The sequence below is a fragment of the Mangifera indica genome, chromosome 15 (genome assembly GCF_011075055.1).
Source record: "Mangifera indica cultivar Alphonso chromosome 15, CATAS_Mindica_2.1, whole genome shotgun sequence".
Classification (NCBI taxonomy): domain Eukaryota; kingdom Viridiplantae; phylum Streptophyta; class Magnoliopsida; order Sapindales; family Anacardiaceae; genus Mangifera; species Mangifera indica.
Window position 1 is genome coordinate 12,450,638 of NC_058151.1, and position 141,797 is coordinate 12,592,434.

At 31.6% G+C, this 141,797-nt stretch overlaps 15 protein-coding genes, 1 long non-coding RNA gene, 1 other non-coding gene and 3 pseudogenes across 27 annotated transcripts; 5 read left to right on the top strand and 15 right to left on the bottom strand.

Moving 5' to 3' along the window:
- Window positions 1-429: 429 nt before the first annotated feature.
- On the bottom strand, window positions 430-3,410 carry LOC123197310 (annotated as a pseudogene).
- A 13,682-nt stretch (window positions 3,411-17,092) lies between these two features.
- LOC123197445 lies at window positions 17,093-23,723 on the bottom strand. 2 transcript variants are annotated; one of them, XR_006497878.1, is made up of 4 exons: window positions 23,540-23,723; window positions 22,649-22,775; window positions 19,164-19,305; window positions 17,093-17,403 (listed from the first exon to the last, which is right to left on the bottom strand). It is a non-coding gene; the product is annotated as an uncharacterized LOC123197445 (long non-coding RNA). The 2 variants fall into 2 exon arrangements; XR_006497877.1 differs by lacking the exon at window positions 19,164-19,305 and having other exon boundaries at window positions 23,540-23,716.
- A 2,924-nt stretch (window positions 23,724-26,647) lies between these two features.
- Window positions 26,648-28,285, bottom strand: LOC123197684 (pollen-specific leucine-rich repeat extensin-like protein 1). Its single transcript, XM_044612022.1, has 2 exons — window positions 27,873-28,285; window positions 26,648-27,777 (listed from the first exon to the last, which is right to left on the bottom strand). Exons 1-2 carry the CDS (start codon window positions 28,045-28,047, stop codon window positions 26,909-26,911), a joined length of 1,044 nt encoding a protein of 347 aa, XP_044467957.1. The 5' UTR covers window positions 28,048-28,285; the 3' UTR covers window positions 26,648-26,908.
- Window positions 28,286-29,496: 1,211 nt separating this feature from the next.
- On the bottom strand, window positions 29,497-35,845 carry LOC123197773 (AUGMIN subunit 5-like). Its single transcript, XM_044612152.1, has 11 exons — window positions 35,707-35,845; window positions 34,748-35,626; window positions 33,952-34,494; window positions 33,251-33,392; window positions 32,764-32,937; window positions 31,770-31,979; window positions 31,407-31,592; window positions 31,123-31,282; window positions 30,521-30,716; window positions 30,149-30,281; window positions 29,497-29,963 (listed from the first exon to the last, which is right to left on the bottom strand). The coding sequence occupies exons 2-11, from the start codon at window positions 35,263-35,265 to the stop codon at window positions 29,835-29,837; spliced, it is 2,391 nt and encodes a 796-aa protein (XP_044468087.1). The 5' UTR covers window positions 35,266-35,626; window positions 35,707-35,845; the 3' UTR covers window positions 29,497-29,834.
- Window positions 35,846-36,059: 214 nt separating this feature from the next.
- LOC123197774 (E3 ubiquitin-protein ligase At3g02290-like) lies at window positions 36,060-40,959 on the top strand. 2 transcript variants are annotated; one of them, XM_044612154.1, is made up of 5 exons: window positions 36,060-36,346; window positions 36,980-37,339; window positions 38,148-38,574; window positions 39,411-39,520; window positions 40,623-40,959. In XM_044612154.1, the coding sequence occupies exons 2-5, from the start codon at window positions 37,220-37,222 to the stop codon at window positions 40,647-40,649; spliced, it is 684 nt and encodes a 227-aa protein (XP_044468089.1). In that variant the 5' UTR covers window positions 36,060-36,346; window positions 36,980-37,219; the 3' UTR covers window positions 40,650-40,959. The 2 variants fall into 2 exon arrangements, with proteins under 2 accessions (XP_044468089.1, XP_044468088.1); XM_044612153.1 differs by having other exon boundaries at window positions 36,060-36,229.
- Window positions 40,960-42,681: 1,722 nt separating this feature from the next.
- Window positions 42,682-46,158, bottom strand: LOC123198408 (uncharacterized protein YwbO-like). 2 transcript variants are annotated; one of them, XM_044613113.1, is made up of 8 exons: window positions 46,022-46,158; window positions 45,050-45,217; window positions 44,843-44,962; window positions 44,698-44,741; window positions 44,458-44,583; window positions 43,472-43,556; window positions 43,153-43,209; window positions 42,682-43,068 (listed from the first exon to the last, which is right to left on the bottom strand). In XM_044613113.1, the coding sequence occupies exons 2-8, from the start codon at window positions 45,191-45,193 to the stop codon at window positions 42,991-42,993; spliced, it is 654 nt and encodes a 217-aa protein (XP_044469048.1). In that variant the 5' UTR covers window positions 45,194-45,217; window positions 46,022-46,158; the 3' UTR covers window positions 42,682-42,990. The 2 variants fall into 2 exon arrangements, with proteins under 2 accessions (XP_044469048.1, XP_044469047.1); XM_044613112.1 differs by having other exon boundaries at window positions 45,050-45,213; window positions 46,022-46,129.
- A 1,649-nt stretch (window positions 46,159-47,807) lies between these two features.
- On the top strand, window positions 47,808-53,318 carry LOC123198148 (ultraviolet-B receptor UVR8). Of its 4 annotated transcripts, none has more exons than XM_044612780.1 (9): window positions 47,808-48,078; window positions 48,156-48,430; window positions 49,157-49,330; window positions 50,312-50,359; window positions 50,738-50,810; window positions 51,055-51,226; window positions 51,566-51,997; window positions 52,085-52,276; window positions 52,955-53,318. In XM_044612780.1, the coding sequence occupies exons 2-9, from the start codon at window positions 48,242-48,244 to the stop codon at window positions 53,028-53,030; spliced, it is 1,356 nt and encodes a 451-aa protein (XP_044468715.1). In that variant the 5' UTR covers window positions 47,808-48,078; window positions 48,156-48,241; the 3' UTR covers window positions 53,031-53,318. The 4 variants fall into 4 exon arrangements, with proteins under 4 accessions (XP_044468715.1, XP_044468716.1, XP_044468713.1 ...); XM_044612781.1 differs by having other exon boundaries at window positions 47,808-48,075; window positions 48,155-48,430; XM_044612778.1 differs by having other exon boundaries at window positions 47,809-48,078; window positions 49,137-49,330.
- A 112-nt stretch (window positions 53,319-53,430) lies between these two features.
- LOC123198149 (agamous-like MADS-box protein FUL-L) lies at window positions 53,431-62,807 on the bottom strand. The gene is made up of 8 exons (XM_044612782.1): window positions 62,425-62,807; window positions 58,401-58,479; window positions 55,511-55,575; window positions 54,922-55,021; window positions 54,782-54,823; window positions 54,423-54,464; window positions 54,188-54,315; window positions 53,431-53,825 (listed from the first exon to the last, which is right to left on the bottom strand). Exons 1-8 carry the CDS (start codon window positions 62,607-62,609, stop codon window positions 53,717-53,719), a joined length of 750 nt encoding a protein of 249 aa, XP_044468717.1. The 5' UTR covers window positions 62,610-62,807; the 3' UTR covers window positions 53,431-53,716.
- A 10,871-nt stretch (window positions 62,808-73,678) lies between these two features.
- Window positions 73,679-78,753, bottom strand: LOC123197955 (agamous-like MADS-box protein MADS2). The gene is made up of 8 exons (XM_044612493.1): window positions 78,268-78,753; window positions 76,224-76,302; window positions 75,848-75,909; window positions 75,430-75,529; window positions 74,681-74,722; window positions 74,562-74,603; window positions 74,254-74,387; window positions 73,679-74,033 (listed from the first exon to the last, which is right to left on the bottom strand). Exons 1-8 carry the CDS (start codon window positions 78,450-78,452, stop codon window positions 73,949-73,951), a joined length of 729 nt encoding a protein of 242 aa, XP_044468428.1. The 5' UTR covers window positions 78,453-78,753; the 3' UTR covers window positions 73,679-73,948.
- A 7,006-nt stretch (window positions 78,754-85,759) lies between these two features.
- On the bottom strand, window positions 85,760-87,897 carry LOC123197614. The gene is made up of 2 exons (XM_044611939.1): window positions 87,725-87,897; window positions 85,760-86,134 (listed from the first exon to the last, which is right to left on the bottom strand). The coding sequence occupies exons 1-2, from the start codon at window positions 87,835-87,837 to the stop codon at window positions 85,903-85,905; spliced, it is 345 nt and encodes a 114-aa protein (XP_044467874.1). The 5' UTR covers window positions 87,838-87,897; the 3' UTR covers window positions 85,760-85,902.
- A 55-nt stretch (window positions 87,898-87,952) lies between these two features.
- On the top strand, window positions 87,953-88,026 carry TRNAI-AAU. Its single transcript has one exon. It is a non-coding gene; the product is annotated as a tRNA-Ile (tRNA).
- A 1,006-nt stretch (window positions 88,027-89,032) lies between these two features.
- Window positions 89,033-90,140, bottom strand: LOC123197131 (MYB-like transcription factor EOBII). Its single transcript, XM_044611280.1, has 3 exons — window positions 90,002-90,140; window positions 89,784-89,913; window positions 89,033-89,581 (listed from the first exon to the last, which is right to left on the bottom strand). The coding sequence occupies exons 1-3, from the start codon at window positions 90,138-90,140 to the stop codon at window positions 89,083-89,085; spliced, it is 768 nt and encodes a 255-aa protein (XP_044467215.1). The 3' UTR covers window positions 89,033-89,082.
- Window positions 90,141-93,816: 3,676 nt separating this feature from the next.
- Window positions 93,817-95,419, bottom strand: LOC123198422 (annotated as a pseudogene).
- A 2,796-nt stretch (window positions 95,420-98,215) lies between these two features.
- On the bottom strand, window positions 98,216-101,106 carry LOC123197508 (annotated as a pseudogene).
- An 877-nt stretch (window positions 101,107-101,983) lies between these two features.
- Window positions 101,984-103,234, top strand: LOC123197375 (scarecrow-like protein 3). The gene has a single exon (XM_044611641.1). The coding sequence runs from the start codon at window positions 101,984-101,986 to the stop codon at window positions 103,232-103,234; it is 1,251 nt and encodes a 416-aa protein (XP_044467576.1).
- A 1,841-nt stretch (window positions 103,235-105,075) lies between these two features.
- On the top strand, window positions 105,076-111,014 carry LOC123198201 (probable tRNA (guanine(26)-N(2))-dimethyltransferase 2). Of its 4 annotated transcripts, none has more exons than XM_044612859.1 (12): window positions 105,076-105,498; window positions 106,306-106,605; window positions 106,725-106,812; window positions 107,654-107,793; window positions 108,043-108,182; window positions 108,260-108,365; window positions 108,545-108,633; window positions 108,746-108,854; window positions 109,205-109,417; window positions 109,811-110,005; window positions 110,199-110,276; window positions 110,544-111,014. In XM_044612859.1, the coding sequence occupies exons 1-12, from the start codon at window positions 105,253-105,255 to the stop codon at window positions 110,793-110,795; spliced, it is 1,956 nt and encodes a 651-aa protein (XP_044468794.1). In that variant the 5' UTR covers window positions 105,076-105,252; the 3' UTR covers window positions 110,796-111,014. The 4 variants fall into 4 exon arrangements, with proteins under 4 accessions (XP_044468794.1, XP_044468796.1, XP_044468795.1 ...); XM_044612861.1 differs by having other exon boundaries at window positions 105,079-105,498; window positions 108,260-108,332; XM_044612860.1 differs by having other exon boundaries at window positions 105,079-105,498; window positions 107,654-107,775.
- Window positions 111,015-111,298: 284 nt separating this feature from the next.
- Window positions 111,299-113,685, bottom strand: LOC123198266 (UDP-arabinopyranose mutase 1). Its single transcript, XM_044612942.1, has 4 exons — window positions 113,070-113,685; window positions 112,216-112,466; window positions 111,962-112,130; window positions 111,299-111,833 (listed from the first exon to the last, which is right to left on the bottom strand). Exons 1-4 carry the CDS (start codon window positions 113,424-113,426, stop codon window positions 111,507-111,509), a joined length of 1,104 nt encoding a protein of 367 aa, XP_044468877.1. The 5' UTR covers window positions 113,427-113,685; the 3' UTR covers window positions 111,299-111,506.
- Window positions 113,686-116,711: 3,026 nt separating this feature from the next.
- Window positions 116,712-119,314, bottom strand: LOC123198264 (cytochrome P450 85A-like). Its single transcript, XM_044612941.1, has 9 exons — window positions 118,979-119,314; window positions 118,467-118,788; window positions 118,227-118,376; window positions 117,886-118,131; window positions 117,721-117,807; window positions 117,558-117,636; window positions 117,158-117,264; window positions 116,945-117,069; window positions 116,712-116,878 (listed from the first exon to the last, which is right to left on the bottom strand). The coding sequence occupies exons 1-9, from the start codon at window positions 119,167-119,169 to the stop codon at window positions 116,791-116,793; spliced, it is 1,395 nt and encodes a 464-aa protein (XP_044468876.1). The 5' UTR covers window positions 119,170-119,314; the 3' UTR covers window positions 116,712-116,790.
- A 12,782-nt stretch (window positions 119,315-132,096) lies between these two features.
- On the bottom strand, window positions 132,097-137,098 carry LOC123198181 (PI-PLC X domain-containing protein At5g67130-like). 2 transcript variants are annotated; one of them, XM_044612832.1, is made up of 8 exons: window positions 136,895-137,098; window positions 136,682-136,804; window positions 134,220-134,357; window positions 134,021-134,119; window positions 133,638-133,941; window positions 133,318-133,541; window positions 132,540-132,626; window positions 132,097-132,447 (listed from the first exon to the last, which is right to left on the bottom strand). In XM_044612832.1, exons 1-8 carry the CDS (start codon window positions 136,976-136,978, stop codon window positions 132,415-132,417), a joined length of 1,092 nt encoding a protein of 363 aa, XP_044468767.1. In that variant the 5' UTR covers window positions 136,979-137,098; the 3' UTR covers window positions 132,097-132,414. The 2 variants fall into 2 exon arrangements, with proteins under 2 accessions (XP_044468767.1, XP_044468766.1); XM_044612831.1 differs by having other exon boundaries at window positions 132,097-132,450.
- A 1,534-nt stretch (window positions 137,099-138,632) lies between these two features.
- On the bottom strand, window positions 138,633-139,284 carry LOC123198254. The gene is made up of 3 exons (XM_044612931.1): window positions 139,179-139,284; window positions 138,998-139,086; window positions 138,633-138,924 (listed from the first exon to the last, which is right to left on the bottom strand). The coding sequence occupies exons 1-3, from the start codon at window positions 139,200-139,202 to the stop codon at window positions 138,777-138,779; spliced, it is 261 nt and encodes an 86-aa protein (XP_044468866.1). The 5' UTR covers window positions 139,203-139,284; the 3' UTR covers window positions 138,633-138,776.
- Between the last annotated feature and the right edge of the window lie 2,513 nt (window positions 139,285-141,797).

The window sequence follows — 141,797 nt, forward strand, 5'->3', positions numbered from 1 at the left end:
AAAATTGTGACCAAAGACTACTGATGGACCAAATATCAAGAAAAAATATATATATAGGAAAGCCAAACCTCGGGGTGCAATTGTCATTTTCCTTAGCAGGCTTGGACAAGAATGATATTATATGTTGACAGCTAGAACTGATCAGCTGGCCCCAAACGCACTGAAGACAAAGATCAAGTAGAGAATTTTATGTTGATACAAATATTTATGTTTCCCCATGTGAATAGACGCTGTCTATAGGAAGAAGAATGAGTAAGTAGCAAAAATTAAGCTTAAATTGCTTAGACAGAGATCACATGTCAAACTTCTTTTTTCTTTTTCTTTCTGAAAGTATAAAAAGACAAAAAGTTTTCCCTTTACAGAGCGGATGATCACTTGTGGATTTTTGGCCTTTTCACTCTACATGAATCTGCTGGTTTAATGTATAAATTATTGTAAAGGCTTCATCCTAAGTCTTCTTATAACTTAATTTCCAGAAAAGAATAAGGCCACTGTGTTTGATAAATTATGTATAGAATGAGGCAACCATCTCATTGGCATGACCAAATTCATGTGTTCCTTAATGGTTCATCTAATAACTGCAAACATTCATGCGGATTCGAATAGAAATAGTCTTCTTCCTTCGGTTTATCTGGCATGACAAGGCGTCGCTTTGGGTTGCCCATCAGATCAGCATGAACTTCCTTTACAATTGAGGAGAATTCATCCCAGCTCAATGACCACTGTTGTATCTGTCAATTAAATCCACCAGAAGCCTTCTGTCTAGTAAAATTGTCTTTTTGAACCCAAGAACCTGAAAAAGTATTAAAAGAAACAAAGCCTTATGTTAAAGTTGTAACATTTTAAATGCTAACTGACTATGACAAATGAGGAAGAAGTACAGGCGAATCTGAATTTCGCCCTCTTTGTTACCTGCGATGGCCTTCGACAACTTTCGCCATGTTTCCATCATATGTAGGAACAAATATATCACTCTCTAGGGATACAAGGTAATCTAGAGCTGCCATTTGTGAGGAATGGTTTTGGAAGAACTTCAAATCTGAGGGTTCAAGCAAAGTCTCTTTTCTAACCTGTTCCATCAAACCAGAAAAATTAACATATATCAGAAATCTTATTTACATGAAAACTTTATAAGAAAGTTGATTTTGCATTTTTCAACTGACCAAATTAGGAAAAGCCTCTGCCAAAGTTGCCATCCTTCTTCCTCCACCATATATTTCCCCAGCAGCAATATAAATTTGAACATTAGGATCAATGCCTATTGCTCTTAACACTAGACCTGTTTCTTCTGGTGTCAAAGGGCACAAGCCTTCTTTCCTTTTCAAGTCAGAGTTTATGACTTTTTCCTTCCACCATGGATAAGCATACCTAAACCCAGATGTTATTTTCACACCATTATTAAAAAGCTAAGTGGGTTCAATTGTATATTTCAAAGTATGCATAAATGATTATTACCTCATTCTAGTTAGTTCTTCAACCTCCTCACTAGTGCAGCCATGAGTGCAACCAGAAAAAGCTAACATGTCCATTTCATATCTGAGATGAAGCACCAGAAATGGCCCCTTTTCCCTCAAAATCCTCACAACCCTTCTTCCCAATTCCTCTATCTGAGAAGTGAATCTCAGAGCATTGAAATTTACTCGGCACCGCAACTGCTGAATCTCAATTGGTAGTCCATTGTTAGCAAGCCTTGCATCAGTTTTGTTTAAATGTACAACCTTGTACTTCTGCAGCAAGGGAAGAATCTGTTTGCAATGTCACAGTACTAAAATTAACACAAATTTTTGAAAAAGAAGGCTAAATCCAGCTTTATATTTATGGAAAAGGAACCTGATTATGGTAGTAAGAAATATCAGACCAACTAACAGGTGGCAATGAGTAAAACATTCCCAGTTCAATTCTTGTTTTAAGCCTTGGTGGTAATTCTTTCAGAATTCGAACTTCATCTCTCAAGGAATTAATGAAATGATCAACATCAAAAATGTCTTGGAACTCACTGTTGAGGGAGAATCAATTAGAGAAATTGAGATTCTTGTATTGAATATGTCAAATTGAGAAAGTAGAAAGCGATGAACAAACCTTGGATCATTCCAAAATGAAGTTTTATCAAGCTCTGGGACAATAAGAGTGACATCTAAGTATCTGGCAATAGCCACCATGTCACAAATCTGCAGTGCAGACATTAAACAATTGGTTTCAGTAGCATAAAACAAGAGAGAAAAGGACAGAAATTCAATCAAATTCAATATCAACTCACAGCTGCTCGCATTTGATTGAGTCCTCCATTGCAAGAAACCATCAAATAGCCATTATTCTTATAAACCCTGTAAAAGAACAGTTCATAGATTTTTAGAATAGCCCAGTTTTAGGATTCTCAACTTTTCATTAAAAGAGAAAGACCCCATATTCATTAATAAAGGTAAAGTAAAAAAAAGGAGAATTTTAAGAGAAAGATTGAATTTGATGAAGAGATTGTAAAGAACAGAAGACAATCTTGAACTTACTCTTTGGTGGAAGAACAACTTTGGAGGGAAGAGAAGACAATTCCACAGACAAAGGCAATTCAGAATGAGAGAAACAAGAAGGCCAACCCTTCAACAATCTTGGCCCCCACATCTCCCCCAGTGTCATCAACTGAACAACACAAGTCCAAAGCAAAACCGTGGTGATCGCTCTAATCATCCACAGCTTAATCCGAGACTTGGAAGCCATTTCACTTGCAGAACTCTTTATCTTCTCACCCTTATTATTTTCACCAGAAAGTACTTAAACCCCATTATCTTCCAGTGCTTCTTCCTGTACTCACACTTCTTATTACTCTTCTCCACTTTACACATCCCCTCCTGTCCACTTCCTTAATCTGCTACCTTAATAACAAGCCTTGAATTTAGTGAATCCTCTTCTTGATCTTTAAATCTCAAGTACATACATGTACTTCAGATTACGATGATGCAAGATTCAGAGAGTCTTGATTATTGCAATAACACAAAAAGGAAATAAATAGTATCTCCACACAAAAGACAAGGAGATTCCACAAGAGAAGTTAATTAAGACAATAACTAAGCACTCCTTGAAACTCTAAATGTCCCTCGATTTTCACATAAACTGCATTAAATAATCATAAATCCGGCTTCATACTCTCCACTTCACCTACATTAACACCCCTCAAACTAAAATCTAAAAACCAAACCATGAACCAGTCTCTTTTCACCTTTTCAACAGCCATCTTCAGGCATTATGTTTAAGGTGGGCTGGTTCTTGATTCTCCAGGGATACTTTCCAACCAGATCCAGTTGTAAAACCGAGTGGAAGAAGGACAAGAAGATAAGAGATATGAAGAAGAAGAATAGACTTAAACGTTATTACAAACAACTGAATGTGAAGGAAACGAAGTTAAGAAGAGAAAGCCACCAATTAAGGCGCAAGTACAGCCATTTTACTATATAGAGTTTTGTTACGTAAAAAAGGTTAAAAACTGTGACTAAAACGGTGACGTTTGCAGTTAATTTCTCTCATTTTTACTTAATTGAGTTTTTGACCTTCCACAAATGGATATATGAGTCATTTGAGTAGGTGAGGATATTGAAAGCTTTGTTTTTTAATTTTTAATTGTTATGAATGGTAATTATTTTAATTACCCACAGTTACAAAACATTAATTACTATTTTAACCCGTAATTAGTTATTTCAATAAAATTATATATACATATTTTTAGTATATAATTCATATACACAAATAATATATCATTATATAATTAAATAATTTTAAATTAAAATAAATTTACACCCAATTACATAATAATGTATTATCTGTATACCTAAATTATGTATAAAATATATATATTTATAAAATCACTCTAATTATTTATGTGATTAAAGTAAAAAACCTCTAGGCATTGTTGATATAGAACATACATTAAAATAAGAAATAAAACTCTATGTACATATTTTTGGTATATAATTTAAGTATATAATTAAATATTTTTAAATTAAAAATAAAATAATATTTAATTATATAATAATATACTATCTATATATATAAATTATATATTAAAAATAAATATACATAATTTTCCGGTTAAATGAGTGGTGTTTTGTGTCTAGGAACTCTTATATTCTTGTTTTCTCAAGATCAAACAAAATAATTTGCCAGCCCATTTGTGGGTCTAACCCAATATATATATATATATATATATATATATATATATATATATATATATAAGAAATACATTGGTATGTTTTAACTAGTAATGACAAATATTGCTTTAAATTAATAAGTAACTAGCCAAAAAAGGGTCTTAGAAGAGATCACAAATTGGCTAATAATTTTAAGGGATTAATGTCTAATTAAATTTCCTCTGGGTCAAAAGAAATAGATGAGTTAATTATTAATTACTAATACAAGTAAATAACATTTTCCCACCCAATGTTTGAGACAATGATTTGGTACCCTTCAAGTGCTTGAATTTTAAATTTCACTCAAAATATAATTTTGTTAACAAAATAGAGTTGGTTACAATGTAACAAAAAACTATTATTGATAATGAAACCTAACAAACAAACAAACAAGGATTGATTGAGTTGAAAAGATATGGATTCAAAATTAATACATGTAAATGAGTAATGAATATGCCAACTCGAATTCGATTTTGTGGGTGTTGATGGACTAATGGATACCCACCTAGTAGCTATCTTCCTTTGAGTAGAATTTTTCTTTTTTAACTGAAGAAACCTTACTTGAGTCAAATCGTCTTTATGAGCTTCTTGGAGCTTCGCCTCCAACATCACTTATTCTACCTTGTTTCTCTTCGATGCAAAATTTCTTTCTTCTTTAATCGATTCATAAGATAGATGTCTTCTATGAAATATAAAAAAGAATTTTTAAGAAATTTCCTGTAAATCAAAGTCGTTGAACAGTCAAGTAGGAAGGTCAAATAGCAAAGACAAATCATCAAAACTCAATCCACTAACATCCGATCTAGAAAATCAATCCAATGCACCTCCCAACACCTCCGCTTCAAACAGAAAGATGGTCTACCAAATCAAAGTAACATGCCTACACTACCAATTTCAGTTGTTGGCTTCTCATCTTTGTTGCGACTATTAACAATCCAACGTTTGCTACTTTTTATTTGATTTGAAGTGTTGTGTCGAAATGTGGGGGTGGTAGGTTTTAAGAGGTGACATGCCCACATCGCAAAACGTTGAATTGTTAATAGTCACAACAAAGATGAGAAGCCACTGACTAAAACTGGCAGTGTGGGCATGTCACTTTGATCTGATAGACCATCTTTTTGTTTGGAATGAGGTGTCAGGTGGTTGAGAGGTGTATTGGACAAGCCAATTTTAGTCGGCGGTTTCTCATCTTTGGTTTGAATAATATTTTATTACTAAAAATAGAAAATTATCACAAAAATAGATTACCTAAAATATTGCTGGGTATAAATTTTATTATGTTTGATAAAAATTAGTAAAAATTGATAAATATAAAATAATTATTCTATTTAGTTGGGGGTAATAAAATAATATTAATATATTATTTTACTTAAATGTTTTATATATAATTATTTTAAAATATTTTTTATGTTACTTATTACATTAATTAAAATAAAAATATTCTTGACCTAAAGATAGAATTACCAAAATCTTTTATTACTTACAAAGTAATCTAAATAATAAATTATATATTATCAAAATAATTTTTATTTACTTTCAACCAAACCCCCCTATACGGTTTTTTTAATTTTTATTAATTTAGAATTATGTAATAATTTTGAAAAGTTAAATAATTAAGGATAATGTGGGAATTTCACATCTTAACACAGTTTTAATTATCTTTCTCATGAACAGAGTTTGAGTTAGGGTGGAAAAGTATTTTAGACCGAAATTGGGTGAAAAAATTGTAATTTACTCTATGTTAAATAATCTTAATGCATAGACCTTAGAAAATATTGTAAAAATAATACTAAAATTTTAAAAATTACAATTACCCATAGCTACACCGGAACCACCCTAAAAAAAAAAAATCATAAACGGATTGAGAAACTTATAATTTATATCCAATTTTTTTCAAGTATCTATGAATAATCTGTTCGTTTGTCAAGTCTATCAACAATCTTACTAGAATTAACTTTCTCCATTAAGATACGATTTCAATGAGATTTTCTAATTTAACCATTTAAAATGGTAAAAACTTGTATTTTCCTTTTCTAAACATCAAGTGGGAAATGTTAGATCACTATTACTAACATTAATGTTAGTAGATCCAATGTCATGTAGATTTTGATTTATAGAAGGGTCAAGTCATGTAGTTATACAAAATAAATATGTAGATTATGTAGTTCCACATTTTGATTTGACAATTCACATAATGTATGATCTTACTTCTTTATCATCTAATAACTTTTATTATTGTATGAGAAAACATAAATAAAATAAGGTCTAAAGATTTATTCGCACCAAATATATTTATTCCATTTTCAAATTTGTATTCGCCAAATTTTGAAAATATAAATATTCATCCGTTATTTAATTTCTATTAAAATTTATTGTTAGTTATAAGAGTAAAAATGTTATTTAATAAATATATTAAAAATTAACATTTTTTCTTATTTTTCCCTTTAGTTAACAAAACACTAATAATTTCTTTTTACTTAAAGTTTGAAAAGTTATCTTTTTCCCTTAATTTTTTTTTCTTTTTCTCCATTCTGACTGATAGTTGGCCCGTCCCACCCATCTTCTTATTCCGCTTGAGAGATGCCATCTAGGGCTAAAGAAGCAAATGAAGACGAATTGTTTTGATCTAACGAAGAGACAAAAATGATTCGTTTTCGTTTCTTCAAGCGGACAAAGAGGATTTGTCTTCGTTTGCTTCTTTGACTGACAGGGAGAAGCTTAGGAGACAATGGATCTAGACAAACGTGACAAATCTTTGACGAACTGCTTCAATTTATCATGTTTGTGTTCGTGGTAATGTCTTCGTTCAAGAGGCAAAAGGGAGTGTTCATAGATAGAAGGTCAGTCGAAGAACGATTGCCAAAGAAGGATAAAAAAGAATGAAACCCTGGAGCAAAAGGTAAATTTTTCAAACTTTTGAATAGAAAAAATTGTTAATTTTTTTAAATTAAAGAGATAAATAAAATAAAATAATATTTTTTTTTAATATTATTAATTAAATAACATTTTTCTCTTTGTCGCTAATAACAAATTTTAACAAAAGTTTGATAACGAGTAAGTATTTGAGTTTTTCAAACTTAACATGTGAGATTTTGGGATTAGATCACACCTTGGGCGTGAATAGGTCTTTTGGCCATAAAAATAATTACATATTTTATAATATGAGTCATAAAATTTAGAATGAATATAAAATTGTATTATTTATAATAATATTATAATTAATAACATCAATAATTGGGTAGTTAAGATTAATTATGAACCCTGCTCCTTGTATTAAAAAAAATAAAAAAAATGCATTATGGCCCAATAAATGATATATTGGAGATTAATATTATTTTCAATGTCACATAATGTTAATTTAATTATGATATTATCTCAATTATTAAATACCTCTTATTTATATTTAATAATTTTAAATAATTTTATATCAAATTTAGTCATTTAAGTGTTATGGTTACAATGTCTTTTTTTTATAAATAAATATTAAGAGAGCTACTAATATTGACAAGGTAGCTGAAATTGGTATAAAGATTAGTGCCAAAAATTAAAGAATATTTTAGGTAGTATATGATGTGTCCATGAAATTAAGTATACACTAAAAATGAAATTATTTCCACTAACATGAGGATAAGGATTAGAATTAAAATTAGCAAATAATTATCTAATGCTAATTATTGTTTAGGCTTGACTAATAAGTTACTAATGACATTTGATTGTGATGGATTAATCTTAGTGGGTTTCATGGAGAGAAGGTTGTTGTACATTTCATCACAAATTGAAAGTTTCTTGCACAACAATAATTGTATATTTTTGTCTATTCAGAAAATAGTTTGTGTTGGTGAGATTTTCGGAAACCATTGATGTATATAATTTAGAGTCTTATATAATATAAGAATAGCGATAGTGATAATAAGGATTGAACAATTAATATTGATGTCCACTATACTGAAAAATAAATGAATGTGGTGAAGGTTGGATATGAGTGGTTTTTAATGTGGTTTGATTCGTTGTTTAGGAGCTTATGTTTATAGTTATAGTTTAATGACTCTGGGAAAATGCATCGACGAAATATGAGAGAAATTACAAAAGATATGTTTTGAGAAGTACTCGATTTCGGCTTAAGAATGTTGTTTATTTTTACGAGAGATTCCTCATATAACTTAGGATGATGAGAGTTGTTGATTTCTTTCTTAAATAATTTTTTATACTTATAGGATGAAAGAAACAAGTTACACTCCCAAGAGATAGTTAGAGTGGCAAAAGAAGATATTTTATATATAAAAAGACACGAGTTTGAGTCTCATTTTATGATATATTAAGATCAAACTCTTAATTTTATATAATATAATGGTTATGAGATCAGTCAATGGATCTGAAATTTGATATGCTTGACACGGTTAATTTTAATTCAATGATTGTAGAATCGGTCATTAGTACAAATTTTATAATAAAATAAATGAAATTTCAATAAGATTTTTTTTATTTTTCTATTACCCACCTTATCCCACTTGTATTTTCCACCATAATTTTCAAATTATGCTTGCACGTTTCTATAATCAATAAAGAGGAACCGGATACTTGTAAAATACAAAATAAAATTCCCTATCTCAAACGACGTATGATTTTAAAGTTTAAACGGTAATCCCATATCAAATCATTAAATAATATGATCATTAATGTCACATAAAATTGAGATTCCTTCCTAATACAAGTTATAGGGAAAAACAAAAATCTTAAATAATGGTATTTCCTTAAACAATATACAAAATTTTAGATTTTAAAAGTTAATAAAATTAGTAAAATATTAAAATTTTTTAAAATAAAAATTTGGGTTTGAGCCCTTGTTACATTTATAAAATCTTAATTTATCTGGTATAGTAGTTATAAGTTTAGTCATTATATCTCAGATTTATCTATCTAACAAATATGAATATACAGTTGTATATTATTGAAAAAAATATATAATTTTGTATAAAAATTGATATATTATTATATAATTAGATAATTTAAAATTAAAAATAAAATGATATTAATTATATAATAATATATTATTATTTATATATAGTTTTGTATGGAAAATCTTAATCAACTATTCATGTAGGGTGGACAATGGAGTTTAGCAAGTTTATTTCTAATAAAAAAACAAGGGAGATGTGACAATAATAGGGACCGGCTTACACTTCAATTTTGGCACGACTTGAGGGAGTACAGCCCACAAAAAAGTGCGTCGTGTCAGAGGCTTTAACGTTATGCCAAAAATTAAAAACAATTAAATAAATTAAATAAAAGATTTAAAATTAAAAATATATAATAATAAATCAGCCCGTAAAAATTTACAGACTAACACAATCCGTAAGACTTGTAAATTGATAGCGCATGGCATGACATAATGAGTTACATTAGATTCAACCTACAATATTAACTAGGGTTAGATTTAAACTAAACTTGTTTGAATTTGATTTGAATAAATTTAAAACGAGTCAATTTTAAATGAGTTCAAACTATTTGTCAAACTCGTAAATTATAAATTTTGATATAAAATAATTTTGTTTTGATCAATATGTATTAAAACGATATCATTTTAATAATGAGTTAGTTAAAATTCGAACTCAAACTAAACTTTCTGACATAAAATCTATATATTTCGAAGTTTTAATAAAACGAATAATATTATATTTATATTTATATATATATTAATAATAAGTATAAATGTAAATATTATATTAATAATAATTACAAATATAAACATTTCCGTGTTATTAAGTAATTATTAAATATAATTTTAATTTTTTAAAAATAATTAATTAATTATATATATTGGTATTTGTAGTATGAATTATTGTAATATAATATTATTTTATTGTGATAAAAGTGTTTATTAATAGGCTAAGCAGAGCCTGTTGTGATGGGAAAACGATATTTAATAATTGAGACAAAACGCCCGTGATTTTATTATTATTATTATTTCCATATTCGTCTAAATCAGGCAAAAGTTTCAGCAACCTGTGAAAAGCCTGTCGGTTGCTCAAATTAAACAATGAATCTGAATATAAAGAATCTAACTCACATTTTTTTTTTTTTAATTTTTATACTTGATTATCATCAAGATAAGGCCAAAGGACTATTTTCCACCCAAAGTATGTTGAATTCTAAATGTTTCCTCCGTTAATTTTGAAATACAATTTACCCATCTATAGACTGTTAAACTTAACTGAGTTTGTTGATCATATCATTTTCCCCCTTAAACCCTAAAAACTAACACTTTCCTCTTAACCCAAGTTTTTAAAAATTGTATTTTCCCTTTAGGATTTCCAAACTTCATATCCAAATTTTTTGATGACCACGACGATCTCTAAGCACTTACTCTCCCTCTCTGATAACCCCTCTTTCCGACCGTGCTTCGTCTGACGCTCATAGACGTCGTTGTCGACGAAGACGGCGCGTCTTCGTCGAGATAAAGACAATTCGTCTTTGTCTTTGACGAAGACAAATCGTCTTTGTTCAAAGACAAAGACGACGTCTTCGTCAACGATTCTTCGTTGACGAACGAAAACTCTTCATCAAAGAAGAGTCTTCGTCTCTGAACAAAGACAATTTGTCTTTGTCAGAGACGAAGATGATTAGTCTCGACGAAGACGACGCGACGCCTAGGATCGTTGAAAGACGCACGATCGAAAAGAGGGACGCTTGGGAGGAAGAGACATCTCCTGGAGATCGTCGGTCATTGTTGAAAAATTCAATAGAAATTTGGAAACCTTAGGGGGGGAATGCAGTTTTTAAAAACTTGGGTTGGGGGAAAGTGTTAGTTTTTAGGATTTGGGTGATTAAATTTAAGTTTATTTTTAATATTACAGATAAAATAACGATTTTGCCCTTGAATCCGTCAACTTGACATTTTTTTTAACAACTCATGGGTAGGTAAATGGGTTTTCCAAAGTTAACGGGTAGGAATTTGCAGGGAATGCATATCTTGGGTGGGAAAATAGTCGTTTGGCCTCAAGATAACTTATCCAGAAGGATACTGTATATAAAACATGAATAATATTATATGCATAATTTTATAGATAAATAACGATATATTATTATATGATTAAATAATAATAATATCTAAATATATGATGATATATTGTTATTAATGTATAAAATTATACATAAAAATTATTTACATAATTTTATTGATAAAATATTATTATATTTGATAAAAATTGATAAATATAAATAATTATTTTGGTAATGTAATAAAAGATTACTAAGATGTTATTTTATTTAAATGTTTTTGAGTATAATTATTATTAAATAATCATTGTTTGTAAAATATGAATTATTCACGTTTAATTCAAGTGCCTGTTTAATTTACATTTTAAACATATCAATCCAAATTTTTGGACTTAAAACATAACAAACATGTATTTTATACGTTTCTCATATTAGACATGTATTTTTACCTTTTTTTTATGTTTTATGTTTTTTATGAATTTTTTAAAGTACAAAAACGTCTTTTGTATTTTTAATTAATTACCATAATATCGTAATTATATAAAATGAAAAACCATTTTTTTGTCATTTAAATCACTAATCTCTCTCAATAATTTTTTATGATAATTGAATTTTGATTATATATTATACCATCTAAAACTTGTATATACATGTTTCATACATGAATTTTATGAGTATTTTTTTAATAAACGTGTTTTTCAGTATTTATTGTATTATACCCATATAATTTTGTTCCTATTCCTATATTTACTAAGTAAATAATCTTCATATTACTTGATATATTAATTAAAAATGAGAGTATTTTTGTCTTAAAAATTAATAAAATAACAATAAAATTATAACAAAATCAGAATAATCTTTATATTCTTTTAATATCTGAGATAAAAATTTATAATCAGATTATCTTTTATATGATTTATTACATCACCATTAGTAATAAAAAATTATCAAAATATTTTATTACTTATCAATTAAATAAAATAAAATAAATAATAACAAATAGATTATTAAAATAATTTTGTAAGCTTTGAACCAACCCGCCGTCAATCTTTTTCTCTTAGATTTTGAAATATCCATTATTATCCCCATTCTTTTTAGTTTAGGTGGGCAATTTTAGTCCACTCACTTTACATACATAACATTATAAAGACTGAAAACCTAACCTAAAATTAGGGCTCTATTTGATTCAATCGAGTATAAATAAGACTTAATTTAAAATTAATTTGAATTTAAAAGAATTAATTTAAGACTAACTAAGTCTTAAACTCGATTAGAAAATAATTAAATTTTAAATTTTATTTGGACTGATTCAAACTCGATTGATTGAATCTAAGCTTAAAGAACTTGAGTGGAATCCAACCTTGCTAACATTATGAAGTAAATTGGTGAAACATTGGGTGTTTTTAGAATTAAAGGGCGAGTTAATAATTTCCAATAAATTAAGGGGCAAAATTTATTGAGCCTTTGTACTAAAAGTGAATAAACAGCTTTTCGGGGTGCCAAAACAGAATTGGGAAGTGGGGTGAGAAGTGAGAGCTGCTTTCCCTTTTTGGACAAAGAAAAATATTATATATATTTATTTTGGGTATATAATTATATATATTTATATATATTATTATTATATAATTAAATATTATTTTATTTTTAATTTAAAATTATTTAATTATATAATATATATAAAATATATTTATTTATTTATATCCTTAAAATAAAAACAGTTAATTTTATTGTTCAAGCAAGGTCCTTAAAAGGTTAAATTGCTGCAGAATCGTGGTAATAATCCTAATAATATCCAATCATGGAAACATTCCTTTTACTATACGCCAAATTCTTTCATGGGTTTTGTGCGTAATGGCATCCTAAGTTTTTAATAAACTTATTTTGAATATATAAATAAATAAATATAAAATATATATTATTATATAATTAAATAATTTTAAATTAAAAATAAAATAATAATTAATTAAATGATGATATGTTTAAATATATATTTATTTATATATTTAAAATAGATATATATATTATATTATATTATTCTTTTATTTTTTAATAAAAAAGGTTTAAGTCAGAAGATTCAAATCTTATGCTAAAGAGTTAAAGAGGTTTAGATGCATATGGTTTATAGCATAGTTTTAAAAATCGGTCTGACCAACTAGTCAAACCATCGACCTTAGAGAAAAATGAAAACACTTTGTTAAAAAATCGTTTTTAGAGTTAAATATAATTAGATTGAGTAAAAATTAGAGTTTGACCTTAAATGTTGACAAATGTGTCATTGTTTAATTAATAACGAATATGTTATCAAATTAAATTTATTTTTATATTAAAATAATTTAAATTAATTATTTAAAATTATCAGTTCAACCATCGATCAAATGATTTGACTATTGGTGAGGGTAACTCACCATTGTATCAATATTCGATCCGAATATGAAAAATATGGTATGAGTGTCTTGAATTTCATTCAAATGGTGCAAATTAAGGTGGATGGGTTAATAAGTTGAAGGCGCAGGGCTCTGTTGCAGGATAGAAAGGGAAACTTCAGGACAGCCATAGCTGTCGTCTTTAATTCTGAATCAAATTCTCTCAGCTACCGAGGTGAATTAACTTCATCCAAAAAACAATTCAAGCTCGGACTCACTTCAGGAATTAATGAAAGCACTGTCACCTCTCATTTTCTGCCATTCGTACCCTAAGTCTTGACAATATTAATTAATAAAAAGGTACAAACTTGTGTTAAGTTCCCGGTGGACTACGGCGAATGCATGTGCAGTTCTAGCTTAACTAATTTTTGTTGAGCGAGTATGAGTGGATTTGATCTAAGTTGTGTGAATTCATATTAATGTTTGATTTAAATAAGTTATATTTGAGTAAGGTTAGATAGTGTTAGATTTAAATCAAATTAAATTAAACTTAAAAGTTGATTCAACTCAATTTAATTCAGTTAGTTTGAATTCGTTTATTTTGATTATGAATCAAGTTTGAGTTAAGAAGATTAAATTGTGAACTAGATAGATAATTCGATGAAGAAAACTGTTGGTGGTCTTAGACGGTCACGTCGTCTCTGTTTGAGACCTCCGACGGTTGCTTTCGTTAGAGGAAATAACCTATGTCAATGGTTGGGAAGTGATCGATATGAAGAGTTAAGCCAGGAGGGAGAGCTAATGCCATCGGAGACGACCATCTCCGGTGGCTCTGACCATGATTTGCAAACCCTAAGAAAGAAATTTTGATTTTCAAACTTCGGGGGGGGGGGGGGGGGGGGGGGGGGGGGGGAATTATGAGATTTTCAAGCTGAGGGGGTTCAAAGTAATCTAATTTTAATTTTTTTTGTTAAAAGACGGCTTTATCCTTAATCTTAATTGATATTTTTAACAGGTGGGTAAGATTTTGAGTTTTTTAAACCTCACTTGTGTGTCTTTACGATAACACTTAAACTTGTATGGGACATAGTCATTTGGCCTTTTTCTGAATGTGAAACTCCTATTTTTAATGCCTCTTGATCCTGGGAAACTCGATGTCTCTTAAAGTTGTTTCTATAATTGTAACTGAAATTATTCTATAGTAAAAAAAATTTAAGTTCTTCCTATTAAGATTTAACATAAGCCTTTATTGTTGAATTATATTCATGGACTATTATGGAATTCGTGGTTAACTAAATATATTTGTTGACACATTGTTGCCATCGTTCATGTTCTTGGCAATCCAGATGAAGATGTTGAACCTTGTATTTTACTGTAACTGGAATCTGTAACAAGTCTTATTCTTGAGAAGAAGCTCTTAAAGAAGGTTGACTTCTTGGAATGGAAAATAGAAGGTGGGCACAGAGAAGCCCAGGTCATGTGACCACATCACCAGCCCAGATGGTTACAAGAAGTAATGATTTCCACTGCTTCTAGTTGTTGCTTTAACTGGCCGCCATTTTCTTGTGCTCCTCACCCACCATCCACCGCCTTTAGAAGGACCGCTCCAAGAAGTAATCCACTTAGATAAGGGAAATTAATTAAAATAAGCAGTGAGTTTCTCGCGTAAATCTTTTTTAATAAAAATTTTTAGTTTTTATCTTTTTAAGCAAATCATATTTTTCATTCCAAAAATACCTCACATCTTATATCTCAACGTTTACAGTGGATTTCATAGTAACTTTTGTGAATTAATTTTTTATATTTTAGAAGATACGTATTAAACTTAATTTTTTTGTAATGAATATAATTAATTTTTTATATAATAATTGATTCTTACATATAATTACAAAATGATAGATATACGAGTATTTTCTTAAAACGATACGTTTTTCTAGTCAGATGCAAAAATGTGTGAAATGGTGCGTGAAAGGGTGCGGGTGCGTAGAAGGTTGCGGCAACATTGAAGGGGTGTGTAAAACGATGCAGGTGTGTGGAAGGTGTGACACGTTTAAAAGGGTGCAGGTGTGTAGAAGGGTGCGATAATTTAGAAAGGGTGTGTAAAGGGGTGCGGGTGCGTGGAATATAAAAAATATTTATTATATTATATTATATATATATATAATAATAAATTATTATATAAAAAATTAATCTGTTTTTCATCTGTAGATATTATTAATTATAGAAAAATTAAGTTTAATACGTATTGTCTGAAATATAAGATATTAGTGTTGTGAAAACTACTATAAATATGATTTGCTTAAAAGGTAAAAACTAAGAATTCGTGCCAAAAAAGGTTTACGTGACAAACTGACTACTTATTTTAATTAGTTTCTCCTTAGATCATGACTTCATGGGACGCTGAAACAAATAAAGAACTAGTCTCATTAAGACGGCTATGCAACTGACAACTATATGTTTACAAGTTTTTGTTGCATAAATGTCTTCAAAATACATGCTCTTTCTTTATTTCTATTAGAACTATAGTTTTCTTACTATTCCTTCTTTTCGACAAGATAGTTTCTCGTATTTTTTTCAAAGTACTAGGAATAAGATGTTTTAAGTAGTTATAATCTATCTATACAACCAAATACCTTTACATGGCTTGAGAATAAAGTAATCCACTTAGATTATGACTTCATGGGATACTAAAATAGATAAAGAACTAGTCTCATTTAGACGGCTATGCAACTGACAACTATATGTTTACAAGTTTTTGTTGCATAAATATCTTCAAAATACATGCTCTTTCTTTATTTCTATTAGAACTATAGTTTTCTTACTATTCCTTCATTTCGACAAGATAGTTTCTCGTATTTTTTTCAAAGTACTAGGAATAAGATGTTTTAAGTAGTTATAGTCTATCTATACAGCCAAATACCTTTACATGGTTTGAGAAAAATAAATATCACACGCATATACGATATTATATGCACATAAATTATTCTCAAACTAGAAAAAGATAATTGATAGTATAGATAAACAGTAACTGCTTAAACCATTATATACCAAATGCCTTGAGAAAAATATAAGAAACCATCTTGTCTATGATAAAGAACAGTACGAAAGCTATAGCAGTAAGCACAAATTCCACTGGTTATAGAAACCAAAAAAGAGTTTGTTTATAAAGATTTACATGCATTAGAAACTGTCATTATAAACATATAGCTTTCAACTGCATATTGGTCTTAATAAAACTAGCTCTTTATCATGTTTCCATATAAAGGAGATCCTCATTTCACAATGGTACTGAAATTAGCTTCACTCCTATTTCAATTCTCAGTTCAAATTCTATCAACTTACCATGCCTCAAGACCTGAAATCAACAATTGTATATTCAACCCCCAGAGTCTGCTATCTAGTTGTAATAGCGCCATGATAGTCGAATCGTATATTGTGTATCGAGTATCATATCGTATGATACAATTTTTACAAAATAAAATAATTAAAAAACATAACTAATATGTCATCATTTTGAAAAATATCACAAACACCTTTAAAAATTTAAAATTTCTCATATGCACTCCAACTATATCATCATTTTCTCTTTACTGATACGGTCACTAAAAAATATATATTGTATCGTACAATACGTTCACTGTATTGTATTACAATATATTTCATGATACATATCGTTTTCTATCTGCATCATATCATACCGTAGGATACTGATAACTATGAATAATACATCATCTGGTAGAGACAAGAATGTACATGCCAAGAATACAATATGTAAGAAGTAGGGAAATTAACCTTATTGGTTTAGGCCAAATGTTGGCCATTGGAATAAAATTTATTCAACCAATACTGCCTCACAAGGGATAGTTGCCCTGCAAACAAGAGCGAAATCATTTGTATAAAAGCATCCATTTACCCAAAGCAGGGAAAGAGAGAAAGGTACATGCTGTGTACATAATATGCAATTGTGCATAATGGTGACAATTTTAAATGAACATAAGCTGAAGCCCAAAAAGAAACATAAAGTTCAAGTTTGACCATTACCACGATGACACATTGATATCAAAGTGTTTTCCTGTGCATAATGGCTCATTCACATATAGAAATCAAATAAGCAAAATACCTATATGTATCTATATTTCAGACGATACATATAGGTAATTAAGTTTAATCATATAACAGATTGATAAAATATAAAAACAAATAGATAATTGTACTAAGATATTAACCTTTTGAAGAAAAATAATCAATTTGTAGACATACTTTTCAAATGTAACGGTGAAGACGAAACCTCAATTAGCTTTACAGAATATATTTATAGAAGTCTATTTCATGATATTAATAGTTTCAGAGACATTTGACATCACTTAATTCCACCATGTTATTTTCTGAAAATATTATTATATATTAAGTCAAGTAGCTTTACACAAAGAAGAAAAAGATAAATTATAATATGGTATGTGTTTTAAACATTTTTCATATCTAGTTAACATTTTTATGAGCAAATAGTACGAAAGCTATCTAATAGCCTTGAGAAAGATACAAGAAACCGTTATGTCTAAGATAAAGTATAGCTATAATTACAAATTCCATTATTTATAGAAACAAAAATGAGCTTGTTTTATAAAGACTTACATGCATTAGAAACCGTCTCTATAAACATATAGCTTCCAATTGCATGTCAATCTTAATAAGACTAGCTCTTTATAAGTTTCCATAAACAGGAGATCCTTTTTTTACTGTAGGACTGAAAATAGACATATTTCAATTCTCAATATGTCTACAAAACAAAAAAAAAAAAGGATCATATAATTTAACGATTTAGGTTCAAATTTTATCAACTTACTATACATCAAGATTTAAAATTAGCAATTGCAATTTCTACCCACAGAGTCTACTATCTCTTTATAAGACTAGCTCTTTATAAGTTTCCATAAACAGGAGATCCTTTTTTTACTGTAGGACTGAAAATAGACATATTTCAATTCTCAATATGTCTACCAAAAAAAAAAAAAGGATCATATAATTTAAGGATTTAGGTTCAAATTCTATCAACTTACTATACATCAAGATCTGAAATTAGCAATTGCAATTTCTACCCACAGAGTCTATCTAGTCCTAATCACACATCATTTGGCAGAAACAAGAACTAACTTGTCAAACATATAATATGTAAGAAATAGAGAAACTAACTTGTCATTTGACAATTCTATTATTTTCACAAAAATATTAATTAGATATGAAAAACATTTCAACACATACCGTAGTATAATTTGTTTTTTTCTTCTCTAAGTGATGTTGTTTGACTCAATATATAGTAGCTTTTTTAGAAAATGACATAATAGAATTAAGTGATGTCAAATGTTTTTGAAACTACTAATAAAACGAAATAGACTTGTATACATTACTATAAAACTCATTGAGATTTTGCCTTCACGGCTGACTTTGAAAAATAAGCCCACAAATTGATTATTTTATTCTTTTGAAGGTTAATATTTTAGTGCAATCATCTATTTGTTTTTATGTTTTATTGAATTGTTATATCATTAAACTTGAAGTATGACGATGATGGTTGATCTTGACTCTAATTTCTCTAATTCTAGAAGCATCAATTGCACATAAAGATTTCTACCACTCCTTTTGATCCAATCCACTAGAAGAGAAATTTGAGAATTTTAAGGATTTTGAAGAACTGTGCAAGAGATGTAGAGTTTGATCTTGAACTCTTCACCATCTAATCGCCTCGAGAAGGATCACACAAAAAAGCAATCTACCTGGAAGAAATTTTTAGGACTTCATGAGATATAGAATAGATAAAGAGCTAATCTGATCAAGATATAGAATAGAAGAAATTTTTAGGACTTCATGAGATATAAAATAGATAAAGAGCTAATCTGATCAAGATCGGTATGCAACTGAAAACTACATGTTTATTGAATGGTTTATGATGCATATAAAGTCTTGGCAGTACAAGCTCTTTTTGTTGTTTCTTTTAGATCTATAGTTTTCTTACTAATTGTTTTCTTGGACAAAATGATTTCTTGTATCTTTCTCTCAAGACGCAAAAAAAAGAGCTTGCATTACAAAGACTTACATGAATCATAAACCGTCTTATAAATATATATCTCTTAATAAAACCGTCTTATAAATCGTTTTATTTGTACGGTCAAGGACAACTCAGTTATATATCAGTCTTAATAAAATTAACTCTTTATAAGTTTCTATATCCCATAAAGTCCTGAAAATTCTTTCTAGGTGAATTCCTTCTTGAAGTTGTCTTTCCTGGGAAAGCTAAACGACAAAAAGTTCGGGATCAAACTCTAGCCAGATCTTATCCACAATTCTTCAAAACCCTTAAAATTCTCAAATTTCCTCTTCAAGTGGGTTGGATCAAGAGGAGGCGTAGAAATCTTTATGTGCAATTGATATTTATGGAATTGGAGACAAGATCAACCATCATCGTCATACTCCTAGTTTAATCATATAACAGTTTGATAAATATAAAAACAAATAGATAATTGTACTTAAATATTAGTCTTTTGAAGCAAAATAACCAATTTGTGGGCATACTTTTCAAATGTAACAGTGAAGGCGAAACCTCAATTAGCTTTATAGAAATGTAATTATAGAAGTCTATTTTGTGATACTAATAGTTTCAGAGACATTTGAGATCACTTAATTCCACCATATCATTTTTTGAAAATGTTTACTATATATTGAGTCAAATAGCTTCACATATACTATAGTATGTGTTTCTAGTATAGTATAGTCCATAAATAGAGAAACTAACTTCGTCATTTGGCAGATCTATTGTTTTCACAAAAATACTAACTAAATATGAAAAACATTTAAACACATACTATAGTATAATTTGTTTTTTCTTCTCTAAGTGATGTTGTTTGACTCAATATATAATAACCTTTTTAGAAAATGACATAATAAAATTAAATGATGTCAAATATCTTTGAAACTATTAGTAGAACGAAATAAACTTGTGCATTAACATTACTGTAAAGTTCATTGAGATTTTGCATTTATAGTTAACTTTGAAAAAGTATGCTTACAAATTGATTATTTTATTCTTTTGAAAGTTAATATTTTAGTGCAATTATTTATTTGTTTTTATGTTTTATTGATTTATTATATGATTAAACTTAGAGTATGACGATAATGGTTGAGTTTGTCTCTAATTCTAGAAGTATCAATTACACATAAAAATTTTTATGATCCCTTTTGATTCAACCCATTTGAAGAGAAAATTTAAGAATTTTAAGAATTTTGAAGAACTGTAAATGAAATATAGAGTTTGATTTTGGGCTCTTCATTGTTTAATTGCCTCAAGAAGGCAACTCTAAGAAGCTATCCACCTAAAAGAAATTTGTCGGATATCATGGGATATAGAAACTGTTGATTAGGCATAACCAATTTCGAATCCAGTGTAGTCCAAACAGAAACGATCCATTTATTCTATAAATTTAGCTTTGTTTCCAAAATTACACAAATTGTACATTATATGCAAATACAATACACACAAGTTAATACCCAAATAGTTTTAACTTAGGCAAAGGTTTAGTAGTCGTGGCCTTGCAGTAAAACATAACAATAATAATAACCTTGGTTTTATTATGTTTCACAACGGGACATGAGAAATAAACCTCAGCCTAAAGCTAGAGGTTTGGGCGAATAAATAGCCCAAATCATTAAGGCTCCAGAGGCTGATATAATATATGCTCTCTTTCCAACCATTTTTGATATACTATGCCAAAAGGCAAAAAAGACAATTGCAAGTTAAGTTGAGGTAACTAAGATGCCCTTCTAACAAAAATTTGTTTTTAGGCAAACCACCTATTGTACAATGACTAAATGTGATCTATAAGCTAATTTTGTCAAAGCAATTTCATATGGGTAAAACCTTTTACAGGAACACCAAATTTCAACACAATAAATTTCGTATAAAAGTTTAGCCACATGTACGAAAAACTTGGAATCATAACAAACAATTATAAAAGCAGGAGACAAGTCTAGAAAAATACAGAGTCAATTACTATATCTGAAAGGTCATAATAAATTTGTGCTCATTTCCAAAAATATCCATGCAAACTACTACATGCCTATACAAAAAATGAAGATTCATATTTCCCAATATTATAGTATTTCATCATTATCATTGTATTAGAACTTTTCTTATTTTAGTTTCAAATTTTAATTTTTGAAAAAATGCTCTACATTTTTGTTTGATGAGCTTTGTATTATTACTTTCTTCTTTAGTAAACATGTTGTCCACAATATGCCATGATAACTGTCAAACATTCAACTCATAAGACGAAACAAATTAGCAATTTAAATGAAAAAACAAAATTTTTTTAATTTAAGAATTTCAGTTAGATTGTATATCAAAGATTTTATTAGGTTAAACTTATCAATAAATATGTATTAATTTAGAAAAGCATTATTACACTCTCCTTTTATGGCAGTATATGGCAAACCAAGTTTTTCCACCTAATGTAAACAACAAGTTGTTAGTTTTTAATTGGATGGAAGAAAGCAATTGCATGTAAAGATAAATGACAAGAAATTCTCAAATAAGGAATCATAAACACGCACATAATTACATAAATTAATAGACAAATAGCTTAACAAAATTCAAATTTTTATAGTTAAGTCAATGGCATGCATCACAACATGATCATAACTATTAAATTTTGATGTAAGGAAACACAGAGAGAAACTATGTCCAAGAAAAAGCCAAAAATGAGGGAGACCTTGTCCAAACTCTGGTGTTGCTATTTTATTTTATTTTATTTTTTTGAAGATAACCCAAAAGCAAACAAACAAGTTTCATTTAAGGCAAGATACTTATATGCCCTTTCAACATGTAGTTATACTTCAAAAATTTCCATTGCACGATGACATAAATGTTATCCATTAGCAAATTTGGTAAAAGCAATTCAATAGCAGTAAACTATTATCTGGAGCACCACGAATCCACAAAATCTAAATTTCAAACAAAAGTTTAGCTACGACACCTATTAGAAACTTGAATCCTATATAACTCTTACACACTTCAAAATCAAAATACACTCATGCCTGTTTTTAGCCATGCACGTTACTACGTACCTGTTCATTCATCTCAAACTTTCCTGAATTTATTTTCCCTATCGCCTTTTCTGATAAGATCATTCCATGTCATTATCCGTGAATGATGCTAACATGTCAAGTTCTAACAGCGGATATCTCTTAAACCCTGATGTTTTAAATTCAAAGAGGAAAAATAAGATATATAGAATGAACAAATACAATTTCTGCAACTTAAAAATTTTTATACCAAGCCAACAAAATAAATATCCTTTTTTTCCAAATTTTTATGAAAGAAAATTCTCTATTAACTTATCTGCCTTAATATAATCCATTTGCATATGCACAAGTAAGCATCAATGATGCAAATATAACAAAACAAATGAATGCTAAAGCATACTCCCGCCACAAGTCCGGCAGCAGTTAGTCCAACAAACTCGTAGCATAATATGTGGCCTGCGAATGGTATATTCCCTGCCTAGCCCCACTTAATGTTTTATTTCCTAGATCCTTACCAAAAAAAACCCAAGGTGTAAACTTTGCAAAATGATCGTTTGTTTCCCCACAGTTTCTTGCTAACAGGAACACATCTCCACGTTTTATTGTTTCTACCTTTTCCCATTTCAAGAACAATCTTAATTAATATTAAAAATGAAACTAACACCCACAAATTTCCAAAAGATCACAGAACAAGGAATCTATAAAAAACACCAAATAAGCTAAAACTTATCACACAAGCAGATATTGATTCTGGTAATCTAAAATGACAAACCACAAAAGAAAAACAACAATCGGATGCTCGGATCACGGAACAGATCAAATCGTGAGAATGAAAACAACCCTAGGAAAAAAAGACGAATATGTTGAAATTATATTAGAAACACAAGTAGACCAGAAATCTATATAAACTAAACTTGTTAAGAGAAATCCAACCTTCAGAATAGTGTATTTTCTGTCATTCCCCGTCGTCTTTAGATCTGAGAATCTGAGTTTACCGATTGCAATTTGCATTTTGAGGTATATAAAGCCACAAGTATTACTGAAACCCAATAGAAAAGAAGCCACCAGTTTCATTTACATTGCGGCTCTCCCGATATTTTATTTTAATTATTATTATTGTTGTTTATTTTTCAAAGAACTACAACGGCCATTTTTCAAACTTCTAACGGCACTATTGATAATACCCTTTTCTTTAAAAATCTATTTTAGATTAAAAAAAATTATACAACAAATTATATTTTTTTTTATGGGGATGATTTTATATAATTACAGTCGACATTTGATCAATGCTAGGCTCCAATAATGACCAATTCAACATCAGATTGAATTCGAAAAACAATCTTGAGACTAATAAGTTAAGGTACGATTACTTTGATAAAATATTCTTACACTCACAAGTAAGGTTAGATTCGAACTGACAAACAAATCCAAAACAACTCAGCTCAAAAGAACTCAGGTTTGAGTCTGAAATTCAATATTTTTGAACTCAAATTTTAGAGTTTTCAGTTTGTTAAGCTCATAAACTTAAAAATTTTGCTATAAAATAATATCGTTTTAACCAATATGCATTAAAATGATATCATTTTAATAATGAACTAAGCTAAAAGCTCAATTCAAACTCGAGCTCAACTATTTTGAAGTAAGTGGAGCTCAAGCTCCTTGGAAACAAGTTCGACGAACCTAAGCAATAGCTCGATTGATTGCAAATCAAGCCGACCTTGAGTTCAGTTCAACTCAAATCAAACTCTACTCACAAGTAATTACAAAAAAAGTTTCCTCATTTCCATAATTCAAAAGGGTTTCTAGGGTATAAGGTAATTGATCGACAAAAGATATTTTTCTTGTGTTCTTAGACAATCAATAATTTATTAGCATTGCATTTATCATTTCTTTTAAGATATGAATTTTTCGCTCGTTAACTCTATTTGATTTATGTGAATAAGGTGCTATGATTTTGTGTATAATTTTGAGTTGTGCACATAAATCATGAAATGGTATTCATATTCACCAACTCGATTGCTTTGTAGCGCCTTAATCTTGACTTTGAATTTTATTCCTACGATGAACAAATTTATCATGACTTTGTCATTGCTTCTTAACAAATAAATATAACAATAATACGAGTTAATAACGACAAAAATAACAAAATACTTACTATCCCCCCTCATTTGTATAAACTCTAAGTCATAAATATCATTGTATACTAAATCAAAAGGATTTATGTTTTTTCACTATTATTAAATGATGACCCGAAAAGTAGGTATATGATTTAAGTTGATTAATTTATACAATTTATTTAATTTAATTTATTATTATTTTTAGGTTTTACAATACGAACATTGATTTTAAACAATCAATCACTCACATAACACTTTACAATATACGATCTATTTTTTGGCAAAACTAGTTTATTTAACTCAAAAACCATGCGAAACCCATGAAGTTAACCATCAAAATAAATTTTTACATATGACAATTGATTAATGATTGTACATAAATCATTAATAGGTTCTATCACGGAAATGTTATCTCTCGTGTTTTTATTAAATAATTTTTTCATAAGATGTTTGTGGTTAATATTTGTTACAAATGTTTCATCTTAAGCTATTGCTACCTTCTCCAATCTCAGGCTCTAATACTAGTTATCATGAGATTAAATTAGAGGTTAGCAAATTCTAAATCCCTATAAATGTGAAAATAAAGCGAACAAAAGACTAAAAATAAGTATACAGTAACACAAGATTTATGGTAATTCACTTTTCGTAGAGAGTAATATCCATTTTCCACTATGAAATTTCACCACAAAGAAGAAGAAAAATTAAAGAGTCTCTTGCAAGCCTCACACATTGGCTCTCTCTAGTGACTCTCACTCTCTAATTCCAACATTTTCTTCTATTGTATTTCATTCTCTTACTCTATGATTTAACATTTGTTTATAGGTAATATATGAGATATTATTTCTAAGAGGCTCATAACTCATATCCTAATGGAACTCGTATTTTAATTTTTGACACAAATTCTATTCTTTTTCTTAATCACACATCTTAAAGATAAAACAAAATTTTACATAGAAATATATTAAGAAAACTCAAGGTTTAATGGAGAAGTAGAGTTGTCAATTGGGTAGACAAGCTCGAGGCCCAATTGTTTCACCCAAATATATTGGTTTGGATCGAGCAAAATTTGTTCTTCAGATAGATCCAAGCGAAAAAATCATCCACTAAATTATCAAGCTCTAGCTTGAACAAAGATTATTTAAGCCTGAGACAAGACTCGAAAAGTATAGTTTTATTAATTTATATTAGTGTTATATTCATGTAGTGTTTGTTAATTTATTTGATATGTGAAAAAGAATATATTTGAAATGAGTATAAATGTTATGTTTAACTAAAATTTTGTTTTTTTAATTTTCTAAGTTGAACTTTTTTTTTTATGTTTTCTTTTTAAGATGGTTAGTTTATTTGTTGGGGTATTTATTACAAAAGTTATTTAAGTAGGTTAGAATTAATTTAGGTCAAGATTGAACAAGTACAAGGCTCAATTAATAGAAATTAATAGAAATGTACAAGGAAAACTCATAAATGGAAAAGTAAATTGGCTTGAAATTGGCTCTATAATCCAACCATCTTTTACATGTGGGAATGGCCAAGAGGTGACATGTCATTGATAAAAGACAAAGCATAATGTTATATGAACCCACATTTAGGTATCAATCGAGTATCTAAATAATATATTATCATACGATTAAATATTATTTTATTTTTAATTTAAAATTATTTAATTACATAATAACATATCATTAATGTAACTAATTGATACTCAAAATTGGGTGTTGATAGTCTGACTGAAATATAAAACACTAATTTGAAGTACGAGTAATGTTATGTGTATAAACAAGACATGTTATCATGTGATTGAAAAATTAAAAATTAAAAATAAAATAATATATTATTACATAATAATACATCGTTATTTATGCACAAAATTGTGCATATAGTTTTATTATTTGAAGCATATATATAAACTGTAGCCATCAGCAGCTTTATGAAAGGTAACCATGCATATTTAGATTACATCAACAATAAAAATTCACAAAGGCCTGTTTCTTGGCTAGAAACAAAGCTTTATTCTAAGTACAATAATTTGTTTTGTCCTTATTTTTTATTGACTAAAGGCACATTACATAGCTCCAAAAACCATTATGCCCCTTACACTGACTAGCTCATTACTCCCATACTTATATCATCATTCACCGGAAAAGGGGAAATTATACATGGATGGATTAATAGATATAGAAATCGGTCAAGGTGAAGAAAAAGCTGGAGGAAATCTTCGGATGCGAGGCGGCGGCGAAGGCAGGAATGGAAACTGAGGAAATGGAAATGAAAGTGGCGATGGTGGAGTTAGTCCTGGAAATGGTGGAAATGGATTAAATAGAGAAGGAGGGCCTAGATGGTTTGGAGGTGAAAGTGTAGGTAGCTGAAATGGATTCGTTGGAAGAACTGGAGGTAGCACAAATGGGTTTGGTGGCAATGGAAGGAAAAAATCAGGGTGATCTACTTCCTTTTGTTGCGATTCTGATAGTTGAGTTTGAGTTATCTTGGTAAGTTCTTCAGGGTTTTTTTCTGTAGTTTTTTTCCCTGGTAACGGTGGAAGGTATGGAAGTACTGGAAGAGGTGGAAGAGGAGGAAGTCCTGGCAATGGTGGTAGTCTTGGCAGAAAAGGAAGTGGAGGAAGAATGTTTGGGTCTAATTGAGGAAGACCAGGAGTACTTGGGTCTTGAATTGGAGGTGGAAATGCTAAATCTTCATTTATTGGAGGCAATGAATCTTTCTTGGTGTTGATTTTTTCTGCATTTTCCAGGCTTGGTTTCTGGTTGCATAGATTTGGTTGTTTTAGAGGTTTGAAGGAGAAAAATCCTGCTGAGAATATGTGAGTTCCCTGGGTTCTTGCCTTCAGCCTGAGTGAAGATGAAGTTGCTGACGAGGCCATAGCACAATAAGGCTCACTGCTACTGATCAATTTCACTGAGCATCTCTTGATCCTCCTGACATGTTTGCCAACTGAAAATGGCAGATGAACCTTGAATTCTCCATGCTTATCTGTCTTCACTTCCTGTCGAAAACTCGGTTTCGACGTCTCATCTTTGCATTCCACAGCAACAGACGCACCTGCGCAAAAAACCCCATTAAATTTTCATCCAGAAGAACAAAACAAAAACCCCAGTTACCATGAAAAATTTAGAACAAAATTTGTAGAGTTGAACCTGAAATGAAGTGACTAGGCTTAGAGAAATCCTCCTGGAAACAGGTGTCACAGTACACAGTACCAACAACAACAGCAGACTGAAGCGTCTCGTTATCTCTAGCCTCTAGGCTCCAAATGGTGAAACTGAGAAAGAATATTATGTAAAACCAGGACACGATTTTCAGGCCCCTCATGTTCTCTCAAAACTCACCTCTAGTCACTTGAATGGGAGGGCCTTTTTCATACACTAGAACAAAAAATGCTGCAGAATTTGTATTTTGATCAAGGAACATCTGAAAAATGAAGTTATTTCAAGTTGTATTTATAGAGGAGAAGGCAGATTAACGGTCTTAAAGTTATTCATGCAAAAACCAGTCAACTGTAAATTAAGTAGGAGCCGTGAATACACAGGTTTACTCCTAAACAGCTCAAAAGGAAGAAAAGGAAGCTGGGAATTGCTGGTTTGGTTACATTTATTGAGTTTGTACCATTGTTGCTGTAAATTAGCAATGAAAATGGTTGGTTCCCTGTTGGTTCACGAGAACATGTAGAGGTGCCACACAAATGTCATGTGCCCAAACTCCACCACCTACTAAAGGAATATCACTTTTGAATATCTAATTAAATATTAAAATAATATATAATAATATAAGTAAAAGTTATTTATTTTAAATTTATAATTACTCAATCATATGATGACATATTATCTAAATATCCAATTAAATACTCAAAACTAGATATACACATCTCAATAAATTTCACAATGTGTTTGTTTCCTCAGTTTTGTCACAACTTACTATTAAGTAAAACCTCATAAACTATAACATCAAAGTTTATAACTCACAGACAAGATGTAGTGAAGATTCCCAAATGTAGATGTCTTGGTTTCAACTAAATTTCTTGTTGATCATGTGCATTGGAAGATAAAATTTGGGAATTTAAAAATATTTCCAGAAATACCCATTTGTTGAAACCCTTTGTTCTTTTCTTCTTTTCTCATCTCCTTGTTTCCTTATTTATTGTAAAACAACATATTTGAATCTTTTAAGTTTGAAAAACTTATTTTTGTTACTCGTTTGTCAAAGTCAAGTGTTAGTTTTAATAGTTGAATAGTCTATAAACAATATTGTGAGAGTGCAAATATTATTTTTAAAACTTATTAGAGGCAGATGAATATTTTTCTACAATCTTGATTTAGAAATTATCATATTTATCTCATATATTTTGAAAATATATTATAGTTCTAATAGTTTGTAATATGACATTTACACCTAATTTGTTATATTCTATTCAATTCTTTAGGGTTGTAATATCATTTCTAAAACTATTAAAGTGCATATTATTATTATTTTGAAATTTTAAAGACACCCCAAAATTCCAGAGACCTGAGAAAATAATATTCTTGAAATGTGAAAACCTGAAGAAATTATGATCCAAAAGGGCAGTTGAAAAAATAGGCTTCGTTCCTTGGAAAGCTCCTTGTTAATGAAGAGATGGATAATATATTATGGAGGTGAAGCTTGGAAAGGCTCAGGAATTTGGAGGTGAGTCAAAGTGGGGTGGCTCCTTGGGACAGTTTGGCTCATAAACATATTTCAGGCTTGGCAATGTTGGTGACTTGAAGAACAATTTAACCCCTGAAATGAAAGACCGAATTGACGAAATTACAAGCATAAAAACTTGAAGAATCTGATCTGGTTTTCAGAAGTTCATGAACCCAGAAGGCGATACAAACAAATGAAATTTACTGTACATATAAACAAAACAGAATCTAAGCACAAACAGAAATAGCTTTACAAAATCTTTAATTCAACTCTCAAAAGCGGGGTATCAAATGATGCATCCATGGCGGATGCCTGCTTCCTCAATTGTGTACTGCTTCATTGTCAGTATTTTTCATATGCACAAGAAAGTGGTAAAAGTGTATAGGAAAAAGAATTCCAGAAATATTTTGCACTGTTTAATGGACAAAGATACTGCTCTATAAAAGCTCCTTATCATAAAATGCAAGAAGTTGCTTCACATGATTATGCCAAGCAGCAACATTTTGCCCATCAACTGTAACCCAGTCAACAACTGTAGATGCCGGTTGCTCCCACCACTCATCAAGCTGCATTATATAATCATAAATAAATGACTTCTCTAGAAACTAGAATAACGAACAAAAAAAAGAAAGTAAATTTAAGTTAGAATGAGAATTTTAGCATTGCTGCTTGTTTTTTTCTCAAATGGTTTGAGAATCACATATTCTGTAATCATATTTTTTAATTCAGATGTGGTTGTCTTGTCACTCACCAATCCCCTGACGTATTTACAATCATCCAAGCTTTTTTGAGCGTTCAAAACAGCAGTCTTAAGTTCAGGCAACCATTTCTCTATGACAATTTTCCCTTGCTCATCAGCCAAGTTCAAACAGTAATTAGTTGTCCTGCAATGTGTAATAAACATGAATAATGCAAATTTTGAACTCAAGAAAGAAGACCAAAACAGATAACAGAAGCAATTAGAATGTGAACATAGTGCCAACACCTAAATGAAAATGCGCATTGGACGAAGTCTGCATGGCACTAAGTTATTGACAATATCATAAACAATAAATTCTCAGTCCTTGCATAAACACATGACCTAAAAACCAGGATAAAATTGATAGGCAATCTCCAGAATTACCTTTCATATTCTTGTTGAGTTCGGTCAGCGTGATTTAACAAGGAATGACCACTTTCAACAAGATCCTGCCTTATATGAACCAAGTTGACTGCCTTTGCCAAATCCTCCAACACACAAGCCTCAGAACCACGAAGTTTCAAACAAAATTCTAGAGACACTAACACTGATGCTAAGCCCGCATCTGAACCCTCCAAACCTGTGATTACAAAGTTAACCAAATGACAGAAAACATAAGAAAAGAAACAAAAAAGTGCACATACACACCATAAGAACGTTTCTACTCCAGAAAATTTCTAAGCAAACAATGAAACAAGCTCTAAACCGGTTATCTAAAGTAATACACTGAAAAATATCATTGTTGGTTGAACTAGACTTAATTTGCGTTGCAAAATCAAATTTCAATTTGTCGTCCATTTACCCTGAACCCTAAATCACCTGATATAAACCTATTCAAATGACAATTTCTTCCATCCATTGACTCTTAAGGTTTGATTTGTTTGACATATGAATGTTTCAATAAGCAGCTATCACATGCACCAAACACCCAGCCATGACTCTGAGGACATGCTGCTACTCAGCAATGTAGCTTAACAAAAACTCACCAGCAGGATATTGAAGGGAGGCAGAGACACGACATATGGATGGAATTGCTGATGGGTCCTGAGAACCTGCTCTTGCAGTCAATAAAGCAGCCTTCTTTTCTGCAGCAGCAACAGCTTCAGGTCCTGTAGATCCATTCGCACCAATAGCTTCGAGAAGTGCCTGATATAAAATTAAAAAGAAATTCTGAGTGCAACCAAGAGATGCATATATAATCTCCAGAAATTTAATATTAGAAACTACAATATGTAATCAGCTGATATTATACGGCAATTGTCTTGCAAACCTGTGGAGTTGATGGAAGCATGTACAGACTATTATCTGGACTTCGACAGAAGGCAGAGACTTCTTTGTCAATAAAATCTTTGGCACTATTTGAAATGTCAATAACAACTGTGCATGCAGGAATGATAGTGCTTGATGCATACTCCCTTGCAGCTACTGGCTGCTGATTCCAGAATGCAGCAGCATCCTGTAAGGCATATGGAATCATGATAAGAATCATTATAATAGTGTCATACTATCATACGAGTCACTGAGTTATATCTGTTAAGTGAAAACAGATCAATCACCAATTGTTCCGTCATAAGTGCCACAAAATAATTGTATACGAGTTTTATGAGATATTATCCTATTGATAGATGCTCACCATATTAGCCCTGAGTAGAGCGGTATATATGGTTTCAAGTTCAGATCTGCGAGAATCAAACTCTTCAATCTTCTTCCATTTTTTTCTCAAGGAATCCTCAGCTTCTTTCCTCTCTGCACATAATTTATTTAAGCGCTGAATTTCAGACATCAAAGTATTCAGGCCTGCCCTCAATCTTGCAGCTTCTCTCTCCTTTGCCCAAACATCCAACTGAAAATAGAAAAAGAATACAAATTCACTATTAACTCAATATATTTCACCTCATCTGCCAAAATAAACATTATTTCCTGATTGACATAAAACATATTTAAACATATAGCACAGCTGTCCAAATCCCATATGGTCACAATATATAATGTAGTAGCTTAAGTATCAACACAACTGCCTGTATGACAGTACCTGCCAATATTTGGCCAACACTTTGCAACAGAGAAAAAAATGATGCAACAAAAAGGAGCAACTAGCTTGACAGAAATTTCGACAAAACTTTCTGAATATGCTTTGTCAAAGATTCATAATGTTAGAATGAACTAATTAACAACAAAATCATGTGTTATAGGTCAAATTAGTAAAAAAGCGGCAATTTGCACACACAATATTTTGCTTAACTGGTTAGAAAGTCTAATACTTGTGCCAGTAGATCCATAAATTATACCCTTAATGAAAAATATTTGGCTTAATGAGATACAAAAAAGTTGAGGATGAACATTCAGTCCTGCAAATAACTGATCATTAATGTTAACAGAAGCCAAAGTACAAGTGTCATAGTGTCAGATAAATTGGATTCATCACTTTTGAGACTAAAAGTTCACATGGCACTCCAAGGAGAGAAAACTTTGGCTGTCATTAATACAAAACCTGCAGAACAGAATCATAACCATGATTGAACAGTCAAAAAATAAAAAGGAAGGATGAAAATCTAAACAAAAATCCCACATCAGCAATATCTTAACCAGGTTATTTATGGCTAACAACCACAACATCAAAGAATTACCTCAAATTGCCTAAGACTGCCTACATTCTGTGATGTGCCTCCAGCAAGGGCCTGTGATGAAATTACATCCCCACTTCCATGTAAACGTTTTATAAGCTTTTGACACAAGTCCCTAGCTTCCGCAGCTTTGTTGAGTGCATCTTCTGTGGCCAAAAATTGCTGAACATGCGCTTTCTGAAAAAAAATCATTTATACTAGATATCAATTTATCAACCCCATAAAAGATTAAAGGTGACAAATATTCACTAAGCATAAGGTCAAAAGAAGGTAAACTCAAAATACCCACTCAAACAGGTATTAATTCCAGTTAAGCAGAACCCCCTGAACCACACTGGCAGTTATAAGGGACTGAGACTGTAAGGGGTGAACATGAACTTCAATAATACTGGAAAAATGATAAGAAGAGGAAGGTACAACTCCAAGGTCCACACTTAATCAACTAAAAGCGCAGATGCCATACAAAAGTAATTTTAGAAGAGAGTAAGACCTGTCTCTCAAGAAGCTGGTTTTGAGTTCCTCTAGAAGATGCATCCACTCCTACCTTCCCACTACCATAAAGTTGATAGTTCAGTGGTGAACTCGCATCTGGAGAAGAAACATCCATCACTGTGTTGTTTTCATACTTGTACCTAAGAAAGAAGTTAAGAACTCTCAATTTAACAAAAGAACTATGAAACATAACCAAAATATACTTGTAAAAATAAATGAAAGCGAAATGACATCTTTCTTTCTAGAGCAGTTTGAACTGATGGAATAAACACCAAAAGAAAAATATGTATCCCAGACAAGTTGAAGAAAAAGAGTGATACTTGAAAGAAGTATAGATAAGCAGTTACATCAAGTATCGCCATTGACCTTACTAATAACTGGACCAGTAATATTTCACCTTTACATTCACAGAAAATTATCTCTACCACTATAGCAGATGGGGTGTTTTTTCAATTTCTGAATTATACAACACCACTTACGTCAACAAAGAATATATTCTAGTCTACGAAAAGATTGTAAAACAATGCACAGTAAAGAACATGATAAGGTCAAGTTAAGAAGATAATGCAAGCTCCAATAAAAAGACATGGTATGAATGTGATGTAAGGCAATTGAAATAAAAATTAAAAAAAAAAGGTTGATAAAATAGTAATAAAAGTAAGCAATAAAGTGAGAAAGAGAAGGAGAATGAGACGATACCTTAAAGTTTCTGCATCAGCGCTAACATCAATCTTCTCAGTTTCTCGAGAAATCATAGTCTTTAGCCGTAAAGCATATGCTGTGATTGCCTGAAGCAATTGGGGAGGACTCTTCAGGCAATTCAAAATAACGGTTCTAACCTCATCAGGTATTTCACCCTCAAACTCCAAGCCCAGCTTTGCAGCTTCTACTTGCGGATTTGAATGAATACCAGTTCCTTCATATCCTGGAAATGACAAGCCTATTTTTTCAATCATATGTGCTGCAAGAGATTCACATGCCTTCCGGATATTTCTTTCCCAAGTTGTTTCAATAAGAATGACATCATCTGCAGATTTTGAGCCCTTAACAGTTGAATAAACAGGTTCCTTCTCACTGTTTCCGATGAAGCTGTTAACCACTTCAACAGACGAGTCAACATTTGTCCTTTGAGCATCCCTCGCTTGATTAACATATTGACGAAGGCGTTTATGATACTCTGCAAATATTTTTGCGGCTTCATCACACTGTTGATCATAAGCTTCCAGCATTACCTGCTTGTGTCTGCACTACCAGAAGGCATAAATCAGCTGGGCTACAAAACCTATCCAATATTAAGAATCTAACAGAACTAGAACAGCAATTAATTACCTATATCAACCAGCTCATTTCACCAAGGACTTAGAGATATCAAAATGTCATACTACAAAAATTTTGTATTCTCTTTAACATATCATATAGAAGAAATATCAATTCATTTCAAAACCAAATCAAAATAAAACACCAATCGAAACAACAGTCAAATTCACATACAAACCTGTAATTTGCACGTTCATCAAGCATCCGTTTGCGCTCAGCCTCCTCCCTTGAAATCTCCAACATTCTAGCCCTCAATTCCTTCCTTTGTCTCCTTACAATGTTCCTCAGCCTCTCAACATCCTTGGCCGCCAACTCTCTTTCATTCAAAGCTGCCTCTCTACTCTCGTTTGCGCTCCCACTCTCTCTCTCCACAACAACCTTCTCCTTCCTCCTTCCTCCTCTACTTTTCCCCTCTTCTTTCCCCAAATTCACCGAATTGCCACTCTCACCATCACTACCACTTCCATGTACCGTAATGTTCTTCCTAATATTCTCCACCGTTTTCTCCGATTTCACTCTCTTCGTCAAAAAACTCCAAATCGGTATCATATTCCCTCGAAAAACCTTGCGAATGGCATCCACAGACGGGGCGTTTGATTTGCTCGTCGAGCTGTTATGTCCAAGAGGCCTATAACCCATTTCCTTCTGAAGCCACTCTACAATGGCCTCCGGTTGAACCGTCGACGAGCTCTGCATTCTGGAGAGAAAGGAACAAACAAGTGCGATCCTAATTCTAAAATGTAAGCATGGGTAGACAGAAAGAAGATGATGAAATTGAGAGCGAGACAAAGCAGATCCGACAAAATGGGCCGGTGAGCCGAAGGAAGAAGAAGAACAACAACACGACGTCGTAACAATGAATTGAAAAAACACAGGTCCCACTTTCTTGCTGTTACAGCAAGAATTATTTAATAAATTCACCCATCAGTATAGAAATATAAATTACAAACCACTGTAGGAAAAACCCACAACACCAAACCATAAATACTTTCCTCTTCTTGCTCAGTCTCGTCGGATGAATGGCCGCCGACTCACCCACTACGCACCAACCACTTCGCTGCCATGCCAACATTCCCATCATTACAAATCAAAAGACAATTTAAACCATAACATGACAAAATAAAGACTTAATATCACCAATCAAAGCATCATTTTTTCTTCCTTCCAATTTTGCATTTACTTCACCTGTACTTAATCACGTAGATCATGTAGAAGAATTATAAGACTAGCATTTTTTTCTTTATAATCAAATTATGTTCATCATAAACACTATTATCATTTATTATTTTGTTTTCTAAATTCCGAATTGTGAAATTGCCTAAATAGAGTCATACACAAGTCCAAATTTTCATACTCAATTCCTGGGCATAAAAATAGAATTTTTATATTTTTAACTGTATTGTAACGTAATATGCAATATAAAAAGTCACACTTTGTATTTAATATTAATAATAATTAATATTAATAATAAAAATCAAGTTGGGTTGATTCCTGTTCCATCACCCACCACTATAGAGAAAAGAAAGAAAAAAGGAAGACTCAAAATCAAAGAACAAAACAAAAAAGGGGGACTTCAATTCTGCGCATTCGTAGCTTTTCTCGCCGACGACTTTTAAACCGCAAAATATAATTACAGAAATTTTCCATATATCTATCAATCGTAGGTTCTCCGTCTCTATCTCTGTCTCTGTCTTTGTCTTTGCCCCAGTTTTTATTTCACCACCAATTACCCATTTCGTTTATCTTTCCTCGTATTTCTTTACTCTCTCTCAAATGGGTATGTTTTATTTAGCTGCTTTGTGTGAATTTTTGGGGTTTTTACCTCTTTTTTTTTTTTTGTCAGAAAGGGAAAAAATCGATGGATTGGGTTTTTACAGATGATGTTTTAGGGATTATTGAAGTTGGATTTTTGTGTTCTTGTTTAGCAATTCTGTTATTGGAGAATGAATGCAACTGAAAAATCCACGTTTAATGGATGGATCAATTACTTGTTGGCTATTGAATTTTTTGTTCCTCACCTGCAAAGGAAAGACTCCTTTTTCTCCAATTTTGAAGAACTTTTTGAAAGGAGAAAATTTGTCATTTTCAAGTTGAAAGATGGGAATTTTGTTCAAAACAATGCTTATTTTGTTATAAATTTCTTTTAATCGCAATTAATTTATCTTTTCCGTCACTTGTTTTTCGGAAAATTCAAAATGCATGTGGCATAGAAAAATCAATTTTGTTATTTGATGAATGGAAAATTTGAATGCTGATGTAGAAACATAAGTTTTGATAACTTCATTGATGATTAATTTGTGCTCTTTGCTGGATGGACATGTTAAGTTTATGAATTTGCTCCAGGCTTGTGTTTGTTGGATGATTCTCTTTCTCTAATTTTAGTTTAATATAATGTTCTTATGTTTTACAGGTGAATAAATATAGCCAGGAAATCTGTATCCAGATAACTAATCTAATTCGGCATTTGTTAGTAAAACAGGGAGGGGTACTGGTTCGCGGAGGCAGTGAGACTTCTGCGAACTTAGCATCCTCTCTCGTTGTATCCTTATTATTGTATGCCTATTGAGCGTATGCTTAGTGTGAATGAGCTCTGGGTGAAATCAAATAATTGCTGTAGTGGGTTGAAAGGAAGAGATTGAAGTTTACTGTAATGGGTTCTGTTTGTTGCTGTTTGAGTGTTGAGGATTTGGAGGACTATCTGAATCCAAACAGTTCTGTGAATAGGAATTGCATATGTCTTAGCTGCTTTGTCCAGAATTTTGTACATGTGGTATGTCTTTTGCTTCTTGTTACTAAACCTTGCTTTCTGCTTTAGATTTAATTTTGTTACCGTATTTTTCTTGACCTCACAGACTTGGCCTATTATGTAAACTGTCAGTACTTAGTATTTTCTGTGTGTGAACATCTTTGTGGCTGTCAGTGAATACTTTTCCAATAATTGTTCTTGATCTATCACATTCTAGTTCACAAAGAAGATGACATAATGTTAGTTCTCTGTATGAGAGCCGTGGCTTGTTTGAATCTACTATTATGCTTTCGTTCATGGAAATCTATATAGAATGTATGAGGGAGATAATGATGAAGATAATGTATGTGAGACCATGGGAAACAAAAGGTGTTCTGAAATTGCCTTTTTACCTTGTTCTTTTATGATGTTGCTGTTGATTGAATTGGTATGATAAAAATGAGTTTGTTTCTGCAGTATTGAATAGGAGCTTGTGTCCTTACCTTAGCAAATTGGTCTTTGCGCCCACGAAGATTAGGTTGGGATGGGGATACTTGTGCATCTAGAATTTAGGTTAGCAATGTTTCAAGAAACTTACTCTGGGTTTTGGAATGAATGGAGGCCTATCTTTTACTTGTTAGTGATCAGATTGGTGAGCAATTCACAATGGACTATTTGCATCAAGAAAGTTGTATTTATTGGGGGAAAAAGTTTGTTTTGGTGATAAGAAGGTTTGCTTTAGTAGATTTTACATATTTTGAATATTGATCAGGAAAGTATATCTTGTGTTCCTTGTGATGACTTTTCTATAATTTTTTTTCCTTTCTTCTAATTATTTTCGTATTGTTTTTAGTATACCTCATTATTCCGACAAGGAGAGGGGCATTCTGTACCTTCAACCATACAGGGGGCAGCATCAATAACTTCTACTGCTTCACTTGACAACTCTCTCTCTGAAATGTACCGTTCTCCTCCAAGGCCCATGCCTTATGATGCTGATCCCAGATATTTCCGCTTGCAGCGTGATGGTCTGGTGTCAAGACGTGAGAAGGGTTCAAGCCAATTCCATGAGGAGTCAGAACCTTTAAGAAGTGATAATGATGCAGATTCAGAGTCATTAAGCATTGGAGACAAGTGGAATGATACCACTTGTGAAGATGGATCAAAAGAACTCCATTCTAAATCATCACTTAAGCTTTCATCAACAAAAGAGACACCTGGAATTGGCTATTTTTATTATCCATCAGAAGAGGAGGATGTCTGTCCAACATGCCTCGAAGGTAAATTTTTTTAAAGCAATTCTATACTTGTTTTCTCCCCTTGGAACCTATTTTTCCTTATTCATGGGTTGTTTCTTGACATGTTGCAAGGCTAGATTGGACTCTGTATTCTTGTTTGTGATTTCTTGATTTTGAGTTGTTTCAAAATTTCATCTAGTTCTATTGTAGGATCTGTCATTGGTTGAACATGTTATTTTATAATTCTTCTTACACTCTTACCTGGGTGCTTGATGCACTGTGTATGCTTAATACACAAAATATGGACACTTTTAGGTACTTAAGAATATTTTGATTGCTTGTTATGGACAATATAATATTATGCTAGAAAAATTTTCACCGAGGAAGCTAATGCTGTGCCTAGCAGTGTTAGTTTAATTTAACAACCAAAAAACATAGACGTGGTGGGGGCTATTGTATTTTATGAATCCCATAATTTTCAAGCCACATTGATCTGGAAGATGGTATTGCTTTCTTAATAGATCAGTGAATGTTTCAAACTTACACTGTGCATTAATGTAATTTGATTGAAGATTCTTTCTATATTTTTTTCTGTCCTGGTTCTATCCTTTTAGTTAAATCTGTATGATCCCCAGAAGAAGCAAACTTTTTCTGAGACTAACATGGATTAAAACAATAACCATCATTTGTTCAGTGAGTTGTAAGCCAATCTGGGAGTTAAGCGTTGAATTTGTGGTGTGGTGATGCTTGTTTTATTATTATTTTTTCAATGGGACTCTTGTTTTTGTTATAAGAATTATGATATAGTAAAATGTATTTCTAATGAATTAGAGGTTTTAGTTTGTTGATGTTAACTTATTCATACCAATTATATGCAGAATATACACCAGAGAACCCCAAGATAGTGACAAAATGTTCTCACCATTTTCACCTTGGTTGTATTTATGAGTGGATGGAGAGAAGTAAATACTGCCCAGTCTGTGGCAAGGTAACCTGTTTTACTTTCGTGTCATGTCTGGGTTTGGTTGTTAAATTCATTGTAGGGATTTTTTTGTTTCGATATTTTGAGATTTGGATGCATGATCTGCATATTGCCCAAAAAGTTTAGTGACATTCTTCTCTCTATTACCAAAGGTTTTTGTTTCCTGATAGGAGAAAAGACTGGATTAGGTCGCTTATTATATCAGATTACATAACTGTGAATTGCATGCTTTTGTCTTGCTTGAAATGCTTTATTATTTGTGAAAATAGCAGCATCCCTTTCCACGCTTTATGTGAAAATGCTGCCTCAAAGTGGGAACTTATAACATAAATTAAATCAACTGGCATTCGTTTTCCTTTATGCAAGTGAAACATTGACAAAAGATAATTGGCTATTTTCTTATTGCTAATTATTTTCTCATGAAGTAAAGTTGATTGTTCTTCTAATTTCTTTGTCAAGTGTGGTATTTTACAGTGAAATGATATTATTAAAGGAATTTTAGGCTAAGTATCTGTAATACACTGCCAAATAATTGTTTGAGCCATGCTGATGTTGAAGCTGACAGTTGTGATTTTGTTCATTCATAGGTTTTATGGTACCGTTAGAAGAAAATTGGAAATAGTACTGCGTATGAGATGCATGTAGATATGCTTTTTCTTTTGTGACACGATGAAAACAAGTTCTATCATCTTAATTTGATTCATTCTTGCTCATGCCCAAGTAGTGCAAAGGTGGTGCCTTTGGATTTGCATGAAAAATCTAATTTAATTTAGTATAAAGCCCTAGGGTGCCTTAAGAAGTTAAAAATAGCTCAAGGATTCATTTGCATGTTCTCGCTTTTGGTTTTTATGAACTCAAGTTAGGGTGGTTGGCCCGAACAATAGGCTTGCTCAATGCCTTTGTCTTTAAACCCCCAGGCCCAATCAAGTGCTTTGTCAGTGGTGAATACTGAATACTGTAATGAACATTGCATGCATGTTTGAAGAGTGAGTGAAAGTTGTATTTCAAAAGCTCTTTTGATTAGAAGGAAAGTGGGAGTGTCTATACATATTTTGTATCTTTTTCTTTGATCGTTTTGACTTAACATTCTTTTGGATTGCTTCTATAGGTGATGGCATTCGATGAAACGACTTGATCCTCTCTTAAGGTTATGTCGTGGATGGAACTAGCAACGACTGGAGAAATAATGAAAACCAAAATAGATGTGTAAAGCCCTTTGTGAATACCTCATTTAACGTGTTTGTCATCTACTGTAAATACCGTAAATATTAAAAGAAACTTGTTCTTTATATCAAGTTGTCACAAAATTATTCTCTTCAAAATGTTTTGTTGAAGTTTTATTTTCATGGTTGCTGGAAATTGGCTATTGATGCCCTTTTATAAAAATAACATTACACATGCAATGGAAGATAGGTGTGATTGAATGAAGATAACAAATTACTTGAGCTGTAGTGTATTTTCTTTTTATCTGTCACTTTACTTCTGTTCTTCAGTTATTGGTTGTGGCACATTCATAGATGATGCAATTCATTTGGTTTTGAGCCTCCATTCCGCAAATCTCTTGGTGTTAAACAACCAAACACAAAGAATTTGTTTATCAGATATTAAATGAGGCGACTTAGTATTGGTTTATGGCACACTATATGTAAGTTTTATCATGAATCATGCAATAATAAAGAACGCATGTGCATGATCTTGAGCCGCAAAGTGCCATTTTCTAATTACACTTTTTTCCTTTATCAGTACCTAAACAGAGGCACTATTTGAACTGTGATTGTAACACCAATAAATCTCACATGGCCAAATGACTATTTTCTACCAAGGTTTAATACAAAGACAAATGCATATATGTGAAGTTTCAAAAACTTAAACATTCAATGATAAATCAATTGCTGTTAAATTTTCTGTTAGAATTAGGATAAAATCGTTATTTTATCTATAATATTAAAAAATATATAGTTTTATTTTATTTTCTCCTCAGCTGTTAAAAACTCGTATTTCACCTTTCAACCTCAACTTTGAAAAATAATTTTTTCCTCCTCAAATTCTTAGGGTTTTGTTACGAACTTCGACAATGGTGATGGTAGCAGCCAATCAATTACAGTGTCAACTGACCTTCTATGCATCTCTCTTTATTGCTGCTAACAACACCAGACGAAGGTTGATGAAGCCCAAAGACAGAGGCTTCATCGAATCAGCTTTGAATGATGAAAATCTATTGTGTTCGTGGCTAGAGAATTGGTCTTCGTCGATGGTCGTTCAGATATGAAACTAAATTGATAGAAAACACGATGGATTCTCGTTGTTTAGAGTCAATTCGATAAAGCCTTTTCATCTACAGGTCTTTGTCAATAGTGGCAGTAGTAGAGGGAGAAGCATAGAAGACCAGTCAACACCAAAACTGATTGGCCGCCATTGTAGTTGCCATTGCAGTTTGTAACAAACCTTAGGGATTTGAGAAGGGGGAAGTTACCCTTTAAAGTTGAAGCTAGGGGGTGAAATGTGAGTTTTCAAAACTTAGGAAGGGAGGAATGAAATTAAATTATATATTTTTGAATATTATTAGCAAAATGACAATTTTACTTTTAGCTTTAACAAAAAAATTTAGCAGCAATTAGTCCATTGGTAAGGGTACATTTGTTTTTGTATTAAAAGTTGGGTGAAAAATAGTCTTTTGACCATCTTACATAGTTAAAATACAAGAGAGATATTGATATATATATATGAACATTCTATATCGCCTCAATGAATTCTATCAGGGAAGGTCTTAAAGGGAGGGAGAGGGGTTGATTGTAACACCACTAGGTGAATCTTATATTAAAAAAACATGAGAGATATATTGAACATGCATAAATATCTCATATCGTTTGAGGAAGGCTAGTCAAATAATTTGTGAGTCTATCAAAGTAGAGGAAAGTAAATATGACAACACTAGACAAATCTTATATCAGTAAAATATGATAATGAGTATATATAAGTACCCTACATCTTTTGAAAAAAACTAGTTAAATAGTTTATAACATTTTCGAAGTGGCTAGTATTCATTCATTGGGTGTGAGCAGCCCTTACAAGCAGCTGAGCCACATTCTTATGTTATCAGGCACTAAGACAGATTTAGCTATCTTATGTCAAAGTTCCATCATTTTTTAACCAAAGGAGTCCTGATATGTTTCGCAACATATGATAATGTTTCATCCTTTATATTCCAAGCAAAGAAAGCGCATGTCTCCAATAGTTTAATATTTTACAACCATATTTCTTGATGGTCGTAGCCATCTTTGAGAGCAATGAAATCTGTAGCAGTGTACAATATTTTGCAAGCAATTAGATTCTAGGCATCACACTTCCAACTCTGGTTACATAATTTCAACTTTCTTGGTAAGATATTATGATTGTGGATGTCAACAAGCTAACAGGTAACCCAGCAGAATCTTTATTCAAGGTTAAACTTAGAAAGCATCCTTATGTAAGGATTTTCAATTAGCTGCAGCTTGAAAAGCTCTCAGAAAAACCTCAGGGGGCTGGCCACCACTCAGCTGATACTTCCCATTAATCTGCCAAATGAAATTGTCTTTAAAGCATGAAACCAGAACTGTGTACTTGATCTCAAAACTGGAAATTCATAAATGTGAACTAACCACATAATGTGGAACTCCCGTAATCTGTGACGAGTATTTCTCGAGGTCCTCCTTGACCTTCGTTGGATCATAACAAGGAGACAATCAATTCAGTTTATTAGGATCCAATAAGGACTTTTACACCTGAAATTTCCCTTAAAAACTCGGAATAGAAATGGCAGTTTTGGGGTACTTAAATTCTCTTCTCTTATTTGCTCAAATCTTTTTGAAAAGACACTGACATGTCAAATTATTATTACAAAAAAGTCAGTTTTAAGTTTCTTCGATGTTTTCTTAACAACTGACAAGCATAACTTGATTGAATCAATATAGAAAATACCTCCTTCAATCCATTATTGGGATCTTCAAGAAACTCTGCAGCACCTTCTACACCCACTTTCTTAGCAGATTCAACAAGAAATTCCCTGCATCCGGTTACAACTGTTAGTAGCTTGTCTTCATGGAATGTGATAATACAGAAAGACATTCACCACCCACTCAGTTCCAACACAAATATATTACAGAAAAAGCCCGTCCCATCAAAGAGTGATAACAAGCTTGGTTAGTTTTCTCTCACCCTCCCTGTTGTTAGCCTAACAGTTGATAGTGTTGGTTTTACCTGTATTCAAAAGAGAGTAGAACACCCCTGACCCTATTGTCCTGGTTAGCTATAAGAATAACAATGGGCAAAATGGATAATTTTATGAAAATTTTATCTTAAGCCTTGGTGAGACAGAAACTAAGATCTCTTAATCCAAGTGCCACTGCAAGGCCACTGGGCTAAGAACGCATTGGCTTGATAGAAGACCTGATACAGCGTCATTTTCAGCTTGATTGCCAAACTGTCCAAGAAGAACGCAAGGCAGAATGGTCATCATACACATTGTGTTTTGCCTTCCAGGAAGAATCAATTGTTGTGCAAAACATTCTCATCATTGGATGTTTAATATTTCAATTGATTGATATAAAGACATAAAACATGTAATTATTATAATGACATGCTATAACATGGTACCAATTATCAAGTAATTCTTTATTTTATAACAGGCAGGTGCTGTATGAATGAAGCTAAAGTTACAACTGATTCTCGGTTCATTTGAGGTCCTTCGAGGATTGAAATTCATTTGATGTTCACTGCTTAAGTGTTGGAAATGTCTAGGGAATGAACTGAATGGAAAAAAAGTTCTGGGCTAGGCAAAACACTGGAACTAGAAGAAACTAACTATGCAGATATAAAAAAAAACAAACGAGAAATTGCAACCAAATTATATGATATGAATTCCATGGAGATATGGAAAACAATAGTTCAAACAAGTCCACAAATACCTGTCACCAATGTATTTACCCTGTGTGAAGTAGCCAAGGAACAGTTCCTCCAAAAGTTTATGTTGCTTATCAAGATCCTGCTGTCCAGCAAAATATATAAGCCTGTGGCTATCGAGGGTACTTCCCCTGTGCATATTAAAGACAGCGTTATTGATATTTCGACCAGAAAGCTCATTCAAAGATTTCTATCTTTCATAAAGCAGCTCACAGAGAAAGGCAGAATCCTCTTTTCAAACTTACGTGAGTCCAGACATGTTGTATTCCAACCCAAGATCCCTAAAAATCTGCAATTTTTGGAGCAGTTATAATACACAGATCATCCAAGTGAAAGGCAATTCAAAGATAAACAAGTCAGCAAATACAAATGGCTCTAAGAAAAATAAACCTCAGTCATTCGAGCTATGATCCCTTGAGCTCGAGCTCCAAACTTATTCTCATAATAGCTTTTCTTATCAACACCTTCCGTAGAGGCATTAGGATTGAGAAAAAAGGGGTGCCATTTAATCTGCAAATTTAGTTCCAGAATAATCAGAGCAAAACACTAAAGGCTGATTGTTTTTGTCTGTGTGAGAGAGGGAAATAAAGATGGAACCTCAAAATCATATTGGTCCTTAGATGTAGCTATAGCCTTGTCCAGATTCCTTTTTCCTACAAAGCACCATGGGCATACAGAGTCTGAACTTATATCGATTTTGATAATCTTCTTCTCATTGCTGCTATTAACTGACTGAGCCATAATTCTTCTGTATCTGCGGTCTTTCTAGCATATAGATGTGAATATCAGGTGCTCAAAAGAGTTAGAATAGTCTTTCTTCAGTTGTATATCTAAACCATCAATGTGACAACAGCTAAAAAAATTTATCAGCCAGAACAGCGAAAAAAATTGGAGAAATATCCTCTTCAATTGTCTATCCAACAGGAGCATTTTGTGACACAATCCAAGAACAATTCAGAAAGTTAGAGATTAATGAAGACCAATGCACCAAAACACAAAACATTCTCTCTAATGATTTGAACTGTTCCAAAACATGAAGACCTGTATAATTCAATCCCTGTCAAGCCCAGTTGTCAAATTCTACCCATTTAGTTCTAGGAAAGATTATATCTGTTGTCAAAGAGTAGGCAGACCAAAGCCTTTGCAAGATTCTTATCAAACAATCCTTCCCCTTTCTTTATATTGAAAATCAGTGTAACCAACAAAATTAAGAAGACTAACTACGATATTTATCAGCCACATACAATTTGAAGCGATGAAGATAATGAAAAAAAACTAATACCACATCAATTAAGAGTTGTCCCATCAACTAAAGTCACCAAATTCCCCACTTCAACAAAGGTTTACTTTTTTACACTATGTTGATTGTTTCAGTCCAACCCTCATAACAATTATTAAAGCAATCTCAAAAGGGTATCCTTCTTTTGTCAAATAAATTGATGTTGTAGAAACAAAGAACCACAAAATACTTCAAAAATGATTAACAGTGAAGAGCAGAAACTAATGAAAGATAAGAAGAAAACAATAGAGAGTGAAGTGAAGGCTTTTTATGCAAAGAAAAAATATTACCTGGAAGTACAAGTAGAGACCTTGCGCTTAGAGAGAGAGCTTTAGGACTAGAACTCATTGCTAAGATATTTGTATAGAAAAAGGTTGGTGAAAATGGAATGCTTGTTCATGGTTTGACTTTTTCTACTTTTGCCAACAACCGCCTCATTACTGTTGGCAACTACCACCTCATTTTATCAGGAAGGTAAGAAAAAAAATGCCCGAATTATTTCCACCAAATCTTTACCGAAATTACTATGTCACCCTTTAAGTTTGAAAAACTTATTTTTCATTTATTCATCAATTTTGTCTATTAATATTAATATTTATATTGGAAGAACATAAATGTCATTTTCTATTAAAAGAAAATAATTCTTAAAATCATATATTTGTCAAGCGGAAAAATGGTTGAAGGAGTTTAAATGTAAAAAAGAAGAAAATGTGAAAAATGGAATAGTAAGATTAAGCACTGTAATATAATATAATTTTATGTATTATATGTTGAAATATTATAGAATTTTGATTATTTAAATAATTTTTATTTGAATATTTCATTATCCATATAATATTCATTGGAATTGCTAAAGGGTAATCTAATCTAATGGACTTGATCGATGGATGAAAAAACTAAAATTTTTTAAACTTAAAAGATGGAAATTATTTCAGCAAAGTTTGGGTGGGAAACAGTCATTTGGCCAGGAATAAAATAACAAGAAAGTGAATGGGGTGGGCAGCAATTAAAATTTTATTTTTTAAGTATTTACCTATAAATTTTTTTTTTTCTTTTGATAATAAAGTATCTACGCAATTTCGACAAATTAGTAAATCTTGAGATATAATAATTAGACCTATAATTATTATATTGAATATATCAAAATTTTACTTTATATGATCTCATTATTCGATCTCAGATTAATCAATCCAAAATTATTTCAATATAGGTAAATAAATTATTCAAACTTTCTCTTTCACAAAGAGACTATTTTCCTTAACCACTCAAGTTAACTCTTGAGTTTAATAAACATATTTATTAATCTCTCATCGAACACAATATGTGTTACAGAATATAATATAATTAAAAAATATATATAATTTATGATATATAAAAAATTATTTAATATAATAAATATATCATATAATACAATAAATATATTATTAATAAAAGTTGATATATATTTTAGAAAAATTATCATAACATATGTGTGTTTAATTTTCTTTTAAATTTTAAAAATATTTATAATAAATGTGTGATAATTACATTTTTTTATTAATTTATTATTATTTTTAACAAGTTTGTGCAATGATAAGAGTGTGTAATATATGATGTAAGAAATAGATTTTTAATAAATAATACAATATATAATTCATCATCAAAACTGCAAGAGGGGTTGGCAGAAAAATTAAAGATTATTTTTATAATTTACCTTTTATTATAATTTTATTATCATTTTTATGTTATATAATAAAATATTATAATTTAATGTTGATTTTATTATAATATACTTTTAATTATTATTTAAAAAGTATTTTATTTTTAATTAATATAAGAAATAGTATAAAAAATATTTTAAAATAATATATTTAAATAAAATAATATATTAATATTTTTTTATTATATTTAAATTTAAGTAAATATAACAATTATTTATATTTATTTATTTTTAATAAAATTTATCAAATATAACAATAATAATAATAATGTATAATTAATAATTTTTTAAATAATTATTTTAATTTTAATAATAAAATTTATTCAATTCGAAGATATCTTGTTAAGGTAAAATTGGTATGAGGGGTAATTTAGTCTAGAAAATTATAGCGGATGGACAAGGAGAAACTGAAATGTAGTGGTTGCCGTTGCAGGCAGTCTGGACAACTTTACGTGCTTCAAAACCGGCCCAAAACTCCCACCTTCGCGGAACTACGCTCAATCATCACCACCTACTATTACTCTACATAATAAATACTTTCTCAGGCTATTTTTTCTTGCTCTGCAATCTAAAAGGCAACCCATAAAAAATATCTCACCTTTCCCTTCTTTCTTTCGTTGCTGTACATTTCACTTCTAACTTCAGGTACGCTAACAATCTACCTTGTAAATCATGATTTAATTGATTTGTGCTGATATGGTATTGTTTTTCTTGATGTCATTAGGTATATATTGATTATCGATGGATATTAACGAAATTATTGGCGAAACCGCCCCTCCTGTGAATAATTTACCAACGAAGAGTGCTATATATGTGTGGGGATATAACCAGAGTGGACAAACGGGCAGAAGGGGGAGAGAGCGCCAACTGCGGATCCCAAAACAGCTCGCTCCTGAGCTCTTTGGGTGCCCTGCTGGGGCTAACTCTCGGTGGTTGGACATTGCATGTGGTCGTGAGCACACTGCGGCTGTGGCCTCGGATGGGTCGCTATTCACCTGGGGTTTGTCCCTTAATGAATTTCTTTTAAGTGTTTATAATTTTTAGTTAATCAATTGTTAAGAATTTGCATCTCTTTTGTAGTTGATTTGTTTTGCACATTGGAATTTTTGGTTGATAGTTTTAATTTGATCGAGGATGGGGAGTGGTTTTAATGTTTGTCATTGAGTCGGCATGTGAAGATAATACTCAGATAGGGTGTTTGTCACTTCTGTTTATGAAGTCTTTAAGTTTCATATTTGAATTGTTTGGTTCATTGTTGTGATTGCTCTGTTTTTGCCCTTTGAATCATGTTGGTAATAGGTGTATTCTATTCCTGATGAAAATTGTTTAACTTGTGATGGTAATATGTTATTACCATAGCTATGGCCCCGATGGATTGTTCATAACTCCGGGGTCTCTTTATTTGTTTGATTATTTTGTTCTGATTTTGTGGTTTTTGCTATTTGTATCTGATTATTTATGGCTGTAATTTTATCAATGATAATTTCTCTAGACGTTATCAACAACATAACATTCTTGCTTCTAAGATATATGTATATGATTGTAAGGATCATAAATTTTTTTGTTTATAAATGCATGACTTGTGATAATAGCAGTATCATCTTTTTGATGTTTATCCTGACAATCAATCAAGTGATCAGGAATTCTTTTCTTTAGTGCTGTTTCTCCCCCATGAACAAACATCATATACGTATACGTTTCACTAGGTGCTAATGAATTTGGTCAGTTGGGAGATGGAACTGAGGAGAGCAAGAAACACCCACAGAAAGTAAAGCAGTTGCAGACAGAGTTTGTGAAATCAGTTTCTTGCGGAGCACATTGTACTGCTGCTATTGCAGAGCCTCGTGATAATGATGGAACCATCTCAAAAAGTAGACTTTGGGTTTGGGGACAAAATCAGGTATTGCGTTTTTGTAGTTTAAAATTATTACCTGCTGGGTAAGCACCAACTTCAATGACTAAGGAAATCTAGCCTTGATGCCATGAATCTTTATCTTCTTTCTTTTTTTTTTCTTCTATATCTCGGATAAGCCAATTTATTTATCGCCATACTCTGGTGTCAATTTGTCCAACGATTAGATCACCTAGTTTTTTTTATCTATCCTTCCGCCAGCCCCTAGCTCACCCTATTCCATTCACTAAAAATAAATCAAATGGATCCCCATCGAAGGATGGTATAAGGAGAATCTGACCTTAGTATTCTTTCTCCACTATAAGAAATCTAGCCAACTAAGCTTCCTGTAGAGGACCAACCATTATACAATCTAATGATTATTCTGGACAATATTTCTGCCACTAATTCACCTTTTCTGCGATTGAGATCCACACCAACATGACTGGTTCATCTATGAAGTCCTTAGGATAGCTTAAAATCTGTTAGATTTCTGAAAAACCATTCTTTCATTAAACCGAAACCATTCTTTCAGTAAAATCTATACAAATTACACTTATGTTGTAATTTGTATAGACTTGTTATTCTTATTCCACAAGCTTACACTACTAATTAGGAGTCTAAGTTAACAAATACTTTGACTGAGATAAAGATTACCTTTTAATGATTGTCATGGCATCTAAACCAAATTTACAAATCATTGGCTGCTGCCAAGCCCAGTTGAAAATGACCGAAGGAGCTCAAATTACCAAACCTCAAGATATAGAAAAAAACAGAACATAACCAACTGCTGGAGAACTTGACATATGTAATTGTATGACTGATTTTACTAGGAACAGGAGCTCCAGTTAAACCATACAGTCAATATAGACGATGTTTCTTTATCTATTTACTCATGATTTTTTTTTTTTTTTTGGGTCTTGTTTCTTGTCCATGACATCACATTGTTATTGATAGTTTCTATTATAATTGCTCATTTTCTTGCAACAGGGATCAAACCTTCCGCGTTTATTTTGGGGGGCCTTTACGCCAAACACGGTAAAGATTGACATTCTCCTTTGTTATTTTAATAAATGCATTATACGGATATGTTAATCTTGAATGCTAGAATTGAAACAAGAAACTCAAGATAAAACATGTTATGGCCATCAAAATAGACTGTATTACTTTAGTGGGGTAAAGTAATTTTGGTGATTCAGACTTTTGTTGTTTCTCATGAGGGCAAGGGAAAGGACAAGAATAAGGAAAATGGTTAAAAAAGATCTCCATTTTTGCTTTTGGTTTGACACTACATTTATTTTATCATTGCTAATTGCAGTCCCCTAATATGATCTTGCTGTTTCTTCTATTATTTAAATGCACATTTAAAATAGTTACTTTAATCTAGCATTAAGATTGTACATTCTTTTGTGATAGATTATCTGTCAAGTGTCCTGTGGAGCAGTTCATGTGGTGGCTTTATCAGAAGACGGCCTACTACAAGCTTGGGGTGAGTTTCCTTTTGAATTTGTGACCTGTCCATGGTGTTTCAAATTTTCTGAAGTAAATCTGTAAATTATATTGTCATTGTGCTACAACCAGTTCTCAAAATATATTTCTGATGACATCCATGACTTTGCAAGGGTACTAGATAGATCATACAATTTAGGAAACTGAACTTAAGTAACATAAGGATACTTATTAATTTCCTTCCATCTACTAATCAGTACCCTATTGTTGTTCTGATAAACCAGGCTACAACGAATATGGTCAGCTTGGCAGGGGTTTCACTTGTGAAGGACTACAGAGGCCTCGTGTAATAAATGCTTATGCAAAGTTCCTTGATGAAGCTCCTGAGCTTGTGAAGATTACCCAAGTGTCATGCGGGGAGTACCACACAGCAGCTGTATCTGAAAATGGCGAGGTGTAAGTTATCTGGAGGATTTCTTACATGGAGATAAGTTCTACATTAGGCATGAGAATTGTGGTAGTCCGCATGGCACTAGTAAATCTTTTTGAAGGTTTGGAAAAATCTTCATATGGCTATCTCATGTCTAGTCAGGAGACGGGATGCAACAGATACAGAATGCATTTTGATGTGCAAGTTTCTGTCCCTTTAACTTGGAAATCACAATTTCATTGCATAAATTAGAATTTGTGATGATCAGACCTTAAACACAGAATCTTGTTAACAAATCTTTTTTGTTTGATATCAGTTTCTACGAAAGTTTTATCACTAATGATAATCTATTCTTGACCTGGCAGCTATACTTGGGGCCTAGGAAATATGGGTCAACTTGGACACTGTTCCCTTCAGTCTCCAGATAAAGAGTTATTGCCAAGGCGAGTGGTTGCCCTTGATGGGATCTTTATACAGGAGGTTGCATGTGGTGGTTTGCACACTTGTGCTCTAACTTCGAAGGGAGCTCTTTATGCTTGGGGTGGTGGTCAAGCTGGGCAGTTAGGACTTGGTCCCCAAACTGGATCTTTTTCGTTCATTCCTAGTGAGTCTGAATCATACATCCGTAATATGCCTGTTTTAGTTGTACCAAATGGTGTGCAACTTGTTGCTTGTGGACATTGTCACACACTTATATCTACGAGGGATGGAAGAATTCATGGATGGGGTTACAATAGCTATGGGCAGGCAGCTAACCAAAAATCTACATATGCTTGGTTTCCATCACCAGTTGATTGGTATCTTGTAGACATGCTGTTAATGAGTTATTGTTTAACCTCTGCAAAACTTTTTAGCCTGTCATATTGATGGAAGTAATATTACAGGTGTGTTGGGGAAGTAAGGAAACTAGCAGCTGGTGGTGGCCATTCTGCTGTGTTGACTGATGCCTGTTCCTTGAAAGAATTGTGCGAGTTTAGGCTTGCAGATAGTATAACACTATCAAATGCTACTGAGATTGAGGATGTTGCCTCTCGAACAGGATCGGATGCTTTAGCACGTCTTTGTGAAAGATTGAGGTAATGATCTCATCATATCTGGATATGAATCTTATGAGTTACTGCATTTGTTTCATTTTGACCATTTTTACTCATGTTCAGTAGCATGGTGTCTACTGTTAAGGAAGGGAATATTTAAACTCAATGGAGCATAATGTGGAAGCTTAGGCTTATTGAAGTAAATCTAAAGCTTTCAACAGTTTAAAATTGTTTCCGTTATCAATGAAAAAATATTCTAAGGTTTCATTTTTTTAATTTTGGTAACCGGGGACCTCACCCAAATTAGTTGGACAGGTAGCCTAGGGCACGGTAACCAAACTCATAACCATTGTATTAAGTAAATAAGCATAAATATAACAGAGGTTCAAATCTAGACCTTTTCTCTAAAAGTTTTAATATTCTACTAACCTTTGGAGCCTATTTTAAGAGTCCATTGATTTTAAGAGTCCTGAGTTCTATAGTAAAAATCTTGACCTGTCGAATTGTTTATGCATATGTGTATCTATAGTTTTAACTCTTTTTTGTTTGTTTGGGTGAGGGCATTTCTGCATTACTTCCTCTGGAGTTTAAGGGCTCGACTGCCCCCTCGGCACCAACCCACCCACCCACCCACACGCACATCACCCCTTATGAAACAAAAAAAGATCATGATATCTGTTTCTGTGATGTGATGTCAACAAACTTTTGTGTACTTAACAGGGAGCAGTTGCTTGGTGGTGCTGATTGCGATTGGGACGATGATGTCTGGAGTGAGAATTGCCAGACGAACAACTGAACTTGATTTGAAGATCACTGTGCTACTGCTTATTTCCTGTTCCCATCTTGTTGCAGCTGGATTAGGAGTATAAATTAAGAACCACACTATTCAGACAATGAAGGAAAATTTTTCATTGGTAAATACCATTTTACCAGAATGTAGCTACATGTGAACACTTAAATTAGGAATCTGGTTGTCATTTTATAAACATGAACTGCAGTATTGTGATGACAAACATGTACCAACAACAATTCATATAAACTTGGACTAACTTTAGTTTATGAACATTAAGATATGTTAAGTTAATCATCTCTTGCACAATTTAGCAAATAGGACTTTCTAGTTGCCTGAGTGAATGAAGAACCCCTCACCCTTCTGTTATTTAGCTACGGTAAAGATGTTTAATGATCTGGGAAGATTCAATAATACTTAATTTACTGATATTGCTGCATTTCCTAGTTTGTTGGAATTGTGCCACAGTAACAGATACACTGTTCATGGTTGCCTGCTCTACTTAATGTGCACATTCACAGGCTTATTGATAAGCAATATGCAGTCTTACATTCTGCAAATAGCCGAGTCTCAAAATACATTAACATATGAAGTTGCTTCAGAGAGTTTATCATTAGAGATTATACAAGGATGTTACACTCAGTTCATTACTTAAACTGAGCTGATATTTTGCAGATGCTTGTTTTAATTATCTATTCGTTCAAATGTCGAAGCATCCATGGTGGTATAAGAGCATTATTATTAGGTCGCAGGTAATCCACCACCTCATTCATCGCAGCTTGTGCTGCCTGGAAACTGCCCCTACATTGATCGTCATCATTTTTGAGTAAGATCAATTGATAGACTATGACAATAAGTAAAGAACCTGTTCAATCCTATTGCAAAGCTGGGAGCCCATTTAGGTCACACTTATAAAATTTAGCTTTGTCATACAAGTACTCTTCCGCATCTGGTTGAGTTTTGTGCCTAGTATAGTGTTTAAAATTAGCCATGTTTGCGGGAAAAAATAGAAGACAAACTTTCATGTGGTTAACCAGGCTTTCTAAATATCTACCATCTAAGAATGTTAACTACATGGCTTTGCAAGCATATATTTTCCTTTCTGTACTATAAATTTGTGAAGTGCGAGTGCGTGTAAGGGAGAGATGAGAAATTAAGTATACCCAATAGTTAAAGGATGTGTCATGAGAGGAGGTGGTGGTGGAAGTATGAAGGAAGATGAGTTGTGGACTGGCTGGTTTTGCTGTTCCATTTGTACACATTCTGTGAGTTCCTTTTCATTTTGCCTGAGCTGTTATCATGTCTCAGTAGTAATTTGACAATGTTAGATGATTTAAAAGATACAGCGTGGCTTAATTGATAAGATACAGCTACCATTTATAATAAAATAGCTATTACCTTCTTGGTAAGCATGTTGTTTTGGTCCTGAAGATCTCTTTCCTGTCACAAGCCTCTCTGTTAGTCACATACACCATACTGGAAGTGCAGTATATACAATAATGAATTAGCACAAACATTCTGTTTGCTTTATAATATATCTCGGCCGCGAAAATATCCAAAGAGGGGACAGACAAGTCTAAATTTTCATGGGCAACTTCTGGTTTTCACCTTGCAAGTTTAGTTAGCTAGACACGTCTTTTTAGGGGTCAACCAGCATTTGGACATTTGAAAATGAGGATGCTTCAATGGAATCACCCATTTGACAGTCAATAATAACACCTCTTAATTGTAACACAAGGCATGTAAATAGATCTCACCTTCTTCTGCAAAACCGAGATGGATTCTTGAACTAAGTGATTCTGCATACATCAACTAAATTATAAGTGGGATGCCATGATATTGCAATGGAATGTGCTGAAACTTAAAACTTGAAGAGCATTCTGTATCATGTTTCTACCTTTCTGGATCGTATGCGCTTCAGGCCAGTGTCGATCTGCTGCTCCAGGTTTTGCAGGTCTCTGAGACTCATTGCCTCCAAGCCATCTCCCATGAAGCGACTACATGATCAAACAAGAAAATGTCACATCATTCTGTTGGCGCCATCTATACAGTGCATTCTTGCAAGAAGCAGACCAAATAAACTTTCCAGGTTCAGGTCAAAGAAGTTTTCCTGGCAACTGTTTTTCAATGGAAAAATAAAACCCCCCAAAACTGATTTTGAAGGGCTAGTGTAAATCTGAAATATTCTTTAGAAGACATTCTGTGCACTTTATGTAGATAAGGTTTGGAAAACACATAAATTGTTCTTCCTCTAAGAATTTCACTGAATGAAGAATCTTAAACAATTTCTTCCCTACAATAATTTCTAACAAGCTAAAGGCCATCAAATTTGATCTCTTTCTGAGCAACTGATCCTGATCACTTAGATTCAGCATTCCATATGCACCAAAAGTCATTAACTACATCTGTTCTATATACTCCTAGTAACTTACAAAAATGTAAACAAGTGCTTTTCTTCTGATTGATAGAAAGTTTAGTTTTATTACCTTATGTTTCTTTGTAAGACTTCAATCCTGTTCATGAGCCTGGGGTGTTCCAGGCACAAGTTTCCCTGAATGACACAAATGCATCGTTCAAAGAGGTTAACTTTAAAACAGTATGCTGTTTTTTATATCATCAGCTTATCCTCATATGAAAACAATGCATGCATCTTATAAGTCCTTAAAGATACAAACTGCCAAAGAACATTTGAACATCCGATAAGAAAGAGACGAGAAACATTTGTAATTAAAAAGCCTTCTCACAGACAAGAAGAAGAAAATGCAACAGTCAAGTTGAGATATCAAGAGAGAGACCTAAGTGTGCCTTGTGACAAACAAAATTGCTCGTAGGACTGCAATCTAGAAAAGTATATAAAAAGGGAGAGTGGAGAAATATTAAGAATATATCAGAACACATAAGAGAAAAAAAGGAGAGAACAAAGTAGTGAGGGTTTCAATGATAGAAAGGAAAAATTAGTTGCCAAACCAAGAAAGGTTTTCTCCATGTTATCTTATGGAGATGTTATTGTTGACTCTAGTTTGTTAGAGTGAAACTTTTGATTACCTCTAGGAGAGATCGTCTTTAACCTTGAGCTCTGATATAATTTTATTGGACTTCTACAAAGTGTTATTAGGTTTCTCCTACCTAAAAACTAGTTTAACGGGTGCGGTTTTCCTCACACTTATATACTCACACTCAAATTGATTTCCAATTAATGTGGGATTCCAAATATTAATGTCTTGGATCAAATTTACCAACATGTTTTGGAGTAAAAAAACAAATTGAATGTGTTTCAATACGAAGACAAAAGGTAGGTGTTTCACATTGGCAACTTGCAAAAGGCTTTCAACCTTTCAATAGCTTTGTTGCATGAGAGTTATCAACTTGCATGCAATAAATTAAGCTAGTTTTATCCATATTATGACTGCTCTTCCAAACCCATTTGTTTAATTCCTCTCTTTTTTATGGTAAAATAGCTTCAATTTTTTTTCCATATCAATTTAACTTCTCTCCCTAAAATGATGGAAGGAATTATTTGCATGTCGTTTTTTAACTTTTTTCAACCATATATTTGAAAATTGAAATGAGATAGTTTTGAGATAAAAGTTTCTTTAGAAAATTATTTTTCTTCTCTCTTAGTAACTCTCCATTCATATTGACATGTTCTTATTGACATGCAAACCATTCATGGAGGGCATACTCCATTGTTGTGTACTTAACCATCTTTGAACACTTTTTGCATTTGGGTGCAACAATACTTCTTCTTGGTATAAGTTAGTTGATTGTTTGAATGTCTGAGTTATTATTGCTTATGATACCTTCGGACCATAAGTATTAACTAGCCACTTCAAAAGATATTTTTGCTTCTAATTGGGGTTTGATTCTTTTATTTTGCACAACTCAACACAAATATTTTTGATCAGTTAAGTTCATATATAAACTTTGGGTGGCATGGTTGGTTTGTTAAAGGAAGAAGTAAATGTATCGCTTGAATTGCTTGAGGATTGCATGAGATGTATTATACACAATGTCTTTTGGTTATAGATAAATGAGTTGTGCAAAACAAAAGAATTAAACCCTAATTAGAAGCAAAAATATCTTATGAAGTGGTTAGAAGATACTCATGATCCCAAAATATCACAAGTATTAATATCTAAAATATTCAAACGATTAACAAACTTATTCCAAGAAGAAGTATTGCTGAACCCAAATGCGAAAAAAGGTAAAATATGGTAAATTATCCAACAATATAGTATGCCCTCTATGAATGGTTTGTATGTCATTAAGAACATGTCAATATAAGTGGTGAGTTGCTAAATGATGGGAAATATTTTTCCAAGGCAACTTTCTCTTGAAGCTACCTAATTTGAATTTTTAAATAGAAGGTTAGAAAAGTTAAAACAACAGCACACAAAGATCATTTTAGGGAGAGTGATTTTATTGATATGGAAAAATTGAAGTCATTTTACCATTAATAAGATAGGATAAACTAGTTTATTTTATTGTATGCAAGTCGATATCTCTCAGGAAACAGATGGAGGGTCAAATGTAAGATAAAGAAAGATTTGTAATTGTTATTTGTTGCAATGATAATGGCTCTAACAAACTTTCACTTTGGATTATTGGTGTTTTTCTTAATCCAAGATGTCTTAAGAATGTTAATCGTGATAGTCTCAACTCTAAGTATCGGACGAATTCAAATTCAAATGTATGGAAGACATCTTTATTTTTTGTGAAATGACTTAAGTGATTTCATAGACTTGGATAGAAATGTCATATTGATCATGGATTAATGTACTGCACATAACAAAAATTTCATCTAGTCTTATTATTGATATTTGATATTATTATCATTGATCTTTAAGTTTTCATAGGTTTTTTTTTTTGTTAAGCAATGCTAATTGCCTCTAGTTTTGAGTATTCGATTGAGTATTTAGATGTGTCATTACATAATTGAGTGTTAATTTATTATTAATTCAAAATTACTCAATCACACGATAATATATCATCTAAGTAACTAATTGGATACTTGACAATGAATACACATTATTTTATTGCTTTTTCAATTGGTCATGATATTGTATAGAGTTTGTGATCACTTAAACAATCAATCCACTGACTTTTGTAAGCAATTTTTTTCATTCTTTTCAAATTATTAAAGTTATTTCAATAGATGATATTTATTTGTTTCTTCTAAAATAACAAAGAGTTAAAGATTACTGATATGATCATCAATGTCACATGAATATAAGCCATGAAAAAACAAGTTGCAAGAAAGATAAAGAGTGCATCTTGCTAGAAATCATTTGACAATAGAGAATGGAAACCATATATGTATCTTACACAACAGTTCACAGTTATTAAGAAATCTACTAGATTGGCTGCTTGAAGTACCTGAGCTTCAGAGTTAGTAGGGAGAAGCTGTTGCTGAGCACATGTATGTGTCTCATATCGTTCCAGGATTCTCTCCATGCTGTCACACAGAATAAGTGCAAATTTATCAAGAAAATAAGGCCTTCTGAGCTTTGTGCATGAATTTAGTTTTCTCAAAGATTAATAAGATCTGCTAGATTATTCACAAAACCACTGTGCACCTGACTAAGAAAATAATATAGAACAGGTTGAGCTACTCTTACAGGGAAGTTGAAAGCTGCCAAACTAAAAAGTTGGTGAACATAAATTGGAAAGCATATATTTTTATACAGTTTACTAAAGAGGAGCATGATAGTCAAATTGTGTATCATATTATGTATTAAAAACTTAATTTTTCGTATTGTATATCGTATATCATATCGTATCGTATGATACACTTTTTAAACAAATAATAAAATATTATAATTAACATGTCATCATTTTAAAAAATATCACAAATACTCTTAAAAATTTAAAAATTTTCATATACAACACTATTTTATCATCATTTTATCTAAAAATGTGTATTGATCCTTAGCGGTAATATGTATCATATCATATGATACATATAATTTTTTATTTGTATAACATCATATTGTAGAATACTGATATCTATAAAGATAAGCAATTCATGAGCCTTAGTATTTACATATCCACAGCAAAAATTTCTGTATTCTTTAATAGGATATTTCTCTTATGCCTACAATAGTCTGTGGTCAAGGTAATTGTTCCTTGAAATAGCTTAAAAAGTTCCGGATTTGTGTTATACTATTTCATACAGAAACAGGAAGAAAACTAAAGAAGCTAGTGCACATCATGAAGAAGTTACTGTTGAGCTATATTGCTCAATCAAAAGACTACTTTGGGTTTAGGGTTTAGGGTTTAGGGTAAGAGGCATCTTAATATTATTATGACCATTAGTCTATGATAAGAAAAGACGGGGAAAGAACTAGAAGCCCCACTGTAACTTCTTAGAAAGAGATCTGATTTCTTGAGATACAGCTAAAAGGAAAATGAGACCCTTCACTGAAGTTTCTAAGCCTGCAACTTTGTAAGTCTAGAACCATAAAAGTGTGTACTTTCAAAACAAGAAGTATGGATGAAAATGTTGTGCAAGTAGAAATAAGTATTAGAAAAAAAAAAAAAAAAAAACTAAATGGATAGTACTCAAGACTAATAGTCATCAGAGTTAATTTTGGCTGCAAGACAAACTCAACCATAATTTCTTTAACACAAAACTAAGAGCAGAATGGTGAGAAACAACAACTTGAGTTACTTATTATGACAGTATTGCTTCTCATACCCTCTACAAAGAACAAAGCTCTTATCACCATTCGGAATGTTACTAACAAGAAACAAAGAAAGAATTGCAACCTGCTAAATTTTCGTTTCTCCTATGCTAAGCTTTCTGTGTTTGGGTTGAATAATTCAGAACTTAAATTGCACATATATGCTAGTAAATCTAGGCTTATAAGGGTAATGAGGCTCTTATGGATGGACTTGTGTATAAAGACAAACCAATTTAAATTACTACATATGAAAGCATCTGCAGTTTTCATAGTTTATTTTTTGCCACAAAAATTACTAATGGAATGTCTTTTTTTTTTTTTTTTTTTGTTTCTCTAAAATTTTTTATTATTTTTGCTCAAACTGATATTTATAATTTTATATGTTATAAAATGCCATCAAGAAAAGAAATTTTTTTTTTTTCTTTATTTGACTAGAAATCAGCTGACAGCTGATATTAAATTTAAAATATTTTTTTAATTACAAAAAGGATTTTTCTATGAACATATATATTTTTTTTAAATTCAGAACTTTGAGTAATTTACTCAGAACTAATGAACATATTCCTATTTGAAGCTTCTTTCAGTTTAGATTTAACAATTTATAAATTATTTATAATTATAATGTTATTTTCCTAAACAAATTATTGATTTTAAATGGGGGTGAAAAGAAAAGAATTTAAACAAATACATTTTGTTTTAATATAAGATTATATATATTGAAAAAAGTCAAAGGAAAATGAAGAAATTTATTAATAAAAAACAAAAAAAAAAAACTTCTAAACAGAGGATGTAATGAGTCTTGATACTCTTTTAAAAAAATCTAAAAACCATAACACAAAAAAAAATTCAAAAAAAAAAAATGAAGAGGCAGTACCAATCAAAAAGGAAAAAGATCCAAATATAGAAGAAAATACCTAAATATCAACCCAATTTGATTTTTACATGATTCTACTAACCTACAGGAACATATATTTTATGTTATATAAATCAAATGAACCCCCAATTATAAACTGAAATAGTCTAATATCAGTACATCCCAATTAAAGATACCCAAAAAAAAAAAAAAAACTCTTTTAAATCTAAGAACGAACTTAGATTTTCAATATTTTGGTTTTTGGTTAAGAAAAATTCCCTATGATCTTATAGAAGAATATATGTATACTAATGGCAAGTTTAATTTCCATCAAATAAGACTATGTGCAATAAGTATGAGTATTAATTTATACACTAATGATGGTGTGTCATCATGTGATTAAATATTATTTTATCTTTAAATCAAAATCACTCAATTACATAGTAGAGCATCATCATTACATGAATTAATACTTATTGTAAGTAAGTGGCAAACCCAAAGATAAAACTTAGAAGAGTCAATGTTAAATAAAAATAAAATACATAAGAGTCAATAAAAAAAAGAAATCTAAAGAAAGTTCAATGTAAAATTTCAGGGGTTTCGTGTATATATATATATATATATATATATATATATATATATTTCAATCCTAACAAAGGATAACCAAACATTACTGATTCTTTTGAGTCAAACATTATTGTAAGTATTTATAATTATATATAAACTAATAATATTTCAAACCTAACAGGGGACAACTGAGTACCTTTGATTTCTTTAGATTTGACACTATTGTAAGTACTCATGATTATTTGATATAACGATTATGACATTATTTTCAAAATCACAAGCTTAACATAAAGGGAGAAAGCTTTTATATGAATGAAAATCTTGTACCGCTTGATACTTGTAGCATTTGATATCCCCATCAATTTTAACCCTATTATCCCCATCTCTTGTGTGCCTCTTTTTATTTGAAAAATATGACACTTGGTCAAAGTGGAAAATCTTCATGGAAATCCTCAATAACAAACACTGATGGGTTTCTCACTTTCCCTATATGCAGCTCTTCCAACAAGTATGACACTTAATTAAAGAAGCATCACCCCATGTTCCTAGGTTACAACGAGATGCAGAAAACTTAGATACCCCATAAGGAAAGAAAGATCTATAACAGGCAAAAACGCCTAGCTCCTTAGCACAAAGCTCTAGGACACTTTGATAAACATGAGACCTTAGACACTAATCTGCTAATTAACAGAGTCAATCAAGATTAATTTTCACCGAAAAAGAAAATTAAACCACTGCAATTCTGCTGTGATTCTTTAATGACATATGAAAAGGTATGCCCTACGGCTTTTTATTTCTGTAGAACTTTCAAGAGAAATCACTGTTATCATCAGAATATACAGTGATTTGTGAATTACTGTTACTGGTAGATCAGCAAACTATGTATAATTTTCAACTCTACAAAAGAGCAAACTTTCACTGAAATAGAACGAAAGACATCAAAATGGGAGAACAATAATAAATACATCCCTGTGAATAAATGCAGAAACAAGTTAATGTAGTAACGGTGACACTAACATTTGACATTGAAAGTTTTATATATATATATATGATATACTTGTTGTTCATGTTTACTTTTGTTTGTTTCTGTTCTGAAAATCAAGGGACATATATGCAGATACTACAATTCTTATTCTATATGTAATGCAGGCCGTGAACAGTAAATCATTTACTGAAATGATAAAACAAATGAAAAGGAAAGCAAAGAACTAAAGCAGAAATATTTTCAAATAATATGATAAAGCAAAAAACATGCAAGAAAAAGGAAAAACAGCTAGAGAGTGAGAGATATATAAACCTGGAATCAGTTGGGAACTCAAAGAGTTTCCCTTTTGCGGAGAAGACAATCAAAGCAACATCAGCATCACACAGCACAGAGATCTCACGAGCTTTCTTGAGCAAACCAGCTCTTCGCTTTGAGAATGTCACCTGTCTACTAATTTTGTTCTCGATCCGCCTCAACTGAACCCTACCTCTCCCCATTTTGGTGCTCTCTTCTCCTGAATTTTCTCACTAAAAAGAATTTTAAAAAATACAAAGAAGAGAAACCCCGAAAACCCTAAATTTGCTCCATGCCTTGATGTTTCACAGAGCAAAACAACTAAAAGAGGAAGAAGAGAATGAAACTAAAGCAAAGAAATTTGTATAAAAATGGAAATTATTAGTGGGTTTCCATTTTTGATGTAGGAAGCAAAGGGCTTTTGTGTTTATGTATAAATGAGGAAAACGAAATATTTATAGAAATAGGAAAGAGGAGTTATAATAATATAGGAACAGTAAGTGGGGGAGTGTGGAAAGTGGTATTCTGAAACTAGGTGGTATTGAGAAAATGTGCTGTCGAGTTGTGGTTGGACAACTGAGCTGAATAGTCGTTAATGTCTCGGTTTGTGTCACAGATTTACTGGTGACTGAAAGTCCGTACATAATCCTGTCAGCATTAAGGAACCCTGTAAGGACCTTCTCTCCCGTCTAGTCATGGTGATTGGCTTGCTGTTGCTGACGGCGCTTTTAGACAATACTTACCTTTGAACCCTTAACCCTCCATTTGTTTTATAGGAGGAACCTTGAGTGAGTCCCATAGTCTCTTCCGTGATGAACCAAGAACATTACACTGGTAAAATTCAAATTCAGATATTTTAAATAGTAGTTGAAATGATAAAAAGGAAGAATTTTAAGCATAAAAATAAGGTTTAAATTTCTTTTCATAATAAATTAAGACTAAATTTTTTATTTTTCTGACACAACAATAAAAATTTCACTTGATCAATATAATTATTTTTTTTCAATACAAAAAAGGATCCAATAACATTATTAGTGGGTTTCGAACTTATTTTCTTGTTTGAATATCTTTACCTTTACCACTAAAACTGCCTTCGGAGGGCTCCATTTCATTGCACTTACTATTGATGCATGATTAGACCATTAAACTAAAACTTCACCTTAATTCTACACATTAATCTTCATTAAATTAATTTACTTCTTCATCAAATCATATCTTTCTTTTTTTCTCTTTATAGAAAGACTGCAGTAAGCTGCAGGTGTGGAAAATGGAACAAACACTAAAACGATCGAGAAAGGAAAAGAGATGGAAATTTGGAAGTTTTTAGGTACTTCAAAAATCAAAATTTTCCATTTTTTACGTTCTCTTCATGTTTAATTTTCCATTTACAGCACATTCACTACTTTCTGACTTAAAGACTTTACAGGTACACTTTGCAGAAAATGCATGCAGGAGATAGTAAATAATAATTAGATCCTCTTTTATTTAAAAAAAATAAAGAAAAGAAAGATGATTAATTATTTAAAAGATCGTAAGATAAAAATTATTATTATATTTGATAAAAATTGATAAATATAAATAATTATTATGTTTAATTAAATGTAATAAAATAATAGTAACATATTAATTTTAGTTAAATATGTTTGTGTATAATTATTTTAAAATATTTTTTATTTTAATTGTTATATTAATTAAAAATGATGATATTTTTATCCTAAAAAATTAATAACTAATGTTAGATTCTTAGGTGTTTTGATAATGATAAAAATTTAAGTTAAAAGTGCTAACTTGTCCGAAGATTACGTAAAACATTACAAAATAGATAAAATGTGAAAATCACATAATTATCCTAAGGAACAACTTTCTCTTCTAGCGACATGCCCGACTCATGAAGAAAATTAAGTCGGACATGAAGTCGTGCTCAAGCCATTCATGCTTGCTTCTAGAATTTGAGTTAAGTTAAAATTGGTTATGTCCACTCATGCCTTTCTAGAAGCCGCCCGTGTTAGACCATTTTCAAACCATGCACGAGGAGACACCTTGGAACCGAGCAAGGCTTAGTTATTCAAGGAATAGTCAAAATGGAAAAGTTAACAAAATATGTGTCTTGTTGTTCCAGACTGCTCAGTTGTCTGTGCTTGTTCATTTGTGAAGCAAGTCGAGTAAGATCGTCATACAAGCAAGCCGACCATGGTCAAAGTCAAAGGACAAAAGAAAAAGTCAAAATTTTTCTACCAGTCATGCTGAAGAAGAGTTGCTCGTTCTAAATGTAAAATTAAGGCGTTAAGCATGTCATGCTGCATCTTGGCTTGTACATTGTGCTTGCTTATAGAATTTTTCAAAACTTAAAGTCTTGAATAGCTGGTCACCCATTCCTACGTTGTTTCAAGTGTAAAACGTGATTTTCGAAAGACAAACAACTAGTTTTTGGATTCCAACAACGGTATTACGATTTCAACCACTCTAAGCCTATAATTAGAGCAAGTTTGAAGTGGAGAAGAGTTAGAAAACATATGGAGATAATCCTAAGCTAATTCCTTCATTGCTCTCATATTTTCTTTCTCTCACTAAGTCAAACTCAAATCATTCAGAGAAACATTATACTCAAACTTGTGTAATCTGTCTTTGAGAGATTTTAGCACACAAAATTTTTGTATTTCAAACATTTGTGGGTAAAATCTTGGATAAATTATTATATTGGGTGAAATCTCGGACAAACTACCTATAAAAAGATTTTTCAAATAATAGTAAAACTCTAAAACGGTTTGCTTGGAAAAGTAGATGTAGGATGTTTACAAAAGAAAGTTTCAAATCATTATAGCTAGGGCTCTTCTTATCTCTACTCCTTATATTTGAGCATTTATTTATTGTTAGTTGTTGTATTAATTACTTATGCATTAAAAATTTAAAAAAAACCTGTTCATCCCCCTCTATGTTCTTTTTATTCATTCAAAGGAGTTTTTCAAGTAAAAATAAAATTATAACAAAATTAATATTACTTTAGTAATCTTTTGATACTAAAATAGAAGTAATAATTAGATTATCTTTTATATTATTCGTCACAAAAAAATTATTAGAATATTTTATTATCTAACAAATCAAATAAGATAATTTCAGTAATAAAATATAGATTATCGACATAATCTTTTGTTCCTATGAACTAAGCGCCCCATTAAGGTTGTTCAAGGAATTTATTTAGTACTGGATTAAGAAAGAACTAATAAATAATTAGATTTAATGGTTGATTAACCATTAAAATTAACCACATATATACATATATATATTTCTGATTAAGGAATTAATTACTTAATTAATATCTCAATACAAGTGAGGAGGCTGTAGGGGTTTAGGGTTTATTTTATTTTAATCAAAATAAAATATTCTGAACAGCTTGCATACACAATACGATTAGAATACCTTAAATGTTTTTGTGGTCCATCCTCGTACAAACCAAATAAGTATATGATATAATTTTGGTTAGGCCAAAAGACTTGTTGCCCCCAAGGTATAGTAAAACTCTAAAGTCTCATCTTCCAATTTTAAAAAACTCAAACACCCATCCATAAACCAATTTTTGTTAAAAAATTTAATTAAGATCAGAGGTAAAACTGTTATTTATTAAAAAATTTAAAAAATTAAAGTTTTATCACATTTTTCTCACTATGTTTAAAAGTTCATAATTTCCTCCTACCAAAGTTTTCAAATTTTAAAAAATGACAATTTCACCCCCAAATCCCTAGGTTTTCTTTTTTCCCTCTCCAACAACCATCTGAAGATAAGATGGAGAGCTGACGACCATCTCTGACAGACGAATCTTCGTCTTTGTTGACAAAAAGTGATGTCTCTTCGTCGACGTCTAGGAAGAGACAGAGATCATCCTAAACGTTGTCTTTTAGTCGACAAAGATGAAAATTCATCTGTTAAAGATGGTTGTCGACTCTTTGTCTTATCTTAATGGTCACCATTGATAGATAGGGGAGAAACAAAAACCTAGGAATTTGAGGGTAAAATTGTCATTTTTCAAAAGTTGAAAACTTTAGGTGGGGGAATTATGAGTTTTTAAATCTGGAAATAAAATATTATAAAACTTTAATTTTTTAAAATTTTTTAATAAATAATGGTTTTACTCTTAACCATAACTGATATTTTTAATAGAAATTGACTTATGGGTTGATACTTGGGTTTTAAAAGTTGGAGGATAGGAGTTTGAGATTTCACTATATCTTAGGTAGGTACAAGTCTTTTGGCCTTTTGTTTAATGTGATTAGTTGTTTAATACATTATTAAGAACCTTAGAGGCTTTTAAGGATTTCATGAATGAGGTCCATTAATCAAGATTATATTTTAATTAACCCTTTGTACCGTCTCTTGCTAAAATAATTCAGGATTAAGGGGACCATCCTCCACAATTTGGCGCCATTGTACTAATATTCTTATATACAATCACCTCGTGCTAAACCTTTATCTTTTTTGGCAATGGAGAATTGTGATCGGGGACCATTTTATGAACATTTATCGACCTTAAAATTTTAAATTAAAGAAATTAAAGCGAGAGTTATGCTTTTTTTCAAAAGATTTTTAAGTTTTTTCCTTGATCATTGTGTATATATAAACAAATATTTGTATTTTATAAATTATCATGATTCTCGATAACGTTCAAACTCTTGATCCCACCTTACTATATTTGTTGGTAAAAGGTAAAATTTCTTCTTTAGTGTTGCTAATGGAAAGACAACTCTTGTTGAACCCTAATTAAAATTAAGTTTGTAGGGAGACATGAATTGATGCAAAGAAATAATTCGTACAAGACACATAGCTTTGTAAAATATGTCTCAAGGAGACATGCAGTGCAAATATATGCAAACCCTAAATGACAAACGATGCCTTAGGTATCCTTTTATATATAAACTACCTTATTATTATTTATTGATTTAATTTTTTTTTTTGTACCTTTTCCTTTATTGGCTTTTTGGCATTTTGAAACAGTACTATTTATAAATATTAATAATAGAAACTTCAATATCATACAGGGATTGAAGTCCCATATGTTTTCTATAGCATATAAATTAGAGGAATAAAATTATGTACATATATTTTTTAAATATATAAATAGATATATAAATAAGATATTATTATGTGATTGTATAATTTTAAATTAAAAATACATTATATGTGTACCCATTTGTGGATTCAAACATGCGTATGCATAATATTACTCAAATTAGATTAAGGGTGTTCGATTGTCTTGAAGAACACAAAATACAGTTTAAAATTGACAATAAAAAGATTTTGTTTTCTACAGATAAAAGAAGAAAAACATTATTGTAGATAAAGTTAGATTTGATCCAAATTTGAATTGAGCAAGCCAAGTTTGAATCAAAAGATTCAAGTTGATTTAAATATTTAAGTTTGAATCAGTTTGTATCAAAAGTTTAACTATTTTCAAGTCAAATTCAAGTCTCAACCTGTCGATCTCAAACTAAGTTTTATTTGAGTTTGATTTAGATTAAATCTAATCCTAATAATAGATATTTCATTTTTCTCAAATTCAAATATGCGGAGTAACTCCTTTAATTTGAATGGCATATGAGTGCGTGTACTCTCAAACACCTTTTTTCTCAAAGTGCTCCTCTATGGTACCTCACCATTTTTAAAACATGCTTATAGTCAATTGACTTTATAATTTTTGAGTTGGTGAATTAAAAATGACACCTACAAAGGATGCATATATATATATATATATGTGTGTGTGTGTGTGTGTGTGTGTTGATAATAAACAGGATGGCGATGGCGGGATTGATGGCCTATGTTTTTTTTTTTTATAAGTTTCTGCATTCTTCAACGATACCGACGACCGCATGAGCTCTGTCCAACATATAGGCTACAACAGGATCAAGATAGCTGCAACAGTCATAGAGAAGGCTCTATGTTTCACAGTTACCATCTTATAAATTTTAATACTTCTTGTAGGAGATACCAAGCATCGTCCTCACGATTTACTGAATAACTCAACACCGGTTACACCCAAATTCCATTAAAGAAACCCTAATCTATGAAGCCAAAAAGAAAGATTCTTTTTCATCTTCTGAAAGCCAAATAATAGGAGCTTTATCAACAAGTTACACTAGTGTATATCGTCAGAAAAATGCCTAGAAAATTAATTAATAGTCTTAACTGTTTTTTTTTTTTTGGCCTTTTACAAAAAAATACAACGTTTTGGATGACATGATTGTGAAACGGAACTAATGTATTAGATAAATTAAAGTTTCACAAATATAACAGTGATTTGAATTCATATATTCTCTTTGGAACTTTTAAAGTTTTGGTGACCTTGGAGTCTGTTCTTTATATATATATATTCTTAGTGGTCCATCCGTTCTATATTTACTCTATCTCATTAATAAGAATGATTTTACATGTATCTTCTTACTTACAAGGGTGATCATTTAGTATACATTATTCTTATAATAAAGACATTAATTATATTTATCATAAAAAATTGGGTTTATAGAATAAACCCTTCTTAAAGATTAATTGTTTTAATCTTAGTATAACTGAAATTCTGAAAACTACTAAAAATCTCTTGTAATTATATCAAAATTCCTTTGTGTCTAAGGAATTTTTAATAGTTTAAAAGGGTACCTATAACATTTGAGTTCACTGTTAAAATATACATAAAATCTCTCTCACTTATTTACTCATGGCTTTATAATCTAAAGCAAATCTTTTCTCATATTCTCATAGAAAGTGAGATGTTCATGTGTATCCAACATTCTCCTTATATTTTATCGATATAAAATTTGTTTGAAGGTAAACAATTATAGAGTGATTTTTTTATCGTTTTTGAAAAAAAAACAAAAACTTAGCATATGTTTCATATTAAACAATTGAGGTGTATAAAATAAAAACAAGATCTATTAGCTTTGTATTATAGATGTTGACATTAAAAGTTAACAAAACTTGTGAAGTATTAAAACTTCCAAGGAGAAAATCTGAGTTTAAGCGTCTATCATTCTTATGAACTTTGACTTATTTGGTGTAATGATTACAAGTCTAGTTATTGTATCTCAGATTTATCCATTAAATCAATACAGGTGGGGTTCCCGGCTAAAAAAAAAACACTCTGCATTATAGATATTAATTATATATATAAGATAATGGTAACTCTGCATTATCGATATTAATTATACATATAAGATAATGTTAAACTCGGCATTATAATAAAATATAGTGGTAAAGTATGATGAATGGAATTTGGAAGGCTAATTCTAATAATAAGTTACCTTATCTAGATAGAACAATTGACTTTGTAAAATAAGAACACCCTCATATTCAGAATCAACACTCTTTTTATAGTGGAGAAATTGGCTTTCTTCATAATTAACGGTACACCAGATTTGTTCCATGTATATGCTCCACCATTTTGATTTGATTTGATACCATTCTTTTCCTTTAAACAACTTTTAAATATTAATCTATTGCACTGCACTGGATAAGACAGTGTTTCACGGTCCTCTTTTAAGTTTTTTTAAAGAATAAAATTATATGTTTCAATATTATATAATAGTATGTGTATGAACGGTGTAAATATTTACTTTTCTCTTTTTTCATATGTTACCCCCTTTATTTATAGAGTAATATTATGTATGTCCACTTTGAATACATAAATATGTACATATTTATGTTTGTCATCAAATGATTGAATATTATTTTATCTTTAATTTAAAATCTTTCAATCAGATGATGACACATATCAATTACGTACTTATTTATATACTTAAAGTAGATATGTATAATTTTATTGTTATTTGTATAAATTAGTTAATAAAAAATGTTTTTATACATATAATATTATCCTTTCCTAAAAATATCTTGCTTTTTTCATGAACAAGTAATTCATAATTCTCATTAACATCTTAATTTAATCTTTCTTAATCAACTCTAATCAAAATAATTATATTTATTACATCTCACCCAATCTTACCCCATAAAGAAACAAAAGAGATATGACTATAATTATGTATTTTTAAATGCGGTTAAGTTTAATATTATTATTAATTAGAAGATAATTAGTGAGAAAATTAAACTAGAAAACCATATTTTCATTCATATCAACAAAGAGAAACTTTTTGTCACTTAAAATGACAATTTTTTAAAATATGCCAATTAAAAACTATGTTATATTTTCAAACTCTTGCATGCAAACTAATTCGATATAGTTCTTTTACTGTCACATCACTCATTCTTGTCTAGATACTTCGTTAAAATATACAAAATTCCTCCCAACAGTATTTATCCATTTGTAATACTGGTCACTATATTCAGAATTTGATCTATTTGATATGGTAATTTCATTTTAAAGAAATGATCCGGATTGAGTGAGATTCTTTGTTATTAAAAAAAAAATTGTTTACCCATATTTTATTAAAACAAAATTATTTTCTACAACAATAATATCTTGACTGAACATATTCCTGATTTCTCAAGGATCCAATCTATATAATCTTTTTCATTTCATTGACAAGATCTTGAATGATTCCTAACAAATCAACACACTATTTAAGTTTCTCCAAGACTCCAATCACTTATTATGAAGCAAAACTATTTCAAAGATATGCAAATAATTTATTGTTATAATTTGGTGGAGCTCTTCAAAACAGAGAAAATGAGAGCGATAGTGTTCCAATTAGAGGAAGAAAATGAAAGAGATATTGTTGTGATTAAATATTATAATAGTTGGTTTCATGAGTTGCCTCCACCACCACCATTGTATACATAAAGAGTAGCATTATGTACATAATTTTTATATATAATTTTATGCATAAACAACAATATATCATCATGTGATTGGATAGTTGAAAATTAAAAATAAAACAATATCTAATCATGTAGAGACACTTCATCGTTTGTATACAAAAGTTGTGCACATAATTGGGTTCCCATCAATTCTGATTTTGATTCAAATTTGGGTGTTGACTCACCTGTACTTATTATTGAGTAATGTTATGTGAACAACTTTTGTTATAATTTTATGCATAAACAATAACATGTCATCAGGTGATTGAATAGTTAAAAAATTAAAAATAAAATAACATTCAATCATATAATAATACATTATTATTTATACAATTAATTTTATTAAATTATCATTTACTAAGTTGATCTTGTATACAAAATCATCCATTTATCTCATGACAATTCTATTTGTACAAAAAATTTGTACAAGAAAGTTGGTTGGCATTGAGTGAGAAATGGAGATGGGTGGTGGGCATGTGGACCGTGACCCAATCCAAGTCAATTTGTACAAAAAGAAACAAAAACATAAAACTTCTTCTTCTAAAGATGATGGCCCAAATATGGATTGAAAAGAGATTTTTTCAAATTTAATATTTATTGCTTTTTAAAAGCTTATGACTGTATAGTTTGAGTGATGTTGTGTGTATAATTTTTTTTTTAAATAATGATATATTATTATATAATTAAATACTTAAAAATTAAAAATAAATTAATATCCAATCGCAAGAACACATGTCATAGTTTGTGTACATAATTTTATTATTATAGTTTTAGCTATTTCTCAATTTCCTTAATTGCCAATTTTTCAATTTTTAAACTCAAATTGTGTTATTTTTGGTTCATTTGGCTTACACGTAAATTGCTAACAATAAAATTATATATATTTTTTTTATATAATTTAAGTATACATATGATGTGTTTACATGTGATTGGATGATTTTGAATTAAAGATAAAATAACACTCAATTTTATGATTATATATCATTTATATATTTAAATTATATATCAAAAATATATACACATGACATTGCTCAATTGTCGAGCTTCCCAAGCCAATAACAAAAGGAAATTGATTTTTTTGAAAAGTGACGAACTTGTGGTTTAAAATTATAATGGAAAAAAAAAGATAGAGACCAATTTTTTTTTTTTTTAAATTAAAAGGATTAAACTTTGTTTTATTTTTTTATTGTAGGGATTGAACTTCTAATGCTCTTATTAAATGAACTAAAATTTTAATTTTTTAATTAAATAAATTAAACTTTAACTATTTTTCTATCAAAAGTATCATAGTAAATCACCCTACTTCTAAGAGCAATGCTATGTGTAAATATTTTTTAATATATAATTGGACATACAGATGATATTTTATCATGTGATTGAATGTTATTTTATCGTTAATTTTAAAATCATCTAATCACATGATGATATTTTATTTATAATCATCAATAAAAAAATATCATATTAATGTATTAAAAAATACAATTTATATAATTTTATAATAAATTTGCTAAAAAATGCATCTTGTTTTTAGTTGTAAAATAAATACGTCAAGTAAGGATAAATTCAGTCCAAGTCAAGCTCAAATAAAATTTGATTCGAGATTTACTCAAATATTAAAAAGATAGCTTGAGATCGATGAGTGAAAGCTTAACTCAACTTGAAAATAATTCAATTATAGATTTGATCAAAACTACCTTAAACTTGAATTGTTCTATTCAAACTTGAATTTGAGCTCAAATAAGTTAGATCGAATCAAACCTTAACATTAAGACAACCCATCAATTTTGTCACTGATAAAAAAATATATATATTTGCTAATATGTGAGAATACATAAAAGAGTAATACTATATATACATATTTTGAATAAAATAGATGATGTATTTTCATATAATTAAGTATTATTATATTTTTAATTCAAAATTATTTAATCATATTATAACATATTATTTGTATATTTAAATTATATAAAAAAAATATACATATATAATTTTATTATACGTAAAATATCAATTTTGAAATATAAAATTGAGATTCTTCCTTATAGATAAAAAAAGAATATTAAATTGAGTTTTGTGACTTGGCCAGATAAATTAAATTTTTAATTTTTAGTAAGACCACCCATAATCACTAACACAGCGAACTAGGCTGGGCTCTGCTCCAGTGTGTCTTCCAAGGCACATGAAAAAACACAGGCCAATGTCTTCTGATGGGCCTCTTTCCATATCTAAAATATGGTTCCAAAACTAAAACACATATAATATCCAATTTTGAACCTTTAATTAAATATTTAAATAATATATTATTATATAATTTAATATTAATTTATTTATAATTCAAAATCATTTAATTATATAATGATAAATTTTTTTAAATAATTAATTATAGAGTTTTACAAACGTAAAAAAGACTTGAATTTGGGTTGTTACCAACAAAAATTACTGGGAATTATATAAAGCAAGTGATGATTAGAAAATATTAAATAGTAATCAAGTCAGTTCATTAAGAAATAGTCATGCTGTAAAACACAGCAAATAGCAAAATAGAAGTCTTAAATGCCATCAGACATAATAATTTAAAGGGGATATAGTCCAGGGATGAAGGTTCCTTAGTCCTCCCATGCAACAATTTCAATCAGTCACTGCTGTTTTTTATGTTGATAAGGGTGGGTTTAAAACATGCTCTTGAAAACATGTACAAATTGCCAAACATCAAGAAGCATTTTCCCAGTTGAGCATCAAACCCCACTTAGAGCATCCATCCAGGAATAAACCCATTCACATGTTGGGAATGAGATGTTGCAGTAATCTGGTCAGAAACTACAGGAGTGTACCTGCAATAACCATGTAGTATAAAATGAAAATGAGTACAACTATATATATAAACAAATGGTACAAACTTATCTAAATAGATTGAGATGATAGCATCTGATCGAGTGATTTTAAAGTAAAAAAACATGTATACAATCACAAGTTTCCAATTTAGTTTATACATTTATATGCCTAGTTTTATTCAACGAGGGAATGTTTGAGAAGAGTTGAGTACATATTTACCCTATTTGCAAAGTGGGATCACATTCTATGGGCTGGTATAAGCCTTGAGTCTGAGGATGCTGAGGAGCATATGACATGTGCTCACTGCCTTCCCATGTTGGACGAATCTGAGTTTTTGCATTGATTTCCTCCAGCTGCCAAACATTTTTAACCATGGTTGGATGATAAAAACTAATGTGCACCATATGACTATGAGAAAAGTTTTCAATACTATATTGGCAGAGAAAAGAAAGATGCAAAAAGTTTGAGAAAGATAGCCTAAACTTGAAATATGATTTTACTGTGAAGTGTTTTAAGTATAAAGTTACCTTTACAGTCAAAGCTCTGTTGGCTTCAAGTAGCAACTGTTCCTGTAGTTCACAAGCAGCATGTTAGAGATAAGAATACATAAATCGGAGCATTATTAATTTCTTTCAAATGTTTGTACCTTGTTTTGGAGGTCAGCAAGTTGGTCCAGCATGTACTGGGTCTGGAAAAAAGATTGAAATATAAGTTAAAATATCATAATTTTAAAAACAAAAAGGTAATATGTCTTCTTTCCAACCCAAAAGTAGCCCTGTGTAAACCATTCCTATTTGGCTTAGTTATTATAGATCTGAAAATGAACATAAGCTTCTAAAACTCAAACTAAAAGTTGTTTTTGCAATGGCTTAAAGCCCAAAGAGCCCAGTAACCTTTTCAAATCATTCACCTCATGCACAAAAATCTTGCAGCACAGGCCTCTTCTTAAATTGTGTCACCTCAAAGAGGCTTTCTCAAAAGGCTTTGATATCAAATATAATAAGCACCCTTAACTTATTAACTTTGATGGGTTAACTTGGAACCTTTTGTGACAAAGTGCTATGAAATTACACAACATCCCAGAAAGCAAATTCACATAATCAGAAACTTCAGAAGTAGTCATGGCTGTTCAAGTAGCTATGTTGGCACTGAAGGCACAGGAGCCAAGCTTCATTGCCTCAGGATTTTTATACCGTATACTGTGCATGCAGTTAAAGCACACATATTGGCAAGCTCATATTCAAATCAATAGTATGCAAATTCAAGTTTTGCTATGTTTTACACTGTAAACAATATTTCCTTGCGTGCATTTTTATGCCATTCTAAAAATTATGAACATGAATGTTCATGAATAATAGAGCAAAACAAGGTTTGTTTTTATAAGTATCCACATACCTTAGTGGATCGAACATACTTCAAGGATGACTCTAACTGGCGCTCAAGCTGCTCCAACTCCTTTGTTCCAAGGGGACCCAAGTCTTCCCCAAGCAGATTCCTGAAGTGATCCATTAAGGTACACATTTCATGAGTAAGAATACATAAAACCCTAATTTTTTTGTATACGATTATTATTAGGATTGGATTCGATCTTGATCGTGCCCACATTAAGACCTGTTTGAAACTAATTTGAATAAAAGAGAGCTAGTTCGAAACTGATAATTTGAGATTTGAATTCAATTTATTCCATCAGAACTTGAATACAAGCTCCAGTACCTGGGATGGAAATCAACCCTTTTTACTATTATCTTTCCCACATGAATGTTAATTGTAAAGGAAAAGGTATTAGAAGAAAGAAAATGGTGAAGATATATACCTCTGAGTTCGCTGGAGGGCTTCAAATCTCGTTTTGAGTTTCAAGTACTCACGGTAGCTACTCTGTTACAAGGTAAAACAGCCTCCTCAGAAAATAATTCTATAAAAGCAACCAAAATAGTTCAACCATACTGTCAATTTGCTGTAGAAAATCATATGCCATCTATCAACTCATAATCAAGCTTCATCCATCCCTTGAGACAAATAAGAGGTAAAACTGATACATCCAATAATTACTTCAGAAAACTATTCTTTGAAAAATGCATTTCTTGAGGGAAAAATAAGTAAAGAAGCCATAAAATGAGCCTACGCGTGTTCCCTATGAAAGCTTTGACATTACATAATTTGTATAGGACATAAATTATCAGTACATATACCTCGAGCTCCTTGGCAGGTTTATTAACTTCCACTGCACCATAGCTGCATTTCTGGTACCTCTCAAGGGTCTTGAGCATGCTGCCATTGCCAAGGCAAAAAAGGAAGCAAAGATCTCACGGTGAGTTTAAAACTAAAACCTTAAAAAATAAAAGAAATTCTCATCAAGTTAATTTACGTAACTGTCTTATCGTTTAACTTAAGCAACACAACTTTCTTTCTTTCTCTTTTTTTTTTTCAGTCGGCAATACATCTTCATGTTCTCCACATAAATGGTATATAACCATTACTGAAATGCAGACAATCTTGTTTGTTAGAATTAGAGATCACTTTGCTTATAGAGAGAGAAGCACACAATGGTTTCATTCTCGGTGAGTCGATGGGTTGTAGCCTACAGGGTACAGGGGTAACACCTCTGAACCATAGGTGGTTTGAGCTTAACTGATGAAAAGACACTTAAAAATTTGTTTTTTATAAATAAAAATTTTACCTAAGTTTGATCTTGAAATAAGAATCCTCTTGCATTTATATATATTATTCCCATAAAAGATACGATATTTCATTAACAAATATATTCATTATAATAATAAAAAAATTATTGAAATATTCTTAACTCTATTTGATATAGCCTATTGTTTGGTAAATTAGGATAAATAATTCGTGTTCTTCCTCTCTACTTATTCTACCCTAGTTTAATTCTGTAAATTTTTATAAAACTAATAGCTGTTTATGAAGATTTTAACTGATGATTCATGTCCATTCCCGGTACCCATTCCAATGTTTTGGTATCTGGAACTCTAACTTCGAGGTACAACCTTCACTTTTTATCCTTTAGCTTTCAGTCAACACAAACTTGATTTTTGTTTAGATAAAATACAGAGAATCCTGATTGCTTACGTTTCTATGATCATCATTATCAATCAAGAAAATAAATTTTAAAATAGCGTTCAAAATTCTTGCAGTTCTTTCCATATTGTCTTGTACAAATTTGTAAGGAGTAACAAATGTTGAGAACTTGATATGCACGAACAATAAACAGTCATGCATGAAGTTTTTGCATACCTTAGATAATTAAATCCTAACCTTAACAAAGTAAAAAAAAAAAAAAAAAATTATAGTGAATTTGTTTTCAATATCTGACATACCTTAGATAATTAAATAATAGGAGCAATTTTTACCCAAATAACTTAAAATAATTTTAATTTTTCTTCTAGTTAATGTTAAGAAGCCAGTGCTGAATCTGAAGCACTGTAGATGATTGAAAATCCCTTATTGAGAAAATGTTTTCATGCAAAGTTTGGCTAGAGACAGCATCAAGAAATAACCATCAAGCTCATATTTTGTACAGGGAAAGTTCGATGTACATGGATCCATAATAGTTGGCTTTTAAAGAAATAAGAATCTATGTAAAGCCAAAGCTAACTAAATTGTTTGTGTCTTTGTCTGTCACTTCACTAGAAGATGGACAAATGGATTAAAGCTAATTAGTGGGAGAGATGAAATATCAAGACTTGGTTTTTGTAAGTTCTAAAATAGAATGTTTATGGGATGTTTTAGAGGTTGAAGATACTTTATGGAGACGGCTATCTTAAGGCTTATGTTAGTAGAAAATCATGAGAAAATAATGTTATCTGGTTTTGTTCATACAGAAATCACAACAGAAGTCAGAAAAGGGGGGGAAAAAAACTTTACTTGAATCAGATCTTGCTCTGCAGAAGTTATGCATAGCAGATCACAACAAAAAGAACCTTAATTCAACCATGAAAAAAGAAAATCTAAGATGATCTTGATTACCTCACAAAAAAAGAACAGTAAAAAAACTTCTCAAAATAAAGGAAAAAAACCAGAAATATTTACAGAAAGTGCAAATCATTGTATAAGGAAAAACAGTAAAATTCATGAGATAATTAAAGAAGTTCCAAATCTCAGGTTGATCAAACTGTGGAAACAAAAACAAACAAAAAAAAAGTGGCAGAAAGATTACTGAAATTAAGTATAAACAAATAAAATGAACAAAGAGCAAGAAAAAGAAGAAAAGGGTTATACCTAGAGGTGCTGCAGAACTCATAGAGCTTGCCACGGGTGGAGAAAATGATGAGAGCGACCTCAGCATCACAGAGAACTGAAAGTTCATAAGCTTTCTTCAACAACCCATTTCTTCTCTTGGCAAATGTGACTTGCCTGTTTATCTTGTTCTCTATCCTCTTCAACTCAACTCTTCCTCTCCCCATAATAATAACAACAATCCCCTCACCAAAACAAAAAAAAAAAATATTACTTAATAAATATATATTTCAAGTAATGAAAATCTTTTCTCTGGGGAAGAAGTAGATGATCTTTCTTTTTAAGAGTCAAGGTACTGAAACACAACTAAAAATATGAAAACCTTACAAAAGAAAAACAAAAGTTTTGAGAAATGGAAACCCTAGCTAGACTAGAGAGAGACAATGGAGCTTTCTTATGTAATTGGGTTTGTGTTTTTGCTTTGTGATATTTACCTCAGGCTTCAATTCTTCACCATAAATGAACCTGGTGAAGCTTTTAGGGTTGGTGCTCTTTCTAATTTCATATAACTCATTATCTTCTTTTACTTCCCACACTTTCCACCCTTTCTTCCCTACTCTCACTTTCGCCGCGTGTGGTACACTGCCTCTTAACTGAAAATCCTCATTGTTTCAGTTGTTTTATTCATTTTAATGTCTTAAATAATGTGTTTTAGTGGTCAAGGGAAAAACAAATTAAAATGAGAAATTCTTTGGCAATGAATATGAGAATTGTCATGTGTCATTGGACCATTAAAACGAGTCCAAATATATTATATAGGCCTCTACAATAACTTCAGATAAATTTTATTCTAGTAAAGTATATGAGATATGTTAGGTTTGTATATATTTCTCGTATCACTTGAAAAAGTTAAAAAAAGGTTGGTTAAATAATATTTGAGCTCTTTAAGCTATTAAGATGTGTATCATAAATGTTATAGATGGCATTAGATTTATTTTACATGTTTTTTTAAGTGATAGTAAGGCAAATCTCAGCGAGAATACTGAGTCTTGTAGAAGTGAACAATATTTTGATAATGAGTTGAGTTGTTTAAGAGACTATAATTTAATCTTGACTATATGACTTTAATTTGAATCCCGTTTCTATATCGTGTTATATTAATTTTTACTAAAAAATCTAGAAAAAGTACTAAAATTATGAGTGACATATATATTTTTTAACTTTATTATTAATAATGTGTTATATTAAAATCATATATGCATATTTTGTATTTTCCCCGTATATAAGTTCTATGATTATATTTTTATAAACATATTTTTTACTATTTATCATAATATATATATTTACATAATTTATATATCTTTTTTTTTCCTGCTTGTATTTAATAATTATATTCTTATATTTTGAATATAAGGTAATAAATTAATATATAAATTATAAATGTTAAATTATTTTTTAAAATTAATAATATAATTTTTTAAGATAAGCTCCAATTAAGCTCGTATCAATTAATCAAATCTCAAATTCGAACCGAAAACTCACTTAGATTGCTGTGATTGTGGGTGTGAGACATAAAAGAAGAACGATTAAGAAAAGGATATTAGTGGGACAGATGGGCGGTGCGAAAAGGAAACATCTAGGAGCGCGTGGCAATGTCTTGAGAAATATAAGAACGTCGTCATCTACCTTAAAATGAATCTCACACGTGTCACTATCTCACTGGTTTACATTTTTGTCATGCAATTTTCTTTCATATTTTTAGTTTCAAAATTATTTTGGCCGTGATGCCCCTCCAATATTATCTATTTACAATATTAGTTCATTTCTAACTGCAAATCCACTTCTAGGTCTTACTCTTCATGTCACATATATATAAGACTGAATTGATCGTATTATGTAGGTAAAATTTTAAATCTAGTGATTGATCTCATAATTACTATACTAAATAAGTCAAAAATTTAATTTTGATGTGTCATTCATGAAATTCAAACACATATTCTCATACTTGAACACCCCAATTTTTGTCACTCAAATTATCATTTGAGAGTATATATATATAAATAATATTATATATATTCATTTTAAATAAATAAATGGGTATACAATTATGTGTTATCATACAAATTAGTAATACTTTATCTTTAATTTAAAATTACACAATTATACGATAACACATATCAAATATGTATCTATTTGTGTATTTAAAATATGTATATATAATTTTAGTATATATATATATTTGTTACGGTCTCAAACATGAAACTTGAAATTTTAGTCAAGTTTGGACGAAACAACAAGACAAAACAGAAAACACCCAAAACCATTAATGGAGTTTCTAGTTTTTACAAATGATTCAAGAGTTCAGAATTATCGATTTAGGGCAAAAAAATATTAAGTAGGATTTAATTTTTTTTTTTTTTTTGGTTACAGAAAATAATTCTTATTTGTTGGAGAAGCCATGCAAGCTACGAATGACAAGTAGAAAGCAAAATTTGCATGCTTTTGAAAATTGCAATGGCTTCAATATTCTTCATGTGTGGTGTCGAGTTGAGAGCCTTGGAACATTCAACATGCCCTTATCTCAAAGTTTTACGCAGGAGAATGCCCCTTTTTTAATTATTTTTAACGAATAAACCCTCAACCATCCCCGACGGATAGTTGGAGTAACAACTGAAAAGACTTAATGTATAAGAGAGCATAAACTCAAATCTCCTTTAATGATATATCAAAATTAAACTCTTGATTTATTTGATTCAGTAATTGTGGATTCGATAACTGGATTCAGAGTTTATCATGCTCAATATGGTTGGTTTCAATTGGTTTTGACCTAATATAACAGTCTGACTCAAGTAAGGTTATTCATTACCAAAAAAAACGTTATTCCTAAACTGATATTTTTGTAGCAAGAGGAAAATATTATAATTTATTTTTTTAAATTTATTTTATGAGATTAAAATTATGTGGGTGTTTAAAGAGTGGTGGTTGAATAATATTTCCTAATGTGGAGGATATGGACCACAAAGTTATGTCAATTCTTTCAAATACAAATTTGGGCACGATGATAAGACACAAAACTTTATTTTCCTTTAATAGCTTCAATTCATTAAAGAAAGAGAAAATGTTTGCATTGACTAATTTGTGTATGTAACGTGTGTATGTTATCGAAAGAAGTTGAGATAACCAAATTAATAACTCCTATTTCCATTTCAATGGCTACCAACATATTACATCAATAGACCTCCAACGGTAGTTTGAATGATAAAAGAAGAAAATTTCAAGTATAAGACTTTTAGTTCAAAACTCATTAACAATATATTTATTTAATTTAGTGGTTTGAGGGTCAATCATTGAAACTGAAGTTTTATCTGTTTGGTATAATCGGTTTAATCTTGAATAGACAATTTAATTCAAGTATGATTTTCTCGTTTAAAAAAAAAAAACATATAATATAACTAGTAAGGACAAATTATATATGAGAGATTTTTTTTTTCAAATATGCCTATGAATTATGTCGAAATCCATCACAAAATAACTCATATCATTAACATTGTTAGTTTGTATTGCCTTGAATTTCAAAGTTGTTGTAAAGATGGATCATCCAAAAACATTCTTGATTAGATGGTCATAACACTTTGAAAAAATTAGAATAACTCAATGGTGTTAGTGATGAAAAGCATAGTTTTTTTGCTAACGAAGAAATCTTATCTAGAATTCTGGGTCTAGTGATCGATTATATAACAACTGTAATATATTCTCGTTGATGGGTCTTGAATTTATATTTTTTGTGTATAAATTTTCTTTCTTTATCACTTAAATTACATCTAGATTGACGAAAAATATTTTAACTACACTTTCCCAAAATATAATGTGGAAATGGAAAGAGTAAATTGAATAATTAATTTTGAACCCATTTGTGGGATGTTGAAATGTAACGAAAGGTCGAAAATTTTGAGAATTTAGTTACAAAATTAACTTTAAAAGGTTTAAAATGTTTAATACGGAAAAGACACGTGTTTCCACAAGAACTCCGTCTTATGTTCGATGAGTATCTAACTGCGCCCTGAGCCGAGCCTGACTCCAAAACCTCTTAACTGCCCAATGTCTGTGAAGAAACCTCAAAAACAGCACTGTTAGATGACGTGTCGCATTATGACAGGGTAAAAGAACAGTGTCAGCTTGCGGCTCGGCTATTGTAGCAAATCTCAGATGCATAATCTGAACAGTAACCGTCCTTGGTCAACACGTGGCAAGATCTGACAGAGGTATCACGTCTTGGTAAATTTGCGATGTGTGACATCTGTCGGACGCGTGATGAAAAAGTCTGTTTATTACATCAATGCTTTAGCAGACAAAATAGGGTTTTACTTGTATGCCCTTTTGATTACCAAGTAACATTAAGCTATCAATCAAAACGTCAAAAAAAAAAAAAGCATATTCTTTTCTTTTCTGTAAATTAAAAATTATTATTGGTGTAAATTTTATATACAAGATTAAATAGCATATATTCAAAGGATTATTTATCTCCGTATAATTGGATCTATCCAATTTTGAGGATTTAAATGAACAGTTAAATAATTAATAGTATCACGTGTATTTATATTTTATATATAATTTAAATATATAAATTATATATTATTATATAATTAGATAATTTGAATTAAATATAAAATATTATTTAATTATATAATAATATATCAAGCAATATTATGTATACCTATTTTTTATACATAATTTATGTAAGGATATTAATTAAAATCGGTAAAATTTTTTCTGCTTAAATTTTTTTAGGCAAATGTATAGTGATTTTATTTTTATAAGCAAATTTACTTTTAATTTCAAAAATACTCTCTCTAACTTATTATATGATTTTTAACAATTTGTGTGTACATATCACACTGTATGGGTACGTACAGGATGCGTGAGTGTACGTAGGATGCGTAGAATGAATACAGGGTACGTAGGATGAGTATAGAATACGTAGGTGTGCATAGAATATATGGGTACGTAACAAATATAAATATATAAATATATATATATAAAAGACGGTGCGAGTCTCGCACTTTGCTTTATATATATATATATATATTATAATATAATATAATATTTTAAAAATATAATATATATATAACAATATAATATATATTTAAAAATTATTATTATTTTTATATATATTATATATAAATATTATAATATTTATTATATTTTTTAAATATTATATTATAATATTTAATATATATATATATATTTATTTATTTATTTATTTATATATATAAAAAATAGTATTGCACGCCCTCTCGCACTCTGTCTTATATATATATGAGGGTGCGTTTGTACTTTACACGCACTCCGTATGTACTCACGTAATCTACACGTATTCACACACTCTACACGCACTCATGCATCCTATACACACTCACGCACCCCGTACGCACCTACGTACTTTGTACGCACTCTGTACGCACCCTGCAAGCACTCCACATGTACTCGCACACCTACACGCACTCACGTACTCACGCACTTCGCTCGCACGCACCCACACACTTTGTACCCACCCGCACGCACCCTGTACGGGCCTTGACATCTCACACATGGAATGGTTGAAAATGACGTAATAAGCCAGAGGGTATTTTTGGAGTTACAAAAAAATTTGCTTATAAAAGTAAAACTACTGTACGTTTGCCTAAAAACGTTTACGCGAAAAAATTTTTGCTGATTTTAATTAATATTCTCATTCATGTACACAGTGATGTGTCATCATGTAATTATGTGATTTTAAAAGATGTGTCATTATATGATATCCAATCACATGATAACACCTCATTTGTGTACATAAATTATGTACCAAAAATATATGCACATAGTTTTATTGTTTATCATCTGTATACCTAAATTATATATTAAAAGTGTGTACGTATGAAATTACTCTTAAATAATATATTATTGCGTGATTGAATTATTTTAAATTAAAGGTAAAATAATATTTAATCATATAATAATATACCATATGAGTACTCAACTAGGGACTTAAAACTATGATAATATATTATTTGATCCTCAATTAAATATTCAAAATTACGTATACATAGTATTATTTTTTAATCTAAATAAGACTATATTATTGGTGTAAATTTTATATAAAAAGATAAAATTATTTATATTGAAAGGATTCCAATAAAACTATATACATTCAGTTTTGAGTACTCAATTAGGTACTCAGATAATATGTCATTTGATTGATAATGATTTTGCATTAAATAAAACTATATATATAAATAAATTTTATAAATACACTTATCTGTATAAATTGAGATAATAACTTGTAATTTGATGATGAATAACATTATGTGCATAAACAATAAATACAAACTTGTACATAAATGATGACATGTCATCATGCGATTGAACGTTATTTTATCGTTAATTTAATACGATGATATATTATTATTTATACATAAATTTATATACATTGTTTAAGCATATAGATTTATTAGGAGGTAATATGATTGTTTACTTTTTTTCTCTCTTGTTTCAAAATTATCCGATTAAATACTATAATTTCAGTTTGTACAATTTATTTGTATATGTACTATTATTCAAATTAAATTAATAATAAAATAATAACTAATCATAATACATTATCTAAATATTTAATCGAGTATTTAAAACTGTATACATATAGTATTCCTCTCCTTTATCTAAATAACTAGACAATGAGAAAGGTGAGTTTGTGGCGGAGGGAAAGTGGAGATGCAAAGTCCAATGGAACATAACAAAAATAGGTAGGCAGCAGCACGATGCTTTTCTTCTAGCTCTTGCCTTTCCGTTAATGGAAAAAACTGACTGAAGCAAAAGATCCACCAGGATTTCGGGTCAACATCGAGGGCCCTTTACAGAAAGAAGGGCAGGTGGTAAGTGGCAACAGTCATAGGCCAAAAACAACCACTGGTGTCACATTTTGCATACCCATTTCTACTATAACATGATTCTCGACCATGATGGGGTTGGTTAATTTTTAGTCAAACTTTGCCTTGGCTACATACCATGGTCGGTTTGTTTGTGGGCTTAATGCTTTATGCTAAATGCTGGCTGAAGATGAAGATTTAAGTTAATAATGAATCTTCTAATCAGAAAGAAAGTAATAGAAATTTTCCTATATGAACTAACATTAATTATAAGTTTATTTTAACAAAATTAGATAATTTAATAATTTAATAAAAATTTATAGATAAATTTGAGTGATTAATAAAGAAAAGTGTAATATACAAAGTTTATTAGACATTTGACGGGAGAATCAATTACCTTACTATATATATTGACTATATATTTATTTCAAAATCTGATACAGTATAACTTATCCAATTGAAAACTGTCATCTAAAGAAGTTTCTCAAGTTAAAAACCACTCACATCAAGAGATAATTTGGATAGATAATCTCAACAGTTTTATAAATTCAAATTACATGAGGTTTTTGATATTGTTATACCTTGAAAGTATTTAATTTAATATTTTATAATTTGTGCATAAATCCCGTGAATTTAGAATTGAATGATTTCATTTGTTTATGTAAAATAAATCTTACAAAGAGATGACATGATCAAAGTCAAATCAATTCTTAACAATATTATGGTGGCTCCTGATAATAAGAAAGGTGAAATTTTAATTACAGACTCCGAAGAATCATACTTGGGGGTGCATATTTGAGCAATCTGGGCAGCAGAAGCTACCTTTGGCTTGACATTTTAAGCATCCTATTGACTTTACTTTTGGTTCATCTCCACCTAAAATTGGATACAAGTTATCCATGAAGCTGAAATTGAATGGTTCATTTGATTTAACTAGTCCTGTTCCTTTGCACCTTGAGCATGCTATCAGCCTCAAATTGCCGCATTTTTTGCACATTCCCAGAGAACTGCAATTCAAGATCCACAGGAAAGCATACAGTTATTAAAATTGTATACATCAGGATGTATGTACATAAGATGAAACAGACATCTTTCTTTCAGAACAGTTCAGAGTAGGTACTTGGCCATCTAACCCAACTCAATACTGTAGATGCCCTATTGAGGTAAGTCAGCTACTTGGATTCCTTTTCTTTTCTTTTCTTGAAATGATAGATGGTTATAAATGGCGCTGTGACCTTTACATTTGAGTACAGCTATAGATGAAATCTCAGTAAAACAGAGAAATGCTATGAAAATATTCTGTATGTTAAAGAGTTCAGAAACATAATTAGCAGCTTGAATTTTGGCAAAGCAAAATAACTTAGTTGCAATTGTCACAGAATAGGTGGTGGTGAAAACAAGAAGATGAAAAGGTAACACCTTTGACACATGCTGCCAATAGAAAATCACAGAGCTGAGGCATTTAGAACGATGGCAACAATGTTTGTTTGTTTGTAAAGGTTATAACCCTTTTCTAGCAGCATTTCAGTCAATGCTCCAGTGCCAGAAATTTCAATTTTTTAGTTTATTTATATTAATTTTATGAGGTGCTCCTCCTTATATGAGTGAATAAATTTGGATAAGTTAGTGCATCACATTGCATTGCTCTGGGGTCTAACTCGGATGCTAATTGAAAAAGACTCAACTATGCAATTTAAGACTAACTTCTTAGGTGAAGGATTCATCTTCTTATTAAAGGCTAAGACTTTATTATAATCTCGAGTGTAAGGTATCAGACTTGGATCTTAAGTCGAAAAATATAAATTTCTGGTGTGGATTTTAACAGCTAGCTTTTGAGGAGTGTTTACTTAGGGCTATCAAGGAGTTAGTGCACAACCAACTCACACCTATGCTCCATAGGTAAATACCATGCTTTGCAGCCTTAATGCCAACATGGATTCTCTTGCGCTAGCTCCAAGCTAGCCTCGAGTGAACATACTTTAAAAGTTAGTTGTTGAGATTAAAAAGCTCCAAAGCCATATAACCTCACACCAAAGTTTATATTTTCCAAGGTGTGATCTAAGTCTAATATTTTGCACTTACGATCATAAGAGACCTCCTTTAGTTTTTCATTGTTGCCAATGTAGAATTCCCCCTACTCAACCTAAATTATGGTTTAAAAAAAGACAACTGAGAACAAATTAACTTCTATAACAGCACTTACACATACCAATGCAGTAGATTAGACTGAATCATAAAGCTGAGCGAAATACAATCTAAAACATAATTTGTAGAACTATGCGATTTCTGTACACTCTAAAACTCAAAGTAGACTATAAATAAATCTATCAATTCCAAGGATGAAAATTCAGACCTAATATTCTAAGCTTTAAATTCCCTTTTCTCACAACAAAATTGATACATGGCACAAAGCTTTTACAATAATTTACCGGTCAATTCAGATGACAAACAGCATAAACATGTAAAACCCAGAACAGCCAGACACTTAAACTCTCAAGTGCTAGCTAAGGTCTTATCTTCACAAGCAACTAAACATCAATTATTATTGAAAGCAAGAAAGAAAGAGAGATAATGGTAATAGGATGTAATGTAGATACCTTCTCTGTTGAGAAGAAAAGAAAGCATCAAGTTTAGGGGCAGCAACAGTGGAGAACAACAGCAGAGCTCCTACGCCAAACCCTGCTATTTCACTTGCCGTTAAACCCTCCATCTCCCTCTACTTCCAACCAACCAACCTACCTGACCATTTTATCAACTCGCAGCGCCAATAATCTTATCTCAAACTTTTAAGGATTTAAATCATGTTTACGATGCTCTAGACCAATGGCCTATTAGCTCAGTTGGTTAGAGCGTCGTGCTAATAACGCGAAGGTCGCAGGTTCGAGACCTGCATGGGCCAGATTTTTGTTTTCCAGTTTTTCATATTTGGGCCTGGGCTGATGCACTGCCTGGGTTTTGGGCTTGGGCTCAGCAGGCTTTTCCATTTTTCAGCTTTAGGCCCGGGCTGATACACCCCTGGGGTTTTGGGCTTGGGCTCATGTTTGCGTCAGGTATTTGTTGAGGTTGTAGATAGGCCTAATTTCGAATCTAAACACTATGACTAATGCTGATTCGTATATGTAAATGTTATAAAATTGGTTTTTAATTCGATTAATTGTTGATCAGATGAAATTGGTTTTATTTCCCAAATGCTTCAAACTAACGATATTTAGAATGAAAATTTTTATATCATTCATTGTGTTGAGAAAGGAAATCTATCCTTTTTCATAGACTTTCTCATTAAAAATCCAATAAATTCAATAACTCACACGTGAATCGTCATACTCTATATATCTAGATAAAGTATAATGATATTCAGCAAAATTGGTCACGCTATGTCCAATTTGAATTTAAGCCAAACAAAATGAAGTTTGTTTTTGGCTCAAGCTCATTGAATATAGAGAAACATTAGTTCGTATTCAATTCACTTCTCGATTTAAGAGTTCATGATTGACTTGCACCTGATTCAGGTTCGTGTGGACCACTCAGACTTGGTTTGGGTTCTCATGAGATGTTTGGTTTGACTTCCCTGAATAACGTTGTTTCTTTTAATTTTTTTAATGATGTGAGCCGTACTTGGCTTGCATAATTCGGGTTTTAATTCAAATTCATTTTCCATACTACGCCTTAGCTTGTATTGAGTTTGTCTTCATTTACCTCATATTTACATTAGGGCTCCTTCGAATAAAACTTTTTTTGAGATCAAATAAATTCGTTTCGAATCCAACTCTCATATCCATATAAATTAATTAACTTCCCGTACTATATATTTACCTAGATGATATGAAATAAAACACTTTATTAGCAAATTTCTCAACTAATTAATTTTTTATACTAATAAATGATATTATTACATGCATGCATGATATTAAACATATAATAATTAAAAAGCTACAAATGACCACATTCTTGCTTCTTAAAAACTATAGCTTCCTTGGTGGTGGCATAATAAATTATTATTTGCTTCCCCTCCAGGAGTAATAGCCGTCCCCGGCTGATTTTGCATGGCCATCTTGTTGCCATTACATGTTTCTTGATGACCATGCTGCAATGGAACCTCAAAGTTCCACAGTCCATCCCACAGCGCTTCATCTGCTACCACATAGTGATCCGACAGGCCAGATGAAAAATCATCATACGCAGCAACAGCCAGCAAGATTTGATCGTACTCCTCCGTGGGGTGCATGGAAACCGTGCTTTGTTGATTTTCTTCCACTTTGTTATGTTCTTCTTGTTGTAGTTGTTGTGCCGGTGCCTGTGCCTGTGCGGCGGCCTGTTGCTTTTGTTTCAGAAGTTGAGCCCGTTGTCTCTCCAGTTTTTGAGATGATTTTTCTTTCTTCTTGAAATGGGTCCTCCAGTAGTTCTTTATCTCATTGTCTGTTCTCCCAGGCAAGTATCTTGCAATTGTTGACCACCTGTAGGAGTCATATGCTCTAATTAGGATTATGTGTTTGCGAGAATAAGAGCGTTTGAGTGGTGAAGGAGAGATTCCCGATACAAGAACAAAAGTTCAAATCCAATCTCCTGATTTATCTTATACAATAGGGTCGGCTACTAGACTTAGGTTACCTCTTATTAAAAAGGGTTAAGAAGAAGAGAGAGAGAGAGAAGCATTACTTGTTACCCCATAAAGCATGCAATTCAATAATGATCCCTTCTTCCTGAGGTGTCAATTGGCCTCTCTTAAGCCCAGGTCTTAGATAGTTCACCCATCTCAGCCTGCAGCTCTTGCCGCTCCTATTCAATCCTGAAAATATACACAGAGACAACTCATAATATGGATCATATTCTTGAATAAGTAACTTTTTAGAGCATGTCAAGCTTTCATTAATTACCTGAAGACCTGGCCACGGAACTCCATCTTCCTTCTCCATGCAAGTTAACATACTCGGTAAGTAGCTTATCTTCTTCAGGAGTCCAAGGCCCTTTCCTCCAACCTTGTGCTGTTGCTTCCCAACCCATCATTCGCATCATTATAATTCACTGTCACTACCTTTCTAACTTACTATTTGTCTCGGAATTTCCTGACACAAACTCCACATAAACCTTCCTTTTTATATATATGCATGCTCCTCTTCAATATCAGTCACTCACTTCCCCAACTTTACTTTAATGAATTTTTAATTCCAAGCTGATCTCACTATCACTACCTCCATCTTTGAAATCAACTTTGATTCAGCTCCTTTCTTCGAAACTGATTCCCCCTCTAGAATTAGTCCAAGTGTTAGTAATTCATGGTGCTCACCACCTCATTTCATCATCTTATCTTGACCAATTGTACAGCACCATTGTTTGATCTTCTGAATCCTGGTCATTGCACGGCATACCGACAATTGCAACACATTTTAAAGTATACAAATAAATCGTAAAAATTTATTTATCCAAACTAAAATTATAATATCTCATTAAATTATTTTAAAATTATAAAAATATAAACAATTATATTATTTAATTATAATTTATCATTTTAATATATACAAATATATTTATATAATTTATTTATATGCATAATTTCATTCTATATTCCCGACAAGGGATTGGAAACCTGATTCAAAGCACATATAGCAAGAAAGCAATTGTGGGTTGTTGATGTTTACTTGAAAGCGGCTTTATTTCCAATAGTTTTGCACCATTTGTTGGCCTAAGCACTCATTGTCACCTGGTTAAGGAATTGTTTAATAGCTAATGATGCTTAATTAATTAGCATAAAGAAGTTTCTAGCATGCCAGTTAAGGTAATGGGGGTAATTATTTATGAAAAAGTTGATGACTAACTAGGCTACACCTGGCTCTCTAGACTGCATGCAATTAGCATAAATGGAATTTTAGGGCATTGTTTAATTGATTAAACTCAATTGTTTATTCTTTATATTTGCCTATTTTTAGGTATTGATAGCGTAAGATCAATAACATAAAAGTTATGGAAAGATGGTGATGACAGCCTTTTAGAACTTGTTAAAGTGCTAAATTTTAACCTATTTTTATCTTAAAAGATAGTTTAAGTAGCAAATAAAAATTATTTTAAATGTGAAAATAATGGGTAAAGTTTTATTTACGGTATTTTTAGATCAAATTTTTGATTATTTTATTATAATAGTTGTAGAGTTGTTCAATAAATCTAGATTTTCGTTTATTTAGTGTGATCATTTTAATCTAAATAAAATAATTTAATTTAGATAAGGTTTTTTTTAAAAAAAAAAATCTAATAAAAAATGTTGGATATGATTGTGCCAAGAAGATCTACATAGAGAGAGCTTTATGGGTTTCTGTCTTTTGGAGTTTCCATTCAAATTAGACTACGTGGGATACACTTAGGCGTGTGATTAGCATGTTAATTATTGCTAATCCTTTTATTTTCTTAAAAGAATTACTTAATCAATGGCCCGAATAGGAAATCTTCATTGTAAGATTCATACATGTGTCTTGAAATAATTTGAACTAAAAACAAAGAGGATGTTTCACGTTGAATCCACTCTTCCATGGCTACCTCTTTCATAGATATTTTAAGTTGAGTAATATTATGTGTATAATTTTTGTATATAATTTTATTTATAAATATCGATATATTATTATATAATTAAATAATTAAAAATAAATTAAAACCTAATTATACGATAATATATTTTAATTTATGCACAAAATTTCATACAAAATTTTATTATTATAAATTTAGAGCTTCTAGATGATGGGTTTAGTCAAAATCATGGAATAAAATATGCTTTTTGCAAAGTCACCAAGAAAAGTAAATTCCTCTCTATAATTTGTGATTTGCGTAACAACCAAGTTTTGGAAATATTCTAATTGGAATGTTACTTATTTGTGTGATATTACTCTTAATAAAATTTTTATCTCTGCACCATAATAGATTTTAAATTCATCATAAATAATAATTCAATAAACTAAAATTTCTCGAAGCATATATATAATTATCCGCAATCACATAAATCATGAATAATAAATTTTAGACGTTATGATCTTCGACCTTTCTTTTCGCCTCAGTTTAGGTTTATTTCATATCTCCTAATTATTCTAAAAAACTTATTTTACAAAATAATGGATCTGTGTTTGCAAGCGTTTTATTGTATTTGTATTCATCATTGGTCCCAAATGTTTCATTGTATTATTATTCATCATGGATCTGTGGATCTTTTATCGTATCATATTCATCATAGGTCTGCATACCTCTTATCATTCATCATATATTCTTAAATATTTTATATTTCAGTCATATTTTTCAATTTATAAATTCACCAATTCCTCAACTTTACTACATACATGCTGCAAAATATATCTTATAAAATTGTTCTTGCTTAAAAATATTTTAGAAAACTACTTTTAAAATATATTATTTGTGTATCAAATTATGTATTCAAAACTGTATACATATAATATTACTCTAATTATAAACTACAACGATTAATTAATGTGCATATAGCTTTCAATTCCATGAGAGATCCAGAAAAAGCTGAGATGTTTCTGGTTGATTATAGTTTATTGGCTTAACTAGAATTATATGTCTAGGGGACCATCTATTCTTCTGCACCAGTCTCCTTTATATACTAATGGGATTTTCCCAGTTTTGTTTCTTTTTTTTTTCAGCTAACTATTGTTTAAAATCTTATTTTCTTTTGTATTAGACCTTCTAAAACAAGTTAAATATAAAATTCCAATACTTGGAAGCCAGGAAAGTCACCTGGTGGAACAAAAGTGTGAAAGAGAAGGCAGAAATGGGAACTCTCTGTATAAACTTAATTACGCGGAGCTGCATTTCTGTCTGGAAAAGGCCTTCGGTTTTCAGAATTACATGGGCCTCAGCTTTTCCTGCTAAAGGACCAGACATTCATTTTTTTGAAAGAGTCCAATGGGAGACCAAGAATTTTCCAGGATAGTTCTTGTCTGCAACAGTTACAAATAAAGAGTGGCAAAGGAACGGAATCACCCTTCGAAACCAGTTAGTAATATATAAAAATCAAGCTTTTGATTTATTTGATTTAGTGATTATAGAGCCAATAATTAAATTTAAAGTTTTATCTGTTTGCTATGATTAGTTTAATTATGAAGGAACAATCCAACTCAAGATCTAACTCAAATGAGTTTCCTTGTTTAATTTAAAAAATAAAAAAACAAATCATGCTACATCAAATTATTATTAGAATGTGTTACTTTTATAGTAAGCCCATATAATATATGTAAGTAACAATTAGGGGTGTAAATGAGTGTAATAGTACTTGACTCAAACTCAATTCAATGACATTAAAGGAAAACTTGAGTATAAGTTTAAGTTCGAGTTTGTCCAATTAAAAAGTTTTGAATTTGAGGTGGGTTTGAATAAGTCAAGTTTGATTTAAACAATTGTATTTGAGTAAACCATATTTGGCACAAATCAAGCCATAAATAGCTCGTGAACGGCACAAATTGTTTATACTCTAGTATCAATGTGGTATGTTTATCCCCGTTATGATTTTTTTTATTAGATTTGACATTTGATATAATTGGTAATACTATTGAGTTAGCCAATTGAACAACTTGGGAATGACTCGGCTCGTTTCTTGAAAATATGACAGAATGAATCACAATTTAGCCATCACTAACGTCATTATTATCACAATATATGTTAACTAAATCAATAATGCTCCAAACCATTCTTCAGTCATGAACTGGTCCAATAGTCCTTTATGGAAGAGGCGGAATGCTTTGCTCATGCCTGAAGAAATTACCAGGATCAACTTGGGTTTTCACTTTCATCAGTCTCTCCAAGTTTCCTTTGAAATACTTCTCGCCCCATACTTTGGCCTCGTTGAAGCTTTTGCCGTTCTTCTTGTTGATGCCCAGATCAAAATCTCTGTAATTAACATACGCACCTCTAGGGTTCTTCGAAACATAAGGACCCATGTAATCGTATAGCCTCCGAATCCACTCAATATGCTTTGTTGCATCCTGGATTTCAGCATCTTGCCAGGCGGACATATAAGAGATTACAAATATGTTACCCTTTCTGTGAGGAAAAGGAGTTTCAGATTCTGAAATCCTGCTCATTATTCCACCATACGGACTCCATAGCAATATTGGGTTATCTTCTTCCAATAACTTTTTGAATAGCCCCTCAAGAACTGTTTCAGGAATGGGGCCTTGAACGTAGTCTGATTTTCCTTTAAAATAGTTTCTGAAAATATTCTGTCGTTGAAGTAGAATTTCAGGAGATGAGTTACTTGGGAAAAAGCCATTAGTAACCACAGACTGAATCCACGTTGTTTCATGGCAATCTTGCCTTGTCAAACCCAGCTCAGGGAATTTTTCCTGCATGATTTGAAGGAGGCTATCAGCAGCACCAAGATATAGAGCACTGTATGAGGTTGACACAGTTCTCTCGCCATTTTTGCCACCACTGACAACTTGTATGAGAACTCTAACATAGAGATCCTCATCAAGCCTATGTGCAACTTGTTGCCATTTATGGAGGATCTTTGTGGCGCCTTGTTCCAGGGTCCTGGAAACTGTAAAAATTGTCACAGTTCGCGGCACAGGAACCAGTTTTATCTTCCATGAAAGGATAATTCCAAAGCTTCCTCCTCCACCTCCTCTTATAGCCCGAAATAGATCTTCTCCCATGGCTGCTCGGTCAAGAACTCTGCCGTTTGCGTCCACAATTTTAGCATCGAGGACATTGTCGGCACCAAGACCATATTTTCTTAGCAAAAAACCATAAGCACCTCCAGTGATGCGCCCTCCAACGCCAAGACTTGTGCAAGCTCCGGCAGGAAAGGCATGAATTTGGCTCTTCTCCGCAATTCTCTAGTAGACTTCACCAGTTGTTGAACCGGCCTCAACCCAGGCGCTGTTATCTTCAATATCAATGCTTATGGATCGGAGCTTGGAAAGGTCTACAACAATGAAAGGCGTTTCAATTTCTGAAACATAAGAGGCCCCTTCATAGTCATGGCCTCCGCTTCGGATTCTGATATGAATTCCAAGCTGTTTGGAGCAAACAACGGCTGCTTGGACATGGGATTCATTCAAAGGCGAGAAGATAAACTCAGGCTTCGCCACTGAAGGCCCTGTAAACCTGAGGTTTTGAGCAGTTGACAGAAGAATTGAAGAATAAGAAGAAGTGTTTGAGACACAAAGAATGGAGGAAGGGACAGAAAGCTGAGAATTGAAAGAAAGGCAATGCATAAAACTTTCTTGAATCGGAATTGAAATTGCTAATGAAATCAAGAGTAGAAGTAATGAAAGAAAGTAATAGCATGAAGACATGATTTTCTCAGTGGTTGCAGGGACTGAGCAATAATTGAGAGTAAATGGTATATAACAAGAAGAGCAGACATCTCTCACAATTTTCGGTTGAACGTCTTCATCAATAACAGTTTCCCACCCAAGGTTTGGCTAAAAACTTCTCACCCCTAGATGACATAAGTGACCTTTACCACCCAAAATCAAACTTTGATTAAAAGAAATAAGGGTATAAGGGCAAAATAATAATTTTATCATATATAAAATTTGAAAAAAAAAATTTATAAATCAAACTAAAATATTTTAAACATAATAGTTTAGCTATTAAATATGTTTGAAAACTTACAAATTAGTCTTTCACGATCTCACCGTTGTCACATCAAGTTTTAAAATATTACAATGATACCCCTCTTTAAGAGTAAATTGTGAACAACATTTTAGGATGCAAATATAATTTTTTAAACTTTCAAGGAGCAAATGAATATTTTTCCTTTCTTGCTTGAAAATTACATGTTTGCCCTATTTTTTTGAAAATAGTATTATGAGCACAATAATCTGTAATATGCTATTTACACTTCTAATTTATTATAATTAATTTAATTATTTAGGAGTATAATTGTCATTTTTAAATCTACTGATGAATATATTATAATTTTAAAAAGCCTAAACTTTTTTTGAATTTCGTAAACGCCCTAAAAATTTTATTAACACTTCTAATATTTTTAAAAATTACAATTTACCTTCAAACATATGATTATATATCTTTATCTAAATTTTATATTTAGAGTTACATGATAAATTTGAAAAATAAAATATCTAACATAAAATGATATTTTAAATTCCCAATACAGTTTTTTTATGAATAATACTATATATATTTACTTTAAGTATATAAAAAAAATATATATTTATATATATGTCATTATATGATTAAATGTGACTTTACTGTTAATTTAAAATTACCAATTAACATGATAATATATATCAAGTATGCACTCAAGATGGGTAAAAATAGTTTTATTGCCTTTTTATTAACTAAGTTTGATTTTAAATGAAAAAATGTTTTTTATGTCATGTGGGAGTGTAAAAAGGCTCTTAAGTCAAACCTTAGGTGGGAAATTGTAATTTACTCAACTTAAGATAATTATAGTAAATAGTCAATAATTCAACAAATTGGATCATCTATTATTAAATGCACTTTAATTTGGAAATGGCACCAACTTGGTGATAACTGTCTCATTCTCACCAACCATATTTTTTTAAATGTGGAGTGCCATGGTATAAAATGGAAACAATAAAAATATGTGATCCTTTTTTAAGTACATGAACAAATATATATTGGCTAAAAGACTATTTTCTACTCAAGTTTTGATGCTTTTTTAAAGTCACACTCATAAATTTTGAAAAACTAAAAATCTCACTTATAAGCCAATTGTTGTTAAAAAATTTTATTAGAGGTATAAGTGAAATCGTTATTTTACTAATAGTATTAAAAAAATATAAAATTCATTATATTTTTCCTATAAGTTTTAAAAATTAACAATTTTACCGTTATCTAAAGTTTTTTATATTTGAAAAGTCATATTTTTTTCTCCCAAACATAGGGTTTTTTTTTTCTCCCCTTCGACCACCATCTTTGATGTCGATGACCTTCCCTCTCCAATCTAAAATGTTAGTCGATGCACGACGAGACACAACTACTTCCCCTCTCCAAATCTCTTCGTCTTCAATGAAGAGAAAGTCTCTTTGTTGAGACGAAGACGCTGATCTCTTTGGAGATGAAAAGATCTGGAGAGAGGAGCCTGTCATGCCTCATCGTGCATCGACCAATGTTTTAGGGTGGAGCGGGGAGGTCGTCGACACCAAAGATGGTAGCTAGAGGGGTGAAGGAAAAAACCTTAGGTTTACCGGGGGGGGGGGGGGGATTGTGACTTTTCAAAGTTAAAAAACTTTAGGTAAGAGTAAAGTTATTAGTTTTTAAAACTTAAAAAGGAAAATATAATAAATTTTATATTTTTTTAATATTATTAGTAAAATAACGATTTTATCTATACCTCTAATAAAAAATTTTAACAGTAGTTTGGTCATAGGTGGGATTTTAAGTTTTTCAAATTCCATGAGTGTGACTTTGGGAACACATCAAAACTTAGGTGGGAATAAGTCTTTTGGTCAGTATACATTTTATGTGCGTCATTATGTGATTGACTGATTTTGAATTAAGATTTTTTTTATGGTTTTAACAAAATCCTTCTAGTCTTTGTATAGTTTTCCAATAATTATTTGAGGGTTTTACCATCCAAACCGGACCATCACATTGGGTAGAAACCAACCAGTCCAAGCAAAAAAAATCTCAGGTCTATTGATTGACCCCATAACCACTGAATTAGATAAATCAAAAGTTTGATCTTGATATATTGTCAGAGAAAACTTATATTCTCTTATATATGAAACTTTCTCTTTTGCCACTTAAGCTACCCCTTGGGAGTTCATATGTGCAATATTATTTACTTATATTTTTAGTGAAAGATTTTCACTAAAAATCCTGAAAGGTCATATGAAAACTTAAATTAAAATGTTGCCACATTGTATGAGGACTAGACTTTTGTTAAAAATCATGCTTACAATTACAAAGTAGAAGCTGTTATTTCATCAATAAAATTATTCTCCGTATCACTATTAAATAAAATAACAACTAATCAGATGATGACATATTGTTTATGTATATACCCATAGTGTTGTTCTTATATCATTAGTCACAACTTTAAACCTTGGACATGATTAATTTGCATTAACGATATTGTACCACTGAATCCAGCCATCTCAGTATTCCAATGGAAGAGGTGGAATGCTCTGCTCATGGCGGAAGAAGTTATGAGGATCAACTTTGGTCTTCACTCTTACCAGTCGCTTGAAGTTACCTTTGAAATACTTCTCACCCCACTGTCTAGCTTCTTTGAAACTCGTTTTACTCTTTCTGTTCATACCCACATCAAAATCCCTGCAATTCACATATGTAGCACTGTGAAACTTTGAAACAAAAGGAGTCATGTAATTGTAAAGCCTCCTAATCCAGTCAATGTGCTTTGCAGCATTCTTCATGTCTCCATCTTGCCAGCCGGCCACATAGCCGATTTCGAATATGTTTCCTTTTCGATGGGGGAAAGGGGTTTCTGATTCTGAAATCTTGCTCATTATTTCACCGTACGGTAGCCATACCATCGATGGAGTATCTTCTTCTAATAATATTGTCCATAGCCCTTCAAGAACTGTTTCAGGAATGGGTTCTTCAACAAAGTCTGATTTGGCTTGGAAATAATTCTTGAATCCATTCTGTCGTTGAAGCAGAGCCTCCGGAGGAGAGTTGCCTGGAAAAAAGGCATAAGTAATTACAGACTGGATCCATGTTCTTTCATTGCAATCTTTTGGAGTCAAACCCAGCCCAGGGAATTTCTCTTGCATAATTTGAAGAAGACTTTCAGCCCGACCAAGATATAAAGCACTGTATGTGGTTGACACAGTTCTCTTGCGATTTTGGCCACCACTGGCCAATTGAATGAGAACTCTAAGAAAGAGATCCTCATCAAGCGAATGTGCAACCTGTAGCCATTTATGAAGGATCTTTGTGGCGCCTTGTTCCAGGGTCCTTGAAATTGTAAAAATAGTCACAGTTGGTGGCACAGGAACCAGTTGTATCTTCCATGAAAGAATAATTCCAAAGGATCCTCCTCCACCTCCTCTTATAGTCCAAAATAGATCTTCCCCCATGGCAGCTCGATCAAGAACTCTGCCTCTGGCGTCAACAATTTTAGCATCAAGGACATTGTCAACACCAAGACCATATTTTCTCATCAAGAAACCATAAGCGCCTCCCGTGATGTGCCCACCAATGCCTAAGCTTGGGCAACCACCGGCAGGGAAAGCATGAATATTGCTCTTCTCGGCAATTCTGTAGTAGAGACTTCACCAAGCGTTGCACCCGCCTGAACCCAAGCACTGTTATCATCAATATCTATGATCGAAGCTTGGAGAGGTCTACTACAATGAAAGGTTTTTCAATTTCAGATACATAAGAGATTCCCTCGAAATCATGGCCTCCGCTTCGGACTCTGATGTGAATTCCAAGCTGTTTGGAGCAAATAATGGCTGCTTGGACATGGGATTCTTGCAGAGGCGTGAAGATGAACTCAGGCTTTGGTACTGAAGGCCCTGTAAACCTGAGGTTTTGAACAGTAGAGAGAAGGATCTGATTATATGAAGAAGTGTTTGAAATGTAAACAAGGGAGGAAGGGAATTGAAGATCAGGATGAACAGAAAGGCAATGCAAAAAGTTTTTGTGAATTGGAATTGAAATGGCCAGTGAAAAAGCTAATAGCATCACCAAAAACTAAGAGATTGTATGAAGCTATCATCTTTTCAGATGTTTCTTCTGTTCAACCATTCAGAGTTTTGGCTGTAGATGTTAAATATAAAATTTTAACAATAAATGAACATTATCTTGATTAATTATTTTCTTTAGAAACTTTAGAAAACTGGCACTGTTCACAAACTGCTGCCTCCTTTGCTGAAAAAGTGGTGGATTTCAAGATGCTTGGGATTTTTAATTCAAGGTAGAACTAAAATAAGTCGAGAACTGTTGCTACCTACCATTGAATTGGCACTATTTGTCTATCACTTGGTCCAGAAAATCTTATATTTTAAGACTAGTTGTTGAAATCGAAGAATCCAAAAACCTATAAGTGGGTTGCACAAACAAATACTGCAGCATTACAATGCCAGCTTCATTGCTCATGTCATACTACTGTAATTTGGAGATACGATAGTGACTAAAATATAAATATTACAAAATTTAAAAAAATCATAATTTAAAAAACTAACTATTAAAATTAGAGAGTTTAAAACCTAGTTATTGAAAGATTATCTTGGGTGCTAATAATAATTCAAGTTTTTGTACTAATATACAGTCAATTGCCCTCTTACCAGTCCCTCGAACTAGCACTGCAAATGGGTTTAGTTGGAGGCTGTGGATCTTAATGATGGCCATATAGAAGCAGATTGTGTCCAATTTGCAATCCTTAATGTTTTTAAAAATAATAATGTTATATATATAATTTTGTGTATAAACAATAATATGTCATCATGTGATTGAGTGTTTTGTTATTTTTAATTTTTAACTGTTCAATCATATGATGACATGTCATTGCACTATTCTTTGAAAAATACGCCGGATTTAAGTCAATTGTTTTGCAATCCTTAATGGGAGGATGGATATAACTAGAGATAATTTTTGTCTAACAGATTGTTCTCCAGGGCAAGTACTGCAATTAGTTAAAAAAAACATAAACTAGAATTTTACAAAACATTATTTCATTAGAACTTGGAAAATCGGAAATTATTTGGGTGGACAACTTGTATGATTTTATCACAAATTCAATGGAAGAGTGGGAATGCTCTGCTCATGCCTGACGAAGTTACCAGGATCAAATTTTTCCTTCAGTCTTACCAATCTCTTGAAGCTATTTTTGAAATATTTTCTTACCCCAAACTCTAGCCTGGATGAAACTTGTGTTACTCGTCTTGTTCATGCCCAAATCAAGGTCTCTGAATTTGTCCCCCTCTCTGTGAGGAAAAGGAGTTTCAGATTCTAAATCCTGTTCATTATTCCACCATACAGGCTTCATAGCATTGTTTGTAGGACTCCGTTCTTCCACCATAAGGGCTTCTAGTTCGGCCCCTTTGAGCTATCTTGGAGACGAATGAACGTTACGGAATAGAAAGGCACAATTTGCTACTAAGCAAGAGAAGTTTGTGAATAATAATCTGGACCCCCTTCATTAGATAACAAAGCGCCTATAAGCTTAGAGCAGCGGAAAAAAAATCTTTGAAATCATGTCACATTCATGGCAATATGCCAGCTAACCAACCTACCGGGGTTGTTCATGGACCAAGTCTGAAATGGGATATATATCAAGCCCATTAAAACTCTTATATGGGTGAACCGGCGCCCCACCACTGCGCGGCGGTGACCATAGCTTTGGCCTGTAGTGCCTGACTTTTTATTTGTTATGTTTAAGTTTCAAACCAACTTCATGCAAAGAGACAAAAAGATATATGCTCAGGGAGGCGGCCTGTTTGTGCCAATCAGTTGCGCACATCCTAAATGGAAATCTCTTTGTTTTCAACGTTGTGATACAAGTCAGTATCGATAATTGACTAACAGGTTGAGACAATACAAATAAAATAACATCACCAGGCTTGGAATTCATATTCATTTTGCTTTGTTCTCTTCTGGGAAGCATCTATATATAGAACTCAGAAAGTTCAATCCATTGTAGATCAGACGACACAGCCCCAGTAAAGAAATGTGTTAGCCAATCTTTGTTTAGGTTCTGGATCATTGACTTCCCCATTTTGAAGGGCCAGGTAAAAGTTCAGAAAGTCAATTTAAATTTTTGTAATCTTTCATTTGGAGCTGTTAAGAAACTTCCAATGGCATACTTCCCAGTTCACTTTTACCTACTCCACCTCTGAAATTGCCTCCTAGCTATTTATGTAATAGAGCCATTTCCCAAAAGCTTAGCTGAAGCAGTGATGGATTCATCATCCAGGCCTGAGGTGACATTGTCTTTAACATTGTCACCCTGCCCAACTCCACAGGAGAGTACAATAAAACCTGAAGAAAGAGGCATACGCCTCATCCAACTCCTCCTAACATGTGCCAAACATGCGTCCTCTGGCAACCTTCACCGTGCAGATGAGTGTCTTCGCCAGATTTCTTCACTCTCCTCGTTGACTGGTGACTCCATGCAACGTCTTGCAGCCCGTTTCGCTTCAGCCCTTGCCATCCGCCTTGTCAAGCGTTGGCCCGGCCTATATAAGGCCTTAAATCATCACCCTGCACAGCCGAAACAAGAACCCGACCGGGCTCGAACCCTCTTCTCAAAGGCCTTCCCTTACCTTGGCTTCTCCTACGCCATCATCGCTCGAACCTTGTACCAACTCATGACTACAGAGCGGTTGATCCATGTCATAGATTTGGGTTCCTGTGACTCAAAATTTTGGGTGCCTCTCATCAGAAGCTGCTCAACTTTCCCAGATGGGCCTCCCCATTTGAAGGTCACTTGTGTCAATAGCAACAAGCAGGCCTTAGACAAATTAGGCCCCAAGCTTGTAAAAGAGGCAGAGGCATTAGACATGCCCTTTCAATTTCACCCCATCAATGTCAACTTAAGAGATTTAACCATTGACATGCTTAAGGTTAGATCAGGAGAAGCATTAGCTTTGATTTCAATACTAAATCTTCACGTGTTATTAGCAGAAGATGACAGAGTTGATGCCCATTTTGGGGCCAAAAAGAATGACAGTGTGAAGGATTCTAAGCAAATGGGTCAATTTCTAGCAATGGTGAAATCAATGTCACCCAAGTTGTTCTTTTTGGTGGAGCAAGAGGCTGACCATAACTTGAACAGATTAGTTGACAGATTTGTAGAGGGATTGCACTATTACAGTGCCATATTTGACTCAATAGATGTGACATATGGGTCAATTGCCTGTGAGGAAAGGCTGATTATAGAGGAGATGTTTGGTAGAGACATTGAAGATATGGTGGCAAATGAAGGGCTGGAGAGGGAAGAGAGGCATGAGAGATATGGGAAATGGATGGTTAGGTTTGGCAGAAGTGGGTTCAAGCCAGTTCATTTATGGTGCATTCCAATGGAAGATGCAGAACAAATGGTGAAGAGCTATGGGAGGGATGGGTATAAGATTGTAAATGAGAGGGCAAGTTTCATGATTTGTTGGTATGATAGACCCCTTTATGCAATTTCAGCATGGACTTGTTAGCAATTATCTTTATTTTTTTGGTTAAATCTTAGTCAAGTTCATTCCAAAGGAAATGAAATCTTGTTTATATGGCTCTACTTATAATTTTAATTTTACTTTGTGAAGGATTTTTTTTTTTAGTATTATTATTATTATTATTATTATTATATATATTTTTAAAATATTTAAAATCTTATAATGAAATATTAAAATTCGTTATTTGCATATTTAATGTTTTTATAATATTTATTGAAAAATCATCTATATATTTTGGCAAAAGAAAAAACTTAACTCATGATTCAAAATTTTTTGTTATATCTTAATATTTTTAATGTTTCAATAACCAAGGAAATTTTGTAAACCCCCTGTGTTTCAATCACTAATAGCACCCAATAGTTTTGATAATAAACCTTAGCCCCCATTATGTCGAATTTTATTAATTTACGTTCATTTAGATTAAAAAAACCATTTTATCTGTATATAAAATTACATCAAAATAGTCCAGTCACCCCTAATCTCCATTATTTCAAAAATTGTGGCTCTTGATCAACATAAGTGGTGGTTGTTAGGGCATCATTCATGATCTTTCAGCTACTACTAGAAATCATAAGAGACTCATGAAAACTTTTGAAGGTCTCGTGATGATTGTGAAACATCGAAGTGTTATGATAGTCACAAAATAACCTAGAAATGTTAAGTTGACTTTGATAAAGGTTATATAATAGTTTATTGTAAGGTTGGATTCGAATCGAAATGACTAAAACTTGATTAATAGCTCAACTTAATCGAACTAGAAATGAACAATCATATGTTTTAAGGTTTTATCAAGCTCAGCTCAAATTTAACTATATTTTTTTTTAATTTAAAGAAATTCAAATAATATTTTGCTAATAAAAGAAAACATTTAAAGAAGGTTAATTGTGTTAAGGGGTAAAAAGATCTATTTATAATAAAGAAGATGAAAGTTTTAAAATTGGATTGAAAATTTGTTCATAATGTGCAAAATCTCACAGGATAAACTTTAAAAACGGATTTCATTATTATAAATAAATTTTCGATCTAATTTGAAATTTTCCAGATAGAGTGAGAGAAACTCTAATAACTCACTTCACCTATTATAAATAAACTTTTTCTTTTCTTTTTTTTTAATACAATTAAACTTTCTTTTAACATTTTCTTTTATTAGAAACATAATTTTTTAAAATTAAAAATAAATAATTAAATTTAAAAATTGATATGATATCAAGTTGAACTTCAGCTCAACTTATCATATTAAATTTAAACTCAAACTCAAATTCAATTCAATTAAAAATTGTCAAAACCCTTGAGTTGAGTCATACTCGAACAAACTCAAACTTAAATTTGTTTCAATTTAAATTTATTTTTAATTTGATATTAGATAAAGTTTGATTTATTGATTTTTTACGTCATGAGAGATTGAATTTGACCTTACTCAACTATTAATAACTAAACTTTGTTCGCAAAGCCACCAAGTAGGATGTGGCCTCTATCTAGTTGATAGAGGCCTAATCTAGACTGAGGAAGTCAGTGGAGACATATCTCAAAGAGCAAGGGAGGAAGGAGAGGGGAGGGAAACATGAACAAATGGAGAAGAAAAAGAAAAGAAGAAAAAATAAAAGCCAGGGTTTTCCTTGGAATACTGAAAAGTCAAAAAAACCCTCAATCGGAAGTTAAAATTACAAATTTACCTCTTTGTCGGTTAACTGTAACTGTAAATCTTAAAGCAATGGGAGATAGCCTATTTCCCGAACTAGAGGGTGCATTTAATAATAATTCAAACACATGGGTTTCCTATAGTTCTGATAAGTTTCACCTAACCGAAGGATCCGACCCGAACTGAGAAACCTCATCTCACGAACCAACCCGTTTTGGCAAAAACCTAGCAGAAAATTCTAGCGTGCTCGGGGTGGTGATTTAGAGTTTAACAAAATTCTCAAACTGTCAGAAATTTCTTAGCAGAGACAGTATAGGGTTTTCATAGCTATGCATATAAATGTAGATATAAGTTATGTAGTTTTATGTGCGTTGTGCTTTCAGGAGCTTTAAAACCAAAGGGTCTGTTGACAACAAGAAGAACCAAACAAAGCCAAGGGTTTTTGTTCTTCTTCTGGCAGTGTTCATCTTTGTTCTGTAGACCGAGTGTGCATGAAAAAGAGGAAATAGCAATGGCAATGGAGGATCTTAATGATTATACTATTATCAAAGAAGGAGAGGCGGAGATTCTTATGCACGCCAAGAATAAAGTGTTTTACAACAAAACCCAGGTCCCAAAATCCTATCTTTTAGTGATTTTTTGTTAAAGTTTTGTTTATTTATTTCATTTTGATGAATATTTTGATTTATGGGTGGACATGTGTTTCTGAAGCTTTTGAATATATTGAAGGTTTAGTGAGAAAGCTATGATTGTTGAATTGGATACTTTTTAAGTCGTTGATTTGAGTTGAGGAGTTGAAGTTGAAGTTGAAGGGTAATGTTTATGTGGTTTTTAGATGTTAAGATGTGGATTTTTTTTTAAGCACCCTGGTATTAAAATTTTGAAATGACGCTTTGTGCCAATGTGAAATTCTTTGATCTTCTTATACTTAAGTTTTTGACAGTCTACTCTACCAAGGTCTGTCTGTAAGGAGCTTTTCACAAAGTGTGAAGGATATTCATTTGCAAATTCGTCTATTTAATTCTTTCAAAGTCACTAGGGAGATCAAAGTATTTACTTAAATGAGAAGAGTGTTAGTTGTGGCTCATGAGATCTGAAGTTGAAATTATATATTTTTTCTAGGGATAGTTTTATTATGGAAATGTTTTTTCCTGCAATGCTTAGAATGTTAACTAAGGATCTTGTGTTTCTTATTTTTGCATAAGCATTTCTAAATTCTGAATGTAGCAGGAATGTTATTAGTTGTCACCAGAAATCTTTTTTATCTTGCTCACTGTGTTTGTTATTGCACTTTGTAAAGACTTATTTACTACAGCTAAACATCTCTTTGCTTATGTCAAACCTTTGTGAAGGTAAATTGCTTTATGTTTGATTGTTGATTTTGATGTAAGACCTTTTTTTTATCGTTTATAACCAGGTCAACAATAGGGACATCTCTATTGCTGTTCTGAGGGCATTTGTATCCAAACGCAAGCAGGAGCATGAAGCAGTGTTGTCTAAGAGAACATCAGCAACAAAGCTGTCAGAAAAGGATGCTTCTGAATCTGCTGCAGAAGAAGTTGCTAATGATTCTGTTGTCAATGATGAAAAGTCAAATGGAGAAACTGAAGGGCCTGAAGAGATATCCCAAGATGAACCATGTAACAATTCAGAAGAACTTGCCGAGACCATGGAGAGAAAAATTCTGAGAAAACTAAAGCCACCAAGAGTTCTTGAGGTGCTTCTATGAACTTCTTTCTATATTCATCGTTATTTTTCTTGAATTTTCCAGATTTTATTTTTACTTTTAACTGAAGCTAACTAACTTCTATTCTTATTTCTTTTCTGAGTTCACAGGCCTTGTCAGCTTCTGGATTAAGATCTTTAAGATATGCTCTTGAAGTAGAAGGACTTGGTCAAGTAGTGGCTGTAGACAATGACAAAGGTTGTTTGTCAATGTACCATATGATGTATCAGATGCTGTTTCTGTTTTTGTCTTGTTCTCTTTTGCTCTATTTCTATTATTTTTTATGTTAAAATAGCTCCTTCATCTAGAAAGCACTTTATCTTGCATAAAGTGGACCAGAGAATTACATGTAGATTCTGGTTCCTGTGCATAGGGCTGGACTTGAATCGAGCTGGCTCGGGCTTGAAAGTCGGCTCGGCTCGGTTTGAATTCGTTTACTTCAAATATAAACCGAGTTCAAGTTAAAAAGTTCGGTTTGTTTTAAGAATGAGCCGAACTTAAGCTATAGAGAGTTCGGCTCAGTTTGGCTCGCAAGTTGGATAGATGGTTTGATTTCTTTCGTACTTGCCTCATGGTTCAATTCGAATTATGTTAAATAATTATTAAATGATGTCGTTTTGTTAATGAGTCATAAATTCAAACTACGAATTTGAGCCACATATATAAGCTATAAATTCGAGTCAAACTAGAACCAAACCATTTCATTCGAACTAAACTCGAACCACCCTTAATATTGGCTTGACAAACTCAAGCTAAACTATTTGTTATTCAAGCTAAACTCGAGCCGAGGGGTGTTCAGACTCAGTTCGATTTATATCCAGCCCTACCTGTGCAAATACACGTTCATGTGCATGCATTTGTTCCCGCTTATACAAATTTATATTGTGCATCTGTTTTTCCCATGACATTAGTAGAGTTTCGTCCCATCTTTGATTAGTGATTTGTCATATTTTTCAACACAGTTGCAAATTATTTGTTGGGTACAGAAAATAATATGTCAACAGATTTATATTATTATTATTATTTTGCCTTTTTGCAGCGTCTGTTGAAGCTTGTAAGAGAAATATAAAGTTCAATGGTTCAGTTGCCTGTTCAAAAGTGGAATCACAACTTGATGATGCTCGTGTATATATGCTTACCCACCCAAAAGAATTTGATGTGGTATGCACAAGCTATTTTGTATGTTGAAAACTATTATACGCTTGTGTGAACCCCTCTGATCTATTTACTTACTGTAAAATTCCACTCCAAAATGGAATTTAAAAAAATATGTGCACCAGTCAAGCATTAAGCAATTGGGTATTTTTCCACTTTTAGACGTATGACCAGAATTCATAACTGCTAAACATTTTTCTCTGCTTTATAATTTGAATAACATTTTTCAGAAGCAGTGATGTTTATACTCATTATCTGTAAATGCTTTTTCAGGTTGATCTTGATCCTTATGGTTCACCTTCAATTTTTCTGGACTCTGCAGTTCAATCTGTTGTTGACGGAGGCATGTTGATGTGTACAGCAACTGATATGGCTGTGCTTTGTGGGGGTAATGGGGAGGTCTGCTACTCCAAGTAAGTTATATTCCCTCTACTTTGCTTGAAATGTGTTGCTAGATTTCTGGACTTATTTATGGACTGCTTGCAATTAGGTATGGGTCATATCCATTGAAAGGGAAATATTGCCATGAAATGGCTTTGAGGATCCTCCTAGCATGTATTGAGGTACTTCTACTAATCTACCAACAGTCCCCTGTGGTAATCTGTGACAGTTACCCATGTTTAAAACCTTTGTTTATTTAATTGACTTTTTCTTCATCTTGGATTTGTCAGAAAAAGTGAAAGTCATGATTTTTTCTGATGTTATGTATAGTTTAGTATAGATTTATAATTTTTACATTCACATAATATTCATTCTCTTTCTTTCTTGAATGCAGAGCCATGCAAATCGGTACAAGCGATACATTGTTCCTGTGTTATCTGTTCAGATGGATTTCTATGTTCGAGTCTTTGTTCGAATTTTCACGTAAGTGGTCCACTTATAGTAATTGAGATGGGGCATGTAATATTGGTATACATACTAGAATAAATAATATTTTTATGTTTTTTTAAGTGAAAACAAAATTTATCTGATGCAGTTCTGCTAGTGCGATGAAGAATACTCCCCTCAAACTCTCATACGTATACCAGTGCACTGGTTGTGATTCCTTTCATCTCCAGCCTATTGGCCGGACGGCCTCCAACAAGGTAAGCCTCCAAATTTATTCTGTCTGGTTATTTGTCATTGAAAAGTTCATAGCTTGAAACCATGCACTTATTTTGGATGACCGAAATCAGATTGGTGTTCTGATTTATCCTTGACACGTTCATCATAATCATGACTTGAAACCAATAAAGAAGCATGGATATATAAAACATTGAAGAATATGTCCTTGCAAGCAAGGGACGAATTCTTTTGATGATAGATGCATGGTTGTTCTATCACCTTCAAACAACATGTGACAATGTTCTGAATCAATGGTTTCAATTTCTAATTTTAATGATATTTGTGTGTTGTTCTGATGTTGCCTTCTGATGTTGCATGGCTTTCCCCTCAGAATAACAGTGTAAGATATCTACCTGGGTTCGGTCCTGCTGTTCCTCAATTGTGCAGTCACTGTGGGAAGAAATTCAATATGGGGGGACCAATATGGTCTGCACCCATTCATGATCAAGATTGGGTAACTTCCATGCGAGTAGATGTGAATTCTATGAAGGATCGATATCCTGCTTATGATCGCATCTCTGCTGTATTGACTACAATTTCAGAGGTGTGCCTTATTTTCCTTATCTTTGTTTTTTCCCACCTGATATCATATTTTCAACAAGTGTGCAGGATCAACAAGCAATAAATCATTGTAATTTTTCTCCTTGGAAGCTTACTTTGTACCATGAATGTTTCTTATTGTAGCATTATATGATAGATGTGTGTCCCATCCAAAGCATTTGACACATTGTATTAAAAAAAATTGGACTGAGGTAAAAGATCAGCCAAATGAAGTTTTAGAGTATAGAGATGCTATTTTTCTCAGAGACATACTATAGAATGTCAGATGAGTATCTGAATTTTGTAGTTGTCATATGTTCTTGATCATGGCTTTGTGAGTCCTGATTTCCTGTAAAGATATTCAGATGGTTGCTCATATCGTTCAAACTTTTTGCAGGAGTTGCCTGATGTTCCTCTCTTTCTGAGTCTGCACAACCTCTGTGCAACACTAAAATGCACTTCTCCTTCTGCGGTAATCTTCCGCTCTGCTGTGATCAATGCAGGCTATCATATCTCTGGAACCCATGTGAATCCACTGGGGCTCAAGTCAGATGCTCCCATGGATGTCATTTGGGACATAATGCGTTGCTGGGTAAGGATTCCCTTTCAAACCTCACCCTTTTCTTAGCCTTTTACTGAGTTATATGCCCTTGATGGTTCAAGCAATTCACAACTGATTGAGGCTCCAATGTATTGTTTTTGTGCATGTGCAGCTTCTAGTTTATGCTAGGTAATTTAAGTGGCAATATATCTTATCTGTCATCTTTCCTTTCCTGTTTATGTAGGTCAAAAATCATCCTGTAAAAGCTCAACCACCTGATCAGCCAGGGAGTGTCATACTTGCCAAGGAACCAGTTCTTCAGGTATATGTTTAAACAGTGGTAGTTTTGGATTCATGCACATGACTTCTATTCTTTTTGTTGCATAGATTAAATTTGCACTCATCACCTACACATATTCATATATACAGCACATATATGCATTCCGCACACACCATTGCATGCATGATTGCAGTCACTATGGGCATAGGGCTAAGATTTTTCTTGCTTTATCGTTTGGGTAGGCAAGTAAGTCTTTAAACCCAGCATGAGGCTGAAAGTTTGATCTCATTGTTTAATTCCTTTGAACAGGCCAATTTCGCTCGAGCTGTTGCATCCTTTAGCAAGGCACAAGCCAAGAAAGTCGTTCGATTCCTTCCAAACCCTGAAAGGCACTGGGGCCCTAAGCTCAGAGCTGGTCGACAAATCACAACCAAGCACATCTCTCTTCTGGGTCCAGAGGTAGTAACTGGACATCTGAACCTTGAAGACAGTGAAAATCCCCATGCCAAGCGCCAGAAAATGGAGGCTCAGAAGAGTGAGGATCCAACCCCGAGTTCCTGAAGTGAAATTGTTTCATGTCAGTGTGTCACTCAACCTGTGCTTCTGAATTTGAGCAACTCTCTGGTGACTACAGAGGCAAAATTTTGGCAGTTTGAGTTTTGATTGGAATATGTAACTTAAGGATTTCATTGAATTGAAGTTAAATGTAATAAGATGTTATTTTTGAGGTATATAATTTGTCTTCTATTTATTATTAATAACAACTTAGAGATTCTTGCATGTTACAAAAAGTTCCATGTTCTTATGACTAATATTGGCTTTAATCTGGTTTTCTCAGTTCAAAACTTCAAGTTCCACCAGAAAATGAACAAATAGAAAGAATAGAAACAGTGAAATGTCAACCCCAAAATTTTTTCCCACATGACAATCTTAGCTTTTTCTGAAACTAGCAGTGGCACTGGCAAGCCGATGACAAATAAGCCTGTTTTTAGAGTCAATTTGGCTTTTTATCATTTTTCTGTTCAAAATTGATATCCAACACAACTGACAAACAAAGAACCAAATTCAAGGGTAACTCAACCATATATGATTTATTTCTATGAGTTCATAGCATGAAATAAACAAACAAATAGCCAATCTGTATATCGAAATGTAGGTCCAAATTGGTGTCAAAAGTGCGCAAGGGAAAAGAATACAGCATCGACTATAAACTCAAACCACTTCCTAAGTATAAAAAAATTATACTGTCGTTTGCTGGTAATAAAAAATTTTCTACTTTTTGCCATTGGCCTCAGCTTTTGGCTGGTTAAGCTCATCCCAAGCTTCAATCCATGTGACCATGGCATCAGCTAGCTTGTCGAAGTAAGGATCTACCTTATTCAGCTTTTCCTTCACCTGCTTTGACAGTTCAATGTAGCATTTCTGCACAGTGGTGCATTCTTTCGGAAGGGAAACAGCTTGGAAGAATGGGATGATCTCTTCCTGCCAGAAAATGCCCTTGTACTCCTTCTTTAGGTTCACAAAGGGATTACTTGCTTTGCTGTGGAAGATATAAGGCAGACCCGTCTTGACTCCCAATCCCAGATGATCACATATCACCTATGCAATCAAAATATGCAGCTGGTTAATCACTTGTGACTTTGCAAACTTGATGTCTAGGTCAAATGCTGTATAGAATCTGGGGTTATTGTCAATAATAATTGAGAAAAAAGATGAATGCAACAAACCTTGATGCACCAGCCAGCCCACATATCATCATATCGTCCAATTGGTTGCCCATCGCCCATGAGACCAAAGTACATTGCAGGGCCAATAAGATCACGGTCAAAAGCCAAGTTCATACCACACATGGGGAACAAGGTGCCCTTAGGAATGGTCAAAACCATATCCACAAACCTGGTTAATTGTAAGTGTAATAAGCATAATATTGAGACTAGTTTAACTGAATTTTAAGTCTTCTTGCAAATGAGCATTTACATACCTCGCGTTCCGCTCCACAGGCTTCACTAGCTGTGTAGGTGCATCATAGTCAGGAATGTTGAGCCAGAGGCCATGAGAAACAGCAGTTGGCACACCCTCACGGAGACTGAAAGGGTATCCACGGACAAAATCTGCTCCTTGTCTATAGGGATCATACAGAGTGTTGAAGAAAAATGGAGTTGAAGGGGAGAGAAGGTTCTTGATGTGCTGCTCTAGTGCATTTTGTGGCTTGCCAGTTGGATCCTTGGCAACCTAAGTATCAAAAGAGCAACAGAAATGAATTAATGGAAGTTATCCATAGTTCACCAAACACAATCGTTGGATTAAAATATGAGAATCTTATAAGAGGAAGACCTTAAAATATTAGTTAACTGATTCAACAGGGATTAAATATGAATAAAACTAACAAGACAGAACAAAACAAGATTCAAAATCATTTGACATTATGGCAACATCCATAGATACATTGCGATGTCTCATCTCTTGACCATCCAAAGCTGATGACCAAAATGTACAAGCTAGAGACTAATAATATTAAGCAACAAACTGACATAATCACACAAAATAATTCAGGCGAAAAAAAAAAACACATCTGCAAATGTCAAATCCAAAACAAAGGCAGCAAGAAGAAATTTTTAATGCACATGATCAAATGTAAATCCTTAAAACTCGCAAATCTTGTTATTTTGACCCTGCATTTGCTTTACCAATATGGATCTAGCCTAAACTAGAACATTAAAAGAAAAAATCCATAAAAATCAACCTATCAAGAAATTAAATTTCTATCAAAGATCCAAACTTTAGCCACAAGATAAAAACCCCAGAAGCCAAAAGAACATAAATGAAACAACTTACAAAGCAATCATCATCAATAGTGTATATGTACTTCTTCTTGGAGATCATGTATCCAAAGCACCTACAAGCAGAGTCCTTGAAGGAAATGCAAGAGGCCTTAGGCCCCAAAATCTTGTTAATATCATTACGATTATAAAGGTCATAATCAAAACCATCAGGGACCTTGATGGTCTTCGAAGGGTCACCATCTTGAACAATGATAAGATGGTAAGGCTGAAAAAAAGGCCTCCACATCTCCAAGAAATCAAGGTTCCTGATGGTGGGTATCACAATATCCAACTCATCTTTCAACAGAGGAGCTCCCTTAGGCACGGCTGCTGTTTCAGCCGCGGTGGCACACTCCAATGGGGCCATCATTTTTATTAGCAATTGAATTGAAAGACAAAATAAAGACAAAAGAAGAAATAAACGAAGGTGGAGTTGCAAAGGGAGAGTATTGATATTGTTATATAGAGTAGAGAGGGTCAAGAGGTGGGCACGTGAGAAGCGAGATGAGTGGCACAAAGGAAGGGGAAAAGAGGAGACGTGTCTGGCTTTCGTGGTGGTGCAGTAAAGGCAGACTTCTTCAAGCAAACGATGCCGGGCTTTAGGGGGAGAAGACTGAAGAGTGATGACTTTTCACTTTTTTTGTTCGAAAAGCAATTCTTTTTTGTTAAGTTCGAAAAGCAATTTGCCTTTTATTATTATTAATATTTTTGAAATTATTGAACTAATTACTTTATTAGTTTTCGGTTTAATTAATTTAATTAAATAACTAATTAATTTAATTTATTATCTAATTATTTTATATTTTTAAATAATATCAAATATTTATATTTTTTTAAATAAAATATATAAAATATAATTTTTAATATATTAATATATCGTTACATTGACAAAAAGAAAAACTAATTATAAAATTTATTATTAACTTAATTAAAATATTATAAATTATAATATTTTAAAATTTAAATAAAACAAAAATTGTATAATATTATATAAATATGATTTTATTAATTTTAAATAATTTTTCTTGTTCGACAAGTTCTACGAATTTAATTAAATTTTAAACAAATCAATATTTATATGTAAATCAGATCAAATTATAAAATTGGATCAAATTTTAAACTGATTTATAATTTAAAAGATCAAACTAACTGATCTAATTTAATTTTAAAAATATTAATTATTATTATTAATTTATTTACCATTAATGATAATTTATTTATTAGAGATATTTTATTTTGGTTGGCTTTTGTTTAAAGAAAATTAAATTATTTTTATTACTACTAGTGTGTGCGCCCTTTGACTGCGATCTACGTTAAAGGGCTTTTTAAATTTGGGTCAATTCCTTCCTTCCTGCTTACTTCTGGTCAACTAAAGGATAGTTCCTATAAATTTATGTGCATTAAAAGACCAATGTGATCGTATTGGATTGTATCCACAAATTGTGTTGGGTCATGACTCTCTAAAAGGCAGACTTTTCAAGCTTTGTTCCTCATGACATGACAAGATTGGAAGCACAATTAAGGGTCTTTTGATCGTGTGTTTTCGTAGGCTTTTGGCAGATTGAACCTATTGTAATATATATTTATTATTTTTAAAATTTATATCATTTTTTTCTCGTACAATCAACGGGGCATACCCCTATGGGCCTAACTTCTCATGATTTGGCTCAACCTCAAACAACCAACGATAGATTTGACTTAACCTATTGTAATATATATTTATTATTTTTAAAATTTATATCGTTTTCCTCTCGCACAACCAACGAGGCATACCCCCATGAGCCTAACTTCTCATGGTTTGACTCAACCTCTTAAAAATATTTATATACACTGATAATGAATGTTAATTTTGAATAATAATAATGATATATCACTATAAAATTAAATAATTTTGAATTAAGTATAAAATAATATTAATTATCCAGTGATATATCATTAATACCCAAATTGTTATTTGTATATAACGTAAATCTTTGTCTTCATCATGATTGATTGGTTGAAGTAGTGTATTAGTTTACTAACAATTTGAAAAATAAATTACAAGTTCCCGCCTAAGGTTTACACAAAAGACAATTTTTCACTCTTGATAGCATAAATATTACTTTTTTTCACTTTAAATCAAACTCTGTTAATAAAAAATTAATAATATACAAAAATAGTAACTACAACATCTATAAATTTTTTAAAAATTAATAAGTAACCGTTGTACAAATTAAACTCATATTTTAAACATCATAATTTACCCTTTTAACAAGTTTGAAAACATGCATTAACACCCTTGAAACCTTAGTCATCATTCAATTATAATCTCATCATCATTAAGAGTAAAGTGACTGTTGAATTGGGTGCAAAAGGTTGATATCAATGGGATGAGTTGTCGAAAGTTATAATTAACACTGGAGGAAGCTAGAAAGGAAGAAATCGAGGCTTGGGATATACTACCAAATTTTGCAGATGTGAAATGAGATGGAAACGATGATATCATTGGGGAATGAGCAAAAAATAAATATATTAACATCAGAAATATTTGTGAAAGTCAAATTAATATTGAAAATAACTTGTCGGAAGTGAGATTGTTGGTTAGGTTTTAAAGAAGAAAAGAGTGTGTGTGAAAGAAAAAAAGAAGAAGGTCGTTTTAACGTAAATTTTATATTTAAAGGATTTTTTAAATTTTATTAATTTGAGATAATATGATAATATTGAAAAGTTAAATAGTTAGAGATAAAATGATAATTTCATATTCTAACACTTTTTAGAATTTTTTCTTTACAAAAGTTTTACTTTTTGGTGAGAAAGTGTTATAGTGTGGACAAAGAGGGGTTAGTAAAATTAGTAAAACATTAAAACTTTCGATGAAAAGTCCAAAGGTAAAAATTTTGAAGTAAAAATGGATCAAGGAGTTATTATTATACTTAGATCATCATTTATCAGTTTAAAGTGCCCAAAAACATATAGATTTTGTATTTCAATGGAAACACCTAAACATAGAAATTATTGTATCACATAGAATGAAATCCTGAAGGGTTGGATTCAAGCTTGAATTGTACAATATAATTCAAATTCAAACTAAAACTTGGATTTGATTTAATTAATAAACCAAGTTTAAATTAATTCAACCATTCAAATTCGATTTGAATCAAATTCAATATCAAGTTGCCTTAAGTCCTATTTATTCAACTGATTTTAAGTTAATTTTTGCTTATATTCTATTGGAGTTGAACTTAAACCCAATTTTAGAAGCTCAAGCTTGAGCAGATATGTGAAATAAAATGGCATGATCACCAGCTTTGGCCATGTCAGAGTCCTGAAATCAGAGACACAGAAATTCAAGTTTACCATTTAATGAATCTATTAAACCCCTTTAGATTCTAGTCCACCATGTTTCATTAATAAGAAGAAAGTTGAAGATTACTCTTAATTGGCCAATGCCTTGCTAATGACCAGCCACAATCTTCCATTTCTTCTGTCAACTGTTTTAGAAAAAGAAAGGCTTTTTGTGGGCTAGGGCTTCGATATGGGGACTTCCATGGCTGCTGGGCTATATTCTGCAGACAATCCACATCTACAGTTGCATCAGACTGAATTTCAATAGCCTCTACTGGAGTGTAACCAGAAGAAATAAAAGATGAATTTTAGTTGAAATATGGTCATCATCTGTTAGAAAATTATCATATACTATTAATCTCTTTGATATGTTACAATCTCTCTCTGCTGTATGTACATAAACAGGTTAGTCAGTAAGATAAGACTCTAATGTGCAGTCCATTTGGAGCTTCAACTCTTGGAAACTTCATTAGTTTATCTCCTCCAACTTCATTCCACCTGCAACAAAGTCAAATTTTACATCAGCTTTCACACAATCAAATTATCTAAAACCATGTTTCTCACCTGTAGCTTGTTACAAAGTAGTGAAGGAAAGTTGAAATTTCCGCTATTCCAAGCTCCTTTCCAGGGCATTGCCTGGTGCCCCCACCAAAGATAAACAAATAGTTTTGAGGCTCCAAACCCTTATCCTGCATATGTCAACAAAACAAACTTGATCACTTGATGGGAAATTTATAGTCTTCTTTCACATTTAAACACAATTATTTGGACACCAACCAGCCATCTCCAGGGGTTGAAGACTAATGGATCTGGATGTAAGTAAGGGTCATAGTTTATCTCTCTCGTATATACATAAATTCTCCATCCCTCTGGAATGACATATCCTGGAAAAACAAAGAAGGCAAGCTGTTATTTAAACATTCTTTTCTTCAAAAAGCTCCATATCTTGTCAAAAATCATTTAAACAAGAAGTGGGTCATCAATGGACTGGTCCAGCTGGATTGGTAGGTATGTAAAGTAAATCATGATAGGGTGAGGTCCACTATGAAGAATGATCTCAAATCCATGAATGATATGCTGAAACTCCGTGTTGGTTTTGTTCAAAAAGCTCTGAAAATAGCTGCAAGACAGCTTCTTGAGCCCAAAAACACTGAAAGAGCTAGCTAGCTAGACTCACCATTGAGTTCCATTTCTTTTGTGGTTTTCCTCAGAACCCCATTAACAATTGTAGCTAATCTTGAGGTCTCAAAGATCACCTGCATGTGAAAAACCATTGTAAATATATTTTACAGAAAGAACAAGTAATAATCTTTTTGCTAAAGGGAAAACAGTTTTCTTACCGCTCTAGTGAATCTCATTGATTTAAGGTCATTCCATTCAATTGGATCCTCTGGCCTTTTCCTTTCTCTGATTGCCAAATGTTCTTCCTACCAAAAAGTTCATAAAATTACTCAGGCAAACAAAAATGCAACATTTTCAACAAACAAAATTGCCATTAAACTTACTCTTAGCTCTTGAAGGACTCTTGGATGATCATGGAGATACTTGACAGCCATCATTGAAGTAGTGGACACAGTCTCATAACCAGAGTACAAAATAGTGATTATTTGATCTATAATCTCTTCATCACTTAATTTGTATCTATTTTCATCACTTCTCATTAGGTAACCAAGCATGTCTTTGTGGGTCTCTTGAGAAACTCTTCTCTGTTCTATCAACTGTCTCAACATGGATACAATATTTTTCCTTGCCTGTAAAAACAGACCATCAGAAAATCATTGCAGATAAATCCAAAACTTTGTATGAAATACCAAAAATAGAAATGGGAAAACTTCTGATAACTTACATCTAACCCTTGACGATAGTTTGTGCCAGGCAGGTCTATTGGCAGCGACAGAGTTCCCAAAACCAACTTAAAGAACTCAGGCATGAATTTCTGAGATATCAAGCTAGATTCCACACTGGCAATCTGCTTAAGTGAAGAAAGAAGCGCCATCTGTGCTCAAAAAATGAAAAAACAAATGAGAATAAAATCGCGGGGGGAAAAAAGATCAAAACTTGTAATATTTTTTATCATTAAACTAACCTCCTTGGTTTTGTCTTGTAAGTTAATGATATTGTTATCCCAATGACCGAGATGGCTTCTCATGAAGGCATCGATTTTTGGCAAAAGCTGGTCTTTGATCATGGTGGGACTGATGAGAGCAAGCAATGCTCCTCTCATGTATTTGTGGCTGGAGCCAGTAACGGCTGCAATGTTACATTTGCCTAAGATATCAAGCATGGATTGAGGGTAGCCAGGAACCAGGCCTTTTGATTCATTCATTAAGATGTATTTGTTCAGCTCTGGATCCATTGACACAATTGTAGGACAACCCAGAATGTGGGATTTGAAAACAGTGCCATACCTGTGAAGAAAATAGTTCGTGTAAAAACAACTATTTTAAGAAACCAATAATACATATTACATATGTTTGTAAGTCAAATTTACAAGAAGAACCTCCATGATAGTCTAAATGACATCCCAAAATTGAGGGTTAAGCTCAAACAGGAGGCTCTGCTAGAAAGGAGAATCTGAAATACTTGAAAAACAATCACCTTGCTCTCTGGTTTTTCATGAAGTTTGGACCTTGTTTAAGAAACTCAGTAGTCTCACCAAAAATAGGCCAACCCATTGTACCAGGAGGAAGACCTTTCTTTCTGTATCTGAGCTCATTCCATTTCAACAAAGCAGTGCAAGCAGAAAGCATGAAGAAGATGAGAGCAAGAATCACCATGAAAACAGCCATTGATGCTTCCAAGAAGAAGCTTACTGCAAAGAGAGCCCACTACACAGACAACAGGAAATGGTATGGGCTTATGTCCTAGCTCTAACTTAGCCAGAAAGTATGTACATATATAGCCATAAAGCTCCCCTTTGAACTGCCCAAATGTAAAAAGAGAGCGAGAGAGAGAGAGAAGCCACAGCACGCATAATTCCAAACCATGCGCCCTACTAGGAAGTGACCCTACTCTAGGACCTCAAGCAATGTAATAAAGGCTTACTCAGAAGTTTAAATGACAAAATCTGGTTTGTATCGTAGTACTATAAACAGTTTTTAACTTAGTAAATTGACTTACCCACCCAACTGCACTTGCTTAATTAATGATTCAAACCAGCTCATTCTTCAAGACGTTAGCCATGAATTGTTTTTACAAGAAAAATGACGATTTGGGCATTATTTGCTTTGTTTAAGAAATTTAGTTGGAAAAAGGAAGTGATTATTTAAGAGATGAGTTAAAAGGTATCTGTGAAAGAAGCACATGCACGCCACCCTATTGGACCTTACCAAAAAGCAATACAATTTCCGGGCCTTCACATGTCTGTCAACAAGATCTGCCTTCAAGGAATTACAAAAACTCACTAAAAGACACCCTCTTGGCTACCATGTGAGTAAGAGGAGAGATAGATAAAAGTTTCTTCAAAGATAGTTTGAATAACAAAATAATAAGATTTCACTTTTATAAATTCCTTTGATGATGCAATGGTTGTGGGGTTAAGACCTAAGAATTCACCTATTTAATAAAATTAATTTTATTTATTTGATATAATCGGTTCAATACTAAAAAGATAATCCCAACTGCCCCTTTCTTGCAATTTGTAGCAGGGGGAACTGTGAATTTTGATTCCCAGAAATGTACAATTCTGTGCTATGCTATTGACTTCTTTGACTGTTTCTTCTCAAACTACACCATGGAACTAGATTCCCCCATTTTTGCTCACTTGTTCTCAGTCACATTCATTGAAGAAGGGACTTGTTCTTATTAATTTCTTCCATGTTTAATCTGATTAAGCTCCAATGATTAACTGGATTAGCTTGTGCTAATCACATCATTTGACTTAACAGCATACAACATTTGGAGTTTTGTTTTAGTATGTTTATAGAGAAAGCCTTCACCTTTTTCTCCACTTAATTGGAAAAAGAATTTGCCATAACATGACCACCTAAACTTGCTTTAAATCTCGAAATTTGCAGGTAATTTAAGATTGATCATATTGTTTAATTTATAACAATATTCTCTTCTTATTTGAGTTTAAATTGAACATAATACATTTGTGTGATTGCTAGTTGGTGAAATAAATCGTTGATGGTAAGAATTTCATCAATAAGAGATAAATTAAAGATATAACCAATAACTCAATTAGGTTTTTAAAGTAGTTTAATCAGAATCTTATATTCACTGTTATGTTATTAACTTTTTAGAAGAAATTTTGGCAGACTAGTGATTTAAGATACAAAAATGTAGTACTTATACCTCTATACAATTCTATATGTATAATATTGTATTTATACAATAAGAGAAGGAGATAGTTGCATAAATAGATATAATACTTAAATAGAATATATTGATTGTGTTATCACATAGAAATTAAAAATAATTGTGTTAGTATGTAATAGTAGGAGATGATCGCTATCTTGTAATAGTAAAAAATTGAGATGAAATGTAGTTAACCAGTCATAAAATTGTCGAAATTCACTCTACTCATGGTTTTTGGATAGAAGGACTTTTATTATCATTGTGAGAAAATGATATATCTGTTCGTTTTATGTTACTTGCAAGACTAATTGCTTGCTTACGCTACAACTAGACAATCCTTTCGTGCAATTCTTGTGCATTTTTTTTGCAAGGGAAAGTTGAATCACACAACACAAATTAATACAAAAATCATATATTCCTACAAATACCTAAATAGCTTAAATCAGGAACAATTCTAATTCTCTTTAAACCAACAAACACAAAACCATGGTGAACATTTAGGAACAATCCTAAATCAAGTTGCTTGCTTATGCTACAACTAGACAATCCTTTCGTGCAATTCTTGTGTATTTTTTTGCAAGGGAAAGTTGGATCACACAATACAAATTAATACAAAAATCATATATTCCCACAAATACCTAAATAACTTAAATCATAAACAATCCTAATTCTCTTTAAACCAACAAACACAAAACCATGGTGAACATTTTGGCCCTCCATTTAGGGCTGGACTCGAGTCGAGCCAGCTCGAGCTCGAGCCTAATTCTCTTTAAACCAACAAACACAAAACCATGGTGAACATTTTGGCCCTCCATTTAGGGTTGGACTCGAGCCGAGCTAGCTCGGCTCGGTCGAGCCCGAAACGAGCTGGGCTTGGCCAAGCTTGAGCTAGCTCGATAGATTTTTTTTTTAAATTTTTATACAAAACGATGTCGTTTTGAAAACGAAAAACGAGTAACTTTCTTACCCAAGCTTGAGGCTCCCTTATATGAACCGAGCCGTGCTCGGCTCGGCTCGAATCCAACCCTACCTCTATTGTTAGAGGGATGGAGCTCAATTGATTCATTGTTATGATAGTTGAATTATATATCGTATTTTGTATAAAAAACTTAATTTTTCATATTATATATCAAATACTGTATTATATCATGTATCGAGTATTATATTGTATCGTATCATATGATATAATTTTTTAAAAATAAAATAATAAAAAATTTTAAATAATATATTATCATTTTAAAAAATATCATAAATACTACTGAGATTTTAAAAATTCTCATATACACTTCTATTATATAATTAATTTTTCTAAAAAATATATCAATCCATATTGATAATATATATCGTATATATGATACATTTACTATATCTTCTTAATTTTATATATCTTATAATACGTATCATTTTTTACATATATCATATCGTATCGTATATAGTATATCGTAGTTCAAATGAGTGCAGAAAATGGTCCAGAAATATTAAAAATTTTGGCTGTAGCAAGCATTAAAGAAGAAATACAACTTAATGCAGTCTGTAAAGTTGTAAGAGAAAGAGCGTGGCTGTGTGTGGTACCATGCAAACAAAGTAGATTACTTTCTTCAAGATCCTGTTGGGAAAACTCAAACAATTGCAACTCAATGCAATGCCATTAAATTTTTTATAAACTTTTCAAAATTTTTTATAAGTCTCTTCAATGTTTACTGTTTACAAACTTTCCGTAATAAAATTAATTTATGAAAAAGTTTCAATATAATAAAAGAATTTCTAATCATTGTCACACTAACATGTTATAAGAGAGATAGCTTATCCTTTATTTAAATATATTAATTATATCATATTTTATTATATACTTTTTATTATTATTATTATTGGTAATTTGGACCACTCAGGGCTAAATAATTTATGCAACGAACCCTATCATATTAATGCAAGTTGATGAATTATCTCTTGTGAAAATGTTTTGTTATCTTTTCTCAGATAAAAAAAATATTTCTACAATAAATTCAAAAAAAATATTGAAAAAATCAAATAAATATCCCAATCCATGAACTCGGCTTGTTTTATAAAAATGAGTTTAGAACTTGATTCATTCTGTTGAACTCAAATTCAACCTCAAGTAACTCGATCCAAACATATAAACAAGAATTTTTGTTAAAAGATAGAGGTGGATTATTGTTCAAAGTGTTTTAAAAACTCATTTTTCCTTTAAAGATAGAAACGATAAACACCTGTCATTCAAAATATATAACATATAGAATAATGCCATATATATATATTTTAAAAAAATAATTTAGATACATATATAATATATCATTATATAATTAGATATTACATTATTTTAATTCAAAATCATTCAATCATATAATAATATATTATTTATGTATGTAAAATATATACGTATAATCTTATTGTAATAAATATATTTTTTGGATGAAAAATTTGCATATCATTTAGGAAGTGCAATATAATTCAATATTATCGCATGCTTAATATTGTTGATCTTAGATGTAAATCCGTAATTTAAAAAAAAAAAAAAAAAAACCCTAAACTAGGAGACAAGAGTCGGGTAACAGTATCAACTCACCATAAGAGAGTTTCGTTTTGCAAACCTTCTGCATGAACAGAAGAAATGAATGATTTGCGAAAAAGGTCGCTGAGCATTCACAAAACAGAAGCCAATCAAACGAAGACCACTCAATATAAAATGATAAACGATGATGATGATGATGATGAAGAAGAAGAAGAAGAAGAAGAAGGCCCTGGAATGTGGGGTTAATTGAATCTAAGCAGGCAAAATGAATATCTTTGGGGGTTGGGGAGGCTCATCCGTACAGTAGCTGTACATGTTCATCTGTCTAATCAACGTATTATTGGAATAAGAAAGACAAAGACAAAATCACTTTTACCGAATCAAATAATTTAAATTATAAAAAAGAGATTTGTTGTGTAAATGAATATATATTTAAATATATTTTAAGGTCTAAAGATATTTTTCACTAAATGTATGTTGATTTAAAAAATTTTTTTTTTGTTAACTTTGAAAATATTATTTATCTACTTATAACCATTAAAATTTGTTAATTTTTTTAAAAAATTTGTTATTTTATATTTAATATTAAAATTAAACTTAAATATGATTTTATTTTCACCCCTAAAAGTTTAAAAACCAACTTTTCTTTCATAAATCAAGTTTAAAAAAATCACATTTCCCTTTAGGGTTTAGTTTCAAAATCCGATCACCTTTTTGGCATCATCATCAGCCATCTCTCCCTCTCGACGGCTCCCCATCCTCCGACGAGCTGCCTCAGCTCCACCCCAGCTCCTCCAACGTCCAAAAACGTCGTCTGGAAAGATGATTCCTCTTCCCAGACGATGTTTTTGGATTTCGTAGTGATTGGGATAGAGGTGAGGCAGCACATCGGAGGATGGGGAGCCGTCGGGAGGGGGAGACGGCCGACGATGGTGCCAAAAAAAGTGATCGAATTTTGAAACTAAACCCTAGGGGAAAATGTGATTTTTTCAAATTTGACTTAAGAAAGAAAATGTTAGTTTTTAAACTTTTAAGGAAAAAATGAGATAAAATTTTCAAGGGTTAGGTTTCGTTAATTTTAACATGTCATGGGTAGATAAATAGCATTTTCAAAATTAACGGAAGGAACTTTGAGAAATTAACATACTTGAGGGGGAAATAGTCTTTTAACCATATTTTAATATTAAATTTTTGAATAATATGATATAATAATTATAAAAATGGATATTAAATTCAAAATTTTATCAATTTAAACTGGTTAATTCATTTCAAAAGAATGATATAAGTTTGAAGAGATCTTTATTAGAAAATTAAAAAAAAAAAAAAAGGGGTGGCAACAGGTCTGTCTAGAAACTTAAATTTCTTCAACGATTCATCATAATCTTCATCTTTTTTTTTTTCTTTTAAATTATTAGTATTTTTTTTTTCTTTCTCTTTACTCTCATTTTGTTCTTGACTTGTGCCCCGATTTTGATTGCTTGTCCTCTTTTGGGCACTAAAGTTGCAGTGGATTGAGACTTGAAGTAAAGGGTAGATCCATGAGCAGATCCTTAGAAAGGGATTTGACTTACACATGCATATACAGTATTGGCATTCCCCCTTTCTCTTTTCTTATAATTATAAGAGCCTCACATAAACCTTTTTCTTCCTCATGAGTAGGGGTGGTAATTTGGCTTCCAAATTGGATTTTCGATCCACGAGAAATTCTCAATAGAAATGAAAAGAGAAACAATAAAAATCTGCATAATTAGGAATTTCATAAATATTGAATAAATATATTTTCAATTCGTCTCTTTTTTATCATTTCTTTTGTCTTCTCTCTTATATATTTTTTAAATTTTTAAATAATCTCTTAAAAGTTTTAAATTATAAAAATATACCATGATATTTAATAATATTTCTTATTTTTCTAATGGGAATGAAAAAGGAAAAGAAAAGAAAATTTTCCTAAAATGAAAAAGAGAAAAAGGGGACAAATTTTGTTATAAGGAAGAGATGAGGATTATCTATCATCCTTGTATTAAAGATAAAATAGAAAAGAAAATACATATTAAAATATTCGTTACTTATCTAACCTGATGTCATCTCTATTCAAGAATTGTATAATATAAGTTTAAACTAATTTTGTCATTATTTTAGTGTGTGAGAGATCAATTAACTTTCAGGGTATATCCAGCTTTCAGTACTCAATTCGATATATAAATGATATATCATCATATAATTAATTATTATTCTATTTTTAATTTAAAATTATCTAATCGTATGATAATATATATATATAAAATTAAGTATTTAAAATTGAATACACATAATTTTACGATTAAAGATTTTTAACTATTTTGAAAGAGTTTTAAATCCTTTTTAATTCGTGCATATGATTAAATGGGCCAAATATATATGAAAAGTAGGAAAGAAAAGGATTGAAAATGGGGAGATTGGCACCTATCGAAATGTTCATAAACAGTTGCAAGTATTAATAATAACAATATATTATTTGCCGACAAAGTGAAAGAAGATTGAAAATCATATAATAAAATCAATAAGAAATGAGGGAAAGTGAAAAGGGAAAGAAGATAGAGATGAATTAGAGGGGGAATATTTGAGGCCACCTAGAAAGGCACACAAGCTAGCAGATTATCAATAAAATAATAATAATGTTTATATTTTTTTTATATTTAATTTAAATATATAAATAATATATTATTTATATAATTAGATAATTTTAAATTAAAAATAAAATAAAATATAATTATATAATAATAATATATAATTGTTATTATAATTATTTTTATATTTATTTTGGAAAATTGAAGTGATGAATAGTATAAAGTTATAAATTTATATAATAAAGTAGTGATGGACATTAAAAATGTCCAGGTTGCACGAGGGCCTCTTTTTTGTTTTTTTGTGCTTTTTTAAATTTCCTGCTGCAATTTTGGTACCTCTCAATCTCATTCTCCTAACCTAATTATCTCTCTCTCTCTCTCTCTCTCTCTCTCTCTCTCAGAGACACACGTGTGAAGTGACCAATCTATTTGATTGGTGCTTTGGATTTATATGTATGTATATGTATAAAATCATATCACCATCAATATACTGTTTAAATAAGTATTAAAAATAATTATAAAATAATATTTTATTTATTTATTTTAAATATATATATTTATATCATTGATATTTTATTTTTATTTAATTTAAAATTATTTAATTATATGATAATATATATAAATATGTATATATTTATATATTTAAAATGGATAAAAATAGTTTTATTAGTAATGATATATTATTTAATAATGAAAAACTAATTTTCCGTGCATCATCTTAGAAAAATAAAAAAAATCTTTTAAGATTTTTAAAGTATATTTTTACTATATGTTTATTTTCAATATATATATATATCAATTTGTATCTATAATATATATTATATTATATTATATTATATATTTATTATATTATATTATATTTTAATATATGTATCATATTCTATTTATGTCATATCGTATGTGTATTATGTTTATAAGATATTAATAACCATAAAAATATTATTTTAGTGGTGTTACATGTTTATTTTCAATCACAAAGGTTGGGTTTGAATCCTAACATTACAAAATTTTGAAAACAGTATCATTTAGCTCGACTTAAACTTTTATATTGATGGCAACACAGGGGTTTGATTGAACCAATTCATCAATATAACTATAAGCCCAACGACTTTGGATTGGTTTGATATAATTCATGTCAGTTCAAAATTCAAATCAAGTTTATAATATATCTGAATCAAATTGACTTAGAACCCCTAATCAAATCAATCAAATTAAACAGTTGATACAATTTTTAAAACATCAACGAAGTATTAAAATTTAAAAAAAAATTAAATTTAAAATTTTATTATATTTATAAAATTTTAATTTATTTAATATATTAATTATAAATTTAATTATTATATTTTAAAATTTATTCGCCTAACTAAACATAATCCCGTTACCCTAAAAACAAAAAGTGTATCTAAATGGTTAGTTGAAATAGATGGGAAATGGTGATGATTTATAAGCGGTTCGGTTGGGCAAATTGAATTATTCTGAATAGAAAATTTGGATTTCACATAAAAAAAATGGAGGAGGAGGGAAGAACTGGGGGAGAGTGACAGAGGGAGAAAGTTTGTCTGGTAGTTGCTGACATCTTTGCAGATGATTGAGTGCACGTGTGGTTAGTCCTGTCCACGTGCATCTGTTTTTGTTTTCTTTTGTCTCTTTCCCTCCCTCCTTTTTCTCTCTTTCCCATTTCCGATTAAATAAATACTCTTCTGATTCTGAACCCCCCTTTACTACAGTGAAAACTGTGGACTTTTTGGTTTCTGGTATTGGAATACTGGATTGATTTGGCTTTTGGCCTTAAAAAATTACTTTAAAAGTATAACATATTTACAAATTAGTGGTCAAAGATTGAAGAGTTTGATTCCGATTAATCAATGCCCATTTGACTAAAACACATATGGTTATTGGCTCAACGAAGATAATTTTTTATGAAGGTGGTAAAAAATAGTGATAAACCCTAGAATTATATCATTATGCCTAATGAATTAGGGTTTAACATAGTTGATCATATGTATAAGTTTGACTTTTAACCATCCATGCTAAAAAATTATGGAGCTAGTCATTGTTGATGCTATGATATTCATCAAAGCCCTTGATGATTAGACTCGATATCTATACGTTATATATTTATTTTTAAATCTAAGAACCTATTTAACGAAATCAGACAACTATTTTATAATTTAGCCTTTCACATGTGAGAGTCGGACAACTATTTCATAATTCGACCTTTCATATGTAGAGTTCATATTAATTGAACCCTAATTTTTTACAAAGAAAATTTTTCTCTTAGCCCCCCTTAGGTCCATCTTTTTATTACTTGCATATTAAAGAATCATGTGTTTGTATTGATGATAATGGAGATACTATGAATATGACTTTAAATATTTTCGATTTTAGCGTTTACTGGGATTTAGATTGAATTCATTATTTTGTTGTTGATTGCATGTGAATGGTATTGTAAATTCATGAGCGCCCCCATACATTACACATAGTAAAATTTTGTTGAAGTCCAATATATGTGTCACGTGTGCTAGGTTTCAATTACACATGCTAACAAAATCAAATATAAAATTACATAAATGTAATCAACACACCTAAGAACGGTACAAAATTATTTTATAAATAAAATTTAAAGTTAATCTTTCATTTAAATACTTAAATATAATGAAGTTTCATTTTTGATTTTAGGATTTTATATCTGAACGTAACCAAGAGAAATTGCAAATAAGACTTTTAGTTGCTACTTATATATTTCCTTTTTTAAATTAGGGTTTTGTTGAAGGTTAAAGCTTTGAGTAATTCTTTACTTAATTTACATAGTTGACTACAAAGGTATAATTCTAGGGTTGGGGATTATTTCCATTACCCCCCTGAAAAATGGCTGTTTACTTTATAACCCTAATTTTCCATATACACTACTTTATTAAATTGCATTATGGATTTTCTCAAATCTTATTTATTATTGAATTCAATCAATCTCCCACCTCACTTTATTCCTTTGGAATTCAATGCAATCTCCTCACCTGTAGTCTATTCTAAACTATACATCCAATCTCATTGCTTATATCAATAATCACTGGGTCAGCCCAATTTAAATAGTTAGAGATTATCAGGAAGAAGAAGATCATAAAGTAGTTAATGGTAAGGTTGGATACGAATCGAATTAAATCTGAACACTCTTAATTTAAATTTAATTTGAATAAAAAATAGTCTGATTTAAGTTCGTTAAGCTAAAATTAACAGTGATTCAAGTTTAGTTTTAATAAATATGAGTCAACTCAAGTTCAATTTGAGTTTGACTCAAGTTTATGATTTCAATCTTTGGTTTGGATTTATGGTTGAGATTCATAGTTTAAATTTGTGACTCATTGACAAAACGACAATGTTTTATCTAATAACAGGTAAAACAATGTCGTTTTTATAACTATCTAACATAATTTAAATTAAGTCTGAGTGAAATTCGAATCGAATCAAACCATTCACTTGACATGTGAGTCAGAGTGAGTCGAACTCTCTTAACTTGAGTTCGACATGGTTTAAAAAACAAGCAAAAGCTTTTGGCTCAAACTCAACACTAATTTGAGTTTAACCAAATGAAGTTGAATAGACTTTAAACCTGTATCAACTCGATTCAAATTCAATCCTAATTAATTATAGTAATTCCGGAGAGGAAGGAGAAGCCACGTGTGGTGTTTGCTCAATACAGGTTAATGGACCCACAGCTATCACTCTATCAAGTTTTACTTCTTTAGCAACTTGTTCAACCTTCCATTCATGCCATCTATCAACACTAAGAAGACGAAAGAAAGAAGACGAATGGTTTATGGTTTATGGTTTATGGTTTATGGTTTACGGTTATGTTTATCAGTTTATGTGGTGCCAACGAACATTTATCGATAGATTCTGAATGGCTTTTTATAAGAAGGCTCCACTACACAAGGGAGAAGAGTCCCACCCCATGTGTGAATTGTTAAAGGTCCCCATCGCCATTTGTTCTGATGCACAAGGGCTTGTTTTGGCCACATTAGGTAACCTCATGTTAAAAAGAGGGCACCAAAGCCATGTGATTCGGTGCCTACTTCCCCCCACAAGCCATCAAACCCTCTTCTCCCTGTGGGCGCTCTTCCCCACCTTTCAACCTCACCATCAACACAACTATGGAAAACAAGCCAAACCCCTTTTGCACCCTCGTGCATTATCCCTCTCTTTTACCTCCTTCCCTTCCATTTTCAAACCAGACAATTCACAAGTACCTTTCATCTTCCTTCATACATAGTTTTAAATGATATCCATAGTAAGAATAGAGGGGTGCAGGAGAGTGATAAAAGAATAGGGAAAAAGCTTGAATGTGTAATATTATAGGCCAATAACATGAAGATCATTATTCCTGCACGAAGGGCCATCGAAGCAGTGGATGATTTTAGGTTAATCATGTAGATCTGATATGATTATATTTATAACATATAGTTTTTAATCTTGTTTTTAATATCCCCTGCATGTGTTAGATGCCTCCTAACCTACACACTCACATGCTCCACACCCTTGTAGAATAATTAAGCAAATAATTTTTCATGGGCATTTATATAATATGGAAAAGCACTTGGAAACAAAGTCTAATCCTAAGTTAAGCTTTCACCATGGATATTAATCATCAAGGTTACGTGATTTATGCCTTGATAATGGATGGCTATGTAGCATGGAAATGGAAATGGAAATGCAAAAACGCGTAAACAGAAATAGATCTAGTTTAGAAAATGAAAACGCAAAAACGAAAACACTAAAAAATATAAAAAACTTATAAATTTAATAAATATAGAGGTTTTCTATAAATACCAAATTTTATAAAAAAAAATACAAAGACTTCTATTTCTTTAAAATTTTTACCAATTTTTTAGCAACAATAAGAGGTGTACTTAACTAACTTGATCTATCCATCGACAATTAAACAAAAAGTATGTATCAAATCTGACAATGCCAATTTTTGTGTTCGTTAATAGTTAGAAAAACCAAAGATAGAGAGGAGATGAGTTTTTACATACTAGAAAGAAGAAAAGCTATAAATGCTAGAGAAGAGATGAAATCAGAGTTAAAAGTTCGAAATCTTGATGGAGGGATGATACATGAAATCAGTTAAAAAGTAAGAAAAAGAAAAGCGTTTTGATTAGTTTTCTTATATTTCCGAAAAGTTCTCAAAACGTTTGGTACCAACTTATTGGCGAATTAGCAGGCTGAATTGAAGGATTCTTCAAAACTTTTTTTTTATGATATGTCAGTATGAACGTTCTTACTTTTTCTGATTTTCAGATTTGGAGATCGTCTCAAAATTTGACTGCATCCTTTATGTTGCATCAATGGAATTATTTGTTTTTGTAGAGAATCCCAGTTGAATAAAGAGTGATAAGAGGAAGCACAAGTTTCAATAATTGAAATGGACAAAGAAGAGACTCATCAGTCTGCCCTACTGGAACTGGTGAGGCCCAGTGTGTCGGCTTGAGCATTAGAATCTGAGCGCTTAAGTTTGAGAATGAAAAGATAGTTTGAGCTTCTCTTTTCCATTTTCCTGAACTTCTATCTTCTTCTCTTGTAGCCCATTTTTCATGCAATCCAACATGACAGACACACATATATATTGTTAATGGAATTTAATGCCAATGTGGGTGCTTTCTGGAGGCCCCAACTTGAACAGAAGAACAGATTTGCAGTTCTCACACAGATCAAATCTGAGTTTCTTCCACTTGGGCTGATTATGATGAATTCAAGATAATCCAGGCTGCAAGTATTGCAAAATTTTACCAATAAAATTATGCATACCCATTTTGAGTACAGAAATAAGTATATACTTTATATGTAATATTATGTGATTAAATAATTTTAAATTAAAGATAAAATAATACTTAATTATATATAACAATATAACTATTTATATAATCAAAATATATACGTATAATATTACTTAAATTTTATAGCAGAGAGGGCCTGTGAATGGGTGGTAAGTAAAAGTTCTGCATTTATTTGTAGGCTCAGTTAAGCCCATTCTTATAACTAGTAGACTAACAATGGGCTAAGGGAAATATCATACAAAGCTTTCCGGCTTAACATTCTTGGATATCTTCATAAGATAAAATACTCCATGGCTTCTCTCTATGGGAGAGTTGGGTTCTATCCAGACTCTTTGAACTCAAATCATAAATTTAATGAGTTGAGTTTAAATTAAATATTCAGCTTGTTTTAATAAACAAGCCGAGTTTAAACTCATTTGAAAATTGGAATTTGGTAGGGGGGTGTTGGAATTGTTACAATAAAGTGTCCAAAACACTTTTTAATAGGCATTGATATTATTATAGTGGCCAAGTTTTTTACATGTATTCCCATTTCAATATGGGTAAAACTGTGCGTGCCCACTATACAAATTGGTATGCACTCATGTTTATCATCATATGATTAGATGATTTTAAATTAAAGATAAGATAACACTCAATCACATAACTATACATATGAGTGTGAATTTATTTGTGTACTTAAAATAGGTATGTATGATATTATCCTCTCAACATTATTTGAAAGTAGTCAAGAAAATCTGGATCCTGAATATCCTCCATTGATGCTGACTATGATGAAGGACATGTTTTTGAAGCTGATCCCTGCTGCAACAAGTAGAGTAGCACTGAAAAGCGTTAGAAAATTCTACAAATTCGAGATTTATGACTTGGGCTAAGAAAGCTTTAAACCTCACCACGCATGCATGGATATCATCACAACCACATAACAGCTTCCCGTTTAGAGTATCAGTAGCCTGAACTGCTCCTCCTCCTTCACTTCTCTGCACAGGAAAACATATTTGTTTAATTAACATTGCAGAAATGCATTCATTCACTTATTTTTTTCCCTTTTTCTTTTTGTACAAGTAGTTGCATGAGATCAATAAAAGTATATACACTCAGTTTTGAGTACTAAATTGGACACCCTAAGATGGGTGGATATGAACTAGGTCAAAATTAAACATCTCTTGACTTGAGTTCGGCTAAAAAAATAAGTAACCCTGCTTGAGTTCGACTCAAGTTTGTGAAACCAAAATTAAAAGTGGTTCAAGTTTAGCTCAATTCGGCTCAAGTTTGACTCAAATTGATGGTTTGAATTGTAATTTGGTTTGACTTGAATTCATGGTTTTAATCGATAGTTTGAATTCATGACTTGAGTTCGTGGCTCATTAATAAAACAACGTCATTTTATTTAAATAATAGATAAAACCATTTATTCGAACTGAACACCTCCTAACTCAAGTTCGGCTTGGTTTGAAAAATGAATCGAATCTTCCGGCTCAAATAAATTTAGCTAATTCAAGTCAAGTCAAGCCAACTTCCGACTTTGGATCTAGCCCTATCAGATAATATGTCACCAGGTGATTACGTAATCTTAAATTAACATCCAATTATATAATAACATATCATTTGAATACTTAATTAAATACTAAAAAAAGACCACAAAACCTTGGTCAGTTGAGATATCAATACCTTGTAGTAATCAACAGCTACAAAATTGGCCCATCTGTTTCCAGCAGCACCATGACAAGTGTGAAGCATGCTAAGAAGGTTCCCTGAGTTTGTAACACAGATGGTTTGCTTCACCGGAACAGTCATGAAGTAATTTACCAATACCAAAGATTTGGTCTTGTCATTAAGTGCAGATGATTCTGCCCTGTTAGGGCAACTCCCAGCTTTCATTCCACCATTTCCATCTGCAAATCACAAAAAAAACAAAGAGATTTATATCATCATAGAACTTAGATAATCAACATACAAAGAAAACTGTACTCTGTTGGGTTGTTTCTTACAGTGGTTTTCAACCATGTAGTTCCACTGGTAAGCAATGCCTTCGCTTTGTTCTTTAGATTTATCTGAAGTGAATACAAGTAATCTCTGGTTATTGGCAACCATGTCTCTAACTAGAGGCCAGTCTTCGCCTTTTTTGGGCATTTTGGATACTGGAAACCAGTACTTCATCAACCCAGAAGCCTTGAAGACATTTGTTAGTCCTTTTGGAGCTTGAACATAATCTTCCAGGATCAATGTTACAATTTCTCCAGGGTTGGCTGCCATGAATGCTTCAATCTCCCTTAATGTGTCTATTGCTGGTTCCTTTCAATGTTACACCAGATGCCACAAGTTAAAAAAAGATGACATTCAAGATGAGTGGGAAGCAATTAATTTGACATACAAATGCAGTATAGTCATGGCATTTTCCTCCAAAAGAGTGACACAGCCAAACGTCGCCATTGAAATCGTATGTGTCTAACATAAGGGCTCGAACTCCATTCTGCAAAATGAACATGTGCCAGTCTGGTAAAACAAATGTTCTTGCAAATCAACTGTTAAATATTGAAATGAGGGAAAATCTGTGAAAGAGAAAGTCATACATTCAGTTGGTGTGTGACAGTATCCTCTTGATTTGTCACAGTGAGTCGAGGAACTCCTGTGTGCGATGGCTCTCCATCAATGGCGAAAGCATTGTGGGTAGTCAAGAACGCATACTTATTAAGAGGAAGAGAATTATTCTATCAAAAACGGGGAAACAAAATTTATTAGTCAATCATATCTCCAAGAAACAAGATTGTCAAAAAACAAGATTCAATTATGTGTATAAAGCTCGTAATTTTTCTAAGTCTATATATTTTTACACATCAATAATACTTCATTTACAAATAGTGGGTATTAATGAATACAAATAAATTGATATAGAGTAATTTTGAATTGGATATAAAGAAGTAGTTATGATACATCAAGTTATTGTACCCATTAGTTTTCATCATTTATATATATAGTTTTATTCTTCACAAATAAAATATTTATTAAAGATGACAACTTATTTTTAAAATATAGTCTTTGCTCTACCCTATACACGGTGGGGAGACAAGAAAGGACGAAAACAATGATGATGCTAAATTTATCAATCCACACCCTGTCATGACCCTTTCTTGCCTTGTACCTGATTTTTTAAATATAATTTATGAAAATATTTATTATATCTTTTATTATTTATCACAATATTATTAATATAGTAATGTTTAAGCGGACAGACGAGAAAAGGGTAGGTAAAAAGAGGGGATAAAAGAAAAATTATTTCCAATAGAAAAGAGACATATAATTTCCAACAAATAAGAGACAGAGATTTCTTATAATTCTCATAATAAGGATAAGAAAAGAACAAGGATGTATCCCACCTGCAGGAAGGGATTATCTCCCAATGTCATCTCTAATATCCATAGATAAACTAAACTAACTTGATATAAATATAGTCAAAAACAAACATCAATCCTTTGTTGAGTCTTTTCTTTGAGAGATTAAGCATTTAAAACTTAACACCCATAAGCGCTTTACATCAATTGATACATAACTAACATAAGCTAGTATTTCACAAGTATGATAAAGGTTTGATTTCATATATTTATTTTAAAAGTTTTAATATTCTATATTTTTTTTAACTATTTGGGTCATTATAGAGTATTATTGCATTGTTAAGAGAAGATTTTTAAAAGGTTGAAACGTATCCTCATTACTTCTATAAAAAGCACTTTTAATTTGTTGGAAAGCACTTCTCACTATCAACAAAATGACCTCTAACCACATTTGTTATAGCTTATCTTATTTGATAATTTTCCAATGACTCGATCACATATTCCTACTCAAGATTTAGCTTAAAAACACTTTTCTATCTTGGATGACATGTAAAATGCTTTCTCTCCTAAAATTAAATTTTGTTTAAAAAAGATTTAACAATATAAGGGTAAAATAGTAGTTTTATTATTAATTAATTATAAAAAAATTAAACAATAACACTTTTAGATAGACCCAAATATTTAATTATAACAATTTAACCCTTGAAAGGTTTGAAAATTCACAAATCAACCCCTAAAATCTTTTGGAACACCCCATATATTTTATAATTATTATTATAATCCCAATAGTTTAGTATATCATATTTTGACCTCTAATTTGTTATGTCCTGTTAAGTTCCTTTGATATATAACTATCATTTTCAAAACTTGTAGGAGGCATATTGAATTTTAAAAATTTTGAAAACTCTCCAACTTTTCTTGAGCTTCCAAAAACCTCAAAAATTTCATTAACACCCAAAACATTTTTAAAAATTATAATTCACTTCCATATATACAGTTATACATTATTGACACATCTATCTATGTTTTTACAAGTATAATTATTACTATCTCTGAAAAAAAGTTAGTTTTTACATAATTTAGATATTTAAAGTATTTATTTTAAATTTTTGTTAATTATGGATTATATAATAATTTGGAAGAAGAAATTAATAGAGATAAAATAGTAATTTTACTTCTAATATTATGTTAGGTTCTTTTTTTATATTAACTAAGTTCGATTTTAAGTAAAAAGTATTACTTATACAGTAAAATTATGTATATATATTTTTGATATACAGTTTATATAAACAGATGATATTCTAAATTATGTACTAAAAGTGTGTATATATAACATTACTCTTTTTTATATCTCTAAGGGTAAAAAAGTATATTTAGTTCACAACACCTCAGACAAAAAAAAAAATAAAAAGGTTATTTACCCTATCATTTTCATCTCCAAATAAATATGAGAGGTCACCCTGTTTGGGTGAATGATGGCCACGCCAACGACGTAGCCTTCCAAGTTTCACCGACAATTACGTGTGAATTGTGTTTGGTTCATTGGTTGTGAATAGTGACCTTCCTAGAAACTACCCAAAAAAAACCCACCTCCTGCTTTGTCCCTTTCACATGAATTATCTTCCATTTCTGCCTAACTTTAACAGTCTGTAAAGCTATGTCGTCGAAACTGATGAAACAGAGGAGTAAAAAGCATTTCTTACCAGGAGCTTGAAGGGGTCTGTAACGCTTGATCTCACACATCTTGAGCCGGAAAATCCAAGCGGACAAGAGAAGCAGTAGAGTCCATCCGCACAATCTCCATCCGATAAGCATGTATCCAGCAGCTACATGTTGAAAAGAACTAATAATATGAACAAAATAAGAAGCAATAATCTCTTTAAAGTTGAAGAAGAAATGAAGGAGAAGGGGCAAACCCTGCACTGTCCATTAGAGCAAGCTGCAGCAACACTGAAAAAGACTGAAACCAGAACGGAAAGAAAGTTTTGAGAGGCACCCATGTAGAGATGGAGATTGCTATGAGAAATGGGATGCAAAGAAATATGATGTTATATATAGATGTGTGTTGTTTGATATTCTTGAAGAAACAATTTACGTTTTTTCGATCTATTCAATTATATGATAACATATAATCAATATATTTAACTGTATATTTAAAACTGTATGTTCGTCGTAGTCAATACAAAGATGTTGGACATCAAATTAAAAACAGTACAGAATATAGGAAGGTTTTGGTTGAGGTTCGTCATGCCCCACGTACTTCTAATAAGAACATGACACAGAATGTGATTAATCATGATTAAAGAGCTTAATTAGGATTTAATTATTTGTTTCGATGCATAAACATATGAATTTACAGTGACTTGTGTTAAACGTTTGGTCTGACTTGTTAATCAAGCTGATCATCTACTTGATATTATACTTTCCATATGTAATTTTTCTGTTGAGATAATTGAATGTCTCTTCTCGTCCAAGGAGACAATTTTTTTTTTTGGTTAACTATCTATCCGTATTAGTTGAACAGGTAAAATAGGAGGTGTAATGATCGAATTCATAATTATTGTACTATATAAATTAGAGTTTCACAAGTGTAGTAGAAACTCAAACTCATACTTTTTTTTTGAAAATTTAAATACTCTACCAATTTTACTAACCAATGAGGTATAAGGAGACAATTTTCCTTGTGCAATTTACCATCACTCTTTACTTTAATCTTTCCTAATGACTTTAGCCACCGTTGATATCAGGGGTAGCCGGCTTCTGTTTTTCATGGTGTAATAAAGAGTGGCATTGACGTTGCCATCGCCATGGGGACTATTTGCACTTCATGCTATAGTTAATCTCCTAAAGTCAATCTTCTTAACAATACAAGTTCTTTATTAATTCATCATCTCATCTGGTTGTGACACTTTTTATTTATACGTGTGCATAAGAATGTCTAAGTTGCCGATTAAGTCTACCAAATCGGGTCTAACTTGTTTAAGTCTGGCCGATAAAAAATTTTGGTTTTGAGCTTAACCTATCCATTTTGCCTAAGATTTTTTATTCAATCCCAATTTATTAACAATTTTTAGGTTTTGGGCATATTTTGAGCTCATTTAATTTTAAAAATATATAAAAACACTCATACAATTTCTTAGCATGTTTGAAATTTAACAAATACTACCCACAATAAATTTTCAAGGCTATCAAGCTTCGAGCTTGAATAACCTCAGTTCAAGCCCGAACCTATTGTTCAAGCTCGAGCATGATAACTTAATGAGCTTTTTTTGTTTTGTCCAAATCCACCCATGACCAGAATTTTGTTTGGCCAAACAATCAAGTCTCAAGTTTGTTGGACCCAATTGGCAGTCCTAAGTATGCCAAAATAAATGCATGTACAAATGTTATGAAATGATCTATATATGTTAACTGATTGTGAAAACTTTATATTCCCATAAGGTGGATAACCTTGTTATGTCCGTAGTACCGATGTTACCCTGAAGATGGGTATAAATAATATGGTTAGGACTCTCATGTTAATGTTATTGTTATATATATATATATATATATATATTATATATATATATATTATATATAGATATTGGTTTTACATGGGATGAATTAATTTTAAGTTACATACCAGACTAGAAATCGAACACTTCCAGGACAGGATTGGATAAATTTTTGCAGGACTTCTCTATAATCTTTGAAACAATGACATCAGTTTCTTTGTTACAACAACTGAAAAGCCAAAGTGTGCACAGCAGAATTACAGACTTGATAAACTGTCCAAAAACTTCCATTATAAGCATAAATTCATTTATCTTTAGAGAAGAAGTCATTTATAGAAGGCATAATTTCAGGAGGTCTGGTTCTGAGGAACTTTCTCAGGCCATGCTCTGCATACTTTTCTCCTTCCTCCTGGTTCTCAAGCACTCCCATTTTCCGATGAGCCTTGTTTATTCTGCAAAATCACAACATGGGTCAATCAGATCGAATCAGATCAAAATATATTTTATTTAACATAAACTACTTACTTGACATCAGGGTTTAGCAGCATGCTCCTGGTAAGCTGAAAGATGCAGATACCAGTAACAAATGTCATGGCTCCCAAAAGAGGATAAACCTGATTCAATTATCATCATAATTAGCACTCTAAATAGAACTTCATATCAGATCAACATTGATTAAACTTGTGGGGTTGACTGTTAAGCTTACCTCTGGCTTCATCCAAGGCCCCATGGCAAAGTTTTCTTGTTTCTAAATTAAGGTAGCAGAGTTTGTCCTGTTAAGTGTGTATAAATATAAGTGATGTGGAAAGGCCAGCTGGAAACGGAAGACCTGGATTTTTTCAGTGGGCTGCATGAGGGACGAAACCCTTGACATGAATTCTAAAACCAGGGGCCTAGCCTCTTGTTTCTTTTAACTTGTAGCTTTTTCCGAACCATAAAGCTTTGTTTACGTAACTGAATATACAGATGATGTGTCATTATATAATTGAATGATTTTAAATTAAAGAGAAAATAAGACTCAATCACATAATGATACATTATTTATATACCAAATTATGTATTTAATAGTTTGTACATATAATATTGCTCTTTCATAATAACCAATAAATAAGAAATATGAAGTTTTATCTTTTTCTATTTTTTAAACAAAAAATCTCATCCGAACTGGACACTTATATTGGGATTGAATCAATCACACCAAATAAGACAAACCCCAGATTTAATGACTGATTTTACAATTAAATAAAAAATTTTATATTGACCTATGCCAAAAAACAGTGTTGTGATTCTCTTGGAACTCATCCAACAAGACAGCTTTTTGGGTAAATGACAGTGAAATTTTGATTAGGAAATTGATTAGAAGTAGTATCTTCTGATTATGACCATCTCAAAATTACCGTCGTTTTCTTCAACCACGATTATAAAAATTTCATAAATTAAGCTTTTTTAATAAATTGCCTTGTCTTTATCACCATCATTGAAACCCTGTAAATAATCTATCCATGTGTTTCCATTAAATTATATGTCCTACTTGTACCTATAATTAATGGAATGTATTTTCATGTGTTGCACAAGACATAATTATCAGTATTTTATAATACATTATATTAATTTTATAATATGATATAATATAGATAAAAAATTATATATATTATAAAATATATCGAATTAATATAATATAGTAGGCGTATCATACGATATGATACATATTATTGATATAAATTAATACATATTTTTTCAAAAATGGTGATATAATAAGGGTGTATATGAGAAATTTTAAATTTTTAAAGGTGTTTATGATTTTTTTTAAAATGATGACGTGTTAATTAAAATTTTTTATTATTTTATTATCTCATTTTTCAAAAGTTATATCATACAATATATTTTTTAATATATTATATAAAAAAATTAAGTTTTTGATATACAATACGATACGTAAATCAACTACAATAAAAAAGAACTCTCTTTTTAGTATTGTTTCAAACATTAGTGATCAACAAAATTTTACAAGTACAGAAAAATTAAAATGAAGAAAATTTACCAACAAAAAGTGTGGAAAAATTAAAAGGGAAATTCTATAAGTGATAATGGACAAAGTTTTTAAAATGGTTCAATTTATCGAGCATAAATCTATATTTACTATTATATTATTAACTATTCTGAAAGATAGAATAACAACACAAAAATACGAATTATTGTCTCCTTTGCTTTTATATAATTCCGTTATATATAAAAGAAGAGAAAAGGAGATGAATATTGAGTAACTATATAAATGTGGATAAAACAATTTGTTGGTCGTGTTAATTCGGTAAAATATGAGATATAGTTTGGCCAAAATGTGGAAATGATTGAAGAATTTTCCCATATTCTAAATCAACATACGTGTAGCTAACATGTTTGATCGTTATATGCTACTTGTATAATTAATTACTCAGTATATGATAACCAAACGCATCTTTGGTGCACTTCTAGTGTATCTTTCTAAGGAAAACTGCCACAATGTAACAATTAGTTATTCTTATATATCAATTTTGGTTCTAGTGAATAACCTTTTTAATCTTTAGATATATTAACTTTAGTCAGTTTTACATAGAGGTGGCAGTGGATTGGATTGAGTTGGGGAAAACTTGCCACTTGGTGGGTTTTTGTATTGGCTAACTTGATGAAATCTCAAGGCTCGAAGCCTTTGGGTCGTGACCCATGGGCCCTTAATGGGCTAGTCTGGAAAATAAAATTTTCATTTTTTATTTATATAAAATTAAATTTTGTAATTATTATAACTCTCTATAGTAACGCGTCGTATTGGATAAGTCAGTTCATCCAACAAAATTAATGAAAAATCTAAAAAAAAATAATCATTATAATATCGAATCGTGTTGGGTCAACCTATGGGTCTTATCTCACGGCCTGGTCAACCCACAAGCCTAGCATGACCTAACGTTTTCTATGTTGAGTTGTGGGCTGACTCGACCTAACCAGTTAACACCTTTAGTCCTACACATGAAGTGAACGCGACTGACTCAGCCCTATGGTAGCCAGCGTATCCATGGGGCTCAAATGCACATGAAGGATTGAGTTTGAGAGAGTATCTGATGCTTGATCACCTTCCTTCTATTATTTGCAGTATCTTGAAGCAATGTCATACTCAATACTCCCTCACACACAAAGCCCGCTAAAGGTGTCGATGGGTCGGGCTGGCTCAGGCTCGGCCCATTGGGCTAATGGGTCAGGTCGGGCCCAAAGCCTAATCAGTAATGTGCTTTCAGGCAGGGCCGACCCATTAATATATAAAGGCCCAAGGCCAGGTCCATATAAAAATGGGCCT

Coding starts and splice junctions, on each gene's coding strand:
- LOC123197684 (XM_044612022.1), bottom strand. CDS start 28,047: ATGAGGGGCCTGAAAATCGTGTCCTGGTTTTACATAATATTCTTTCTC. Junction 27,778..27,872: donor GCCTAGTCACTTCATTTCAG/GTTCAACTCTAC, acceptor TTTTTTGCGCAG/GTGCGTCTGTTGCTGTGGAA.
- LOC123197773 (XM_044612152.1), bottom strand. CDS start 35,265: ATGCAGAGCTCGTCGACGGTTCAACCGGAGGCCATTGTAGAGTGGCTT. Junction 34,495..34,747: donor GATGAACGTGCAAATTACAG/GTTTGTATGTGA, acceptor CTGGTAGTGCAG/ACACAAGCAGGTAATGCTGG. Junction 31,593..31,769: donor CTCTACTCAGGGCTAATATG/GTGAGCATCTAT, acceptor TATGCCTTACAG/GATGCTGCTGCATTCTGGAA.
- LOC123197774 (XM_044612154.1), top strand. CDS start 37,220: ATGGGTTCTGTTTGTTGCTGTTTGAGTGTTGAGGATTTGGAGGACTAT. Junction 37,340..38,147: donor TCCAGAATTTTGTACATGTG/GTATGTCTTTTG, acceptor TATTGTTTTTAG/TATACCTCATTATTCCGACA. Junction 39,521..40,622: donor ACTGCCCAGTCTGTGGCAAG/GTAACCTGTTTT, acceptor TTGCTTCTATAG/GTGATGGCATTCGATGAAAC.
- LOC123198408 (XM_044613112.1), bottom strand. CDS start 46,079: ATGAGTTCTAGTCCTAAAGCTCTCTCTCTAAGCGCAAGGTCTCTACTT. Junction 45,214..46,021: donor GTCTCTACTTGTACTTCCAG/GTAATATTTTTT, acceptor TATGCTAGAAAG/ACCGCAGATACAGAAGAATT. Junction 44,742..44,842: donor TCATAGCTCGAATGACTGAG/GTTTATTTTTCT, acceptor CAAAAATTGCAG/ATTTTTAGGGATCTTGGGTT.
- LOC123198148 (XM_044612778.1), top strand. CDS start 48,172: ATGGATATTAACGAAATTATTGGCGAAACCGCCCCTCCTGTGAATAAT. Junction 49,331..50,311: donor GGGTTTGGGGACAAAATCAG/GTATTGCGTTTT, acceptor TTCTTGCAACAG/GGATCAAACCTTCCGCGTTT. Junction 51,998..52,084: donor TTTCCATCACCAGTTGATTG/GTATCTTGTAGA, acceptor GTAATATTACAG/GTGTGTTGGGGAAGTAAGGA.
- LOC123198149 (XM_044612782.1), bottom strand. CDS start 62,609: ATGGGGAGAGGTAGGGTTCAGTTGAGGCGGATCGAGAACAAAATTAGT. Junction 55,022..55,510: donor GTCTTACAAAGAAACATAAG/GTAATAAAACTA, acceptor TTGATCATGTAG/TCGCTTCATGGGAGATGGCT. Junction 54,824..54,921: donor AGCGCATACGATCCAGAAAG/GTAGAAACATGA, acceptor TGATGTATGCAG/AATCACTTAGTTCAAGAATC.
- LOC123197955 (XM_044612493.1), bottom strand. CDS start 78,452: ATGGGGAGAGGAAGAGTTGAGTTGAAGAGGATAGAGAACAAGATAAAC. Junction 75,530..75,847: donor GCCCTCCAGCGAACTCAGAG/GTATATATCTTC, acceptor GGATCACTTCAG/GAATCTGCTTGGGGAAGACT. Junction 74,604..74,680: donor TTGCTGACCTCCAAAACAAG/GTACAAACATTT, acceptor TGTGAACTACAG/GAACAGTTGCTACTTGAAGC.
- LOC123197614 (XM_044611939.1), bottom strand. CDS start 87,837: ATGGAGGGTTTAACGGCAAGTGAAATAGCAGGGTTTGGCGTAGGAGCT. Junction 86,135..87,724: donor TTTTCTTCTCAACAGAGAAG/GTATCTACATTA, acceptor CTTGAATTGCAG/TTCTCTGGGAATGTGCAAAA.
- LOC123197131 (XM_044611280.1), bottom strand. CDS start 90,140: ATGATGCGAATGATGGGTTGGGAAGCAACAGCACAAGGTTGGAGGAAA. Junction 89,914..90,001: donor TTCCGTGGCCAGGTCTTCAG/GTAATTAATGAA, acceptor GTATATTTTCAG/GATTGAATAGGAGCGGCAAG. Junction 89,582..89,783: donor CATGCTTTATGGGGTAACAA/GTAATGCTTCTC, acceptor TGACTCCTACAG/GTGGTCAACAATTGCAAGAT.
- LOC123197375 (XM_044611641.1), top strand. CDS start 101,984: ATGGATTCATCATCCAGGCCTGAGGTGACATTGTCTTTAACATTGTCA.
- LOC123198201 (XM_044612859.1), top strand. CDS start 105,253: ATGTGCGTTGTGCTTTCAGGAGCTTTAAAACCAAAGGGTCTGTTGACA. Junction 108,183..108,259: donor GGGGAGGTCTGCTACTCCAA/GTAAGTTATATT, acceptor GCTTGCAATTAG/GTATGGGTCATATCCATTGA. Junction 110,277..110,543: donor CCAAGGAACCAGTTCTTCAG/GTATATGTTTAA, acceptor TCCTTTGAACAG/GCCAATTTCGCTCGAGCTGT.
- LOC123198266 (XM_044612942.1), bottom strand. CDS start 113,426: ATGATGGCCCCATTGGAGTGTGCCACCGCGGCTGAAACAGCAGCCGTG. Junction 112,467..113,069: donor CTATTGATGATGATTGCTTT/GTAAGTTGTTTC, acceptor TTTGATACTTAG/GTTGCCAAGGATCCAACTGG. Junction 112,131..112,215: donor CCTGTGGAGCGGAACGCGAG/GTATGTAAATGC, acceptor ACAATTAACCAG/GTTTGTGGATATGGTTTTGA.
- LOC123198264 (XM_044612941.1), bottom strand. CDS start 119,169: ATGGCTGTTTTCATGGTGATTCTTGCTCTCATCTTCTTCATGCTTTCT. Junction 118,789..118,978: donor ATGAAAAACCAGAGAGCAAG/GTGATTGTTTTT, acceptor TTTTCTTCACAG/GTATGGCACTGTTTTCAAAT. Junction 118,132..118,226: donor ACTATCGTCAAGGGTTAGAT/GTAAGTTATCAG, acceptor CTGTTTTTACAG/GCAAGGAAAAATATTGTATC.
- LOC123198181 (XM_044612831.1), bottom strand. CDS start 136,978: ATGGGTGCCTCTCAAAACTTTCTTTCCGTTCTGGTTTCAGTCTTTTTC. Junction 136,805..136,894: donor GCTCTAATGGACAGTGCAGG/GTTTGCCCCTTC, acceptor TTCAACATGTAG/CTGCTGGATACATGCTTATC. Junction 133,942..134,020: donor GCCATGACTATACTGCATTT/GTATGTCAAATT, acceptor TAACATTGAAAG/GAACCAGCAATAGACACATT.
- LOC123198254 (XM_044612931.1), bottom strand. CDS start 139,202: ATGGGGCCTTGGATGAAGCCAGAG. Junction 139,087..139,178: donor GGCCTTGGATGAAGCCAGAG/GTAAGCTTAACA, acceptor TAATTGAATCAG/GTTTATCCTCTTTTGGGAGC. Junction 138,925..138,997: donor CTGCTAAACCCTGATGTCAA/GTAAGTAGTTTA, acceptor GTGATTTTGCAG/AATAAACAAGGCTCATCGGA.